General features: G+C 41.2%; 40 protein-coding genes and 6 pseudogenes across 40 annotated transcripts; 24 read left to right on the top strand and 22 right to left on the bottom strand.

Moving 5' to 3' along the window:
* Window positions 1-30,016: 30,016 nt before the first annotated feature.
* LOC122612644 (histone H4) lies at window positions 30,017-30,369 on the bottom strand. Its single transcript, XM_043786389.1, has one exon. The coding sequence runs from the start codon at window positions 30,326-30,328 to the stop codon at window positions 30,017-30,019; it is 312 nt and encodes a 103-aa protein (XP_043642324.1). The 5' UTR covers window positions 30,329-30,369.
* Window positions 30,370-30,581: 212 nt separating this feature from the next.
* LOC122614399 lies at window positions 30,582-36,204 on the top strand. The gene is made up of 4 exons (XM_043788967.1): window positions 30,582-31,021; window positions 32,489-33,060; window positions 34,352-34,556; window positions 35,710-36,204. Exons 1-4 carry the CDS (start codon window positions 30,619-30,621, stop codon window positions 36,144-36,146), a joined length of 1,617 nt encoding a protein of 538 aa, XP_043644902.1. The 5' UTR covers window positions 30,582-30,618; the 3' UTR covers window positions 36,147-36,204.
* LOC122612639 (histone H1) lies at window positions 32,454-33,331 on the top strand. Its single transcript, XM_043786386.1, has one exon. It carries the CDS (start codon window positions 32,473-32,475, stop codon window positions 33,241-33,243), a length of 771 nt encoding a protein of 256 aa, XP_043642321.1. The 5' UTR covers window positions 32,454-32,472; the 3' UTR covers window positions 33,244-33,331.
* On the bottom strand, window positions 33,600-34,095 carry LOC122612641 (histone H2B). Its single transcript, XM_043786387.1, has one exon. It carries the CDS (start codon window positions 34,014-34,016, stop codon window positions 33,645-33,647), a length of 372 nt encoding a protein of 123 aa, XP_043642322.1. The 5' UTR covers window positions 34,017-34,095; the 3' UTR covers window positions 33,600-33,644.
* On the top strand, window positions 34,124-34,678 carry LOC122612640 (annotated as a pseudogene).
* Window positions 35,089-35,514, bottom strand: LOC122612643 (histone H4-like). Its single transcript, XM_043786388.1, has one exon. It carries the CDS (start codon window positions 35,443-35,445, stop codon window positions 35,134-35,136), a length of 312 nt encoding a protein of 103 aa, XP_043642323.1. The 5' UTR covers window positions 35,446-35,514; the 3' UTR covers window positions 35,089-35,133.
* Window positions 36,205-37,554: 1,350 nt separating the features above from the next.
* On the top strand, window positions 37,555-38,447 carry LOC122615037 (histone H1). The gene has a single exon (XM_043789871.1). It carries the CDS (start codon window positions 37,589-37,591, stop codon window positions 38,357-38,359), a length of 771 nt encoding a protein of 256 aa, XP_043645806.1. The 5' UTR covers window positions 37,555-37,588; the 3' UTR covers window positions 38,360-38,447.
* A 268-nt stretch (window positions 38,448-38,715) lies between these two features.
* LOC122615039 (histone H2B) lies at window positions 38,716-39,132 on the bottom strand. The gene has a single exon (XM_043789872.1). It carries the CDS (start codon window positions 39,130-39,132, stop codon window positions 38,761-38,763), a length of 372 nt encoding a protein of 123 aa, XP_043645807.1. The 3' UTR covers window positions 38,716-38,760.
* Window positions 39,133-39,359: 227 nt separating this feature from the next.
* On the top strand, window positions 39,360-39,793 carry LOC122615038 (annotated as a pseudogene).
* Window positions 39,794-40,199: 406 nt separating this feature from the next.
* On the bottom strand, window positions 40,200-40,622 carry LOC122612141 (histone H4). Its single transcript, XM_043785560.1, has one exon. The coding sequence runs from the start codon at window positions 40,554-40,556 to the stop codon at window positions 40,245-40,247; it is 312 nt and encodes a 103-aa protein (XP_043641495.1). The 5' UTR covers window positions 40,557-40,622; the 3' UTR covers window positions 40,200-40,244.
* A 2,050-nt stretch (window positions 40,623-42,672) lies between these two features.
* LOC122612137 (histone H1) lies at window positions 42,673-43,558 on the top strand. Its single transcript, XM_043785553.1, has one exon. The coding sequence runs from the start codon at window positions 42,700-42,702 to the stop codon at window positions 43,468-43,470; it is 771 nt and encodes a 256-aa protein (XP_043641488.1). The 5' UTR covers window positions 42,673-42,699; the 3' UTR covers window positions 43,471-43,558.
* A 268-nt stretch (window positions 43,559-43,826) lies between these two features.
* Window positions 43,827-44,243, bottom strand: LOC122612139 (histone H2B). Its single transcript, XM_043785555.1, has one exon. It carries the CDS (start codon window positions 44,241-44,243, stop codon window positions 43,872-43,874), a length of 372 nt encoding a protein of 123 aa, XP_043641490.1. The 3' UTR covers window positions 43,827-43,871.
* Window positions 44,244-44,470: 227 nt separating this feature from the next.
* LOC122612138 (histone H2A) lies at window positions 44,471-44,905 on the top strand. The gene has a single exon (XM_043785554.1). It carries the CDS (start codon window positions 44,471-44,473, stop codon window positions 44,843-44,845), a length of 375 nt encoding a protein of 124 aa, XP_043641489.1. The 3' UTR covers window positions 44,846-44,905.
* Window positions 44,906-45,312: 407 nt separating this feature from the next.
* LOC122612140 (histone H4) lies at window positions 45,313-45,731 on the bottom strand. The gene has a single exon (XM_043785556.1). The coding sequence runs from the start codon at window positions 45,667-45,669 to the stop codon at window positions 45,358-45,360; it is 312 nt and encodes a 103-aa protein (XP_043641491.1). The 5' UTR covers window positions 45,670-45,731; the 3' UTR covers window positions 45,313-45,357.
* Window positions 45,732-47,773: 2,042 nt separating this feature from the next.
* LOC122615034 lies at window positions 47,774-48,665 on the top strand (annotated as a pseudogene).
* Window positions 48,666-48,924: 259 nt separating this feature from the next.
* On the bottom strand, window positions 48,925-49,342 carry LOC122615036 (annotated as a pseudogene).
* A 72-nt stretch (window positions 49,343-49,414) lies between these two features.
* LOC122615035 (histone H2A) lies at window positions 49,415-50,002 on the top strand. Its single transcript, XM_043789870.1, has one exon. It carries the CDS (start codon window positions 49,568-49,570, stop codon window positions 49,940-49,942), a length of 375 nt encoding a protein of 124 aa, XP_043645805.1. The 5' UTR covers window positions 49,415-49,567; the 3' UTR covers window positions 49,943-50,002.
* Window positions 50,003-50,408: 406 nt separating this feature from the next.
* LOC122612311 (histone H4) lies at window positions 50,409-50,806 on the bottom strand. The gene has a single exon (XM_043785830.1). The coding sequence runs from the start codon at window positions 50,763-50,765 to the stop codon at window positions 50,454-50,456; it is 312 nt and encodes a 103-aa protein (XP_043641765.1). The 5' UTR covers window positions 50,766-50,806; the 3' UTR covers window positions 50,409-50,453.
* Window positions 50,807-52,872: 2,066 nt separating this feature from the next.
* On the top strand, window positions 52,873-53,765 carry LOC122612309 (histone H1). The gene has a single exon (XM_043785827.1). It carries the CDS (start codon window positions 52,907-52,909, stop codon window positions 53,675-53,677), a length of 771 nt encoding a protein of 256 aa, XP_043641762.1. The 5' UTR covers window positions 52,873-52,906; the 3' UTR covers window positions 53,678-53,765.
* Window positions 53,766-54,024: 259 nt separating this feature from the next.
* LOC122612313 (histone H2B-like) lies at window positions 54,025-54,441 on the bottom strand. Its single transcript, XM_043785832.1, has one exon. It carries the CDS (start codon window positions 54,439-54,441, stop codon window positions 54,199-54,201), a length of 243 nt encoding a protein of 80 aa, XP_043641767.1. The 3' UTR covers window positions 54,025-54,198.
* Window positions 54,442-54,605: 164 nt separating this feature from the next.
* LOC122612310 (histone H2A) lies at window positions 54,606-55,103 on the top strand. Its single transcript, XM_043785828.1, has one exon. It carries the CDS (start codon window positions 54,669-54,671, stop codon window positions 55,041-55,043), a length of 375 nt encoding a protein of 124 aa, XP_043641763.1. The 5' UTR covers window positions 54,606-54,668; the 3' UTR covers window positions 55,044-55,103.
* Window positions 55,104-55,555: 452 nt separating this feature from the next.
* On the bottom strand, window positions 55,556-55,933 carry LOC122612312 (histone H4). Its single transcript, XM_043785831.1, has one exon. The coding sequence runs from the start codon at window positions 55,865-55,867 to the stop codon at window positions 55,556-55,558; it is 312 nt and encodes a 103-aa protein (XP_043641766.1). The 5' UTR covers window positions 55,868-55,933.
* Window positions 55,934-65,291: 9,358 nt separating this feature from the next.
* LOC122615040 (histone H1-like) lies at window positions 65,292-66,185 on the top strand. Its single transcript, XM_043789874.1, is given in 2 exon segments — window positions 65,292-65,820; window positions 65,822-66,185. Coding segments are annotated over 2 exon segments (771 nt in total). The 5' UTR covers window positions 65,292-65,325; the 3' UTR covers window positions 66,098-66,185.
* A 268-nt stretch (window positions 66,186-66,453) lies between these two features.
* LOC122615042 (histone H2B-like) lies at window positions 66,454-66,870 on the bottom strand. The gene has a single exon (XM_043789876.1). The coding sequence runs from the start codon at window positions 66,868-66,870 to the stop codon at window positions 66,628-66,630; it is 243 nt and encodes an 80-aa protein (XP_043645811.1). The 3' UTR covers window positions 66,454-66,627.
* An 81-nt stretch (window positions 66,871-66,951) lies between these two features.
* On the top strand, window positions 66,952-67,532 carry LOC122615041 (histone H2A). Its single transcript, XM_043789875.1, has one exon. It carries the CDS (start codon window positions 67,098-67,100, stop codon window positions 67,470-67,472), a length of 375 nt encoding a protein of 124 aa, XP_043645810.1. The 5' UTR covers window positions 66,952-67,097; the 3' UTR covers window positions 67,473-67,532.
* A 452-nt stretch (window positions 67,533-67,984) lies between these two features.
* Window positions 67,985-68,337, bottom strand: LOC122612461 (histone H4). Its single transcript, XM_043786105.1, has one exon. The coding sequence runs from the start codon at window positions 68,294-68,296 to the stop codon at window positions 67,985-67,987; it is 312 nt and encodes a 103-aa protein (XP_043642040.1). The 5' UTR covers window positions 68,297-68,337.
* A 2,086-nt stretch (window positions 68,338-70,423) lies between these two features.
* Window positions 70,424-71,316, top strand: LOC122612457 (histone H1). Its single transcript, XM_043786100.1, has one exon. The coding sequence runs from the start codon at window positions 70,458-70,460 to the stop codon at window positions 71,226-71,228; it is 771 nt and encodes a 256-aa protein (XP_043642035.1). The 5' UTR covers window positions 70,424-70,457; the 3' UTR covers window positions 71,229-71,316.
* A 259-nt stretch (window positions 71,317-71,575) lies between these two features.
* Window positions 71,576-72,006, bottom strand: LOC122612459 (histone H2B). The gene has a single exon (XM_043786102.1). It carries the CDS (start codon window positions 71,990-71,992, stop codon window positions 71,621-71,623), a length of 372 nt encoding a protein of 123 aa, XP_043642037.1. The 5' UTR covers window positions 71,993-72,006; the 3' UTR covers window positions 71,576-71,620.
* A 43-nt stretch (window positions 72,007-72,049) lies between these two features.
* Window positions 72,050-72,653, top strand: LOC122612458 (histone H2A). The gene has a single exon (XM_043786101.1). It carries the CDS (start codon window positions 72,219-72,221, stop codon window positions 72,591-72,593), a length of 375 nt encoding a protein of 124 aa, XP_043642036.1. The 5' UTR covers window positions 72,050-72,218; the 3' UTR covers window positions 72,594-72,653.
* Window positions 72,654-73,059: 406 nt separating this feature from the next.
* LOC122612460 (histone H4) lies at window positions 73,060-73,482 on the bottom strand. Its single transcript, XM_043786104.1, has one exon. It carries the CDS (start codon window positions 73,414-73,416, stop codon window positions 73,105-73,107), a length of 312 nt encoding a protein of 103 aa, XP_043642039.1. The 5' UTR covers window positions 73,417-73,482; the 3' UTR covers window positions 73,060-73,104.
* Window positions 73,483-75,542: 2,060 nt separating this feature from the next.
* On the top strand, window positions 75,543-76,435 carry LOC122614798 (histone H1). The gene has a single exon (XM_043789456.1). It carries the CDS (start codon window positions 75,577-75,579, stop codon window positions 76,345-76,347), a length of 771 nt encoding a protein of 256 aa, XP_043645391.1. The 5' UTR covers window positions 75,543-75,576; the 3' UTR covers window positions 76,348-76,435.
* Window positions 76,436-76,694: 259 nt separating this feature from the next.
* LOC122614799 (histone H2B) lies at window positions 76,695-77,125 on the bottom strand. The gene has a single exon (XM_043789457.1). It carries the CDS (start codon window positions 77,109-77,111, stop codon window positions 76,740-76,742), a length of 372 nt encoding a protein of 123 aa, XP_043645392.1. The 5' UTR covers window positions 77,112-77,125; the 3' UTR covers window positions 76,695-76,739.
* A 43-nt stretch (window positions 77,126-77,168) lies between these two features.
* Window positions 77,169-77,772, top strand: LOC122614794 (histone H2A). The gene has a single exon (XM_043789452.1). It carries the CDS (start codon window positions 77,338-77,340, stop codon window positions 77,710-77,712), a length of 375 nt encoding a protein of 124 aa, XP_043645387.1. The 5' UTR covers window positions 77,169-77,337; the 3' UTR covers window positions 77,713-77,772.
* A 425-nt stretch (window positions 77,773-78,197) lies between these two features.
* LOC122614797 (histone H4) lies at window positions 78,198-78,576 on the bottom strand. The gene has a single exon (XM_043789455.1). It carries the CDS (start codon window positions 78,533-78,535, stop codon window positions 78,224-78,226), a length of 312 nt encoding a protein of 103 aa, XP_043645390.1. The 5' UTR covers window positions 78,536-78,576; the 3' UTR covers window positions 78,198-78,223.
* Window positions 78,577-80,624: 2,048 nt separating this feature from the next.
* LOC122614791 (histone H1) lies at window positions 80,625-81,517 on the top strand. The gene has a single exon (XM_043789450.1). The coding sequence runs from the start codon at window positions 80,659-80,661 to the stop codon at window positions 81,427-81,429; it is 771 nt and encodes a 256-aa protein (XP_043645385.1). The 5' UTR covers window positions 80,625-80,658; the 3' UTR covers window positions 81,430-81,517.
* A 259-nt stretch (window positions 81,518-81,776) lies between these two features.
* LOC122614795 (histone H2B) lies at window positions 81,777-82,195 on the bottom strand. Its single transcript, XM_043789453.1, has one exon. It carries the CDS (start codon window positions 82,191-82,193, stop codon window positions 81,822-81,824), a length of 372 nt encoding a protein of 123 aa, XP_043645388.1. The 5' UTR covers window positions 82,194-82,195; the 3' UTR covers window positions 81,777-81,821.
* Window positions 82,196-82,358: 163 nt separating this feature from the next.
* Window positions 82,359-82,855, top strand: LOC122614793 (histone H2A). Its single transcript, XM_043789451.1, has one exon. It carries the CDS (start codon window positions 82,421-82,423, stop codon window positions 82,793-82,795), a length of 375 nt encoding a protein of 124 aa, XP_043645386.1. The 5' UTR covers window positions 82,359-82,420; the 3' UTR covers window positions 82,796-82,855.
* Window positions 82,856-83,262: 407 nt separating this feature from the next.
* Window positions 83,263-83,618, bottom strand: LOC122614796 (annotated as a pseudogene).
* Window positions 83,619-85,729: 2,111 nt separating this feature from the next.
* LOC122614885 (histone H1) lies at window positions 85,730-86,622 on the top strand. The gene has a single exon (XM_043789596.1). It carries the CDS (start codon window positions 85,764-85,766, stop codon window positions 86,532-86,534), a length of 771 nt encoding a protein of 256 aa, XP_043645531.1. The 5' UTR covers window positions 85,730-85,763; the 3' UTR covers window positions 86,535-86,622.
* Window positions 86,623-86,881: 259 nt separating this feature from the next.
* LOC122614887 (histone H2B) lies at window positions 86,882-87,312 on the bottom strand. The gene has a single exon (XM_043789597.1). It carries the CDS (start codon window positions 87,296-87,298, stop codon window positions 86,927-86,929), a length of 372 nt encoding a protein of 123 aa, XP_043645532.1. The 5' UTR covers window positions 87,299-87,312; the 3' UTR covers window positions 86,882-86,926.
* Window positions 87,313-87,355: 43 nt separating this feature from the next.
* On the top strand, window positions 87,356-87,959 carry LOC122614883 (histone H2A). Its single transcript, XM_043789593.1, has one exon. It carries the CDS (start codon window positions 87,525-87,527, stop codon window positions 87,897-87,899), a length of 375 nt encoding a protein of 124 aa, XP_043645528.1. The 5' UTR covers window positions 87,356-87,524; the 3' UTR covers window positions 87,900-87,959.
* Window positions 87,960-88,366: 407 nt separating this feature from the next.
* Window positions 88,367-88,713, bottom strand: LOC122614398 (annotated as a pseudogene).
* A 2,061-nt stretch (window positions 88,714-90,774) lies between these two features.
* LOC122614880 (histone H1) lies at window positions 90,775-91,667 on the top strand. Its single transcript, XM_043789591.1, has one exon. The coding sequence runs from the start codon at window positions 90,809-90,811 to the stop codon at window positions 91,577-91,579; it is 771 nt and encodes a 256-aa protein (XP_043645526.1). The 5' UTR covers window positions 90,775-90,808; the 3' UTR covers window positions 91,580-91,667.
* A 268-nt stretch (window positions 91,668-91,935) lies between these two features.
* LOC122614884 (histone H2B) lies at window positions 91,936-92,352 on the bottom strand. Its single transcript, XM_043789594.1, has one exon. It carries the CDS (start codon window positions 92,350-92,352, stop codon window positions 91,981-91,983), a length of 372 nt encoding a protein of 123 aa, XP_043645529.1. The 3' UTR covers window positions 91,936-91,980.
* Window positions 92,353-92,579: 227 nt separating this feature from the next.
* Window positions 92,580-93,014, top strand: LOC122614882 (histone H2A). Its single transcript, XM_043789592.1, has one exon. The coding sequence runs from the start codon at window positions 92,580-92,582 to the stop codon at window positions 92,952-92,954; it is 375 nt and encodes a 124-aa protein (XP_043645527.1). The 3' UTR covers window positions 92,955-93,014.
* Window positions 93,015-95,593: 2,579 nt separating this feature from the next.
* On the top strand, window positions 95,594-101,710 carry LOC122614397. Its single transcript, XM_043788966.1, has 3 exons — window positions 95,594-96,150; window positions 96,213-98,439; window positions 99,860-101,710. The coding sequence occupies exons 1-3, from the start codon at window positions 95,594-95,596 to the stop codon at window positions 101,708-101,710; spliced, it is 4,635 nt and encodes a 1,544-aa protein (XP_043644901.1).
* Window positions 101,711-130,268: the final 28,558 nt, after the last annotated feature.

The following is a 130,268-nucleotide window of genomic DNA, read 5'->3' as shown; positions in this document are numbered from 1 at the left end:
CAAGGAAAAACGTCACCTGCCTGATGCTGAGCGGCGTACACATAGAAGTAGCCCACAAACTCGATGTAAGCTCATCCATTATGTGTCTGCGGAATTTTATGACACGTCGCGGGACTCCAAAAGAAATATTTCTGACAATGGCACAAACTTTAAAGCCACGGAGAAAATAGTGAAAAAGAACTACAAAAGATCGACTTGGATGAAGTCACCATAAAATACGAAGCAATTAAGTGACACTTCAACCCGCCTGCAGTACCTCATATGGAGGCGCATGGGAACGACTAGTCAGATCGGTCAAAACAGTTTTAAAAACAATCTGCCAACAAACAAACTTCAACGAGAAACTCTTTAAACCGCCCTTATGGAAGCGGAAAGTATCATCAATTCCAGACCACTAACCTTTGTCTCTTTAGATTCAGCGACGACGAAGCACTCACTCCGAAACATTTACTTCTGGGATCGACGAACGGCTATAAGCGTATGGCAGATGGCAAATACGATCTAAGCCTGCGTTGCCAACAAACTCAGTTATTCGCAGACAAATTCTGGAACCGCTGGGTTAAGGAATTTACCCCAGATTTAACCAGACGCAGCAAGTGGTTCATCAAAACGTTCCCCAATAGCTATCGGCGATGTCGTTATCGTTATCGACGATCAACTGCCGTGGAAAATCATCATATTTCTAGCTTCAAAGCGAACGCGTGTGTTTTTTTCTGCGCTCCGAATTTATTTTTGTTTTGCTAAATCCAGCGGTGGAATTAACAAATTCTTTAATAATTCAATTTCGTAATCCGTACTAGTTAAAGTTGCAGTTCTGTTTCGCAGTGAATCTTTTGTGATATGTGCATTATTTTAATAAATTAATTCAATCTGTTCTCTTTCTGTCTTTGCTTTGTTTACTCTCTTTTTCGTGCGTTGTCCGTAGTGCTGTTTGGTGTTGTTTTTGTACTTAACTGCACGGTGCACCCGCTCTCTCGCTCTCCCACACAAAATCTTAAAGTGCACACTGCGCTCTTGCGGTACATTTTCTGATTTTGTCTTTTGGTACAGTGGTCAAACCCAATTAAACATGGAAACCAATGTTGTCTGCTTCCATAACAAATGCCGTCAGGTAATAAAGCCTGATCAGTCAAAAATGACCTGTTGGCTATGTGATAGAATGTGCACACTAAGTGCGCTGGTTTTAACGGCCGAACAAGTGATGACCTAGCTAAAGGCCCTAATCTAAAATACTGTTGTGATACTTGCCTAGGAGTTGCGAATGAAATGCAACTCTTTATGCGCCAAACTAAAGGTGGCTTGAAAGGACTGATCAGCAGTTTTGGCGTGGCTAGAGATAGTTTTCGTCAAGCTGATGATCTTCTTTCTGCGCTTGATTCACAATTTAATAGCCTCAAACTATTAGAAGAATCTCCAAAGCGCAAGAAAGCCGCTGGTGGTAGGCTGCCTAAGGGGAATGCCCCGCAACCTTAGGCAAGTGATCAACAGGACTCTACAGCTGATCAGTTGACGATCGCAGCAAACCCTCAAATGTTGCTTAGATCGGCAGCTAAAAAAGATTCGGCGCAATCCGATCAATCGATTGTGTGCGGGAGTCCAGCCTGGGACGGCTACAGATTTCGTTTTGTCCACACTGGTTTCTCAACCGGTGATTCCACCCGTACCGAATTGTTTACCACCACAAAGGAATATTGAGTCCGGACTACCGGCACAAGTTGGCACTTCAGAAATACAACCTGCAGTGCCAAAACCCCTCTCGGTGGTTCCACTAAAGAAATTTTTGTTTCTCGGCTTTCCCCTGATCAAACATCATCTGATGTACTGTCTTATATACAAGAAAAAACAAAAGCCGACAACATAAAAGTGGAAAAATTTAACTTTTCTTATGCTAGGACATCTCATCTTTCAAGATAACTGTCCCAAATGAGCTATTCTCAACCATATGTTCTGGTGATTTTTGGCCGGAAAGTATGATTGTGAAAGAGTTTGAAGCTAAGATTAAAAATAGAAAAAAAGGGCCCGTGGGAATTAAACTTCCCACAAGTGTCCAGATCACTGCCCCATCCTCCTCTACTACTTCTACTTCTTTATCTTCAAAAAACTAAAATCTAGTCTCACTATCTGTTATCAAAATGTAAGAGGCTTGTGTAGTAAGCTAACTAATTTGTATTCAAATAGTCTTTCCTTTGCATCCCATATTATTGTGTTTACAGAGACTTGGTTAAAACCGGAGATACTTAACTCCGAAGTTTTCACAGGTATGTACACAGTATACAGGCATGATCGTCCCTCCAGGCGGGGAGGTGGAGTCCTAATTGCTGTTAGGTCTACCCTCACGTCAGTGGAGGTACTTTTTGACGAGTTCCGTAACTTAGAATTCTTATGCGTTAACCTGTCATTTTCTGATAGCTATGTTTATATTACGTGCTCGTACATTCCGCCGTCTTCTGAATTTCCTGAATATATTAACCATTTGTCCGCTATCCAATCCGTTACAAACAGACTGTCCGATAGGGACCAACTAGTTGTCCTAGGTGACTTTAATATACCAGGCACTAAGTGGTCCACAGAGGAACAGTCGAATATTCTCCTGCCTATAGCACAGCATGACTTTATTGACGGCTTGCTTGACATATCGTTGTCGCAAGTTAATTATATTCGAAATTCTCTTGGTCGTTTATTGGATCTATGCTTTGTTTCAAGTCCTGAAAGTGTGTTTCTGACTAGAGTAGCACCTCTTAGTCAACCTGAAGATCCATACCATCCAACTTTCGAGGTGACAATCGACACAGGTACCGTAATAAAAGAGAGGCCAGAAAAGTCAACCAAACGAATTCATTGTTTTCGTGAGCCAAACTTTCAGAGGCTAAATCTTTTTATATCTGGCTTTAATTGGTCCGATCTATATTCTTGCAACATAATGGCCGATGCCATAGATATTTTTTATAATGCAATTAAATCATTCTTCAACTCTTGTGTTCCGATGTACTATCCGTCTACCTCTAACAAACCTCCTTGGTTTAATAAAGAGTTGACACATCTAAGAATTGTTAGGTCCAGACTTTATATAAAATTTAAAAATACCGGTTCTCAATCTATATTTTCTAAATATGTAAGTGCTCGGTTAAATTTTACCGTGTTTAATGCTCAGTGTTATAAGAATTATTTAAACCGTTGTAAGTTCCAGTTCGCACAGGATCCCAGACAGCTTTATAATTTCGTTAACACTAAGCGCAAAACAACTAGTTACCCTTCCTCGCTATTTTTTGAAAATACTTCGGTAACATCGGATCAGGCAATAGCCTATCTATTTGCTAAGTTTTTTCAAACCACATATTCTACCATACCTCATTCTGAACGACCTTACTCTTACGCGGTATCAAAGTCAAATTTAATATTCTGTCCCACTTTAAACGAAAGCTCACTGCTTTATGATCTTCAGCGAGTTAAGCCTGTCTATTCGCCAGGTCCCAGGAATTCCTGGCTGTGTGCTTAGATTCTGTGCGGAAGCCTTGTGCAAACCTCTACTAAAACTGTTTAACTTATCTTTGGAATCTACTCAGTTCCCCCAAATATGGAAGGAGTCCTTTGTGATCCCTCTCCATAAAAAAGGTAGCAAATCGGATGCAAGCAATTACAGAGGAATCTCCAAATTGTCTGCTATTTAAGCTTTTTGAAAACGTTATCACTCCTCATTTGCAGCACCTTTGTAGGTCAATTATTTCACCATGTCAGCATGGTTTCATGAAACGCAGATCAACAACTACTAACCTTCTGGAGCTAACCTCCTTCGTAGTACAGGGTTTCAAAAATAATCTTCAAACAGATGTCATTTATACGGATTTTCGTAAAGCTCTGTTAATCATTCACTTTTAATAAAAAAACTTGATTTATTAGGTTTCCCTGTTGATCTCCTAAATTGGATTCTAAGTTATCTGAATGGCAGGACGCAACGGGTCCTCTTTAAAAATTCTCTTTCTTGTATTCTCCAAGTCACATCCGGCGTCCCACAAGGGAGCCACTTAGGTCCACTCCTTTTTACCTCATTTATTAACGACCTTCCCTTAATAATAAATCATTCGCGTGTACTAATGTACGCTGATGATGTAAAATTATGCTTGCAATATAAGGACATTTCACGCCATTTGGACTTACAATCCGATCTAGATTGCTTTCAAACCTGGTGCCGTGATAACGTATTAAACTTAAATGGCTCTAAGTGTAAAGTTATGACCTTTTGTCGTGCCAACTCAATGCACGCAACTTACACTTTAAGTGGGTGCTCTTTGGACAGAATAACACATGTTGATGATCTTGGTGTTCTTCTGGACCCTAAACTTAAATTTTCAGACCATATTTCGTCTATTGTCAATAAGGCCAGGGGTGTGCTTGGTTTTATAAAACGGTGGTCAAAGGAATTTGATGATCCTTACATGACCAAAACATTATTTATTTCTCTAGTCCGTCCGATCCTCAAGTATGGATCACCTGTTTGGAGTCCACAATATGAAGTTTACTCGGACCGCATTGAATCGGTTCAAAAGAACTTCTTACTTTTTGCCTTACGGCGCCTTAATTGGGCAATTACGGCAAGCCTTAGATTACCTCCTTATTCGAGTAGATTAATGTTAATTAACTTACCCTCCTTAGCTAACCGTAGAACGATGCTTGGAACAGTCTTTATTTTTAACCTTATTCGTGGTGAAGTGGATAGTCCCGACTTGGTTAGTCGGCTAAACTTCACTGTTCCAAGCAGATTTACTAGAAATTACGTACCTCTAATTTTAAATCATTGTAGATCTAACTATGAGTTGCATGATCCCTACAGAGTATTATGTTCTGACTATAATAAATTCTATCCTATTATCTCTAATTCTGACTCTCTGCCGTTTTTAAAGCGATCAATACTAACGTACTTAACGAATTCTTAGATATTACTACTAGTATACATATATTTCCTCGTCCTTAACTGTCTTCTATATCACGTCTATCTTCCCGCGATTCGAGCCGTACGATACACGGCAGCGCCCCTCGGTCGGTTGGGCGGGAGGTGTGGCCGTGGGACTCGCGCGTTAAAAAAAAAAAAAAAAAAAAATGGGGGGACGTATTACTAACGTAGTGATGGCCAAAGATGGGCAAGTACGCAGAGCTACAATATGGACACCAAAAGGCATCATGGTCCGCTCAGTGGCCAAGATTGCTGTCCTAGACGTCGCACAGTGGCGCCTTATATTATAGGTTTACAAAAATCATAACTCTTGAACCAGTTGAGATATTTTCATAATTTTTTTTTAATGAAAGGTAATTTTAGTACCTTTTGATTAAGTGGCCATACTATATGGTGTGATACATAGTAGATTTTATACTGGAAAATAATGTTTTTTGAGTCAGTTTTTTTATTTTCATCAATTTTTATCCAATTTCAACAAATACTTTTAATTTGTTTTCTCTGAAAATGCTAATATGGTACATATTTAATGTTTAATAACAACAAATAAATAAATTTTAATGAACAACATTTTTTGTTTATTTTTTATTGTGTCAATTTTTCATCCAAATTTATCTATGTATGCCCTTTTTGTTCAAAATAATCATTCAAGTTTACTAAATTTAATATTTTTGAAGAATAATTAATCATTATACATTCATTTAAAATCAGTACAAAGACAGGGAATAAAAAACAACCCGCCAATACAGGAAACAATTTATGACCGCCATACAATTTCGTACTGCGCAGCGATTTGCACTAAGCCTCGCGTTTTATACGTTGAGTTGTTTTTTATACTTTTTTTTTTGTTTTTTTAATGTTTTGTAAATTTTGATTTGCCAAAAAACCTTTTTCCACTTTCACTCAAACGCCCACAAACAGCCCAAAACTAACATGCCCAAATTTTTATTTTTTTATTTGTTGTTTTTTTAGTTATTTGGCCATGTCCGTCTGTCCGTCCGTCTGTCCGTATGAACGTCGAGATCTCAGGAACTACAAAAGGTAGAAAGTTGAGACTAAGCATACAGACTCCAGAGACATAGACGCAGCGCAAGTTTGTCGATTCATGTTGCCACGCCCACCTTAACGCCCACAAACCGCCAAAACTGCCACGCCCACACTTTTGAAAAATGTTTTGATATTTTTTCATTTTTATATTAGTCTTGTAAATTTCTATCGATTTGCCAAACAACTTTTTGCCCCGCCCACTCTAACGCCCACAAACCTCCCAAAACTGCCCCGCCCACACTTTTGAAAAATGTTTTTATATTGTTTCATTATACCCGTTACTCGTAGAGTAAAAGGGTATACTAGATTCGTTGAAAAGTATATAACAGGCAGAAGGAAGCGTTTCCGACCATATAAAGTATATATATTCTTGATCAGGATCAATAGCCGAGTCGATCTGACCATGTCCGTCTGTCCGTCCGTCTGTCTGTCTGTCCGTCTGTCTGTCCGTCCGTATGAACGTCGAGATCTCAGGAACTATAAAAGCTAGAAAGTTAAGACTCAGCATGCAGACTCCAGAGACATAGAAGCAGCGCAAGTTTGTCGATTCATGTTGCCACGCCCACTTTTCACCCACACTTTTGAAAAATGTTTGGTTTTTTTTTTATTTTTGTGTTAATCTTCTTAATTTCTATCGGTTTGCCAAAAAACTTCTTGCCACGCTCACTCTAACGCCCACAAACCGCCCAAAGCTGCCACGCCCACACTTTTGAAAAATGTTTTGATATTTTTTCATTTTTGCATTAGTCTTGTAAAATTCTATCGATTTGCCAAAAAACTTTTTGCCACGCCCACAAACCGCAAAAACTGTCAGTGTTGAAGACTCTCCTGCGCACTTTCACCATCTGAGTAACGGGTATCAGATAGTCGGGGAACTCGACTATAGCGTTCTCTCTTGTTTTTGTTATAGACTTGTAAATTTCTATCGATATGCAAAAAAACTTTTTGCCACGCCCACTCTAACGCCCACAAGACGCCATAAACTGTCAGTGTTAAATACTCTCCTTCGCACTTCCACTAGCTGAGTAACTGGTATCAGATAGTCGGCGAACTCGACTATAGCGTTCTCTCTTGTTTTTTTCCTAATTTCTACCTATATTCCAGAAATTGTTAAAATTTCTCGTTCGCCCTTCCACAACCAGAGTAACGGGTATCAGATAGTCGGCGAACTCGACTATAGCGTTCTCTCTTGTTTTTTTCCTAATTTCTACCTATATTCCAGAAATTGTTAAAATTTCTCGTTCGCCCTTCCACTACCAGAGTAACGGGTATCTGATAGTCGGGGAACTCGACTATAGCACTCTCTCTTGTTTTGATTTGGATTTCTGTTTCTCTATGTTTAAACGATATTGACCGATGTATGTGCGGCTTGTGAGCAATTTTTGCCGAGCAATTGAGGTAGCTTATTGTGGTTACACTGATTCTCGCCAACACCGGGATGCCTCCAATATTCTGCGTGGAACTCTCTTTTGGGCTAGTGCTTAAAATAACGTAAAACAAGCACGTAGTCGTGCTTAGTAGGCCCTTTCCACCTTCTGCACGCAGAAGCAAGCACTAGTCCCAGCCTATCAGGGAAATCTGCGTCAGCCTAACCGTGCCGAAAAACCTAAACAGCGAAGTTTCTCTTTGTTAACCACTGCTATTGCAAGTGGCGCAGAAAAGTGGTCAGCTGGCTTCTGTATGAACCAGCTGGACGGAACACAGCCTCGCCCGATGTTTACTTTCATTCACTTGCTATTAAACTGTACTGAACTTCGAATTTCTTAATTATTATGCGTGCTGCCAGTGTTCCGCCTCCAAGCCGGATCCCATTACTTTGCCATTCTGGTCAGGAGTGCCGCAAATAATTTCCACTCCCTTCTCTCTCCCACACAGCCTCCGATTTTCGGGAGCACAACGGTCGCAGGCCAACTATCATGGTGCTGAAACATTTTAATGCCTAAAGATCAGTGCTACTGGGAACTTATTATTAGATACAATTGCTGGTACGAGCGCCCTTTCAAATCTCCCCAAAACAAAATTATCGTGTGGAACGCGATAGAACCAGGACTGATACCGCATGTAACCATCTATTGTCGTAAGTGCTTGGCATGGTATTTGCCCAGGAACTTACCCTGCTTGTCTTCTATCATATTTTCGCAGCCATTTTTTTGGCATGACATTGAACTGCTACAGCCGTCATCTAGTACAGCAAAAACTGTATTGTCTATCGACTCTACATCCAAGAATGTAGGTCTAGGCTGATTATAAATTCCGCTTCAGGCAAACGACTGAAAATGCCGCTGATTTGGGAAAGCGAATAAGCATCCTTTTCTGTGAGTACGTTTTTTTTCTGCTATCCAAACATAAACGAAATTTTTCTAGCATATGCACTATGACTTAGGTTGATGGCCACAAACTAATAGTTTCCTTAACTTTCATTTATTTATTATAATAGATAGAGTATTTTACTAAACTAACCTAACTTAATTATTATAGTGCTAACTGCAGGGCCTATGGCCATGTAGGTTAACAATAGCATTGTATCTTAAAATCATATTGGATAATTGGCTAAATTATTGTTGTGTTCAATATGTACATTTGTATTTTTATACCCGTTACTCGTAGAGTAAAAGGGTATACTAGATTCGTTAAAAAGTATTTAATAGGCAGAAGGAAGCGTTTCCAACCATATAAAGTATATTTATTTTTGTATTAGTCTTGTAAATTTCTATCGATTTGCCAAAAAACTTTCTGCCACGTCCACTCTAACGCCTACAAACCTCCAAAAACTGTCAGTGTTTCAGACTCTCCTTCTCCCTTCCACTAGCTGAGTAACGGGTATCAGATATGGCAATATGGCTATTGCTTCGATATCGCTTTTGATGTTGAGGATAGTGTACTTGAATTGACTTATGAACTAGTAGTGCTACGCCCCCATATCTGTTGGTTTCTATATTTGTTAACAAAAGCTAAACGGTTTGAGGGTTTTATAATTTATTATTCGGATTTGTACGGTTTTTAATCAAAGTCTTTTCGGTTTTATCTTTGGCCTTAAGGGTCTTAGAAAACTGTGATCTCTTTTGGTTTGAGGAATGCTGGACATGATTTGTCTACCGGACTGTCATTTCTGCAGTTAATGCAGAATTTGTTACTTGTGCATTCGCTGTTGCCAGTGAAGGGCAGTTGAAGCAAAGTTTTGGGCTTTTACGGGCTTTTGTGATGTGTCCAAGTCGGTGGCAATTTCGGCATTTAAGAGGTAAAGGAATGGGAAGGATCGAGCCTTAACATTCTGTATTCTGGGTTGCTGGAAGGTTTGTGGTATCAAAGGTAAACTTTTCGATGGCTTGTTGTCAGAAAACTTGAGTATCTTCTCCACCTTGGAGTTCAACCTGTTGTGCTCGGATACATTTACTGTAAAAATGCTTTAAATGCTTGTCGGGCTTCCCAGTCGTCAGCATGTATTGGGCATATTAATTTTGGAATCACAATACTGCTCAGCAGTGCTAATATATCGTTCTCTATCTACGCAAATATGCAGAGAAGCTGCGGGAGCATAGTTGCTTAAGAGCTCTCCTAATCTCGCAAACTTACACTTTTGGCTCAGCGTTCTTCAATTGTCTCTTTGTTATCGCCTTCGTAACCTATGCCACTGCTCGCTGCAACCAACCAAACGTACGGGTTCAGTCTCCATTACTATTGTAAAATTAAAATGTTCATTGAAGAGTAAAGACAGCCATAGGCAAAAGGAGGTATTCTACGGGCGGTTGTTCACTTTTACAATCGATTATCTATCAACTACATAGCTTGTTCTACATCGACAGAAAGAAATTAAGAACATTGGTTAATTTTTCTCAAATCCGAAAAACTTATTCATTTATGTATTTAAATCATTTCCCAAATTCGGTCACAAATCAAATTGACGCGACAGTCGATCCCTAAGTACAGATCCTGCTGCAATAGGAGCACAATGTATATGTTTAGATTTAGTCGTAGACTTCAGGGAGACAAACTTTTCCAACAATTTCTCGGTGTTGCCATCAGCAGTGCTCCCTTCCTTGACTCATTCCACCGGAAGTATCTCCTATAAGATATGCCGTAAAATCCACTTCTAATTCTGTCATATTTTTCATTAACGAGACAAGTTTCACATCTCCCAAAAGGAACTCCCTTCATCGACATAGTTGCGAAACACAGGTTATGTCGATCCGCAACGACATGATGTTTGATGGTGTTAAAGAAGTCGTCAAAGGTTTGCTTCTTTGTTACCTTTGTCTTATTATCTCCCTTACTTTTTGCTTGCGCAAAGCTGAGCACAGATTTTCCCAATTTATGCTCTTATCCGATTTGTGGTGTCTCCAAAAAAAATCTTTTAACCAAACGATAGCAGGACCTAATAGAAGGTTTTTTATAGACACCGGCGCTTCTAAGAACTACATTCACACCCTAACCGGTGCTAAAATATATTATACCGGTGTGAAAAGATGTAAAGTAAATTCCATCCACAATGAAACACTCGTGAAACAAAAGTTTTCAGTCATCTTTTTCACAACAAAATGTATTTCTTCATTTTAAATTGCCTAAAGGAGTTTTATGGAATAGTGGGGTGGGACTTCCTAAAGGAAGTAGGTTCAAAAATCAACTTTTTAACATGAATGCGGCACTGAGTCCCTAAACTTTGTAAAAAACACAGATGTAAATTCCATCACTTTAAAAATCGAGGACGTGCAGAAATTAATTTAATTTAGTGATCAGCAAGAAGGACGGGTAATTCGCAGACCCTAATCAACCCCTGCCGTACAATATAAATTCGATCGTAATAGGCAGAAGGAAGCGTTTCCGACCATATAAAGTATATATATTCTAGATCAGGATCAATAGCCGAGTCAATCTGGCCATGTCCGTCTGTCCGTCCGTATGAACCATTATTTCTGGAACCATTAAATATGAGGATTCGTATAGTGCTCTAATATAATGCATTTATATGTACTTGTTTGGATATGCTAAGCAAAATAAGAAAGCCTAAGCTGGCTTATCTTCGGGTAAAAGCCGTAACCACCAGAAATATTAGCATCTTTATAAATTGTATTTTTCAATGTCCTTGTTTAGCTATTGAGCTTTTTCAATAGCTGTTGCGAATAATAAATAGCCGAAGAAAGTTTGTTTATTTTCCGATACTGTTTATTTTGGGAATTGTTTACGGCAGCTAGGGCCGACAAAGAGCTATATCGAAACACAAGTTGAGTCTTTGCCGAAAAACGAAGAAGTGACAATTGGCGGGACAGACAGCCGAAATGCAGCGCCCAAGCTTAACGTAGGTAGATAACAAAGAGAACAAGGAAGATAAATGCGTGCGAGAACAGCGGTTTGCACTATGGGCATCGCAACTGCTACCACTGACTATTTCGGCTTACAATATTAAAAGTATGAGCTAGTCTACTGCACAGTTTTGGCGGCTGCATGACCCAACATCCTCCCCCCGTTGGAAGCTTTGCTTCCAACAGAGTCCTCAAGGGGAAGCAGACACAGCTTGTTCACTGCCCGCCTTATTACTCCAGACGCGGTCCTCAATTCTGCAACTCGAGCGACGCTGTCTCTGCCAGGAATCAACTGCATGACTCTCGCCAAAGGCCATCTCATTGGGGGTAGATTCTCGTCCTTAACAAGAACGACGTTGTCCACGGCTACGCCAGGCTTTGGGGTGCGCCACTTGGAGCGCTGCTGGAGCAACGTCAAGTACTCTTCCTTCCATCGCGACAAAAAGATTTGCTGAAGAAAGGAGATGCGCTGCCAAGAGTCAAGCCGATTATAGTTAGGCCCGTTATATCTGTCTCGTCAAACGACGAAGGCGGACCACCATTGAGAAAATGCGCCGGAGTGAGGACGTCCAGATCGGCAGGGTTCTCTGAAATGGGAACTAAAGGTCTGGAGTTAATAACTGCCGAGATGTGGCACACCAGCGTCCTCAGCTCGTCGAAGGTCAGAACCGCCGTACCCACAGCGCGGTAGAAATGATGTTTGGCCGTTTTCACCGCCGCTTTCCAAAGTCCACCGAAATGGGGCGACCGTGGAGGGATGAACCGCCAGTCAATCGTCTCCGAAAGGCAAAAATTCTGAACGGAGCCTTGATGCTCGCTGCTGAGAAATAACCTTCGAAGTTCCAGAAGTTCATTCTTGGCGCCGACAAAGTTGGTGGCGTTGTCTGACCAAATTTGCTTCGGCTTCCGCCGGGTGCATATGAACCTCTTGAGTCCGCACAGAAACGCAACTGTCGCAAGATCCTTGATCAGCTTCAGGTGCACTGCCTTGGTTGCAAAGCATATAAATACGCAGACGTAGCATTTAACCGCGGGCTTGTTGCGAGTATCCGACTTGTGAAAGAAGGGTCCACAGAAGTCTATGCCAGCCACCTCAAAAGCGTGAGATCCTTCCAAGCGCTCCTTGGGAAGGTCCGCCATTATGTGCTCTATCAGCCGCGGTACATTTTACATATGTCTCCTGTAACAGCAACTGGGTGTGAGCGAAATCGAATTAGGATGTGAAATAGCTTGGGCTGGATGACCGGGCCAGCCATTAACACATCGTTAAGCGAGTAACCAGTGGAAGTGGCAGCTGATCCGTCAAAGACAACGCGAAGCTTGGTGGTAGTGCTATCCTCCTTCATGACGCAGTGATGTGGTAAAAAATATCAGCACGAGCTGACCTTAGATGCAGGCACAGGCGACATATGTCCCAGATCACGATATTCCTTCATGAACGCCGCATATTTAACCCTCAAGCCAGGATGCTTTGTAAGCTTCCTCTCCAGCAACGAGAATCTCCGCAAAGCCTGAGGATAGGAATCTCCTAAAGAATCCAAATGGAGTTTTAGCGGCAACCGTACCGAGTAATCGCCAGCTGGCAATCGTGTGTAATTTTTAACAAAGTGGGTCTCGCAATCTAGTTCCTCCTTAGTAGCTTGACCGGGACAATTTTCTACCTCCCAAAAGCGCTGCAGAAGTGAATCAAGTTCAACATCAATGCTGTTTTCCTTGCTGGCTGAAGAGGGAACGCGTGAAGCAATTAAGGCGCTACCACAAGGGCGCGCGCAGCCTGCAGACACAACCCAGCCCAGACGATTTTTTTGAAGCAATGGCAGTCCTGGCAACAACATTATCTGACCTACGCACAGCAGCTCATAAAACAGGCTAGCTCCTATTAACAGGTCAACACGCTGAGCTTTATGAAATTCCGGGTCGGCAAGCTGCAGGTTTTCTGGAATCTTCCAGTCCCCAATGTCCACATTAAAACTTGGCTGGCGATCCGTGATATTGGGAGCGATAACTGCTGTTATGCTCGTTGAGAAATCCGAAGTGACAGACCGCATCGCAATTCCTACCGAGAATCCATCAGTCGCGAAATTGGAATCCCCGATTCCAGTGTCGGAGACGGACGACCTCGACCTCTTAAGTTGCAGTTGATTTGCAAACCGAGAGGTGACCAAGTGCAGTTGAGAGCCAGAATCTAAAAAGGCCCTGCAGGGAACGAACAGTCCCGACCGATTCTGCACTAGAACGATTGCAGTGGCTAGCAGCACAAGGTCACTACCGAGATCCTGGGCAATTAGAGTAGAAGAAGTCGAAAGCGGGGCAGAAGGCTCAGTGTGGGAGCTTGAAGACACCGGAACATGTGGCTGCGAGGAAGGCGAACCATCTAGATGGAGCAGCGTATGATGCCTGATTCCACAGGTGCGGCAGCGGCTCGAGCTGCACTGGCGTAGCTGATGACCTGCCTTTAGGCAATTTTGGCAAAGTGCTAGTCTCTTTGCCTCGCGCAGACGATCTACTGGCGCTAAGTCTCTAAATTGCGGGCAATAATATATGGCATGCTCTGCACTATGGCAAAGCATGCAACCAACAGAATTTTGGGTGGTAGCAACTAGCGTCGAACGATTTCTGCCCACCTGAACGCCTGGCACATAGGTGGCCATGGCGCAATCCACGGCCTCCAAAGTCCTACATCGCTGCTCCAGGAATGCAGCCATCGATTCCCACGACGGAATAAGGTTGACAAAGACCGGATCCTCCAAGCGCTCCTCCCACTTAGCTTGGCTCGCCGCATCCAGCTTCTGCAGCAGCACTTGCACTATGATGCAGCCAGCGATTTGCTCAGTGGTGCCCAAACCCTTCAACGCACGAATGTGAGCGTTAAACTTGTCCGACAATTCCCGAAGCGATGCCACTGAACCATTCCGTACTACCTTTAAACCCAGAATCTCGGTGATGTGCGCCTAAAAAACGAGACGCCGATTATCAAACCTTTTTTGAAGCAACTCTAAAGCCGCTTCGTAATTGCCGTTTGAGATCTCCAATGATCGGATAGTTTCCAGCGCTGAATCCCTCAAACATGACCACAGATGTTGAAATTTCTCAATGTTGGAGAGGTCCGGATGGCTGTCGATTATACTCGCGAACACGGAGTAAAAATCCGCCCAGTTTGCGTAGCCTCCGCCAAACGTTGGCAGCTGCACAGGTGGCAACGGCATCGGCCTCGGCCGCGGCTGCATCTGATGACCACTACACTGGTGGGGCACAACACCTTTCGCAAGCGTTGAGTGCGGCGCGAAATGCACATTGCGTTTGGCTATTTCCGCGCGCACACTAGCCTTGAATTCAACGATGAATTCATCGAAACTCTCGCTCATTTCACTGCCAATTTCGTCGAAATCCTATTCCTCCAGTTCAGTATGCAGAACATTGAAGGCACTTTGCAGCTCATCAATTTGCTCCAGCCTCACCGTAAGAGTGGGTTCGTCGTATCCGCTCAGCGTCTCATTAGACAGCGACGTTTGTAGCCTCTGCAACCTGCTGAACAGCGCATTGGCTTTTCGCTTTAAAAAAGTCACCCAGTTTTTGTCACTTTCAGCGGGCATAGCAACAAATCGCTTTTAATTCGGTTCAGCGGGAAGATGAGCACAAAACAAATGCCGAAAATGCAAGCGGAGTCAATGCACGTAACTATATATGTAGCAATGTATGTATGTATATATGTAATGCTAGCTCGCTTAAACACAGCCACTATCACCGAAATCACCACTCACTTGTCCAACCGATTGCGATTTAATGTATTTATATTTATTTATAAGCGGGATAAGTGCATTAATTAATGCATGCAAATTAACAAAAATCACGTCGGGGTCACCAATGTTTAGCTATTGAGCTTTTTTAATAGCTGTTGCGAATAATAAATAGCCGAAGAAAGTTTGTTTATTTTCCGATACTGTTTATTTTGCGAATTGTTTACGGCAGCTAGGGCCGACAAAAAGCTATATCGAAACACAAGTTGAGTCTTTGCCGAAAAACGAAGAAGTGACAATTGGCGGAACAGACAGCCGAAATGCAGCGCCCAAGCTTAACGTAGGTAATTAACAAAGAGAACAAGGAATGAGCGCCGTACAGATAAATGCGTGCGAGAACAGCGGTTTGCACTATGGGCATCGCAACTGCTACCACTGACTATTTCGGCTTACAATATTAAGAGTATGAGATAGTCTACTGCACAGTTTTGGCGGCTGCATGACCCAACAGTCCTCTTTTTAAAATTGTGCATGTATTTTAAGTTTTCTAGAATATATGGATACACACATGTATCGTACATATATGTAAAAGAATTAAAGCCATATTCTTTAATAGGCTTGTAACGAATTGCCTCCCACTTTTTAGATAGGTGTGTAGGCCACGCACCTTACACCTCGCTTAAACTGGAATTAAACACATTCGCGTCTCTTGGTTATATATATTTCACATGGCTCCTAAAAGACGACACAGCGTGTGTCGTTTCTGGTAGAGAGTCGGGAGGAAACAGGCTCATAGGGTTGCCAGTGGGATAGTATCGATCCAATCCAATCAGACTGCAGCTTAGGACATCGTCCCACACTACGAACCCGAGAGTGAAGCCAAAACCCTTCTCCCTTACAAATTCTACCGAGTGGGAACGCAGATCATGGCGGAACTTGTCAACGCTGGCGGCTGCGATGAGATTTTGGCGTCCGATCTGCTGCCTCAGTCCGAGGCGGTTTTGCAATCACTCCACGAAAGGCTGGAAGCTTCCTGGTCCTGGGGATGGTCATGCATGAACTGGTGGCAGCAGTTTGTCCAAGTCTCGTTGATCGATGAAAACAAACTGTGCCAAGTAGGCTTCGGTTAAACTTTTCAACCATTCCGTTCGATTGAGGGTGTAGCGGCGTCGTGCATGTCATTTTCACGTTGAGCAAGCGGAGGCAAGCTTGAAATACCTCTGACTCCAAAATACGACCTTGATCTGAGTGAAGGTGGAAGGCACCTCCGTAGTGATAGAAAACTTTTTGGACTAGGGCTCGGGCTACCGTTACCGCTGTTTGGTTGGGCAGTGCTATGCACTCCAACCCATTTGTGAAGTAGCACGTGACAACCCCAATAAAGCGGTTCCCGAGTGCGAACGGAGGGCTGTAGTTGGTCCACAGAAAGTCGGCTAAGTCCATTTCTGGCATTGTATTCATGGCAGCGTGTGCAGCGAGGGATCACGCCTGCGCGATTATGGGGCTGCGTAAAGCTTCTTTTTGAACAGAGCACCACTAAGGCGGCTTCCGCCGTTTCGGTCTTAGTCATTAGAAGACCCTGGTCTAAGTAAAGTCTGGTCTCAACAAATATCAATACGCTTTATTTTTTTTTTTTTTTTTTTTTTTTTTTTTGAAGACCGTAAGTAATCTGTCTCAACAATACAATACGCTTCAGTTTTGGGGCTTTCATTTCTTTTCTGATTTTGTCGTTCGCTCCTCTGATTTTATTTACGGCAGGATCAGCGCTTAAGTGGTAACCTAAACGGTGGAAATATCGCCTGGATGGACTTGTAAGACCATGACCTTATGACAGTCAATTTGTTCCGTGAATTTTCGATCATATATGATAACACTAAGCACTTTAGTGGATAGGACAACGGCTAGCAGTTCTCGCCGAGTTACGCAGTATTTGCTTTCTGCCGCTAAATTATTTGCTGTATTATTCCAGTAGACGCTCATGGTCGAGTTGGTGAGCACCGCGCCTGCAACAAGATGAATAACCCCTCTGGGGCGGGAGGTGGCGTCGTAAATTTGGCTTTTAGCGTGTCGAAGGCATCGCAAACCCTTCCGTTAGCTCATGCAGGGGGAGAGCGATGGTGGCGAAGGCCGTAGTGAGCTTTTGGTAATACAGAGTCCCACGAAGGATCTTTTGTTTTGAGGTTGTGGCCAGTTGTCGAATTTCCGAATCTTTTCACGTTTTCTCCATTAAAAATTGCAATGTATCTCTGAGCATTTCTCTTCCCTTCCGCTTATCAGTTTCTAGAGAGATTGGTAGTGATGAAGTAATAATAGTAATAAATATATTTCTTTCATGAAAATAGGTAAATGTAACAAAATATGAAATATATACATAACTCATACATGTGTTCTGCTGAGGTTAACAGTAAATTTGTTCTTTTAACTCTTGAATGCTGTTTCTGTTTATCTATAGTTACCGAATTTCTGTCAAACTCCACGTATTCTATTTGCATATTCCGATTTAATATTTATTTATAAACGTATTCACCATACTTCGCTGTAGCTTAGGTATATCCTTAAGTTTTTTAAAACATTACGATAAACTTGTTTCTTTTTTTTCCTGGGAGTTCATATTTTCCTATAATTTCCTTTAAATGTAGGATTTCAAATCTCCTCTCTATGGCCATGGTTGACGAACACCTGCAATTATCTTTATTCGTTGGCTTTTGTTAATTTTCTATTTTTTTCTTTATGAATTTTCTTGTGTTTATTGGTTGTAATTATTAATACGTTGTCTTTCATCACCTTGTGTTTTTAGAACCTTAATCTTAATCTTGCGTATCTCCCCTTTTCTCCTTTCTGAATATAGTGTTCCCTACTGGCACCGAATTTGCATCCGACTGCACCACTGTTCAAAGGAAGTTGTATGCAGCTCCAATTCATTGACTACAAAGGTCTGAAAGAGACTCAAAATAATAAGACTTTCTTTATTGAGTTTTTGTAAGAAACTGATTTTAATTAGAAATATCTTCGGCTTAAGTAGGTGACATAAGAATCCCATCTAAAAGTAAATGGCCTACGCAGAGGCCTTATTAAATAGTCCCCGCCTTATCGAGGTCTCCCACTAAGGGACTAATTTGGGGAACGATCTCAAGTGGTGTGCACTTTGATTACATGTTTTTGAGCACTGCACTCATATCGCCATAAATAATAAAATCCTAAATATAAATTTAGCACTCTCGATTCATTTACACAAGATATGAACGGAGCCCAAAATTGTATGTCTTTAAATATATTCGTGTTCGTCCGAACAAGGACCTAAAATAAAATTTGGAAGAGAATTCTATTCCTTAGTTCCAGATTATTTTCTTAGATATTTCAAACAAAGCCATGAAGTTCATTATTTTCTTGACTATGTTAATACTTTCCCTGACTGGAATAGTGAATCCCAATGCTTATCTTGAAACTTTTTCAATGATGGTCAATACATTTTTCTTGTTGACGAAATATACATCAACTGCTTTCTTGTCAAATCTCTTTTCTGTCCAAGCTATCTTCATTTTATTATTATTATTATTATTATTTGTTTCTATTTCTGGTTGGATTCTGCTCAATGCGTCAACCACTAAATTTGACGAACCGTTTTAGTACACTATCTAATAACAATACTCTAACGTGTGGAGTCTCCATCTTACGAGATTAGAGTCAGGCTCGTTAACACTTATTAGCCAAGTTAACGGTCTATAAGTCCGATGTTCAGGCACCAGGTTTCTATACCTATATGGTCAGGCGTAGACGGGCATATACTCCTTAGTTCTTATTTGATATTTGCCTACGTTTGTAAAAGTTTTTTAAATTGTCTGCTTCTCTATAATACCTTTGAGAACTTTCTACAAATTCTTTTTGTGAGCTATTCTCTATTCAAGTGCTCTATCCTGATCTCGTGAAATGGTACGCTGCTACTGTCGTTATATGTTGTTTAGTTCAAAATGATGTGTGGTTTTGAATTCAACAACATTTATTGATTCTTCTAAAAACAACTCTCGATCTGCCTCCGCATAATTTATTACCTCTATCAAACGTTGTCCTTCTGAACCTTGACCTTCTGAACGTTGACCTTCTAAAATCGCCATGTCTTTTTTAATAGTTCTGTGAAGATATGATTTTTGTATGATTGTATACAGTTCTAATGTATAAAGACCATTAGAAGTAGGGTAAATTTTTGTTTCGTATTTGCTACGCGGAACCATTCGTTCTATATGTGTCATTAAACTGCCTTTAGCTGTTGTAGTATATCTATTCCGAGCAGCCATTCAAAGAACTGACGGAATTTGCGTTTTCGTGATACTACTTTCTCAATGACTGTGGGTGTGCTAACTCAAGTCGAATAAACGAAAATGTGGAACTACATTTTATTGATTTATTAGGTGTTATCTTTAAAAAGGCAGTTTAGTTTACCCTTTTTTGGTCCCTGTTTGGAATATATAGAATCATCCTGGAAAATATGTATCATCCTGGGTGTTGTAGAGTTGTACACTTCCTGACGCTTTATTCTCGCTCCTATAGAAGGTGTTGTCCGAATTATGGGACTGCCTTGAGTTATTTGAATTATTAGTCCTCCTGTCCCTGCATTTGTGTGGTTCCACTGTTCCACTGCCTTTCTCGATTTGGCTGACCATGGATCCAATTTGTGTTCCTAAGAACGTCCGTTCGCTTTTTATTAATTCCTCGTTCTTTATAATGTCTTTTTGCCACCGTTTTGCTTACGCTAATATGCTGATTCAACCGAAATGGAAATTTTAGCGGATGCGGTTACATGGCTTTCGCGAGGCCTCCGAGTGTAAATGCTGAGGTGTACTTGCTGGGTGTCATCTAAATGTCTGGCTGCCATAAGGAGCTTTTGTGTGGGACCACCGAGGGTAAATGCTTCTTGTCTGCTTATTTTTGTTTCTATTATTTGATTTCGTAAGTACCGTTTGTTCAAAATTCTCTTGCTTCCGAATGTGAACTGAATGCATTCTTCTTATAATTATGGCTTTTATCGCTGACAGCGAGACTGCGAAAATAGACTTGGATTACAAGATTTCGATTGGTAAAAACTGTGGCTGAATGTTTTGTTTGTTTAATTAATTGGTCAAAGCTTTTTTGCTGGACCTTTTATTTAAAAGTTGAAAATTATTTATGTCCGTTGTCGATGGTAAAGGCGTGTGAAATATTTACGACTACGGTGCCGTTTTCTAATACGTGAGAAAGATTTATGTCGCCTAAGAGGTCCAGAAACTTTCCGATTCCCCGCGATTCGCTGAATCCTTGTCACAAGTGTTCGAGGCGTAATGCTTTGCCTTCTCATACTCATCATCCAGGCTTGCCAAAATATCATCCTCCTCCTTCGTGAGACATCCGATCGCCATATCTCGTCTCCAAGATAGAAAAATTAATTTCCCAAAGGAATATGCGCTGGTAGCTTTCCTGGATATAGAAGGAGCTTTTAACAACGTCATCCCCAACGGCGGATTACCGGAGCTCTGACAGACCTTGGGGTGGACCACCACTTGGTGGGACTCATAAACCAACTGCTCACCTGCCAGGAAGGTTATGTCTTCACTAGGCGCGTCAACCCTCACTAGGCACGTCAGCAGAGGCACTCCGCAAGGAGGAGTCCTCTCCCCACTTGTATGGAAACATAGCAGTCCAACTCGACATGTGCGACATGAAGGGGGGGCTGCAGGATAATAGCTATGCGGACGACGTTGCTATCATCTTCACAGGCAAATACCCTCGATCTCATGAGCGAAAAGCTAAAGTGTTTTGTCCAACTGGACCAAAAATAACGGATTAGGAATTAACCCCTCAAAGACCGAGCTGGTTTTCTTCACTAGGAAGTATAATATACCAGACTTAGTCCCACCTATCCTATGCGGATACGACGTTGCTATCATCTTCACAGGCAAATACCCTCGATCTCATGAGCGAAAAGCTAAGTGTTTTGTCCAACTGGACCAAAAAATAACGGATTAGGAATTAACCCCTCAAAAACCGAGCTGGTTTTCTTCACTAGGAAGTATAATACCAGACTTAGTCCACCTATCCTCAACAATCAAAGGCTTTCCTTCAGTAGCAGCGCAAGGTACCTGAGCGTAATACTTGACAGAAAACTAAACTGGACCCTGAACCTCGCAGACAGATACAGAAACGCTTCAATAACACTCTTCACGTGCAAGAAAGCAATAGGGCTCAAATGGGGCATGACACCCTATATAGTAAACTGGATATATACGGCCATCGTCAAACCATACTACTGTATGGGGTCGTAGTATGGTGGCCGCCCTGAAAAATAAATCCACCATAAAAATGCTAGCATAGGCCGCGGCTCTTTGCATCAGCAGTGTTTTTACGCACCACCCCAAACGAAGCCCTAAATGCCATACTCAACCTCCCAAGCCCAGAACTAGCTGGCATGGAACAGGCCACAGTAGCGGCAATCAGGGTTAGAGATACCAAACAGTGGAACCCACAAGAAGCGGGTCACTCATGTATCCTAAAACACACCCAAATAGTCCCTCCAGACAGACTACTGTACTCCAACGGAATACATACAAACACCGTTCAACACTATTATCCCAGAAAGGGACGAGTGGAACTCATAGACACCTGGCCCCCAGAATGCAATATGCTTTTATACGGACGGGTCAAAACTACAAACAGAGTAGGAGGAGGAGTTTACTCCGAACAACTAGGCCTACGCATCTCGTAAATGCCCGTATAATGATTTCTGCCGTAGCTGTAGGGACGAGGAAATGGAAGAAACGGTAAAGCATCTATTATGCCACTGCCAGCACTGCAAGCGAAAAGACTTGCTCAACTTGCTGAATTCCTGATAGACACGTCCGACCTATCCGACACCGATCCACATCGGATACAAAAATTCACCAGCGCCTCTGGCTGGGGAAACTGTTAACTTCGCTCGAGCCTCGACGGGTAAAAAGGGAAATCACACACGGTATCACAATGGACCTCTAATGGTCTAAGTGCGTCGGATAAAACCGACAGCCGGCAAAACCTAACCTAACCCAATCATCGAGATTCGGTAGAGCGTTCATGAACTCTCTCATCTCAGCATCGTAATCGTCCCTCCCTACATTTGATTTGTGTATGCCTTTACCTAGTGCTAATAAAGCTACAATTCTTTGCCAATTTAAAAAATCTCACATATTGTCAGACAGCCAAAACGAAAATAGATGTGTCCGCATTATTAGTTAAGTTCTTTAATCAGGTGCAGCTATAGAAACTTTTATGCAAATGGTTGCACTCTGTCGATCTGTTCGATCAGTCGAAGTGGCTATATTTGCTTCCGTCAGAAGCATATAAGTTAACACAAGCCAACGAACTAGAACAGTTGGCTCAGTGTGCGAATATAATATCAAAATGTAAAAGTGCTGACCAGCATTGGGCCGGAAACCCGTGCGCAGCCGACAAACACAGCATATTTGCGTGGCCGCTGCGAGTCTTTGTTAGCTTTAAGAATCAGTTCGTTTTTGACATTCAAAGAATAAAGAGCAATCGCTCATAAAACTTACTCCGGCAACTGTCGTTATCATTATAAATTACCATAGCTATCTGAGTCCCTAGGCCAGAAGCCAAAAGGAAGACAGTCATCTTCCCAACATAATCAGCGTAACTCTTCAAGTTACTACTCCTACTCCGTAGGAGCACCTGAAGATAATCACACTTACCTTGACTACCAGTGACCCAGTGACTGCGGCGAGGGATCCCCTCTGCAGCACCCCACACTTACATTAATTGGCGCTCAACTAGTGGTAAAAACCACCACCCACCACCACCACCATCACCAACACCGCCCACACAGCTTCTAAATTTGCGGCAAAGCAAAAGACAGCGGCGCGGGAAAAGTGAAGGGAATTAGTGACAAAATAACACCACACCGAAAAAAATCATGTGAGTGGGAACCGATGCTAAACGCATTTTAAGTCTGTTAATATTTTATGTACCACAAACCGCTGCACAGAAGCGTTTTTTTTTTTTATAAAGCAATTGTTAATCAACGCCAATGTTACAGTGAAAAAAAATTATTTTCAGCAGAAATTATTTAAACAAAAAAATTATTTCCAACAAAAGTTAATAAAAAGAAATTATTTTCAACAGAAATTATTTTGAACAAAAAATTATTTCAACAGAAAATAATTTAAACAAAAAAATATATTTTCAGCAAAAATTATTATGAACAAAAACAAATTATTAATCCAGCAGATACACTAAAACGTGGTCTCATATCAGTGTGAATAAAAACAAAAATCATGTAATTATTTTTTACAACAGCGCATACGTTAGCTTTTCATTTTTTATTGTTGTTTATTTTCCATTCGATTCAAGCGTGACACTTGACGCTGCAGCCTTTGTCTTTATTTATTGTTTGTTTGTCCGTGGTCAACTGCTACCCACACAGGCAGTCTCTGCATGCCTAGGCGAATTAAACCGCTCATGCAGCCCGGGTTCTCACAATATAGGAATAAAAAACCATACTCCAGCGACTCAGAGTCCGACAGCGAAAATCTAGCTTCTTCTCTAAGACGTGTAACCGCGAATCCCCCCGAAATGTCGATAGATCCGAACAACTCAAAGCTATAATACAGGCAATTGTGACCAACGCTTTAGCGGACGAGGCGCCAAAAACCAACTCGTACAAAATGAACTGCGTCAGACAATTCAGGGACTGGCCAGCCAGTTGGCAGCAACACATGTCGCGCCCACCTCAGCTGTGGCCCCGTAATTAAAGCCTACGAGCCCATAGACATAACTAATAATGCTCAATGTGGCGTGACTTTAGACGCCGTTAAATATTTGCCTGAATTCTCGGGGTCACAGGAATCATATGTTTCGTGGCGACAAGCGGCGATTGCTGCGTATCGCATATTTAAAATTTCAACGGCACCTCTCGCCATTATGAGGCAGTGACAATTATTAGAAACAAAGTTAGGGGCGCGGCCGATAACGTTTTATCCTCGTTTGGCACTGTACTGAATTTCGATGCTATTATAAATCGGCTCGATTTCACTTACAGTGACAAGCGTCCAATGCATGTCATTGAACAGGACATGAGCACTTTAAGACAGGGATACAACATGACCCTGCTACAGTATTATGATGAGGTCGAGAAAAAACTCACCTTACTCACAAATAAAGCTCATATGTCTCACGAGCCATCGACGGCAAAAATATTGTGCGAAAAATTCCGAGAGGACGCCTTGCGTATTTTCATCTCGGGACTTAAACGCAGCCTCACTGATGTGCTTTTCGCGGCAAAGCCGAAAGACATGCCGTCAGCTCTGGCCTTAGCGCAAGAAGTGGAATCTAACCACGAGAGATATGTTTTTGCAGCCAGTTTTGCAAGAAGTCAAGAAGATAAAGATCGCAAACCTACTGCAAAAGCGCAGGGTCGTCAACTTGACAAGCACGACCGCCATGACCCACAACCTAATAATACCAAAAACCCATATTTCAATAGGCAGCATAAGGCACAGGTTCACGCCGAACCGCAAAGTACCAAAAATTACAAGAACAACGGCACACCAGAACCTATGGAGGTCGATCCCTCATTTTCTAGAGTGCTGCAGCCGACCCAGGCAAACACCTACCAGAACAGAAGACCAGCCACCTCTGAGCGCACAGGCGCCGTGAGGAAACAACAACAAATTAACTTCATTACGCAGAATACGGAAGAAAAGACAGGAGCGTATGCCGCCGCCGCCTCCAAAGCGGAATCAAAAATAGACGACGATGCCATCGCCGAGTATGATTCTGACTACGTCAATTTTTTAGGGGAAAATCCCTGTTACCCGTCATCAGACGAAGAGTAGCAGGGGTACCAATGAATTTCCTTTTAGACACCGGCGCGTCAAAAAATTTCATCCGACCTCGCAAAGAGCTAAAGGGTATCCGCCCGGTGGACTCTCCTTTCGAAATTCACTCAATTCACGGCACCACCACTGTTACAAAAAAATGCTTCGTCTCGATTTTTAATCTGAAAGCGACTTTTTTCATTCTACCAGATTTTACAATATTCGACGGGATAATCGGGGCCGATCTGTTAACACAGGCCGGCACATCACTTTGCCTCGCTTCCGCCCAGCTCAAATGGGGTAACGAAGTTGAGAAGATTTCATTCCATAAATGCACTGACGTCAACTTCACTAACGTGGAGTGCGCAGATGCACCACCTTTGGTGAAGAAGGCATTTCTGGGAATGATAAAGAGCCGAAAAAACGCCTTCGCAGATCCCAACGAGGCCCTGCCATATAACACATCGGTAGTGGCCACGATTAGGACGACTAGCGAAGAGCCCATTTACGCCAAATTATATCCATACCCCATGGGGGCAGCAGATTTCGTCAACAACGAAATCCAAGACCTGCTTAAAAATGGTATAATTCAAAGGTCGGTGTCTCCTTATAACAACCCAATATGGGTGGTTGATAAAAAAGGAACCGACGAGGCCGGCAATCAAAATAGACGATTAGTCATAGACTTTCGTAAGCTAAACGAAAGAACTATCCCAGACAAATACCCGATGCCAGATATCTCCATGATACTGGGCAACTTGGGCAAGGCCAAATTCTTTACGACACTGGACCTCAAGTCCGGGTATCACCAGATCGTCTTAGCGGAAAATGACCGCGAAAAAACTTCCTTCTCCGTAAGCGGAGGGAAGTACGAATTCAAGAGGCTTCCCTTTGGCTTGAGAAATGCTGCCAGCATCTTCCAGAGAGCCATTGATGACATTCTCAGAGAGCAAATCGGCAAGACTTGCTATGTCTATGTCGATGATGTAATAATCTTCTCAGAAAATGAGAATGCTCATGTCAAGCACGTGGATTGGGTTTTAAAAACCATAAGCGATGCAAATATGAGGGTCTCAGTAAAAAAGTCAAGTTTTTTTAAAAAAAGCGTAAACTTTCTTGGCTTTATAGTCACCAGTGATGGCACTACCACCGATCCAGAAAAGGTCAGGGCCATAAAAGAGTTCCCCGAACCAAAAACAATATTTGAGGTTAGATCATTCCTAGGTCTCGCGAGCTATTACAGATGCTTTATTAGGGACTTTGCAGCCATAGCAAGGCCTATTTCGGACATCTTAAAGGGCGAAAATGGAAGTGTAAGCAGACATAGATCGCGACACATCCAAGTACAATTCAATGAGGCGCAAAAAAATTCTTTCGAAAAACTGCGCAACATTTTGGCATCCGAAGATGTTATGCTCAGATACCCGGATTACAAGAAGCCATTCCATCTAACGACGGATGCTTCAGCCTACGGTATTGGAGCAGTGCTTTCACAAGAGAACCGTCCTATTACAATGATCTCGAGGACATTAAAGGATAGGGAAATAAACTACGCCACAAATGAAAGGGAATTATTAGCCATCGTTTGGGCGTTGGCCAAGCTGCGACACTATTTATATGCGGTGAAAGATATAACTATCTTCACTGACCATCAGCCATTGTCATTCTCGGTATCAGATTCTAACCCTAACGCGAAAATTAAAATTAACGCCATAGAAGAACAGGATGCAGAATCATGCGTTGCGACCATTCACAGTGAGATTTCCCTCACTCACACCATAGAAACAACGGATAAGCCCCTAAATTGCTTCCAGAACCAACTAATTCTAGAAGAGGCCCGCTTTCCGCTAAAACGCTCTTTCGTTCTCTTTAAAAATAAGAAACGACATTCGATCAACTTCACCGACAAGAAGTCATTACTCGATGACCTTGCGGATGCAATAGTCCCCAAGGGCGTAAACGCCCTCCATTGCGATTTGCACACGCTAGCAACGGTGCAGGACGACTTAGTCCGGAGATTCCCGACTACAAAATTCTGGCACTGCAAAAACCGTGTTACAGACATTTTTGGGGTCGAAGAAAGAAGGGAAGTCATATTAGCAGAACACAATAGGGCCCACCGGTCGGCCCAAGAAAATGTGAAGCAGGTTCTCACAGAGTACTACTTCCCAAAAATGGCCAAACTGGCCAATGAAATTGTCCAAAACTGCAAAACGTGCGCGAAAGCTAAATATGATAGGCATCCGAAGAAACAAGAGATTGGCGAGTCACCGATTCCCTCTCATGTAGGAGAAATGCTGCACATAGACATTTTCTCAACGGATAAAAAGTATTTCCTCACTTGCATCGACAAGTTTTCGAAATTCGCCGTCGTACAGCATGTGCCGTCAAGAACAATTGAGGATTTGAAACCAGCCTTATTGCAGGTCATGAATTTCTTCCCAAAGGCCAAAGTGATTTACTGCGACAACGAGCCATCGCTAAATTCGCACACGATCACGGCCATGCTAGACAACCATTTTGGCGTCAGCATCACGAATGCGCCACCCCTTCACAGTGTCTCAAACGGGCAAGTGGAACGTTTTCACAGCACTCTACTAGAGCTCGCCAGGTGCCTAAAAATCGACAAGGGCATAAGTGATACTGTGGAAATAATCTTGTTAGCCACTACCAAATATAACAAGTCAATCCATTCGGTCATCGATAAGAGGCCAGTCGACGCAATACAAGAATGCACGGACGACACACAAGAACGGATTGCTGACAAAATTAAGAATGCCCAAGACGCGCTAAGGTCTCGAGAGAATGCTTCTCGACAAAACAGAGTCTTCGAAGTGGGCGAAAAGGTTTTGGTCAAAACTAATAGAAGGCTCGGCAATAAACTCACTCCCTTGTGTGAGGAAAAAGCCATACAGGCAGACCTGGGGACCACGGTCCTCATTGAAGGGAGGGTGGTCCACAAGGACAACTTAAAATGACTCTCTCGCTTAATTTTAAATTTTTTATTATTACTACCTATCATCAGCCGTTTGGCAAACTTCCATTTAGTAGACATTAAGTCCGTTGCCAAAGGCACGATGTTTTAGTTTATTATAAAATTAATTGGTGATGGGATAAACCTCAGCGAACAAGAAAAAGCGACTAAAAGAATACATTTCCACAGGTGCAGAATTTTCATCCTCCTTTCACTGTCATTGGTGTCAGCGCACATCACTAACTATTCACAAGCAAGGTATATCCCCATCATAGATGGAGAGATCCTGGTGTGGGAGGAGCTCGCGTATGTGACCCACTCGGCAAATCTTTCGGAATACATGCGCGTAATAGAAGAAACAAGCAGCATGAACGAGATGTTTCCACAGTCTCATATGAGGAAATTGCTAGAAGTGGATACCTCGCACCTTCGGGACACGCTGGATTCGTTAAAAGTCCACCACAGAATCGCAAGGAGTTTAGATTTTCTGGGCTCAATGCTAAAGGTAGTAGCGGGGACGCCGGATGCCGGCGATCTAGAAAGAATTAGATTCACAGAGTGGCAGTTGACACAGTCAAACAATAGGCAAATCAAAATTAATACCAGAATACAAAGTCGAATCAACCAATTAACAACAACTGTAAATCAAATCTTGCAAACACATAAAAATACACAAATTGACACCGGCCATTTATATGAGACACTGCTGGCTAGGAATAGAATACTAATGATGGAGTTACAGAATTTAATGTTGGCTGTAACACTGGCGAAAAACAATATTGTCAGTCCAAATATCCTAGATCATGCAGACTTAAAATCAGTTTGGTTGAAAGAACCCACAGATACCCCCATAGGGGATCTTATGTCCGCATCGTCTGTAAAAATACTACAATCCTCTAACATGATACACTTTATTATCAAATTCCCCAAAATAAAATTATCTTGTAAGAAGGTCACTATTTTCCCAGTAGCTTGCAAAGGAGTTATGCTGCGGATAACCGACAACATGGTAGCAAAGTGTGGAGAAGAAGTCCATAAAATCAAAAACTGCACCCCAACACCGGGGGCTACCTTTTGCCAATTATCAACGGAAAGCTCATGCGCCAGGGAACTACACACAGGCGTCATAGCGCATTGCGAGTCGCAACCAAGCGACCTACACCCGCTTACCCGCGTGGACGAGGGAATCATCATCATCAATGACCGGCCAGCCAGGGTCACGGTGGACAACGGAACAGAAGTTTACCTACGTGGCACTCATCTCATCACCTTCAATGATCGCGTCGTGATAAATGACACCACCTTTATAAATCACGACAAGGCCCAAATACGAGCTCCAGGGGTAGCGAGTTCCCCATCATTGAATATCACCGCCAACAGAGATATTCTGAGTCTCCCCTATCTTCACCAGCTGAGTGAACGTAACTTGGAGTTCATCAAAGAGTTCGGGAGAGAAATTGATACTAATCATTCACATCGCATAATATTTATCGCAGCAGCCATTTGTTGTGCATTGATTTGTATTGGTATCACCTGTCTACGGTTCCTCGGAGCGCGGAGATCTGCAATCCAATTAAACGGGATGATCGCCGAATTAGGACCAGCCGAGGACGGCCGTAATCTTGAAGGGGGAGTAGTTAACACAAGCCAACGAACTAGAACAGTTGGCTCAGTGTGCGAAATATAATATCAAAATGTAAAAGTGCTGACCCAGCATTGGGCCGGAAACCCGTGCGCAGCCGGCAAACACAGCATATTTGCGTGGCCGCTGCGAGTCTTTGTTAGCTTTAAGAATCAGTTTGTTTTTGACATTAATAAAGAGCGGCTGCTCGTCAATCCTATTACTCCGACTGAACGTCGTAAAATATATTTGTTTTAATTACTCTGCCAGACCACAAGGCTGGCAGTTAAAAGAGGAAAGTTCCTCTCAACATAAAATCTGTGACTGCAGCGAGGATCCCCCCTGCCACCCCCAACTTGAATAATTTATACACACTACACTGTCACATTGGTCTACCTGAAAGAGCAATCAACGATCGACATTTAGTTTGATGTAATTGCGTACTACGTCATTCTTGGGATTCCCAACCAAAAAAAGGAAAATTGTACCTCCTTTAAAAAGTGAATGGTGGTCCTGAAAAGGACCGATTGCTTAATAAAAGTACAGGACTTTTCTTTTAACCGCCGAATCCGTAGAGGGTGCGGCCTTGCCTCTTCAGAGCGTACACAACATCCATGGCTGTAACAGTCTTTCTCTTAGCGTGTTCGGTGTAGGTGACGGCATCACGAATTACGTTCTCCAAGAAAACCTTCAGAACACCACGCGTTTCCTCGTATATGAGTCCAGATATGCGCTTCACACCGCCACGACGAGCCAAACGGCGGATAGCAGGCTTCGTGATACCTTGGATGTTATCACGCAGCACTTTGCGATGACGCTTAGCACCACCTTTTCCCAATCCCTTGCCTCCTTTACCACGACCAGTCATTTTTCACTGTTTTATACTATTCTGCACACACACAGTCCGAATGTCACTGAAGAACTAATTCCAACATTTTCTGTGTGCCTCTATTTATACGTAAAACGCCAAAAACCCGAGAGAGTACGAACGATATGTTCGTTTCGTTCCTCGCTCGTCAAATGAGATGGCCTCTGTTTCCCTTTCTCTTTCTCACCATCCACGCTTGCTATATAAGTAGGTAGCAAATGCTCTGATCGTTTATTGTGTTTTGAAACGTGAAGTAGTGAACGTGAACTGTGGTGAAACTCAAATCGGAAATGGCTCGTACCAAGCAAACTGCACGCAAATCGACTGGTGGAAAGGCTCCACGCAAACAACTGGCTACTAAGGCCGCTCGCAAGAGCGCCCCTGCGACCGGAGGTGTGAAGAAGCCTCACCGCTATCGCCCTGGAACAGTGGCCTTGCGTGAGATCCGTCGCTACCAAAAGAGCACCGAGCTTCTGATCCGCAAACTGCCTTTCCAGCGTCTGGTGCGTGAAATCGCTCAGGACTTTAAGACTGACTTGCGATTCCAGAGCTCGGCGGTTATGGCCCTGCAGGAAGCTAGCGAAGCCTATCTGGTTGGTCTCTTTGAAGATACCAACTTGTGTGCCATTCATGCTAAACGTGTCACCATTATGCCCAAGGACATTCAATTAGCGCGACGCATCCGCGGCGAGCGTGCTTAAATAGGCAAGGCTTCAACTGGCAGCCAAAGCCCTAGTATACTCTACAATCGGTCCTTTTCAGGACCACAAACCACATTCAATGAGATATAACATTTTCTTTTGCAGCCTATTTATATAGAAAATAATAAAAGAATTGATATTCCATATTTTGTCTTTGTGTTAACTTCAGCTGAATATATTATGGAAATGTTTATACGGGGCAACGGCACTGAAGCTTTAAACATTTGTAAAAAAAAAAATAGAAATTCTGCTAATGACAGAATCGAAATATTTGGTATTTTAATTGTTAGACCAACATTAACAAAAAAAAAGAAAAGGTTAATATAAAAACAGTTGTTTTATATTTTTTATTAGGGCTAACTTCCTTTAGAAATACCAGTGAAATAGTCATAGGGAGCAAGAACCACGGTACCTTCAAACATCTATAAAAAATCGAAATTCTGCGAGACAGTTTGGAAATAAAGTAATTATATCGGTCAGTCCAATATTTAAAAAGTAACAAAAGACTATAACATCAAGATTGTTATTTAAAATTTGTTCTTGGTTTTAACGTAATTTGGGAATATTGAAGAGGTCGTACTGGGCAAGTGAAACTGCGCCTTCAACCGTCTGTAAAAAATAAAAGTTCTGTAAAAACCTGTTTTGAAATTGGTTAATTACGTTGGGAAATTCAATATCTAGTATATAAAAATAGAGATAATACAAAAAAGATTGCTTTATATTTTTTATTTAATGAAAACGTTGTAAGACATATTATGACTATATCAAGGCTGATATATGGCAGGGAAATTGATTTATTTTAGACAAATTATTTATAAAAATGCATGAAAACTCTAATCTACTAAAGCAAACACATTATTATTTTAAGAAATTTTAAAAAAACATTATTTTTTAAAATAGATGTATTTTTTAGCATCGAAAACCATTGCTGAATGATGCCGTAAAGCAAACTTGTTATGTAGTTCATTGTCAACTTAAATCAATTAATAAAGTATCTCAATCAATAATATACGCTTCTTTTTTAGGTTTTTCTAAAGGTCGAAAGTTGAAGTTGTAAAAAAAATCGGGAATTACTAAATTATTTTCATGATTTATAATTTAAAAACATGTTTTTTTATAAATTGCTTTAGTTAAAAATGTGAATATTCAAGTTCAATCAACATTAATAGGTCACTAAAACCATATATCAACGATTGAAAAATTCATAGTGAAGAAAAAATTATTTAAGAATGTAGAGCAATTAAAACTTATTTTCATTAAAGATTTTAAACACTTAATATTTACAAAAAATGTTTGCACTTCAAGCAAACATCAACATAGTAAATGACTGCTGGCAGTCGTATTGTCAAAGTGCTCTCCTCCTCGATTCTCATCCGAGCAAGGGAGGTTGGCAACAGCGCGCGGACCATTTTCTGAAGAAAAAAGTGTTCTTAGTGAAGAAAAATGTCTGATTCTGCAGTTGCAACGTCCGCTTCTCCAGTGGCTGCCCCATCCGCGACAGTTGAGAAAAAGGTGGCCCAAAAAAAGGCATCTGGATCTACCGGCACAAAGGCAAAGAAAGCCACTGCGACGCCGTCACATCCGCCAACTCAGCAAATGGTGGACGCTTCGATTAAAAATTTAAAGGAACGTGGCGGCTCATCACTTCTGGCAATAAAAAAATATATCACTGCCACTTATAAATGCGACGCCCAAAAGTTAGCTCCATTCATCAAGAAGTACCTAAAATCGGCCGTGGTCAATGGAAAGCTTATCCAAACAAAGGGAAAGGGTGCATCTGGATCATTTAAACTTTCGGCCTCCGCCAAGAAGGATAAGGATCCGAAGGCGAAGTCGAGGGTTTTGTCTGCTGAGAAGAAAGTGGAAAGCAAGAAGGTAGCATCCAAGAAGACTGGTGCCTCCTCCAAAAAAACGGCCGCTGGGGCTGCTGACAAAAAGCCCAAGGTTAAGAAGGCTGTGGCCACCAAAAAGACTGCCGAGAAGAAGAAAACCGAGAAGGCAAAAGCCAAGGATGCCAAGAAAACTGGAATCGTAAAGTCGAAGCCCGCCGCAACAAAGGCGAAAGCGACCGCAGCGAAGTCGAAGGCTGCAGCAGCCAAAGCCCCAAAGGCAAAGCCAGCGGCGTCTGCCAAACCCAAAAAGACTGCGAAGAAAGCAGCGGTTTCTGCTACTGCCAAGAAGCCGAAAGCAAAGACAACGGCTGCCAAGAAGTAAATTGTGAAAAAGTACAGTAGTGGGTACATGTTCGCAATCAAAATTTTGGATTTCAAGATCTGAAATTTGTCTAAATAAGCCCTTTTCAGGGCTACAACGTTTCGTTGCAAGAGAAAAAACTTTCATTTAAATACTTTTTGAAAATTGGATTATTATTGGCAACAACAATAAAACGCGTAGTGTCTCTCGTTATTGAATTACGTTGCTTGTTGAGCGTATTCAGTTTTAGTTTCCGATTTTTTTAATATACATATCTAAACAAATTTTAACAATTTTAACCCCATAGTATGGGTGGATATGTTGAAATCGACGATATATTGAAAAATACATTTCTTTGGTGAAACACATTGTGGCCCTGAAAAGGGCCGTTTTGGATTATTGTCCGCACTCGCAGGAACAAATTATTTGGAGCTGGTGTACTTGGTGACAGCCTTGGTTCCCTCACTGACAGCATGCTTGGCCAACTCTCCCGGCAGAAGCAGGCGAACAGCCGTTTGAATTTCTCGACTGGTGATGGTCGAGCGCTTGTTGTAGTGAGCCAGACGAGACGCCTCGGCAGCAATGCGCTCGAAAATATCATTTACAAAGCTGTTCATTATGCTCATCGCCTTAGATGAAATTCCGGTGTCAGGATGGACCTGCTTGAGAACCTTGTAAATGTAGATGGCATAGCTCTCCTTCCTCTTGCGCTTCTTTTTCTTGTCGGTCTTGGTGATGTTCTTCTGAGCCTTGCCAGCCTTCTTGGCTGCCTTTCCACTAGTTTTCGGCGGCATTATTCACTTTACTTATATTTTCACAAACACAATTCACTTATCATAATGTGGGCTCCGAACGCGTTCATTTTTATACTTTTTTACGGGCAATCATTTCAGTTCTAAGTCACCCACCCCTAACTGAAAGCGCTGGCAGACGAAAAAGTATAAATATTTCCCTGCCGGGGCTCGGCCAGCATTCGTGTACCGTGTGTAAAGTGAACTAAGTGAAATAAACGCAAAGCAAAATGTCTGGACGTGGAAAAGGTGGCAAAGTGAAGGGAAAGGCAAAGTCCCGCTCCAACCGTGCCGGTCTTTAATTCCCTGTGGGCCGTATTCACCGTCTGCTCCGGAAGGGCAACTACGCCGAGCGTGTTGGTGCAGGCGCTCCAGTTTACCTAGCAGCCGTAATGGAATATCTGGCAGCTGAAGTTCTCGAGTTGGCAGGCAATGCAGCTCGTGACAACAAGAAGACTAGAATTATTCCGCGTCATTTACAGCTGGCCATCCGCAACGACGAGGAGTTAAACAAGCTGCTCTCCGGCGTCACTATTGCCCAAGGTGGAGTGTTGCCTAATATTCAGGCTGTTCTGTTGCCCAAGAAGACCGAGAAGAAGGCTTAAACGTTTCAAAAGCTGAAAACCTACTTGTACATAAAATCGTCAATCAAACCGTCCTTTTCAGGACGACCAAATTGTTACCAAAGATTTGAAAAAATTTCCAACTACGTTACTATTATGTTGTATTAAATAAATTATACAAAAAATTATTTTAAGAATGGTCATATTTTATTTATATATGCAGTACGGTTTTTCATATTTTCTATTATATAAAATAGTTTTTTTATTTTTCGCACTTCACGATGCGTTGATATACACGCGGTGTCTGAAATCAGTACAGTCTGTACAAAGAAAGCCATGTTATGAATCTATCAATATATACACACTACACTGTCACATTGGTCTACCTGAAAGAGCAATCAACGATCGACATTTAGTTTGATGTAATTGCGTACTACGTCATTCTTGGGATTCCCAACCAATAAAAGGAAATTTTTTTTGAAAATGTACCTCCTTTAAAAAGTGAATGGTGGTCCTGAAAAGGACCGATTGCTTAATAAAAGTACAGGACTTTTTTTTTAACCGCCGAATCCGTAGAGGGTGCGGCCTTGCCTCTTCAGAGCGTACACAACATCCATGGCTGTAACAGTCTTTCTCTTAGCGTGTTCGGTGTAGGTGACGGCATCACGAATTACGTTCTCCAAGAAACCCTTCAGAACACCACGCGTTTCCTCGTATATGAGTCCAGATATGCGCTTCACACCGCCACGACGAGCCAAACGGCGGATAGCAGGCTTCGTGATACCTTGGATGTTATCACGCAGCACTTTGCGATGACGCTTAGCACCACCTTTTCCCAATCCCTTGCCTCCTTTACCACGACCAGTCATTTTTCACTGTTTTATACTATTCTGCACACACACAGTCCGAATGTCACTGAAGAACTAATTTCAACATTTTCTGTGTGCCTCTATTTATACGTAAAACGCCAAAAACCCGAGAGAGTACGAACGATATGTTCGTTTCGTTCCTCGCTCGTCAAATGAGATGGCCTCTGTTTCCCTTTCTCTTTCTCACCATCCACGCTTGCTATATAAGTAGGTAGCAAATGCTCTGATCGTTCATTGTGTTTTGAAACGTGAAGTAGTGAACGTGAACTGTGGTGAAACTCAAATCGGAAATGGCTCGTACCAAGCAAACTGCACGCAAATCGACTGGTGGAAAGGCTCCACGCAAACAACTGGCTACTAAGGCCGCTCGCAAGAGCGCCCCTGCGACCGGAGGTGTGAAGAAGCCTCACCGCTATCGCCCTGGAACAGTGGCCTTGCGTGAGATCCGTCGCTACCAAAAGAGCACCGAGCTTCTGATCCGCAAACTGCCTTTCCAGCGTCTGGTGCGTGAAATCGCTCAGGACTTTAAGACTGACTTGCGATTCCAGAGCTCGGCGGTTATGGCCCTGCAGGAAGCTAGCGAAGCCTATCTGGTTGGTCTCTTTGAAGATACCAACTTGTGTGCCATTCATGCTAAACGTGTCACCATTATGCCCAAGGACATTCAATTAGCGCGACGCATCCGCGGCGAGCGTGCTTAAATAGGCAAGGCTTCAACTGGCAGCCAAAGCCCTAGTATACTCTACAATCGGTCCTTTTCAGGACCACAAACCACATTCAATGAGATATAACATTTTCTTTTGCAGCCTATTTATATAGAAAATAATAAAAGAATTGATATTCCATATTTTGTCTTTGTGTTAACTTCAGCTGAATATATTATGGAAATGTTTATACGGGGCAACGGCACTGAAGCTTTAAACATTTGTAAAAAAAAAAATAGAAATTCTGCTAATGACAGAATCGAAATATTTGGTATTTTAATTGTTAGACCAACATTAACAAAAAAAAAGAAAAGGTTAATATAAAAACAGTTGTTTTATATTTTTTATTAGGGCTAACTTCCTTTAGAAATACCAGTGAAATAGTCATAGGGAGCAAGAACCACGGTACCTTCAAACATCTATAAAAAATCGAAATTCTGCGAGACAGTTTGGAAATAAAGTAATTATATCGGTCAGTCCAATATTTAAAAAGTAACAAAAGACTATAACATCAAGATTGTTATTTAAAATTTGTTCTTGGTTTTAACGTAATTTGGGAATATTGAAGAGGTCGTACTGGGCAAGTGAAACTGCGCCTTCAACCGTCTGTAAAAAATAAAAGTTCTGTAAAAACCTGTTTTGAAATTGGTTAATTACGTTGGGAAATTCAATATCTAGTATATAAAAATAGAGATAATACAAAAAAGATTGCTTTATATTTTTTATTTAATGAAAACGTTGTAAGACATATTATGACTATATCAAGGCTGATATATGGCAGGGAAATTGATTTATTTTAGACAAATTATTTATAAAAATGCATGAAAACTCTAATCTACTAAAGCAAACACATTATTATTTTAAGAAATTTAAAAAAACATTATTTTTTAAAATAGATGTATTTTTTAGCATCGAAAACCATTGCTGAATGATGCCGTAAAGCAAACTTGTTATGTAGTTCATTGTCAACTTAAATCAATTAATAAAGTATCTCAATCAATAATATACGCTTCTTTTTTAGGTTTTTCTAAAGGTCGAAAGTTGAAGTTGTAAAAAAAATCGGGAATTACTAAATTATTTTCATGATTTATAATTTAAAAACATGTTTTTTTATAAATTGCTTTAGTTAAAAATGTGAATATTCAAGTTCAATCAACATTAATAGGTCACTAAAACCATATATCAACGATTGAAAAATTCATAGTGAAGAAAAAATTATTTAAGAATGTAGAGCAATTAAAACTTATTTTCATTAAAGATTTTAAACACTTAATATTTACAAAAAATGTTTGCACTTCAAGCAAACATCAACATAGTAAATGACTGCTGGCAGTCGTATTGTCAAAGTGCTCTCCTCCTCGATTCTCATCCGAGCAAGGGAGGTTGGCAACAGCGCGCGGACCATTTTCTGAAGAAAAAAGTGTTCTTAGTGAAGAAAAATGTCTGATTCTGCAGTTGCAACGTCCGCTTCTCCAGTGGCTGCCCCATCCGCGACAGTTGAGAAAAAGGTGGCCCAAAAAAAGGCATCTGGATCTACCGGCACAAAGGCAAAGAAAGCCACTGCGACGCCGTCACATCCGCCAACTCAGCAAATGGTGGACGCTTCGATTAAAAATTTAAAGGAACGTGGCGGCTCATCACTTCTGGCAATAAAAAAATATATCACTGCCACTTATAAATGCGACGCCCAAAAGTTAGCTCCATTCATCAAGAAGTACCTAAAATCGGCCGTGGTCAATGGAAAGCTTATCCAAACAAAGGGAAAGGGTGCATCTGGATCATTTAAACTTTCGGCCTCCGCCAAGAAGGATAAGGATCCGAAGGCGAAGTCGAGGGTTTTGTCTGCTGAGAAGAAAGTGGAAAGCAAGAAGGTAGCATCCAAGAAGACTGGTGCCTCCTCCAAAAAAACGGCCGCTGGGGCTGCTGACAAAAAGCCCAAGGTTAAGAAGGCTGTGGCCACCAAAAAGACTGCCGAGAAGAAGAAAACCGAGAAGGCAAAAGCCAAGGATGCCAAGAAAACTGGAATCGTAAAGTCGAAGCCCGCCGCAACAAAGGCGAAAGCGACCGCAGCGAAGTCGAAGGCTGCAGCAGCCAAAGCCCCAAAGGCAAAGCCAGCGGCGTCTGCCAAACCCAAAAAGACTGCGAAGAAAGCAGCGGTTTCTGCTACTGCCAAGAAGCCGAAAGCAAAGACAACGGCTGCCAAGAAGTAAATTGTGAAAAAGTACAGTAGTGGGTACATGTTCGCAATCAAAATTTTGGATTTCAAGATCTGAAATTTGTCTAAATAAGCCCTTTTCAGGGCTACAACGTTTCGTTGCAAGAGAAAAAACTTTCATTTAAATACTTTTTGAAAATTGGATTATTATTGGCAACAACAATAAAACGCGTAGTGTCTCTCGTTATTGAATTACGTTGCTTGTTGAGCGTATTCAGTTTTAGTTTCCGATTTTTTTAATATACATATCTAAACAAATTTTAACAATTTTAACCCCATAGTATGGGTGGATATGTTGAAATCGACGATATATTGAAAAATACATTTCTTTGGTGAAACACATTGTGGCCCTGAAAAGGGCCGTTTTGGATTATTGTCCGCACTCGCAGGAACAAATTATTTGGAGCTGGTGTACTTGGTGACAGCCTTGGTTCCCTCACTGACAGCATGCTTGGCCAACTCTCCCGGCAGAAGCAGGCGAACAGCCGTTTGAATTTCTCGACTGGTGATGGTCGAGCGCTTGTTGTAGTGAGCCAGACGAGACGCCTCGGCAGCAATGCGCTCGAAAATATCATTTACAAAGCTGTTCATTATGCTCATCGCCTTAGATGAAATTCCGGTGTCAGGATGGACCTGCTTGAGAACCTTGTAAATGTAGATGGCATAGCTCTCCTTCCTCTTGCGCTTCTTTTTCTTGTCGGTCTTGGTGATGTTCTTCTGAGCCTTGCCAGCCTTCTTGGCTGCCTTTCCACTAGTTTTCGGCGGCATTATTCACTTTACTTATATTTTCACAAACACAATTCACTTATCATAATGTGGGCTCCGAACGCGTTCATTTTTATACTTTTTTACGGGCAATCATTTCAGGTCTAAGTCACCCACCCCTAACTGAAAGCGCTGGCAGACGAAAAAGTATAAATATTTCCCTGCCGGGGCTCGGCCAGCATTCGTGTACCGTGTGTAAAGTGAACTAAGTGAAATAAACGCAAAGCAAAATGTCTGGACGTGGAAAAGGTGGCAAAGTGAAGGGAAAGGCAAAGTCCCGCTCCAACCGTGCCGGTCTTAATTCCCTGTGGGCCGTATTCACCGTCTGCTCCGGAAGGGCAACTACGCCGAGCGTGTTGGTGCAGGCGCTCCAGTTTACCTAGCAGCCGTAATGGAATATCTGGCAGCTGAAGTTCTCGAGTTGGCAGGCAATGCAGCTCGTGACAACAAGAAGACTAGAATTATTCCGCGTCATTTACAGCTGGCCATCCGCAACGACGAGGAGTTAAACAAGCTGCTCTCCGGCGTCACTATTGCCCAAGGTGGAGTGTTGCCTAATATTCAGGCTGTTCTGTTGCCCAAGAAGACCGAGAAGAAGGCTTAAACGTTTCAAAAGCTGAAAACCTACTTGTACATAAAATCGTCAATCAAACCGTCCTTTTCAGGACGACCAAATTGTTACCAAAGATTTGAAAAAATTTCCAACTACGTTACTATTATGTTGTATTAAATAAATTATACAAAAAATTATTTTAAGAATGGTCATATTTTATTTATATATGCAGTACGGTTTTTCATATTTTCTATTATATAAATAGTTTTTTTATTTTTCGCACTTCACGATGCGTTGATATACACGCGGTGTCTGAAATCAGTACAGTCTGTACAAAGCCATGTTATGAATCTATCAATATATACACACTACACTGTCACATTGGTCTACCTGAAAGAGCAATCAACGATCGACATTTAGTTTGATGTAATTGCGTACTACGTCATTCTTGGGATTCCCAACCAATAAAAGGAAAATTTTTTTTGAAAATGTACCTCCTTTAAAAAGTGAATGGTGGTCCTGAAAAGGACCGATTGCTTAATAAAAGTACAGGACTTTTTTTTTAACCGCCGAATCCGTAGAGGGTGCGGCCTTGCCTCTTCAGAGCGTACACAACATCCATGGCTGTAACAGTCTTTCTCTTAGCGTGTTCGGTGTAGGTGACGGCATCACGAATTACGTTCTCCAAGAAAACCTTCAGAACACCACGCGTTTCCTCGTATATGAGTCCAGATATGCGCTTCACACCGCCACGACGAGCCAAACGGCGGATAGCAGGCTTCGTGATACCTTGGATGTTATCACGCAGCACTTTGCGATGACGCTTAGCACCACCTTTTCCCAATCCCTTGCCTCCTTTACCACGACCAGTCATTTTTCACTGTTTTATACTATTCTGCACACACACAGTCCGAATGTCACTGAAGAACTAATTTCAACATTTTCTGTGTGCCTCTATTTATACGTAAAACGCCAAAAACCCGAGAGAGTACGAACGATATGTTCGTTTCGTTCCTCGCTCGTCAAATGAGATGGCCTCTGTTTCCCTTTCTCTTTCTCACCATCCACGCTTGCTATATAAGTAGGTAGCAAATGCTCTGATCGTTATTGTGTTTTGAAACGTGAAGTAGTGAACGTGAACTGTGGTGAAACTCAAATCGGAAATGGCTCGTACCAAGCAAACTGCACGCAAATCGACTGGTGGAAAGGCTCCACGCAAACAACTGGCTACTAAGGCCGCTCGCAAGAGCGCCCCTGCGACCGGAGGTGTGAAGAAGCCTCACCGCTATCGCCCTGGAACAGTGGCCTTGCGTGAGATCCGTCGCTACCAAAAGAGCACCGAGCTTCTGATCCGCAAACTGCCTTTCCAGCGTCTGGTGCGTGAAATCGCTCAGGACTTTAAGACTGACTTGCGATTCCAGAGCTCGGCGGTTATGGCCCTGCAGGAAGCTAGCGAAGCCTATCTGGTTGGTCTCTTTGAAGATACCAACTTGTGTGCCATTCATGCTAAACGTGTCACCATTATGCCCAAGGACATTCAATTAGCGCGACGCATCCGCGGCGAGCGTGCTTAAATAGGCAAGGCTTCAACTGGCAGCCAAAGCCCTAGTATACTCTACAATCGGTCCTTTTCAGGACCACAAACCACATTCAATGAGATATAACATTTTCTTTTGCAGCCTATTTATATAGAAAATAATAAAAGAATTGATATTCCATATTTTGTCTTTGTGTTAACTTCAGCTGAATATATTATGGAAATGTTTATACGGGGCAACGGCACTGAAGCTTCAAACATTTGTAAAAAAAAAATAGAAATTCTGCTAATGACAGAATCGAAATATTTGGTATTTTAATTGTTAGACCAACATTAACAAAAAAAAAGAAAAGGTTAATATAAAAACAGTTGTTTTATATTTTTTATTAGGGCTAACTTCCTTTAGAAATACCAGTGAAATAGTCATAGGGAGCAAGAACCACGGTACCTTCAAACATCTATAAAAAATCGAAATTCTGCGAGACAGTTTGGAAATAAAGTAATTATATCGGTCAGTCCAATATTTAGAAAGTAACAAAAGACTATAACATCAAGATTGTTATTTAAAATTTGTTCTTGGTTTTAACGTAATTTGGGAATATTGAAGAGGTCGTACTGGGCAAGTGAAACTGCGCCTTCAACCGTCTGTAAAAAATAAAAGTTCTGTAAAAACCTGTTTTGAAATTGGTTAATTACGTTGGGAAATTCAATATCTAGTAAATAAAAAAAAGAGATAATACAAAAAAGATTGCTTTATATTTTTTATTTAATGAAAACGTTGTAAGACATATTATGACTAATACAAGGCTGATATATGGCAGGGAAATTGATTTATTTTAGACAAATTATTTATAAAAATGCATGAAAACTCTAATCTACTAAAGCAAACACATTATTATTTTAAGAAAATATTAAAAAAACATTATTTTTTAAAATAGATGTATTTTTTAGCATCGAAAACCATTGCTGAATGATGCCGTAAAGCAAACTTGTTATGTAGTTCATTGTCAACTTAAATCAATTAATAAAGTATCTCAATCAATAATATACGCTTCTTTTTTAGGTTTTTCTAAAGGTCGAAAGTTGAAGTTGTAAAAAAAATCGGGAATTACTAAATTATTTTCATGATTTATAATTTAAAAACATGTTTTTTTATAAATTGCTTTAGTTAAAAATGTGAATATTCAAGTTCAATCAACATTAATAGGTCACTAAAACCATATATCAACGATTGAAAAATTCATAGTGAAGAAAAAATTATTTAAGAATGTAGAGCAATTAAAACTTATTTTCATTAAAGATTTTAAACACTTAATATTTACAAAAAATGTTTGCACTTCAAGCAAACATCAACATAGTAAATGACTGCTGGCAGTCGTATTGTCAAAGTGCCTCCTCCTCGATTCTCATCCGAGCAAGGGAGGTTGGCAACAGCGCGCGGACCATTTTCTGAAGAAAAAAGTGTTCTTAGTGAAGAAAAATGTCTGATTCTGCAGTTGCAACGTCCGCTTCTCCAGTGGCTGCCCCATCCGCGACAGTTGAGAAAAAGGTGGCCCAAAAAAAGGCATCTGGATCTACCGGCACAAAGGCAAAGAAAGCCACTGCGACGCCGTCACATCCGCCAACTCAGCAAATGGTGGACGCTTCGATTAAAAATTTAAAGGAACGTGGCGGCTCATCACTTCTGGCAATAAAAAAATATATCACTGCCACTTATAAATGCGACGCCCAAAAGTTAGCTCCATTCATCAAGAAGTACCTAAAATCGGCCGTGGTCAATGGAAAGCTTATCCAAACAAAGGGAAAGGGTGCATCTGGATCATTTAAACTTTCGGCCTCCGCCAAGAAGGATAAGGATCCGAAGGCGAAGTCGAGGGTTTTGTCTGCTGAGAAGAAAGTGGAAAGCAAGAAGGTAGCATCCAAGAAGACTGGTGCCTCCTCCAAAAAAACGGCCGCTGGGGCTGCTGACAAAAAGCCCAAGGTTAAGAAGGCTGTGGCCACCAAAAAGACTGCCGAGAAGAAGAAAACCGAGAAGGCAAAAGCCAAGGATGCCAAGAAAACTGGAATCGTAAAGTCGAAGCCCGCCGCAACAAAGGCGAAAGCGACCGCAGCGAAGTCGAAGGCTGCAGCAGCCAAAGCCCCAAAGGCAAAGCCAGCGGCGTCTGCCAAACCCAAAAAGACTGCGAAGAAAGCAGCGGTTTCTGCTACTGCCAAGAAGCCGAAAGCAAAGACAACGGCTGCCAAGAAGTAAATTGTGAAAAAGTACAGTAGTGGGTACATGTTCGCAATCAAAATTTTGGATTTCAAGATCTGAAATTTGTCTAAATAAGCCCTTTTCAGGGCTACAACGTTTCGTTGCAAGAGAAAAAACTTTCATTTAAATACTTTTTGAAAATTGGATTATTATTGGCAACAACAATAAAACGCGTAGTGTCTCTCGTTATTGAATTACGTTGCTTGTTGAGCGTATTCAGTTTTAGTTTCCGATTTTTTTAATATACATATCTAAACAAATTTTAACAATTTTAACCCCATAGTATGGGTGGATATGTTGAAATCGACGATATATTGAAAAATACATTTCTTTGGTGAAACACATTGTGGCCCTGAAAAGGGCCGTTTTGGATTATTGTCCGCACTCGCAGGAACAAATTATTTGGAGCTGGTGTACTTGGTGACAGCCTTGGTTCCCTCACTGACAGCATGCTTGGCCAACTCTCCCGGCAGAAGCAGGCGAACAGCCGTTTGAATTTCTCGACTGGTGATGGTCGAGCGCTTGTTGTAGTGAGCCAGACGAGACGCCTCGGCAGCAATGCGCTCGAAAATATCATTTACAAAGCTGTTCATTATGCTCATCGCCTTAGATGAAATTCCGGTGTCAGGATGGACCTGCTTGAGAACCTTGTAAATGTAGATGGCATAGCTCTCCTTCCTCTTGCGCTTCTTTTTCTTGTCGGTCTTGGTGATGTTCTTCTGAGCCTTGCCAGCCTTCTTGGCTGCCTTTCCACTAGTTTTCGGCGGCATTATTCACTTTACTTATATTTTCACAAACACAATTCACTTATCATAATGTGGGCTCCGAACGCGTTCATTTTTATACTTTTTTACGGGCAATCATTTCAGGTCTAAGTCACCCACCCCTAACTGAAAGCGCTGGCAGACGAAAAAGTATAAATATTTCCCTGCCGGGGCTCGGCCAGCATTCGTGTACCGTGTGTAAAGTGAACTAAGTGAAATAAACGCAAAGCAAAATGTCTGGACGTGGAAAAGGTGGCAAAGTGAAGGGAAAGGCAAAGTCCCGCTCCAACCGTGCCGGTCTTCAATTCCCTGTGGGCCGTATTCACCGTCTGCTCCGGAAGGGCAACTACGCCGAGCGTGTTGGTGCAGGCGCTCCAGTTTACCTAGCAGCCGTAATGGAATATCTGGCAGCTGAAGTTCTCGAGTTGGCAGGCAATGCAGCTCGTGACAACAAGAAGACTAGAATTATTCCGCGTCATTTACAGCTGGCCATCCGCAACGACGAGGAGTTAAACAAGCTGCTCTCCGGCGTCACTATTGCCCAAGGTGGAGTGTTGCCTAATATTCAGGCTGTTCTGTTGCCCAAGAAGACCGAGAAGAAGGCTTAAACGTTTCAAAAGCTGAAAACCTACTTGTACATAAAATCGTCAATCAAACCGTCCTTTTCAGGACGACCAAATTGTTACCAAAGATTTGAAAAAATTTCCAACTACGTTACTATTATGTTGTATTAAATAAATTATACAAAAAATTATTTTAAGAATGGTCATATTTTATTTATATATGCAGTACGGTTTTTCATATTTTCTATTATATAAAGTAGTTTTTTTATTTTTCGCACTTCACGATGCGTTGATATACACGCGGTGTCTGAAATCAGTACAGTCTGTACAAAGCCATGTTATGAATCTATCAATATATACACACTACACTGTCACATTGGTCTACCTGAAAGAGCAATCAACGATCGACATTTAGTTTGATGTAATTGCGTACTACGTCATTCTTGGGATTCCCAACCAATAAAAGGAAATTTTTTTTTGAAAATGTACCTCCTTTAAAAAGTGAATGGTGGTCCTGAAAAGGACCGATTGCTTAATAAAAGTACAGGACTTTTTTTTTAACCGCCGAATCCGTAGAGGGTGCGGCCTTGCCTCTTCAGAGCGTACACAACATCCATGGCTGTAACAGTCTTTCTCTTAGCGTGTTCGGTGTAGGTGACGGCATCACGAATTACGTTCTCCAAGAAAACCTTCAGAACACCACGCGTTTCCTCGTATATGAGTCCAGATATGCGCTTCACACCGCCACGACGAGCCAAACGGCGGATAGCAGGCTTCGTGATACCTTGGATGTTATCACGCAGCACTTTGCGATGACGCTTGGCACCACCTTTTCCCAATCCCTTGCCTCCTTTACCACGACCAGTCATTTTTCACTGTTTTATACTATTCTGCACACACACAGTCCGAATGTCACTGAAGAACTAATTTCAACATTTTCTGTGTGCCTCTATTTATACGTAAAACGCCAAAAACCCGAGAGAGTACGAACGATATGTTCGTTTCGTTCCTCGCTCGTCAAATGAGATGGCCTCTGTTTCCCTTTCTCTTTCTCACCATCCACGCTTGCTATATAAGTAGGTAGCAAATGCTCTGATCGTTCATTGTGTTTTGAAACGTGAAGTAGTGAACGTGAACTGTGGTGAAACTCAAATCGGAAATGGCTCGTACCAAGCAAACTGCACGCAAATCGACTGGTGGAAAGGCTCCACGCAAACAACTGGCTACTAAGGCCGCTCGCAAGAGCGCCCCTGCGACCGGAGGTGTGAAGAAGCCTCACCGCTATCGCCCTGGAACAGTGGCCTTGCGTGAGATCCGTCGCTACCAAAAGAGCACCGAGCTTCTGATCCGCAAACTGCCTTTCCAGCGTCTGGTGCGTGAAATCGCTCAGGACTTTAAGACTGACTTGCGATTCCAGAGCTCGGCGGTTATGGCCCTGCAGGAAGCTAGCGAAGCCTATCTGGTTGGTCTCTTTGAAGATACCAACTTGTGTGCCATTCATGCTAAACGTGTCACCATTATGCCCAAGGACATTCAATTAGCGCGACGCATCCGCGGCGAGCGTGCTTAAATAGGCAAGGCTTCAACTGGCAGCCAAAGCCCTAGTATACTCTACAATCGGTCCTTTTCAGGACCACAAACCACATTCAATGAGATATAACATTTTCTTTTGCAGCCTATTTATATAGAAAATAATAAAAGAATTGATATTCCATATTTTGTCTTTGTGTTAACTTCAGCTGAATATATTATGGAAATGTTTATACGGGGCAACGGCACTGAAGCTTCAAACATTTGTAAAAAAAAAATAGAAATTCTGCTAATGACAGAATCGAAATATTTGGTATTTTAATTGTTAGACCAACATTAACAAAAAAAAGAAAAGGTTAATATAAAAACAGTTGTTTTATATTTTTTATTAGGGCTAACTTCCTTTAGAAATACCAGTGAAATAGTCATAGGGAGCAAGAACCACGGTACCTTCAAACATCTATAAAAAATCGAAATTCTGCGAGACAGTTTGGAAATAAAGTAATTATATCGGTCAGTCCAATATTTAGAAAGTAACAAAAGACTATAACATCAAGATTGTTATTTAAAATTTGTTCTTGGTTTTAACGTAATTTGGGAATATTGAAGAGGTCGTACTGGGCAATGAAACTGCGCCTTCAACCGTCTGTAAAAAATAAAAGTTCTGTAAAAACCTGTTTTGAAATTGGTTAATTACGTTGGGAAATTCAATATCTAGTATATAAAAAAAGAGATAATACAAAAAAGATTGCTTTATATTTTTATTTAATGAAAACGTTGTAAGACATATTATGACTATATCAAGGCTGATATATGGCAGGGAAATTGATTTATTTAGACAAATTATTTATAAAAATGCATGAAAACTCTAATCTACTAAAGCAAACACATTATTATTTTAAGAAAATATTAAAATAACATTATTTTTAAAATAGATGTATTTTTTAGCATCGAAAACCATTGCTGAATGATGCCGTAAAGCAAACTTGTTTGTAGTTCATTGTCAACTTAAATCAATTAATAAAGTATCTCAATCAATAATATACGCTTCTTTTTTAGGTTTTTCTAAAGGTCGAAAGTTGAAGTTGTAAAAAAAATCGGGAATTACTAAATTATTTTCATGATTTATAATTTAAAAACATGTTTTTTTATAAATTGCTTTAGTTAAAAATGTGAATATTCAAGTTCAATCAACATTAAAAGGTCACTAAAACCATATATCAACGATTGAAAAATTCATAGTGAAGAAAAAATTATTTAAGAATGTAGAGCAATTAAAACTTATTTTCATTAAAGATTTTAAACACTTAATATTTACAAAAAATGTTTGCACTTCAAGCAAACATCAACATAGTAAATGACTGCTGGCAGTCGTATTGTCAAAGTGCTCTCCTCCTCGATTCTCATCCGAGCAAGGGAGGTTGGCAACAGCGCGCGGACCATTTTCTGAAGAAAAAAGTGTTCTTAGTGAAGAAAAATGTCTGATTCTGCAGTTGCAACGTCCGCTTCTCCAGTGGCTGCCCCATCCGCGACAGTTGAGAAAAAGGTGGCCCAAAAAAAGGCATCTGGATCTACCGGCACAAAGGCAAAGAAAGCCACTGCGACGCCGTCACATCCGCCAACTCAGCAAATGGTGGACGCTTCGATTAAAAATTTAAAGGAACGTGGCGGCTCATCACTTCTGGCAATAAAAAAATATATACTGCCACTTATAAATGCGACGCCCAAAAGTTAGCTCCATTCATCAAGAAGTACCTAAAATCGGCCGTGGTCAATGGAAAGCTTATCCAAACAAAGGGAAAGGGTGCATCTGGATCATTTAAACTTTCGGCCTCCGCCAAGAAGGATAAGGATCCGAAGGCGAAGTCGAGGGTTTTGTCTGCTGAGAAGAAAGTGGAAAGCAAGAAGGTAGCATCCAAGAAGACTGGTGCCTCCTCCAAAAAAACGGCCGCTGGGGCTGCTGACAAAAAGCCCAAGGTTAAGAAGGCTGTGGCCACCAAAAAGACTGCCGAGAAGAAGAAAACCGAGAAGGCAAAAGCCAAGGATGCCAAGAAAACTGGAATCGTAAAGTCGAAGCCCGCCGCAACAAAGGCGAAAGCGACCGCAGCGAAGTCGAAGGCTGCAGCAGCCAAAGCCCCAAAGGCAAAGCCAGCGGCGTCTGCCAAACCCAAAAAGACTGCGAAGAAAGCAGCGGTTTCTGCTACTGCCAAGAAGCCGAAAGCAAAGACAACGGCTGCCAAGAAGTAAATTGTGAAAAAGTACAGTAGTGGGTACATGTTCGCAATCAAAATTTTGGATTTCAAGATCTGAAATTTGTCTAAATAAGCCCTTTTCAGGGCTACAACGTTTCGTTGCAAGAGAAAAAACTTTCATTTAAATACTTTTTGAAAATTGGATTATTATTGGCAACAACAATAAAACGCGTAGTGTCTCTCGTTATTGAATTACGTTGCTTGTTGAGCGTATTCAGTTTTAGTTTCCGATTTTTTTAATATACATATCTAAACAAATTTTAACCCCATAGTATGGGTGGATATGTTGAAATCGACGATATATTGAAAAATACATTTCTTTGGTGAAACACATTGTGGCCCTGAAAAGGGCCGTTTTGGATTATTGTCCGCACTCGCAGGAACAAATTATTTGGAGCTGGTGTACTTGGTGACAGCCTTGGTTCCCTCACTGACAGCATGCTTGGCCAACTCTCCCGGCAGAAGCAGGCGAACAGCCGTTTGAATTTCTCGACTGGTGATGGTCGAGCGCTTGTTGTAGTGAGCCAGACGAGACGCCTCGGCAGCAATGCGCTCGAAAATATCATTTACAAAGCTGTTCATTATGCTCATCGCCTTAGATGAAATTCCGGTGTCAGGATGGACCTGCTTGAGAACCTTGTAAATGTAGATGGCATAGCTCTCCTTCCTCTTGCGCTTCTTTTCTTGTCGGTCTTGGTGATGTTCTTCTGAGCCTTGCCAGCCTTCTTGGCTGCCTTTCCACTAGTTTTCGGCGGCATTATTCACTTTACTTATATTTTCACAAACACAATTCACTTATCATAATGTGGGCTCCGAACGCGTTCATTTTTATACTTTTTTACGGGCAATCATTTCAGGTCTAAGTCACCCACCCCTAACTGAAAGCGCTGGCAGACGAAAAAGTATAAATATTTCCCTGCCGGGGCTCGGCCAGCATTCGTGTACCGTGTGTAAAGTGAACTAAGTGAAATAAACGCAAAGCAAAATGTCTGGACGTGGAAAAGGTGGCAAAGTGAAGGGAAAGGCAAAGTCCCGCTCCAACCGTGCCGGTCTTCAATTCCCTGTGGGCCGTATTCACCGTCTGCTCCGGAAGGGCAACTACGCCGAGCGTGTTGGTGCAGGCGCTCCAGTTTACCTAGCAGCCGTAATGGAATATCTGGCCGCTGAAGTTCTCGAGTTGGCAGGCAATGCTGCTCGTGACAACAAGAAGACTAGAATTATTCCGCGTCATTTACAGCTGGCCATCCGCAACGACGAGGAGTTAAACAAGCTGCTCTCCGGCGTCACTATTGCCCAAGGTGGAGTGTTGCCTAATATTCAGGCTGTTCTGTTGCCCAAGAAGACCGAGAAGAAGGCTTAAACGTTTCAAAAGCTGAAAACCTACTTGTACATAAAATCGTCAATCAAACCGTCCTTTTCAGGACGACCAAATTGTTACCAAAGATTTGAAAAAATTTCCAACTACGTTACTATTATGTTGTATTAAATAAATTATACAAAAAATTATTTTAAGAATGGTCATATTTTATTTATATATGCAGTACGGTTTTTCATATTTTCTATTATATAAATAGTTTTTTTATTTTTCGCACTTCACGATGCGTTGATATACACGCGGTGTCTGAAATCAGTACAGTCTGTACAAAGCCATGTTATGAATCTATCAATATATACACACTACACTGTCACATTGGTCTACCTGAAAGAGCAATCAACGATCGACATTTAGTTTGATGTAATTGCGTACTACGTCATTCTTGGGATTCCCAACCAATAAAAGGAAAATTTTTTTTGAAAATGTACCTCCTTTAAAAAGTGAATGGTGGTCCTGAAAAGGACCGATTGCTTAATAAAAGTACAGGACTTTTTTTTTAACCGCCGAATCCGTAGAGGGTGCGGCCTTGCCTCTTCAGAGCGTACACAACATCCATGGCTGTAACAGTCTTTCTCTTAGCGTGTTCGGTGTAGGTGACGGCATCACGAATTACGTTCTCCAAGAAAACCTTCAGAACACCACGCGTTTCCTCGTATATGAGTCCAGATATGCGCTTCACACCGCCACGACGAGCCAAACGGCGGATAGCAGGCTTCGTGATACCTTGGATGTTATCACGCAGCACTTTGCGATGACGCTTAGCACCACCTTTTCCCAATCCCTTGCCTCCTTTACCACGACCAGTCATTTTTCACTGTTTTATACTATTCTGCACACACACAGTCCGAATGTCACTGAAGAACTTTCAACATTTTCTGTGTGCCTCTATTTATACGTAAAACGCCAAAAACCCGAGAGAGTACGAACGATATGTTCGTTTCGTTCCTCGCTCGTCAAATGAGATGGCCTCTGTTTCCCTTTCTCTTTCTCACCATCCACGCTTGCTATATAAGTAGGTAGCAAATGCTCTGATCGTTCATTGTGTTTTGAAACGTGAAGTAGTGAACGTGAACTGTGGTGAAACTCAAATCGGAAATGGCTCGTACCAAGCAAACTGCACGCAAATCGACTGGTGGAAAGGCTCCACGCAAACAACTGGCTACTAAGGCCGCTCGCAAGAGCGCCCCTGCGACCGGAGGTGTGAAGAAGCCTCACCGCTATCGCCCTGGAACAGTGGCCTTGCGTGAGATCCGTCGCTACCAAAAGAGCACCGAGCTTCTGATCCGCAAACTGCCTTTCCAGCGTCTGGTGCGTGAAATCGCTCAGGACTTTAAGACTGACTTGCGATTCCAGAGCTCGGCGGTTATGGCCCTGCAGGAAGCTAGCGAAGCCTATCTGGTTGGTCTCTTTGAAGATACCAACTTGTGTGCCATTCATGCTAAACGTGTCACCATTATGCCCAAGGACATTCAATTAGCGCGACGCATCCGCGGCGAGCGTGCTTAAATAGGCAAGGCTTCAACTGGCAGCCAAAGCCCTAGTATACTCTACAATCGGTCCTTTTCAGGACCACAAACCACATTCAATGAGATATAACATTTTCTTTTGCAGCCTATTTATATAGAAAATAATAAAAGAATTGATATTCCATATTTTGTCTTTGTGTTAACTTCAGCTGAATATATTATGGAAATGTTTATACGGGGCAACGGCACTGAAGCTTCAAACATTTGTAAAAAAAAAATAGAAATTCTGCTAATGACAGAATCGAAATATTTGGTATTTTAATTGTTAGACCAACATTAACAAAAAAAAAGAAAAGGTTAATATAAAAACAGTTGTTTTATATTTTTTATTAGGGCTAACTTCCTTTAGAAATACCAGTGAAATAGTCATAGGGAGCAAGAACCACGGTACCTTCAAACATCTATAAAAAATCGAAATTCTGCGAGACAGTTTGGAAATAAAGTAATTATATCGGTCAGTCCAATATTTAGAAAGTAACAAAAGACTATAACATCAAGATTGTTATTTAAAATTTGTTCTTGGTTTTAACGTAATTTGGGAATATTGAAGAGGTCGTACTGGGCAAGTGAAACTGCGCCTTCAACCGTCTGTAAAAAATAAAAGTTCTGTAAAAACCTGTTTTGAAATTGGTTAATTACGTTGGGAAATTCAATATCTAGTATATAAAAATAGAGATAATACAAAAAAGATTGCTTTATATTTTTTATTTAATGAAAACGTTGTAAGACATATTATGACTATATCAAGGCTGATATATGGCAGGGAAATTGATTTATTTTAGACAAATTATTTATAAAAATGCATGAAAACTCTAATCTACTAAAGCAAACACATTATTATTTTAAGAAAATATTAAAATAACATTATTTTTTAAAATAGATGTATTTTTTAGCATCGAAAACCATTGCTGAATGATGCCGTAAAGCAAACTTGTTATGTAGTTCATTGTCAACTTAAATCAATTAATAAAGTATCTCAATCAATAATATACGCTTCTTTTTTAGGTTTTTCTAAAGGTCGAAAGTTGAAGTTGTAAAAAAAATCGGGAATTACTAAATTATTTTCATGATTTATAATTTAAAAACATGTTTTTTTATAAATTGCTTTAGTTAAAAATGTGAATATTCAAGTTCAATCAACATTAATAGGTCACTAAAACCATATATCAACGATTGAAAAATTCATAGTGAAGAAAAAATTATTTAAGAATGTAGAGCAATTAAAACTTATTTTCATTAAAGATTTTAAACACTTAATATTTACAAAAAATGTTTGCACTTCAAGCAAACATCAACATAGTAAATGACTGCTGGCAGTCGTATTGTCAAAGTGCTCTCCTCCTCGATTCTCATCCGAGCAAGGGAGGTTGGCAACAGCGCGCGGACCATTTTCTGAAGAAAAAAGTGTTCTTAGTGAAGAAAAATGTCTGATTCTGCAGTTGCAACGTCCGCTTCTCCAGTGGCTGCCCCATCCGCGACAGTTGAGAAAAAGGTGGCCCAAAAAAAGGCATCTGGATCTACCGGCACAAAGGCAAAGAAAGCCACTGCGACGCCGTCACATCCGCCAACTCAGCAAATGGTGGACGCTTCGATTAAAAATTTAAAGGAACGTGGCGGCTCATCACTTCTGGCAATAAAAAAATATATCACTGCCACTTATAAATGCGACGCCCAAAAGTTAGCTCCATTCATCAAGAAGTACCTAAAATCGGCCGTGGTCAATGGAAAGCTTATCCAAACAAAGGGAAAGGGTGCATCTGGATCATTTAAACTTTCGGCCTCCGCCAAGAAGGATAAGGATCCGAAGGCGAAGTCGAGGGTTTTGTCTGCTGAGAAGAAAGTGGAAAGCAAGAAGGTAGCATCCAAGAAGACTGGTGCCTCCTCCAAAAAAACGGCCGCTGGGGCTGCTGACAAAAAGCCCAAGGTTAAGAAGGCTGTGGCCACCAAAAAGACTGCCGAGAAGAAGAAAACCGAGAAGGCAAAAGCCAAGGATGCCAAGAAAACTGGAATCGTAAAGTCGAAGCCGGCCGCAACAAAGGCGAAAGCGACCGCAGCGAAGTCGAAGGCTGCAGCAGCCAAAGCCCCAAAGGCAAAGCCAGCGGCGTCTGCCAAACCCAAAAAGACTGCGAAGAAAGCAGCGGTTTCTGCTACTGCCAAGAAGCCGAAAGCAAAGACAACGGCTGCCAAGAAGTAAATTGTGAAAAAGTACAGTAGTGGGTACATGTTCGCAATCAAAATTTTGGATTTCAAGATCTGAAATTTGTCTAAATAAGCCCTTTTCAGGGCTACAACGTTTCGTTGCAAGAGAAAAAACTTTCATTTAAATACTTTTTGAAAATTGGATTATTATTGGCAACAACAATAAAACGCGTAGTGTCTCTCGTTATTGAATTACGTTGCTTGTTGAGCGTATTCAGTTTTAGTTTCCGATTTTTTTAATATACATATCTAAACAAATTTTAACCCCATAGTATGGGTGGATATGTTGAAATCGACGATATATTGAAAAATACATTTCTTTGGTGAAACACATTGTGGCCCTGAAAAGGGCCGTTTTGGATTATTGTCCGCACTCGCAGGAACAAATTATTTGGAGCTGGTGTACTTGGTGACAGCCTTGGTTCCCTCACTGACAGCATGCTTGGCCAACTCTCCCGGCAGAAGCAGGCGAACAGCCGTTTGAATTTCTCGACTGGTGATGGTCGAGCGCTTGTTTTAGTGAGCCAGACGAGACGCCTCGGCAGCAATGCGCTCGAAAATATCATTTACAAAGCTGTTCATTATGCTCATCGCCTTAGATGAAATTCCGGTGTCAGGATGGACCTGCTTGAGAACCTTGTAAATGTAGATGGCATAGCTCTCCTTCCTCTTGCGCTTCTTTTTCTTGTCGGTCTTGGTGATGTTCTTCTGAGCCTTGCCAGCCTTCTTGGCTGCCTTTCCACTAGTTTTCGGCGGCATTATTCACTTTACTTATATTTTCACAAACACAATTCACTTATCATAATGTGGGCTCCGAACGCGTTCATTTTTATACTTTTTTACGGGCAATCATTTCAGGTCTAAGTCACCCACCCCTAACTGAAAGCGCTGGCAGACGAAAAAGTATAAATATTTCCCTGCCGGGGCTCGGCCAGCATTCGTGTACCGTGTGTAAAGTGAACTAAGTGAAATAAACGCAAAGCAAAATGTCTGGACGTGGAAAAGGTGGCAAAGTGAAGGGAAAGGCAAAGTCCCGCTCCAACCGTGCCGGTCTTCAATTCCCTGTGGGCCGTATTCACCGTCTGCTCCGGAAGGGCAACTACGCCGAGCGTGTTGGTGCAGGCGCTCCAGTTTACCTAGCAGCCGTAATGGAATATCTGGCCGCTGAAGTTCTCGAGTTGGCAGGCAATGCTGCTCGTGACAACAAGAAGACTAGAATTATTCCGCGTCATTTACAGCTGGCCATCCGCAACGACGAGGAGTTAAACAAGCTGCTCTCCGGCGTCACTATTGCCCAAGGTGGAGTGTTGCCTAATATTCAGGCTGTTCTGTTGCCCAAGAAGACCGAGAAGAAGGCTTAAACGTTTCAAAAGCTGAAAACCTACTTGTACATAAAATCGTCAATCAAACCGTCCTTTTCAGGACGACCAAATTGTTACCAAAGATTTGAAAAAATTTCCAACTACGTTACTATTATGTTGTATTAAATAAATTATACAAAAAATTATTTTAAGAATGGTCATATTTTATTTATATATGCAGTACGGTTTTTCATATTTTCTATTATATAAAATAGTTTTTTTATTTTTCGCACTTCACGATGCGTTGATATACACGCGGTGTCTGAAATCAGTACAGTCTGTACAAAGCCATGTTATGAATCTATCAATATATACACACTACACTGTCACATTGGTCTACCTGAAAGAGCAATCAACGATCGACATTTAGTTTGATGTAATTGCGTACTACGTCATTCTTGGGATTCCCAACCAAAAAAAGGAAAATTTTTTTTGAAAATGTACCTCCTTTAAAAAGTGAATGGTGGTCCTAAAAAGGACCGATTGCTTAATAAAAGTACAGGACTTTTCTTTTAACCGCCGAATCCGTAGAGGGTGCGGCCTTGCCTCTTCAGAGCGTACACAACATCCATGGCTGTAACAGTCTTTCTCTTAGCGTGTTCGGTGTAGGTGACGGCATCACGAATTACGTTCTCCAAGAAAACCTTCAGAACACCACGCGTTTCCTCGTATATGAGTCCAGATATGCGCTTCACACCGCCACGACGAGCCAAACGGCGGATAGCAGGCTTCGTGATACCTTGGATGTTATCACGCAGCACTTTGCGATGACGCTTAGCACCACCTTTTCCCAATCCCTTGCCTCCTTTACCACGACCAGTCATTTTTCACTGTTTTATACTATTCTGCACACACACAGTCCGAATGTCACTGAAGAACTAATTTCAACATTTTCTGTGTGCCTCTATTTATACGTAAAACGCCAAAAACCCGAGAGAGTACGAACGATATGTTCGTTTCGTTCCTCGCTCGTCAAATGAGATGGCCTCTGTTTCCCTTTCTCTTTCTCACCATCCACGCTTGCTATATAAGTAGGTAGCAAATGCTCTGATCGTTCATTGTGTTTTGAAACGTGAAGTAGTGAACGTGAACTGTGGTGAAACTCAAATCGGAAATGGCTCGTACCAAGCAAACTGCACGCAAATCGACTGGTGGAAAGGCTCCACGCAAACAACTGGCTACTAAGGCCGCTCGCAAGAGCGCCCCTGCGACCGGAGGTGTGAAGAAGCCTCACCGCTATCGCCCTGGAACAGTGGCCTTGCGTGAGATCCGTCGCTACCAAAAGAGCACCGAGCTTCTGATCCGCAAACTGCCTTTCCAGCGTCTGGTGCGTGAAATCGCTCAGGACTTTAAGACTGACTTGCGATTCCAGAGCTCGGCGGTTATGGCCCTGCAGGAAGCTAGCGAAGCCTATCTGGTTGGTCTCTTTGAAGATACCAACTTGTGTGCCATTCATGCTAAACGTGTCACCATTATGCCCAAGGACATTCAATTAGCGCGACGCATCCGCGGCGAGCGTGCTTAAATAGGCAAGGCTTCAACTGGCAGCCAAAGCCCTAGTATACTCTACAATCGGTCCTTTTCAGGACCACAAACCACATTCAATGAGATATAACATTTTCTTTTGCAGCCTATTTATATAGAAAATAATAAAAGAATTGATATTCCATATTTTGTCTTTGTGTTAACTTCAGCTGAATATATTATGGAAATGTTTATACGGGGCAACGGCACTGAAGCTTCAAACATTTGTAAAAAAAAAATAGAAATTCTGCTAATGACAGAATCGAAATATTTGGTATTTTAATTGTTAGACCAACATTAACAAAAAAAAAGAAAAGGTTAATATAAAAACAGTTGTTTTATATTTTTTATTAGGGCTAACTTCCTTTAGAAATACCAGTGAAATAGTCATAGGGAGCAAGAACCACGGTACCTTCAAACATCTATAAAAAATCGAAATTCTGCGAGACAGTTTGGAAATAAAGTAATTATATCGGTCAGTCCAATATTTAGAAAGTAACAAAAGACTATAACATCAAGATTGTTATTTAAAATTTGTTCTTGGTTTTAACGTAATTTGGGAATATTGAAGAGGTCGTACTGGGCAAATGAAACTGCGCCTTCAACCGTCTGTAAAAAATAAAAGTTCTGTAAAAACCTGTTTTGAAATTGGTTAATTTTTTTTTTTTTTTTTTAATTCCTTCTATTCCACTCGGGAACTTAGGGCTTCTACGAAGTTCCATCTAACTCTTTTTTGAGCTGTCTGTTTTGCTTTCATGTAGTGTTTATTTGCTAGTTTTGTAGCGTTTTCTCCAGGTTGCTCTTGCCTTCCAACTCGCCTGCTTCCTTGGGGTTCCAATCTATGCCATCTCACAATGCTACTCGGTTTCTTCTGAGAGCGTGCCCAATCCACATCCATTTTTCTTCCTTATTTGTATATGAATCGGACTCGTCTGTAACGCGCACAGTTCTGTGGTTATTCTGTTGGCCAGAATACCCCACATATGACTCTCAGGCATTTGTTGCTGAAAGCCTGTAGCTTCTGCGTCATTTTCTTCGTGGCGAGCCATGTCTCACTTCCGTATAGCAGTATGGATTTCACACACGCATTGTAGATCCTGAGCTTTGTTCGTCGGCTGATTTTTCGGTCTCTCCATATGCGGTATAGTCTCCCAAATGCTGAGCGGGCTTTGCCAAGACGACTGGAGACATCATCATCCACTCCACCACTGTTGGATATGATGGTGCCAAGGTATGGGAAACTCGTAATGAACTCGATTGGGTTCCCATTTATGTTGATGTTTCCTTGGTTGGAGTGGTTGAAGCGCATAGCTTTTGTTTTCGCTATGTTTATCTCGAGCCCTACGCTGCTGGCTATCCTGACGAGGTCGTCACTTTTCCTCTGTATGTCGCCGAGTCTGTGCGATATGAGACATATGTCGTCTGCGTAGTCCAAGTCCTCAAGGTGTCTGGTGAGGTTCCACGGGATTCCGCGCTTGGAAGAGCATACTTCGCTCATTAACTCGTCGACTACGATGTTGAAGAGGAGTGGTGACAGCGGGCATCCTTGCCGAATTCCGGTGTTCGTCTGGAAAGGTGCACTAGTTTTTCCATTGTGCAGTACCGCCAGGTTGGCATCGTCATACATCGATTTGATGATGGCGATGAGGTTTGCAGGTACTCCTTTTCTTGCAAGTGCTCGCCATATTGCTGCTCTTTCAACTGAGTCGAATGCCTTCTTGAAGTCGATAAACAGGAGGTAAAGCGGGGCTCTCCATTCCACAGCTTGCTCGGTTATTATGCGTAGTGTATTTGCCTGGTCTACGCAACTCCTGTGTGGTCTGAAGCCTGCCTGTTCGTCTCGAATTGTTGGCTCAATTTTTTCCTGGAGGCGTTCGTTCAGAAGTGTAGCTAAGATCTTGTAGCTGGTGTTGAGCAGTGTTATCCCTCTCCAGTTGTTGCAGTCACTAAGGTCGCCTTTTTTGGGAAGCTTCACAATGATTCCGTTTTTCCAGGAGTCTGGCACCGTCTCGCCTTCCCATATGCGTGAGAAGTGTGGATGCAATGTTTCAGCCATTAGTTGGGTGTCAACTTGAAGCAATTCGGCTGGAATGTTGTCTTCGCCAGCTGCCCTGTTGTGCTTCAGCTTCTTTATTGCATTCACGATTTCTCTTACATTCGGGGGTGCAGAGGGTATCCTGCTACTCCCACTTGGCGGCACAACACTCCTGTAGTCTATGGCCACGTTTGGTGATGTGGTGTGGCTAATTCCCATGAAGTGTTGGCGCCACTTCGGATTTGTGCGTCATCATTGGATAAGAGGTTACCTTCTAGATCTCTGACTGGTTTGTTCTGTCTGTGCTGGGTTCCTGTGATCCGTGAGATCTGCTGGTATAGCGAGCGCATGTTGTTCTCGCCGGCTGCTCGTTCTGCGTCTGCCGCAAGTCTATCCAGCTGTGCTCTTTTGTCCTTTCTGGCCGACTTTTTCACGTTGCATATCCGATATCTCAGTAGCGTAGTGAAGAAAAAGAGATAAGTACCCAGAAAAAGGTTATTGGCTTTATATATGTTTTCTAGTATTTAAGTAGACGTAAGGAGCAGGTTAGGTAATACGTGATTCAATATCTATATATAAAAAAAAGATAATACAAAAAAGACTATATTTAATGAAAACGTTGTAAACAATTATATATTATTTATATATTCTTTATTAACGATGTTTCTCCTTCAACTTCTCGATCCAAAGTCCCTTCTTCTTGCTCCTCGATCACTTATCTACATTCGATATATCGATGATACTATCGTTCATTCTTAAATCTATTCAATTAATTCTATCGATATTTAGTTATTTAGTATTTACAATTATATACAGTTTACATTCGGCCTACCTGACTTATGATCGACCTCGATCTACAATAGTAATGCTATAGTATGGTTTACAACGGTTTTCCAATGTTTCAATCTCGCTGGTTCTAATATACTCTTAAATGGTAATTGGGTTAATTGACAATCATCTACATCAACAATTTCATAACGGTCATTTTCAAATACTCTATTTACTTTATAAGGGCCGCGATACTTGGGTGCGAATTTCTTATTAACTCCAGGTGTTGTATCAATATTTCGTATAGCTACAAAATCTCCGACTTTATATTCCAGAGGGGCTTTATGTTTCTTTGCATAATATTGCTCATTCTTATATTGTGAGTGCTGTATATTCCTATTAGCCTTTAAACGGATACTATCTAAGTCTTTTTGCTCTAAATTAAACTTGTCCTCAATGTATTCTGATAATTCATCAACTATAGGGCCTTTTTGACTAACACCAAATAATAGAATACTAGGTGATTCTGAGTACTACTATGAATGGAATTATTAATGGCAAACTCAACTTTATTTAATAACTTATACCAATCCGCCTGCTCTATTGGCTCTGATAATTTACCTAACATAGGTGTTAAGATTCTGTTCACTCTCTCTACTTGCCCATTGGCTTGAGGTGCGCCTGTAGCCACCTTGATATGCTCTATTTCACGTTCTTGAAGAAAGGTCGAAAACTCTAGGGAGGTAAAACAAGATCCCCTATCAGAAATAATTCGTTTTGGACGGCTATAGAAGTCAAAATACCTACTAAGTGAATCTTTTGCTTCACGAGTACTAGTGCTATTTACTGGAAATAGCTTAACAAATTTCGTAAATGAATCTATGACAACAAGGAGGTGTTTTCTTTTTGAATGTATGCTTGGTAACGGTCCTAAATGATCTATGTGAATAGTATGGAAAGGTATACACGGCTTTGGAATGCTATGGAGTGTACGATTATGAATGGTTTTCGGTACTGAATGCAATATACACGGTAAACAATTTCTTATAAAATTTCCTACTTTACTACTCATAGCTGGGAACCAATAGTTTCTCTTTAAATCCTTTACACATTTTTCAGCAGCTAGGTGGCCTAATTTTTCATGTGATAACCTAATTATTTGTTCTTCCATGCAACTCGGAGCATACAGACATAAGGATTCGTCACTATTCTTTTATAAATAACGCCATCTACTAATTCAAATGAAGTGCAACTACCTTCCTCCACGGCTGTTCTTATCTTAATTATTTCAGGGTCACGCATTTGTTCAGTTTGCAATATAAGGTCAATATCCCTAGGTGTTGCTCCTACTACCCCCACTACTTTAATCGACTCTACTATGGATTTTTCTCTAAACTCCAATTCATTTGGGACACCACCCCAGCTGTCTTTACTATCCTCTATGCTAAAATTATGGTCTTCTGATATATTTGACTGAGTCTCATCTCTACTTTCACAATGCGGCATGTATCTCCTATTTCCTACTCTACTCTCTAAGTTCCTATTATTCCCTATGGATTTAGCTATGGACTCTACGGTATTATCACTATGTTCACTACTCATCAGGGGTTTCGCTAGGGACTCTATGGCGTTATCACTATTTTCTCTAAGTGCATCTAATACTTGAACTTGTCTACTCAACGCATCAACATGAGGCATATTAACACCAGGTCTATGAACTATAGAATAATCATAATTCTCCAATTCCAATGACCATCTCGCTATCTTAGGGTTTATGGCTTTCCTACTCAGTGTCTGCACTAAAGAATTACAATCTGTCACTATTTTAAAATGCCTATGCTCTAAATAAACTCTAAATCGACGTAATGCATTAATAATCGCTAGGGTTTCCAATTCAAAACTATGATACCTAGACTCAGCTGCATTAGTTTTACCTGAATAAAACGATACTGGATGCATCTTGCCATCATCTTGTCTCTGCATAAGGACGGCTCCAAAGCCATGCGAGCTAGCATCTGTATGAAGTTCAGTCTCACGATTAGGGTTAAAGATAGCCAATACTGGAGGATTCGATAATACGGTTTTCAACGATTTAAAAGCTCCTAGTTGTTCTTCATTAAGTGGAAATGGGCCTCCTTGTTTTAATAAATCCGTTAAAGGTTTTGCAATTTTTGCAAAGGATAATACAAAACGCCTAAAATATGAGAAGAATCCTAAGCACGAATGAAGGGTGTTTAAATTTTGCGGTATAGGGAAATTTTTTAAAGCATCTAGGTGTGCTTCACTAGGTGTAATTCCACTACGGTTGATTTTATAGCCAAGGAACTCACATTCAGGTTTTAAAAATTCACATTTTTTTAGGTTAATCTCTAGGTTGTTCTCACTAATACGATCTAATAATTTCTTTAGGATTTCTAAATGTTCCTTTACAGTTTTGGTAGCTATCACTATATCATCCATATACACTACTATTTGCTTGTTTTGAATAAAGTCCACTAATACTTCTGTAATAAATCTTTGAAAAATAGCTGATCCATTTTTTAAGCCAAATGGCATTCTTAAATATTCATATTGCCCATGGGGTGTTACAAATGAGGTAAACGGTACACTCTGTGAATCTACGCCTATTTGGTGGAAGCCACTCTTAAAATCCATTATTGAAAAACATATCTTGCCTTCTAAGTACTCTAAGCAATCTTCAATTAACGGTAATGGGAAATTATCTTTAACTATTCGCTTATTAAGTCCTCTATAATCTACGCACATTCTAAGTTCACCAGATTTCTTTTTAATCAAAACTATGGGAGATGCATAAGGAGATTTACTTTTTCTAATAACATTTTTCTTAAGAAGATCATCAATTATTTCACCTACTTTCTCTTTTTCATAGTATGACAAACGCCTAGGTGAACAATGAAAGGGTGTAGTATCTGTAACTCTAATAGTCATCTGATATATAGGAGCTTTTTTATAATCTAAATTTTTACTTAAATAATGAGTTTTTACTATTTCACTACATTTTTCTTCATAATCTTTTCCGAATCCGTTTCCTACACTAATTAGTTCCTTTAACTCTTCTTCAATATATCCTGCATAGTTACTAAAAAATTGTTCTATTTCTAATTGATTACTTTGTTGGTAACTATTTATATCCTTTTGATTATTTAGTTTTTGGTTATTCAACTTATTTTTACTTAAACAACTAGAATTATTTATATTAGTTTTCTTATTGTAATGGGTTATATATTTACTGGTGAAAAGAGATGCAGAAAACTTGTTATTACTGTCGTTATTAATATTTTTATTTGAAAAATTATATTCCGCATTTATCTGTTTCTTATGTACTAATTGGACTTCCATTATTTTAAGTGAATCTCGCCCTAGTAAGGTAGGTAATGGTAATAATGTGTCTTCTACAACTAATAAACTAACTTTATAAGCTTTTTTATGAAAATATACACTGCATTCAATTTTTGCAAAAATTAATATTTGTTGTCCACCTATTCCATGGTATTTACTTCTTTGAGATTTTAATTTAACATTATTTGGAACTAAAGATTTTTGAATAAAGCTTACTGGACTTCCTGTGTCAAATAAACTTAAAACAGTAATACACCTCTCCTCACCATAAAGAAATCATAACTTAACCGATTGAACCGCTGCCAGGTCATCAGTGTCCGACAGTTCCCCATCTTGCATGGCTGCTACGGTAGTGACGCCCCTCTTCCTCGGGCAGTCCTGGTATTTGTGGTCCTGGCTGTAGCAGTTGAAGCAGGCACCTTCAGGTCTCTTTGGGCGTCTGCACTCGCTCATTATATGCCCCAATTTTCGGCAATTGTAACAACGCACAGCTGTAGGTCGTTGCTGAAGGTTTGTTGATTTAATCATTTTTACATTACTCGAACTATCCACGTTTGCAGCAGCCACCCGTTGATCAGATATCTTTACTTTATCATATATAGTTATCTTCTTGCGCAATTCATCCAACGATTCACAAAAGGCTAAAGAAGTGGCAGCTCCTGTTTTGTCTTGGAGCCCACTCACAATTGCACGAATTACATCAGAATCCGCTAGCGTTGCTTGCTTCGAAATGCCACACATAGCGATGTAATAGTGCAATGTACTTTCATCAGGAAATTTTTGTCTCGCTTCAAGCTGTTTAATCACGTCCCACGCTGTCACTTTTTGTTCAAAAATCGCCAGCAGCTCCTTGCATACGGTATTCCATGTTAAAGGGTTCACATTGATCATTTGAGCTTTTGCTGATCCGCTTAACATACGCCTAGCAAATATCCAACGGCGTTGATCTGGTACGTCATACGTGTTCATTATATGCTCAAAGTCATTTATCCAACGCCGTATCGGGTAGCCATCATCTCCCGAAAAACAATTAATCAAGGCTTCTATGTCTTTCATCCCAATGACGTCATTTCTCACGGTTCTTGCTCCTCCTTCCATTAACTTAAAATCTGCTTCCAGTTCAGCAACACGCATACGAGCTAGGTACAAGTTTTCCAAGTTGTTTAAATGCTGCATCTCTAACTGTACATATTCAGCCTCTCTTGATAAATCATGCTTTTTCTCGTTTAGCATTTCATTCTTTCTTATTGCCTCATTTCTCGTAGTTATTTCATCATCTTTTCCAGGTATTTCATCATCCACGCTGCCGCTTGGCGCTACACTATGGTTGTCTCTTTCTTCCCTGTGCATGCTGCCACTGTCACCGGTTACAGTTATTGACTTCTCGTAAATTTTAATTTCATCAGAATCCTCGTGCACATTCTCGTTGCCACCGCCAATCGTCTTAATTTCACTTTTAGGAATCGTCACATTAGTTGGTTCTTCATCTGCCTCTATGGTTTTCACTAGGTTTGACGCTATGGTTTTATTTTTATTCTCAGCCATTACACTCTTAACGGCGTTGCGCAGTTGAACTAAAGTCGCGTCTTCGCCAAAATAAACTTCGTTTGCTTTTAAAATGTCAATTAACTCAGTTTTTGATTTTTTTAGAATAACACTATATTCCATCGTAGTCTTGCTTTATTATAACTGTTTTGGGATATACCCCACACCTGGTTTTTGTAACAATTTTATATATTCTTTATTAACGATGTTTCTCCTTCAACTTCTCGATCCAAAGTCCCTTCTTCTTGCTCCTCGATCACTTATCTACATTCGATATATCGATGATACTATCGTTCATTCTTAAATCTATTCAATTAATTCTATCGATATTTAGTTATTTAGTATTTACAATTATATACAGTTTACAATATCAAGGCTGATATATGGCAGGGAAATTGATTTATTTTAGACAAATTATTTATAAAAATGCATGAAAACTCTAATCTACTAAAGCAAACACATTATTATTTTAAGAAAATATTAAAATAACATTATTTTTTAAAATAGATGTATTTTTTAGCATCGAAAACCATTGCTGAATGATGCCGTAAAGCAAACTTGTTGTGTAGTTCATTGTCAACTTAAATCAATTAATAAAGTATCTCAATCAATAATATACGCTTCTTTTTTAGGTTTTTCTAAAGGTCGAAAGTTGAAGTTGTAAAAAAAATCGGGAATTACTAAATTATTTTCATGATTTATAATTTAAAAACATGTTTTTTTATAAATTGCTTTAGTTAAAAATGTGAATATTCAAGTTCAATCAACATTAAAAGGTCACTAGAACCATATATCAACGATTGAAAAATTCATAGTGAAGAAAAAATTATTTAAGAATGTAGAGCAATTAAAACTTATTTTCATTAAAGATTTTAAACACTTAATATTTACAAAAAATGTTTGCACTTCAAGCAAACATCAACATAGTAAATGACTGCTGGCAGTCGTATTGTCAAAGTGCTCTCCTCCTCGATTCTCATCCGAGCAAGGGAGGTTGGCAACAGCGCGCGGACCATTTTCTGAAGAAAAAAGTGTTCTTAGTGAAGAAAAATGTCTGATTCTGCAGTTGCAACGTCCGCTTCTCCAGTGGCTGCCCCATCCGCGACAGTTGAGAAAAAGGTGGCCCAAAAAAAGGCATCTGGATCTACCGGCACAAAGGCAAAGAAAGCCACTGCGACGCCGTCACATCCGCCAACTCAGCAAATGGTGGACGCTTCGATTAAAAATTTAAAGGAACGTGGCGGCTCATCACTTCTGGCAATAAAAAAATATATTACTGCCACTTATAAATGCGACGCCCAAAAGTTAGCTCCATTCATCAAGAAGTACCTAAAATCGGCCGTGGTCAATGGAAAGCTTATCCAAACAAAGGGAAAGGGTGCATCTGGATCATTTAAACTTTCGGCCTCCGCCAAGAAGGATAAGGATCCGAAGGCGAAGTCGAGGGTTTTGTCTGCTGAGAAGAAAGTGGAAAGCAAGAAGGTAGCATCCAAGAAGACTGGTGCCTCCTCCAAAAAAACGGCCGCTGGGGCTGCTGACAAAAAGCCCAAAGGTTAAGAAGGCTGTGGCCACCAAAAAGACTGCCGAGAAGAAGAAAACCGAGAAGGCAAAAGCCAAGGATGCCAAGAAAACTGGAATCGTAAAGTCGAAGCCGGCCGCAACAAAGGCGAAAGCGACCGCAGCGAAGTCGAAGGCTGCAGCAGCCAAAGCCCCAAAGGCAAAGCCAGCGGCGTCTGCCAAACCCAAAAAGACTGCGAAGAAAGCAGCGGTTTCTGCTACTGCCAAGAAGCCGAAAGCAAAGACAACGGCTGCCAAGAAGTAAATTGTGAAAAAGTACAGTAGTGGGTACATGTTCGCAATCAAAATTTTGGATTTCAAGATCTGAAATTTGTCTAAATAAGCCCTTTTCAGGGCTACAACGTTTCGTTGCAAGAGAAAAAACTTTCATTTAAATACTTTTTGAAAATTGGATTATTATTGGCAACAACAATAAAACGCGTAGTGTCTCTCGTTATTGAATTACGTTGCTTGTTGAGCGTATTCAGTTTTAGTTTCCGATTTTTTTAATATACATATCTAAACAAATTTTAACAATTTTAACCCCATAGTATGGGTGGATATGTTGAAATCGACGATATATTGAAAAATACATTTCTTTGGTGAAACACATTGTGGCCCTGAAAAGGGCCGTTTTGGATTATTGTCCGCACTCGCAGGAACAAATTATTTGGAGCTGGTGTACTTGGTGACAGCCTTGGTTCCCTCACTGACAGCATGCTTGGCCAACTCTCCCGGCAGAAGCAGGCGAACAGCCGTTTGAATTTCTCGACTGGTGATGGTCGAGCGCTTGTTTTAGTGAGCCAGACGAGACGCCTCGGCAGCAATGCGCTCGAAAATATCATTTACAAAGCTGTTCATTATGCTCATCGCCTTAGATGAAATTCCGGTGTCAGGATGGACCTGCTTGAGAACCTTGTAAATGTAGATGGCATAGCTCTCCTTCCTCTTGCGCTTCTTTTTCTTGTCGGTCTTGGTGATGTTCTTCTGAGCCTTGCCAGCCTTCTTGGCTGCCTTTCCACTAGTTTTCGGCGGCATTATTCACTTTACTTATATTTTCACAAACACAATTCACTTATCATAATGTGGGCTCCGAACGCGTTCATTTTTATACTTTTTTACGGGCAATCATTTCAGGTCTAAGTCACCCACCCCTAACTGAAAGCGCTGGCAGACGAAAAAGTATAAATATTTCCCTGCCGGGGCTCGGCCAGCATTCGTGTACCGTGTGTAAAGTGAACTAAGTGAAATAAACGCAAAGCAAAATGTCTGGACGTGGAAAAGGTGGCAAAGTGAAGGGAAAGGCAAAGTCCCGCTCCAACCGTGCCGGTCTTCAATTCCCTGTGGGCCGTATTCACCGTCTGCTCCGGAAGGGCAACTACGCCGAGCGTGTTGGTGCAGGCGCTCCAGTTTACCTAGCAGCCGTAATGGAATATCTGGCCGCTGAAGTTCTCGAGTTGGCAGGCAATGCTGCTCGTGACAACAAGAAGACTAGAATTATTCCGCGTCATTTACAGCTGGCCATCCGCAACGACGAGGAGTTAAACAAGCTGCTCTCCGGCGTCACTATTGCCCAAGGTGGAGTGTTGCCTAATATTCAGGCTGTTCTGTTGCCCAAGAAGACCGAGAAGAAGGCTTAAACGTTTCAAAAGCTGAAAACCTACTTGTACATAAAATCGTCAATCAAACCGTCCTTTTCAGGACGACCAAATTGTTACCAAAGATTTGAAAAAATTTCCAACTACGTTACTATTATGTTGTATTAAATAAATTATACAAAAAATTATTTTAAGAATGGTCATATTTTATTTATATATGCAGTACGGTTTTTCATATTTTCTATTATATAAAATAGTTTTTTTATTTTTCGCACTTCACGATGCGTTGATATACACGCGGTGTCTGAAATCAGTACAGTCTGTACAAAGCCATGTTATGAATCTATCAATATATACACACTACACTGTCACATTGGTCTACCTGAAAGAGCAATCAACGATCGACATTTAGTTTGATGTAATTGCGTACTACGTCATTCTTGGGATTCCCAACCAAAAAAAGGAAAATTTTTTTTGAAAATGTACCTCCTTTAAAAAGTGAATGGTGGTCCTGAAAAGGACCGATTGCTTAATAAAAGTACAGGACTTTTCTTTTAACCGCCGAATCCGTAGAGGGTGCGGCCTTGCCTCTTCAGAGCGTACACAACATCCATGGCTGTAACAGTCTTTCTCTTAGCGTGTTCGGTGTAGGTGACGGCATCACGAATTACGTTCTCCAAGAAAACCTTCAGAACACCACGCGTTTCCTCGTATATGAGTCCAGATATGCGCTTCACACCGCCACGACGAGCCAAACGGCGGATAGCAGGCTTCGTGATACCTTGGATGTTATCACGCAGCACTTTGCGATGACGCTTAGCACCACCTTTTCCCAATCCCTTGCCTCCTTTACCACGACCAGTCATTTTTCACTGTTTTATACTATTCTGCACACACACAGTCCGAATGTCACTGAAGAACTAATTCCAACATTTTCTGTGTGCCTCTATTTATACGTAAAACGCCAAAAACCCGAGAGAGTACGAACGATATGTTCGTTTCGTTCCTCGCTCGTCAAATGAGATGGCCTCTGTTTCCCTTTCTCTTTCTCACCATCCACGCTTGCTATATAAGTAGGTAGCAAATGCTCTGATCGTTTATTGTGTTTTGAAACGTGAAGTAGTGAACGTGAACTGTGGTGAAACTCAAATCGGAAATGGCTCGTACCAAGCAAACTGCACGCAAATCGACTGGTGGAAAGGCTCCACGCAAACAACTGGCTACTAAGGCCGCTCGCAAGAGCGCCCCTGCGACCGGAGGTGTGAAGAAGCCTCACCGCTATCGCCCTGGAACAGTGGCCTTGCGTGAGATCCGTCGCTACCAGAAGAGCACCGAGCTTCTGATCCGCAAACTGCCTTTCCAGCGTCTGGTGCGTGAAATCGCTCAGGACTTTAAGACTGACTTGCGATTCCAGAGCTCGGCGGTTATGGCCCTGCAGGAAGCTAGCGAAGCCTATCTGGTTGGTCTCTTTGAAGATACCAACTTGTGTGCCATTCATGCTAAACGTGTCACCATTATGCCCAAGGACATTCAATTAGCGCGACGCATCCGCGGCGAGCGTGCTTAAATAGGCAAGGCTTCAACTGGCAGCCAAAGCCCTAGTATACTCTACAATCGGTCCTTTTCAGGACCACAAACCACATTCAATGAGATATAACATTTTCTTTTGCAGCCTATTTATAAAAGAATATTTATATAGAAAATAATAAAAGAATTGATATTCCATATTTTGTCTTTGTGTTAACTTCAGCTGAATATATTATGGAAATGTTTATACGGGGCAACGGCACTGAAGCTTCAAACATTTGTAAAAAAAAAAAATAGAAATTCTGCTAATGACAGAATCGAAATATTTGGTATTTTAATTGTTAGACCAACATTAACAAAAAAAAAAGAAAAGGTTAATATAAAAACAGTTGTTTTATATTTTTTATTAGGGCTAACTTCCTTTAGAAATAACAGTGAAATAGTCATAGGGAGCAAGAACCACGGTACCTTCAAACATCTATAAAAAATCGAAATTCTGCGAGACAGTTTGGAAATAAAGTAATTATATCGGTCAGTCCAATATTTAGAAAGTAACAAAAGACTATAACATCAAGATTGTTATTTAAAATTTGTTCTTGGTTTTAACGTAATTTGGGAATATTGAAGAGGTCGTACTGGGCAAATGAAACTGCGCCTTCAACCGTCTGTAAAAAATAAAAGTTCTGTAAAAACCTGTTTTGAAATTGGTTAATTACGTTGGGAAATTCAATATCTAGATATAAAAATAGAGATAATACAAAAAAGATTGCTTTATATTTTTTTATTTAATGAAAACGTTGTAAGACATATTATGACTATATCATGGCTGATATATGGCAGGGAAATTGATTTATTTTAGACAAATTATTTATAAAAATGCATGAAAACTCTAATCTACTAAAGCAAACACATTATTATTTTAAGAAAATATTAAAATAACATTATTTTTTAAAATAGATGTATTTTTTAGCATCGAAAACCATTGCTGAATGATGCCGTAAAGCAAACTTGTTGTGTAGTTCATTATCAACTTAAATCAATTAATAAAGTATCTCAATCAATAATATACGCTTCTTTTTTAGGTTTTTCTAAAGGTCGAAAGTTGAAGTTGTAAAAAAAATCGGGAATTACTAAATTATTTTCATGATTTATAATTTAAAAACATGTTTTTTTATAAATTGCTTTAGTTAAAAATGTGAATATTCAAGTTCAATCAACATTAAAAGGTCACTAGAACCATATATCAACGATTGAAAAATTCATAGTGAAGAAAAAATTATTTAAGAATGTAGAGCAATTAAAACTTATTTTCATTAAAGATTTTAAACACTTAATATTTACAAAAAATGTTTGCACTTCAAGCAAACATCAACATAGTAAATGACTGCTGGCAGTCGTATTGTCAAAGTGCTCTCCTCCTCGATTCTCATCCGAGCAAGGGAGGTTGGCAACAGCGCGCGGACCATTTTCTGAAGAAAAAAGTGTTCTTAGTGAAGAAAAATGTCTGATTCTGCAGTTGCAACGTCCGCTTCTCCAGTGGCTGCCCCATCCGCGACAGTTGAGAAAAAGGTGGCCCAAAAAAAGGCATCTGGATCTACCGGCACAAAGGCAAAGAAAGCCACTGCGACGCCGTCACATCCGCCAACTCAGCAAATGGTGGACGCTTCGATTAAAAATTTAAAGGAACGTGGCGGCTCATCACTTCTGGCAATAAAAAAATATATTACTGCCACTTATAAATGCGACGCCCAAAAGTTAGCTCCATTCATCAAGAAGTACCTAAAATCGGCCGTGGTCAATGGAAAGCTTATCCAAACAAAGGGAAAGGGTGCATCTGGATCATTTAAACTTTCGGCCTCCGCCAAGAAGGATAAGGATCCGAAGGCGAAGTCGAGGGTTTTGTCTGCTGAGAAGAAAGTGGAAAGCAAGAAGGTAGCATCCAAGAAGACTGGTGCCTCCTCCAAAAAAACGGCCGCTGGGGCTGCTGACAAAAAGCCCAAGGTTAAGAAGGCTGTGGCCACCAAAAAGACTGCCGAGAAGAAGAAAACCGAGAAGGCAAAAGCCAAGGATGCCAAGAAAACTGGAATCGTAAAGTCGAAGCCCGCCGCAACAAAGGCGAAAGCGACCGCAGCGAAGTCGAAGGCTGCAGCAGCCAAAGCCCCAAAGGCAAAGCCAGCGGCGTCTGCCAAACCCAAAAAGACTGCGAAGAAAGCAGCGGTTTCTGCTACTGCCAAGAAGCCGAAAGCAAAGACAACGGCTGCCAAGAAGTAAATTGTGAAAAAGTACAGTAGTGGGTACATGTTCGCAATCAAAATTTTGGATTTCAAGATCTGAAATTTGTCTAAATAAGCCCTTTTCAGGGCTACAACGTTTCGTTGCAAGAGAAAAAACTTTCATTTAAATACTTTTTGAAAATTGGATTATTATTGGCAACAACAATAAAACGCGTAGTGTCTCTCGTTATTGAATTACGTTGCTTGTTGAGCGTATTCAGTTTTAGTTTCCGATTTTTTTAATATACATATCTAAACAAATTTTAACCCCATAGTATGGGTGGATATGTTGAAATCGACGATATATTGAAAAATACATTTCTTTGGTGAAACACATTGTGGCCCTGAAAAGGGCCGTTTTGGATTATTGTCCGCACTCGCAGGAACAAATTATTTGGAGCTGGTGTACTTGGTGACAGCCTTGGTTCCCTCACTGACAGCATGCTTGGCCAACTCTCCCGGCAGAAGCAGGCGAACAGCCGTTTGAATTTCTCGACTGGTGATGGTCGAGCGCTTGTTGTAGTGAGCCAGACGAGACGCCTCGGCAGCAATGCGCTCGAAAATATCATTTACAAAGCTGTTCATTATGCTCATCGCCTTAGATGAAATTCCGGTGTCAGGATGGACCTGCTTGAGAACCTTGTAAATGTAGATGGCATAGCTCTCCTTCCTCTTGCGCTTCTTTTTCTTGTCGGTCTTGGTGATGTTCTTCTGAGCCTTGCCAGCCTTCTTGGCTGCCTTTCCACTAGTTTTCGGCGGCATTATTCACTTTACTTATATTTCACAAACACAATTCACTTATCATAATGTGGGCTCCGAACGCGTTCATTTTTATACTTTTTTACGGGCAATCATTTCAGGTCTAAGTCACCCACCCCTAACTGAAAGCGCTGGCAGACGAAAAAGTATAAATATTTCCCTGCCGGGGCTCGGCCAGCATTCGTGTACCGTGTGTAAAGTGAACTAAGTGAAATAAACGCAAAGCAAAATGTCTGGACGTGGAAAAGGTGGCAAAGTGAAGGGAAAGGCAAAGTCCCGCTCCAACCGTGCCGGTCTTCAATTCCCTGTGGGCCGTATTCACCGTCTGCTCCGGAAGGGCAACTACGCCGAGCGTGTTGGTGCAGGCGCTCCAGTTTACCTAGCAGCCGTAATGGAATATCTGGCCGCTGAAGTTCTCGAGTTGGCAGGCAATGCTGCTCGTGACAACAAGAAGACTAGAATTATTCCGCGTCATTTACAGCTGGCCATCCGCAACGACGAGGAGTTAAACAAGCTGCTCTCCGGCGTCACTATTGCCCAAGGTGGAGTGTTGCCTAATATTCAGGCTGTTCTGTTGCCCAAGAAGACCGAGAAGAAGGCTTAAACGTTTCAAAAGCTGAAAACCTACTTGTACATAAAATCGTCAATCAAACCGTCCTTTTCAGGACGACCAAATTGTTACCAAAGATTTGAAAAAATTTCCAACTACGTTACTATTATGTTGTATTAAATAAATTATACAAAAAATTATTTTAAGAATGGTCATATTTTATTTATATATGCAGTACGGTTTTTCATATTTTCTATTATATAAATAGTTTTTTTATTTTTCGCACTTCACGATGCGTTGATATACACGCGGTGTCTGAAATCAGTACAGTCTGTACAAAGCCATGTTATGAATCTATCAATATATACACACTACACTGTCACATTGGTCTACCTGAAAGAGCAATCAACGATCGACATTTAGTTTGATGTAATTGCGTACTACGTCATTCTTGGGATTCCCAACCAATAAAAGGAAAATTTTTTTTGAAAATGTACCTCCTTTAAAAAGTGAATGGTGGTCCTGAAAAGGACCGATTGCTTAATAAAAGTACAGGACTTTTTTTTTAACCGCCGAATCCGTAGAGGGTGCGGCCTTGCCTCTTCAGAGCGTACACAACATCCATGGCTGTAACAGTCTTTCTCTTAGCGTGTTCGGTGTAGGTGACGGCATCACGAATTACGTTCTCCAAGAAAACCTTCAGAACACCACGCGTTTCCTCGTATATGAGTCCAGATATGCGCTTCACACCGCCACGACGAGCCAAACGGCGGATAGCAGGCTTCGTGATACCTTGGATGTTATCACGCAGCACTTTGCGATGACGCTTAGCACCACCTTTTCCCAATCCCTTGCCTCCTTTACCACGACCAGTCATTTTTCACTGTTTTATACTATTCTGCACACACACAGTCCGAATGTCACTGAAGAACTAATTTCAACATTTTCTGTGTGCCTCTATTTATACGTAAAACGCCAAAAACCCGAGAGAGTACGAACGATATGTTCGTTTCGTTCCTCGCTCGTCAAATGAGATGGCCTCTGTTTCCCTTTCTCTTTCTCACCATCCACGCTTGCTATATAAGTAGGTAGCAAATGCTCTGATCGTTTATTGTGTTTTGAAACGTGAAGTAGTGAACGTGAACTGTGGTGAAACTCAAATCGGAAATGGCTCGTACCAAGCAAACTGCACGCAAATCGACTGGTGGAAAGGCTCCACGCAAACAACTGGCTACTAAGGCCGCTCGCAAGAGCGCCCCTGCGACCGGAGGTGTGAAGAAGCCTCACCGCTATCGCCCTGGAACAGTGGCCTTGCGTGAGATCCGTCGCTACCAAAAGAGCACCGAGCTTCTGATCCGCAAACTGCCTTTCCAGCGTCTGGTGCGTGAAATCGCTCAGGACTTTAAGACTGACTTGCGATTCCAGAGCTCGGCGGTTATGGCCCTGCAGGAAGCTAGCGAAGCCTATCTGGTTGGTCTCTTTGAAGATACCAACTTGTGTGCCATTCATGCTAAACGTGTCACCATTATGCCCAAGGACATTCAATTAGCGCGACGCATCCGCGGCGAGCGTGCTTAAATAGGCAAGGCTTCAACTGGCAGCCAAAGCCCTAGTATACTCTACAATCGGTCCTTTTCAGGACCACAAACCACATTCAATGAGATATAAAATTTTCTTTTGCAGCCTATTTATAAAAGAATATTTATATAGAAAATAATAAAAGAATTGATATTCCATATTTTGTCTTTGTGTTAACTTCAGCTGAATATATTATGGAAATGTTTATACGGGGCAACGGCACTGAAGCTTCAAACATTTGTAAAAAAAAATAGAAATTCTGCTAATGACAGAATCGAAATATTTGGTATTTTAATTGTTAGACCAACATTAACAAAAAAAAAAGAAAAGGTTAATATAAAAACAGTTGTTTTATATTTTTTATTAGGGCTAACTTCCTTTAGAAATAACAGTGAAATAGTCATAGGGAGCAAGAACCACGGTACCTTCAAACATCTATAAAAAATCGAAATTCTGCGAGACAGTTTGGAAATAAAGTAATTATATCGGTCAGTCCAATATTTAGAAAGTAACAAAAGACTATAACATCAAGATTGTTATTTAAAATTTGTTCTTGGTTTTAACGTAATTTGGGAATATTGAAGAGGTCGTACTGGGCAAGTGAAACTGCGCCTTCAACCGTCTGTAAAAAATAAAAGTTCTGTAAAAACCTGTTTTGAAATTGGTTAATTACGTTGGGAAATTCAATATCTAGATATAAAAATTAGAGATAATACAAAAAAGATTGCTTTATATTTTTTTATTTAATGAAAACGTTGTAAGACATATTATGACTATATCAAGGCTGATATATGGCAGGGAAATTGATTTATTTTAGACAAATTATTTATAAAAATGCATGAAAACTCTAATCTACTAAAGCAAACACATTATTATTTTAAGAAAATATTAAAAAAAACATTATTTTTTAAAATAGATGTATTTTTTAGCATCGAAAACCATTGCTGAATGATGCCGTAAAGCAAACTTGTTGTGTAGTTCATTGTCAACTTAAATCAATTAATAAAGTATCTCAATCAATAATATACGCTTCTTTTTTAGGTTTTTCTAAAGGTCGAAAGTTGAAGTTGTAAAAAAAATCGGGAATTACTAAATTATTTTCATGATTTATAATTTAAAAACATGTTTTTTTATAAATTGCTTTAGTTAAAAATGTGAATATTCAAGTTCAATCAACATTAAAAGGTCACTAAAACCATATATCAACGATTGAAAAATTCATAGTGAAGAAAAAATTATTTAAGAATGTAGAGCAATTAAAACTTATTTTCATTAAAGATTTTAAACACTTAATATTTACAAAAAATGTTTGCACTTCAAGCAAACATCAACATAGTAAATGACTGCTGGCAGTCGTATTGTCAAAGTGCTCTCCTCCTCGATTCTCATCCGAGCAAGGGAGGTTGGCAACAGCGCGCGGACCATTTTCTGAAGAAAAAAGTGTTCTTAGTGAAGAAAAATGTCTGATTCTGCAGTTGCAACGTCCGCTTCTCCAGTGGCTGCCCCATCCGCGACAGTTGAGAAAAAGGTGGCCCAAAAAAAGGCATCTGGATCTACCGGCACAAAGGCAAAGAAAGCCACTGCGACGCCGTCACATCCGCCAACTCAGCAAATGGTGGACGCTTCGATTAAAAATTTAAAGGAACGTGGCGGCTCATCACTTCTGGCAATAAAAAAATATATTACTGCCACTTATAAATGCGACGCCCAAAAGTTAGCTCCATTCATCAAGAAGTACCTAAAATCGGCCGTGGTCAATGGAAAGCTTATCCAAACAAAGGGAAAGGGTGCATCTGGATCATTTAAACTTTCGGCCTCCGCCAAGAAGGATAAGGATCCGAAGGCGAAGTCGAGGGTTTTGTCTGCTGAGAAGAAAGTGGAAAGCAAGAAGGTAGCATCCAAGAAGACTGGTGCCTCCTCCAAAAAAACGGCCGCTGGGGCTGCTGACAAAAAGCCCAAGGTTAAGAAGGCTGTGGCCACCAAAAAGACTGCCGAGAAGAAGAAAACCGAGAAGGCAAAAGCCAAGGATGCCAAGAAAACTGGAATCGTAAAGTCGAAGCCCGCCGCAACAAAGGCGAAAGCGACCGCAGCGAAGTCGAAGGCTGCAGCAGCCAAAGCCCCAAAGGCAAAGCCAGCGGCGTCTGCCAAACCCAAAAAGACTGCGAAGAAAGCAGCGGTTTCTGCTACTGCCAAGAAGCCGAAAGCAAAGACAACGGCTGCCAAGAAGTAAATTGTGAAAAAGTACAGTAGTGGGTACATGTTCGCAATCAAAATTTTGGATTTCAAGATCTGAAATTTGTCTAAATAAGCCCTTTTCAGGGCTACAACGTTTCGTTGCAAGAGAAAAAACTTTCATTTAAATACTTTTTGAAAATTGGATTATTATTGGCAACAACAATAAAACGCGTAGTGTCTCTCGTTATTGAATTACGTTGCTTGTTGAGCGTATTCAGTTTTAGTTTCCGATTTTTTTAATATACATATCTAAACAAATTTTAACCCCATAGTATGGGTGGATATGTTGAAATCGACGATATATTGAAAAATACATTTCTTTGGTGAAACACATTGTGGCCCTGAAAAGGGCCGTTTTGGATTATTGTCCGCACTCGCAGGAACAAATTATTTGGAGCTGGTGTACTTGGTGACAGCCTTGGTTCCCTCACTGACAGCATGCTTGGCCAACTCTCCCGGCAGAAGCAGGCGAACAGCCGTTTGAATTTCTCGACTGGTGATGGTCGAGCGCTTGTTGTAGTGAGCCAGACGAGACGCCTCGGCAGCAATGCGCTCGAAAATATCATTTACAAAGCTGTTCATTATGCTCATCGCCTTAGATGAAATTCCGGTGTCAGGATGGACCTGCTTGAGAACCTTGTAAATGTAGATGGCATAGCTCTCCTTCCTCTTGCGCTTCTTTTTCTTGTCGGTCTTGGTGATGTTCTTCTGAGCCTTGCCAGCCTTCTTGGCTGCCTTTCCACTAGTTTTCGGCGGCATTATTCACTTTACTTATATTTCACAAACACAATTCACTTATCATAATGTGGGCTCCGAACGCGTTCATTTTTATACTTTTTTACGGGCAATCATTTCAGGTCTAAGTCACCCACCCCTAACTGAAAGCGCTGGCAGACGAAAAAGTATAAATATTTCCCTGCCGGGGCTCGGCCAGCATTCGTGTACCGTGTGTAAAGTGAACTAAGTGAAATAAACGCAAAGCAAAATGTCTGGACGTGGAAAAGGTGGCAAAGTGAAGGGAAAGGCAAAGTCCCGCTCCAACCGTGCCGGTCTTCAATTCCCTGTGGGCCGTATTCACCGTCTGCTCCGGAAGGGCAACTACGCCGAGCGTGTTGGTGCAGGCGCTCCAGTTTACCTAGCAGCCGTAATGGAATATCTGGCCGCTGAAGTTCTCGAGTTGGCAGGCAATGCTGCTCGTGACAACAAGAAGACTAGAATTATTCCGCGTCATTTACAGCTGGCCATCCGCAACGACGAGGAGTTAAACAAGCTGCTCTCCGGCGTCACTATTGCCCAAGGTGGAGTGTTGCCTAATATTCAGGCTGTTCTGTTGCCCAAGAAGACCGAGAAGAAGGCTTAAACGTTTCAAAAGCTGAAAACCTACTTGTACATAAAATCGTCAATCAAACCGTCCTTTTCAGGACGACCAAATTGTTACCAAAGATTTGAAAAAATTTCCAACTACGTTACTATTATGTTGTATTAAATAAATTATACAAAAAATTATTTTAAGAATGGTCATATTTTATTTATATATGCAGTACGGTTTTTCATATTTTCTATTATATAAAGTAGTTTTTTTATTTTTCGCACTTCACGATGCGTTGATATACACGCGGTGTCTGAAATCAGTACAGTCTGTACAAAGCCATGTTATGAATCTATCAATATATACACACTACACTGTCACATTGGTCTACCTGAAAGAGCAATCAACGATCGACATTTAGTTTGATGTAATTGCGTACTACGTCATTCTTGGGATTCCCAACCAATAAAAGGAAAATTTTTTTTGAAAATGTACCTCCTTTAAAAAGTGAATGGTGGTCCTGAAAAGGACCGATTGCTTAATAAAAGTACAGGACTTTTTTTTAACCGCCGAATCCGTAGAGGGTGCGGCCTTGCCTCTTCAGAGCGTACACAACATCCATGGCTGTAACAGTCTTTCTCTTAGCGTGTTCGGTGTAGGTGACGGCATCACGAATTACGTTCTCCAAGAAAACCTTCAGAACACCACGCGTTTCCTCGTATATGAGTCCAGATATGCGCTTCACACCGCCACGACGAGCCAAACGGCGGATAGCAGGCTTCGTGATACCTTGGATGTTATCACGCAGCACTTTGCGATGACGCTTAGCACCACCTTTTCCCAATCCCTTGCCTCCTTTACCACGACCAGTCATTTTTCACTGTTTTATACTATTCTGCACACACACAGTCCGAATGTCACTGAAGAACTAATTCCAACATTTTCTGTGTGCCTCTATTTATACGTAAAACGCCAAAAACCCGAGAGAGTACGAACGATATGTTCGTTTCGTTCCTCGCTCGTCAAATGAGATGGCCTCTGTTTCCCTTTCTCTTTCTCACCATCCACGCTTGCTATATAAGTAGGTAGCAAATGCTCTGATCGTTTATTGTGTTTTGAAACGTGAAGTAGTGAACGTGAACTGTGGTGAAACTCAAATCGGAAATGGCTCGTACCAAGCAAACTGCACGCAAATCGACTGGTGGAAAGGCTCCACGCAAACAACTGGCTACTAAGGCCGCTCGCAAGAGCGCCCCTGCGACCGGAGGTGTGAAGAAGCCTCACCGCTATCGCCCTGGAACAGTGGCCTTGCGTGAGATCCGTCGCTACCAAAAGAGCACCGAGCTTCTGATCCGCAAACTGCCTTTCCAGCGTCTGGTGCGTGAAATCGCTCAGGACTTTAAGACTGACTTGCGATTCCAGAGCTCGGCGGTTATGGCCCTGCAGGAAGCTAGCGAAGCCTATCTGGTTGGTCTCTTTGAAGATACCAACTTGTGTGCCATTCATGCTAAACGTGTCACCATTATGCCCAAGGACATTCAATTAGCGCGACGCATCCGCGGCGAGCGTGCTTAAATAGGCAAGGCTTCAACTGGCAGCCAAAGCCCTAGTATACTCTACAATCGGTCCTTTTCAGGACCACAAACCACATTCAATGAGATATAACATTTTCTTTTGCAGCCTATTTATATAGAAAATAATAAAAGAATTGATATTCCATATTTTGTCTTTGTGTTAACTTCAGCTGAATATATTATGGAAATGTTTATACGGGGCAACGGCACTGAAGCTTCAAACATTTGTAAAAAAAAAATAGAAATTCTGCTAATGACAGAATCGAAATATTTGGTATTTTAATTGTTAGACCAACATTAACAAAAAAAAAGAAAAGGTTAATATAAAAACAGTTGTTTTATATTTTTTATTAGGGCTAACTTCCTTTAGAAATACCAGTGAAATAGTCATAGGGAGCAAGAACCACGGTACCTTCAAACATCTATAAAAAATCGAAATTCTGCGAAAGACAGTTTGGAAATAAAGTAATTATATCGGTCAGTCCAATATTTAGAAAGTAACAAAAGACTATAACATCAAGATTGTAATTTAAAATTTGTTCTTGGTTTTAACGTAATTTGGGAATATTGAAGAGGTCTTCAACCGTCTGTAAAAAATAAAAGTTCTGTAAAAACCTGTTTTGAAATTGGTTAATTACGTTAAGAAATTCAATATCTAGTATATAAAAAAAAGAGATAATACAAAAAAGATTGCTTTATATTTTTTATTTAATGAAAACGTTGTAAGACATATTATGACTATATCAAGGCTGATATATGGCAGGGAAATTGATTTATTTTAGACAAATTATTTATAAAAATGCATGAAAACTCTAATCTACTAAAGCAAACACATTATTATTTTAAGAAAATATTAAAATAACATTATTTTTTAAAATAGATGTATTTTTTAGCATCGAAAACCATTGCTGAATGATGCCGTAAAGCAAACTTGTTGTGTAGTTCATTGTCAACTTAAATCAATTAATAAAGTATCTCAATCAATAATATACGCTTCTTTTTTAGGTTTTTCTAAAGGTCGAAAGTTGAAGTTGTAAAAAAAATCGGGAATTACTAAATTATTTTCATGATTTATAATTTAAAAACATGTTTTTTTATAAATTGCTTTAGTTAAAAATGTGAATATTCAAGTTCAATCAACATTAAAAGGTCACTAAAACCATATATCAACGATTGAAAAATTCATAGTGAAGAAAAAATTATTTAAGAATGTAGAGCAATTAAAACTTATTTTCATTAAAGATTTTAAACACTTAATATTTACAAAAAATGTTTGCACTTCAAGCAAACATCAACATAGTAAATGACTGCTGGCAGTCGTATTGTCAAAGTGCTCTCCTCCTCGATTCTCATCCGAGCAAGGGAGGTTGGCAACAGCGCGCGGACCATTTTCTGAAGAAAAAAGTGTTCTTAGTGAAGAAAAATGTCTGATTCTGCAGTTGCAACGTCCGCTTCTCCAGTGGCTGCCCCATCCGCGACAGTTGAGAAAAAGGTGGCCCAAAAAAAGGCATCTGGATCTACCGGCACAAAGGCAAAGAAAGCCACTGCGACGCCGTCACATCCGCCAACTCAGCAAATGGTGGACGCTTCGATTAAAAATTTAAAGGAACGTGGCGGCTCATCACTTCTGGCAATAAAAAAATATATTACTGCCACTTATAAATGCGACGCCCAAAAGTTAGCTCCATTCATCAAGAAGTACCTAAAATCGGCCGTGGTCAATGGAAAGCTTATCCAAACAAAGGGAAAGGGTGCATCTGGATCATTTAAACTTTCGGCCTCCGCCAAGAAGGATAAGGATCCGAAGGCGAAGTCGAGGGTTTTGTCTGCTGAGAAGAAAGTGGAAAGCAAGAAGGTAGCATCCAAGAAGACTGGTGCCTCCTCCAAAAAAACGGCCGCTGGGGCTGCTGACAAAAAGCCCAAGGTTAAGAAGGCTGTGGCCACCAAAAAGACTGCCGAGAAGAAGAAAACCGAGAAGGCAAAAGCCAAGGATGCCAAGAAAACTGGAATCGTAAAGTCGAAGCCCGCCGCAACAAAGGCGAAAGCGACCGCAGCGAAGTCGAAGGCTGCAGCAGCCAAAGCCCCAAAGGCAAAGCCAGCGGCGTCTGCCAAACCCAAAAAGACTGCGAAGAAAGCAGCGGTTTCTGCTACTGCCAAGAAGCCGAAAGCAAAGACAACGGCTGCCAAGAAGTAAATTGTGAAAAAGTACAGTAGTGGGTACATGTTCGCAATCAAAATTTTGGATTTCAAGATCTGAAATTTGTCTAAATAAGCCCTTTTCAGGGCTACAACGTTTCGTTGCAAGAGAAAAAACTTTCATTTAAATACTTTTTGAAAATTGGATTATTATTGGCAACAACAATAAAACGCGTAGTGTCTCTCGTTATTGAATTACGTTGCTTGTTGAGCGTATTCAGTTTTAGTTTCCGATTTTTTTAATATACATATCTAAACAAATTTTAACCCCATAGTATGGGTGGATATGTTGAAATCGACGATATATTGAAAAATACATTTCTTTGGTGAAACACATTGTGGCCCTGAAAAGGGCCGTTTTGGATTATTGTCCGCACTCGCAGGAACAAATTATTTGGAGCTGGTGTACTTGGTGACAGCCTTGGTTCCCTCACTGACAGCATGCTTGGCCAACTCTCCCGGCAGAAGCAGGCGAACAGCCGTTTGAATTTCTCGACTGGTGATGGTCGAGCGCTTGTTGTAGTGAGCCAGACGAGACGCCTCGGCAGCAATGCGCTCGAAAATATCATTTACAAAGCTGTTCATTATGCTCATCGCCTTAGATGAAATTCCGGTGTCAGGATGGACCTGCTTGAGAACCTTGTAAATGTAGATGGCATAGCTCTCCTTCCTCTTGCGCTTCTTTTTCTTGTCGGTCTTGGTGATGTTCTTCTGAGCCTTGCCAGCCTTCTTGGCTGCCTTTCCACTAGTTTTCGGCGGCATTATTCACTTTACTTATATTTCCACAAACACAATTCACTTATCATAATGTGGGCTCCGAACGCGTTCATTTTTATACTTTTTTACGGGCAATCATTTCAGGTCTAAGTCACCCACCCCTAACTGAAAGCGCTGGCAGACGAAAAAGTATAAATATTTCCCTGCCGGGGCTCGGCCAGCATTCGTGTACCGTGTGTAAAGTGAACTAAGTGAAATAAACGCAAAGCAAAATGTCTGGACGTGGAAAAGGTGGCAAAGTGAAGGGAAAGGCAAAGTCCCGCTCCAACCGTGCCGGTCTTCAATTCCCTGTGGGCCGTATTCACCGTCTGCTCCGGAAGGGCAACTACGCCGAGCGTGTTGGTGCAGGCGCTCCAGTTTACCTAGCAGCCGTAATGGAATATCTGGCCGCTGAAGTTCTCGAGTTGGCAGGCAATGCTGCTCGTGACAACAAGAAGACTAGAATTATTCCGCGTCATTTACAGCTGGCCATCCGCAACGACGAGGAGTTAAACAAGCTGCTCTCCGGCGTCACTATTGCCCAAGGTGGAGTGTTGCCTAATATTCAGGCTGTTCTGTTGCCCAAGAAGACCGAGAAGAAGGCTTAAACGTTTCAAAAGCTGAAAACCTACTTGTACATAAAATCGTCAATCAAACCGTCCTTTTCAGGACGACCAAATTGTTACCAAAGATTTGAAAAAATTTCCAACTACGTTACTATTATGTTGTATTAAATAAATTATACAAAAAATTATTTTAAGAATGGTCATATTTTATTTATATATGCAGTACGGTTTTTCATATTTTCTATTATATAAAGTAGTTTTTTTATTTTTCGCACTTCACGATGCGTTGATATACACGCGGTGTCTGAAATCAGTACAGTCTGTACAAAGCCATGTTATGAATCTATCAATATATACACACTACACTGTCACATTGGTCTACCTGAAAGAGCAATCAACGATCGACATTTAGTTTGATGTAATTGCGTACTACGTCATTCTTGGGATTCCCAACCAATAAAAGGAAAATTTTTTTTGAAAATGTACCTCCTTTAAAAAGTGAATGGTGGTCCTGAAAAGGACCGATTGCTTAATAAAAGTACAGGACTTTTTTTTTAACCGCCGAATCCGTAGAGGGTGCGGCCTTGCCTCTTCAGAGCGTACACAACATCCATGGCTGTAACAGTCTTTCTCTTAGCGTGTTCGGTGTAGGTGACGGCATCACGAATTACGTTCTCCAAGAAAACCTTCAGAACACCACGCGTTTCCTCGTATATGAGTCCAGATATGCGCTTCACACCGCCACGACGAGCCAAACGGCGGATAGCAGGCTTCGTGATACCTTGGATGTTATCACGCAGCACTTTGCGATGACGCTTGCACCACCTTTTCCCAATCCCTTGCCTCCTTTACCACGACCAGTCATTTTTCACTGTTTTATACTATTCTGCACACACACAGTCCGAATGTCACTGAAGAACTAATTTCAACATTTTCTGTGTGCCTCTATTTATACGTAAAACGCCAAAAACCCGAGAGAGTACGAACGATATGTTCGTTTCGTTCCTCGCTCGTCAAATGAGATGGCCTCTGTTTCCCTTTCTCTTTCTCACCATCCACGCTTGCTATATAAGTAGGTAGCAAATGCTCTGATCGTTTATTGTGTTTTGAAACGTGAAGTAGTGAACGTGAACTGTGGTGAAACTCAAATCGGAAATGGCTCGTACCAAGCAAACTGCACGCAAATCGACTGGTGGAAAGGCTCCACGCAAACAACTGGCTACTAAGGCCGCTCGCAAGAGCGCCCCTGCGACCGGAGGTGTGAAGAAGCCTCACCGCTATCGCCCTGGAACAGTGGCCTTGCGTGAGATCCGTCGCTACCAAAAGAGCACCGAGCTTCTGATCCGCAAACTGCCTTTCCAGCGTCTGGTGCGTGAAATCGCTCAGGACTTTAAGACTGACTTGCGATTCCAGAGCTCGGCGGTTATGGCCCTGCAGGAAGCTAGCGAAGCCTATCTGGTTGGTCTCTTTGAAGATACCAACTTGTGTGCCATTCATGCTAAACGTGTCACCATTATGCCCAAGGACATTCAATTAGCGCGACGCATCCGCGGCGAGCGTGCTTAAATAGGCAAGGCTTCAACTGGCAGCCAAAGCCCTAGTATACTCTACAATCGGTCCTTTTCAGGACCACAAACCACATTCAATGAGATATAACATTTTCTTTTGCAGCCTATTTATATAGAAAATAATAAAAGAATTGATATTCCATATTTTGTCTTTGTGTTAACTTCAGCTGAATATATTATGGAAATGTTTATACGGGGCAACGGCACTGAAGCTTCAAACATTTGTAAAAAAAAAATAGAAATTCTGCTAATGACAGAATCGAAATATTTGGTATTTTAATTGTTAGACCAACATTAACAAAAAAAAAGAAAAGGTTAATATAAAAACAGTTGTTTTATATTTTTTATTAGGGCTAACTTCCTTTAGAAATACCAGTGAAATAGTCATAGGGAGCAAGAACCACGGTACCTTCAAACATCTATAAAAAATCGAAATTCTGCGAGACAGTTTGGAAATAAAGTAATTATATCGGTCAGTCCAATATTTAGAAAGTAACAAAAGACTATAACATCAAGATTGTTATTTAAAATTTGTTCTTGGTTTTAACGTAATTTGGGAATATTGAAGAGGTCGTACTGGGCAAGTGAAACTGCGCCTTCAACCGTCTGTAAAAAATAAAAGTTCTGTAAAAACCTGTTTTGAAATTGGTTAATTACGTTGGGAAATTCAATATCTAGTATATAAAAAAAAGAGATAATACAAAAAAGATTGCTTTATATTTTTTATTTAATGAAAACGTTGTAAGACATATTATGACTATATCAAGGCTGATATATGGCAGGGAAATTGATTTATTTTAGACAAATTATTTATAAAAATGCATGAAAACTCTAATCTACTAAAGCAAACACATTATTATTTTAAGAAAATATTAAAATAACATTATTTTTTAAAATAGATGTATTTTTTAGCATCGAAAACCATTGCTGAATGATGCCGTAAAGCAAACTTGTTGTGTAGTTCATTGTCAACTTAAATCAATTAATAAAGTATCTCAATCAATAATATACGCTTCTTTTTTAGGTTTTTCTAAAGGTCGAAAGTTGAAGTTGTAAAAAAAATCGGGAATTACTAAATTATTTTCATGATTTATAATTTAAAAACATGTTTTTTTATAAATTGCTTTAGTTAAAAATGTGAATATTCAAGTTCAATCAACATTAAAAGGTCACTAAAACCATATATCAACGATTGAAAAATTCATAGTGAAGAAAAAATTATTTAAGAATGTAGAGCAATTAAAACTTATTTTCATTAAAGATTTTAAACACTTAATATTTACAAAAAATGTTTGCACTTCAAGCAAACATCAACATAGTAAATGACTGCTGGCAGTCGTATTGTCAAAGTGCTCTCCTCCTCGATTCTCATCCGAGCAAGGGAGGTTGGCAACAGCGCGCGGACCATTTTCTGAAGAAAAAAGTGTTCTTAGTGAAGAAAAATGTCTGATTCTGCAGTTGCAACGTCCGCTTCTCCAGTGGCTGCCCCATCCGCGACAGTTGAGAAAAAGGTGGCCCAAAAAAAGGCATCTGGATCTACCGGCACAAAGGCAAAGAAAGCCACTGCGACGCCGTCACATCCGCCAACTCAGCAAATGGTGGACGCTTCGATTAAAAATTTAAAGGAACGTGGCGGCTCATCACTTCTGGCAATAAAAAAATATATTACTGCCACTTATAAATGCGACGCCCAAAAGTTAGCTCCATTCATCAAGAAGTACCTAAAATCGGCCGTGGTCAATGGAAAGCTTATCCAAACAAAGGGAAAGGGTGCATCTGGATCATTTAAACTTTCGGCCTCCGCCAAGAAGGATAAGGATCCGAAGGCGAAGTCGAGGGTTTTGTCTGCTGAGAAGAAAGTGGAAAGCAAGAAGGTAGCATCCAAGAAGACTGGTGCCTCCTCCAAAAAAACGGCCGCTGGGGCTGCTGACAAAAAGCCCAAGGTTAAGAAGGCTGTGGCCACCAAAAAGACTGCCGAGAAGAAGAAAACCGAGAAGGCAAAAGCCAAGGATGCCAAGAAAACTGGAATCGTAAAGTCGAAGCCCGCCGCAACAAAGGCGAAAGCGACCGCAGCGAAGTCGAAGGCTGCAGCAGCCAAAGCCCCAAAGGCAAAGCCAGCGGCGTCTGCCAAACCCAAAAAGACTGCGAAGAAAGCAGCGGTTTCTGCTACTGCCAAGAAGCCGAAAGCAAAGACAACGGCTGCCAAGAAGTAAATTGTGAAAAAGTACAGTAGTGGGTACATGTTCGCAATCAAAATTTTGGATTTCAAGATCTGAAATTTGTCTAAATAAGCCCTTTTCAGGGCTACAACGTTTCGTTGCAAGAGAAAAAACTTTCATTTAAATACTTTTTGAAAATTGGATTATTATTGGCAACAACAATAAAACGCGTAGTGTCTCTCGTTATTGAATTACGTTGCTTGTTGAGCGTATTCAGTTTTAGTTTCCGATTTTTTTAATATACATATCTAAACAAATTTTAACCCCATAGTATGGGTGGATATGTTGAAATCGACGATATATTGAAAAATACATTTCTTTGGTGAAACACATTGTGGCCCTGAAAAGGGCCGTTTTGGATTATTGTCCGCACTCGCAGGAACAAATTATTTGGAGCTGGTGTACTTGGTGACAGCCTTGGTTCCCTCACTGACAGCATGCTTGGCCAACTCTCCCGGCAGAAGCAGGCGAACAGCCGTTTGAATTTCTCGACTGGTGATGGTCGAGCGCTTGTTGTAGTGAGCCAGACGAGACGCCTCGGCAGCAATGCGCTCGAAAATATCATTTACAAAGCTGTTCATTATGCTCATCGCCTTAGATGAAATTCCGGTGTCAGGATGGACCTGCTTGAGAACCTTGTAAATGTAGATGGCATAGCTCTCCTTCCTCTTGCGCTTCTTTTTCTTGTCGGTCTTGGTGATGTTCTTCTGAGCCTTGCCAGCCTTCTTGGCTGCCTTTCCACTAGTTTTCGGCGGCATTATTCACTTTACTTATATTTCACAAACACAATTCACTTATCATAATGTGGGCTCCGAACGCGTTCATTTTTATACTTTTTTACGGGCAATCATTTCAGGTCTAAGTCACCCACCCCTAACTGAAAGCGCTGGCAGACGAAAAAGTATAAATATTTCCCTGCCGGGGCTCGGCCAGCATTCGTGTACCGTGTGTAAAGTGAACTAAGTGAAATAAACGCAAAGCAAAATGTCTGGACGTGGAAAAGGTGGCAAAGTGAAGGGAAAGGCAAAGTCCCGCTCCAACCGTGCCGGTCTTCAATTCCCTGTGGGCCGTATTCACCGTCTGCTCCGGAAGGGCAACTACGCCGAGCGTGTTGGTGCAGGCGCTCCAGTTTACCTAGCAGCCGTAATGGAATATCTGGCCGCTGAAGTTCTCGAGTTGGCAGGCAATGCTGCTCGTGACAACAAGAAGACTAGAATTATTCCGCGTCATTTACAGCTGGCCATCCGCAACGACGAGGAGTTAAACAAGCTGCTCTCCGGCGTCACTATTGCCCAAGGTGGAGTGTTGCCTAATATTCAGGCTGTTCTGTTGCCCAAGAAGACCGAGAAGAAGGCTTAAACGTTTCAAAAGCTGAAAACCTACTTGTACATAAAATCGTCAATCAAACCGTCCTTTTCAGGACGACCAAATTGTTACCAAAGATTTGAAAAAATTTCCAACTACGTTACTATTATGTTGTATTAAATAAATTATACAAAAAATTATTTTAAGAATGGTCATATTTTATTTATATATGCAGTACGGTTTTTCATATTTTCTATTATATAAAGTAGTTTTTTTATTTTTCGCACTTCACGATGCGTTGATATACACGCGGTGTCTGAAATCAGTACAGTCTGTACAAAGCCATGTTATGAATCTATCAATATATACACACTACACTGTCACATTGGTCTACCTGAAAGAGCAATCAACGATCGACATTTAGTTTGATGTAATTGCGTACTACGTCATTCTTGGGATTCCCAACCAATAAAAGGAAAATTTTTTTTGAAAATGTACCTCCTTTAAAAAGTGAATGGTGGTCCTGAAAAGGACCGATTGCTTAATAAAAGTACAGGACTTTTTTTTTAACCGCCGAATCCGTAGAGGGTGCGGCCTTGCCTCTTCAGAGCGTACACAACATCCATGGCTGTAACAGTCTTTCTCTTAGCGTGTTCGGTGTAGGTGACGGCATCACGAATTACGTTCTCCAAGAAAACCTTCAGAACACCACGCGTTTCCTCGTATATGAGTCCAGATATGCGCTTCACACCGCCACGACGAGCCAAACGGCGGATAGCAGGCTTCGTGATACCTTGGATGTTATCACGCAGCACTTTGCGATGACGCTTGGCACCACCTTTTCCCAATCCCTTGCCTCCTTTACCATGACCAGTCATTTTTCACTGTTTTATACTATTCTGCACACACAGAATGTCACTGAAGAACTTCAACATTTTCTGTGTGCCTCTATTTATACGTAAAACGCCAAAAACCCGAGAGAGTACGAACGATATGTTCGTTTCACCATCCACGCTTGCTATATAAGTAGGTAGCAAATGCTCTGATCGTTTATTGTGTTTTGAAACGTGAAGTAGTGAACGTGAACTGTGGTGAAACTCAAATCGGAAATGGCTCGTACCAAGCAAACTGCACGCAAATCGACTGGTGGAAAGGCTCCACGCAAACAACTGGCTACTAAGGCCGCTCGCAAGAGCGCCCCTGCGACCGGAGGTGTGAAGAAGCCTCACCGCTATCGCCCTGGAACAGTGGCCTTGCGTGAGATCCGTCGCTACCAAAAGAGCACCGAGCTTCTGATCCGCAAACTGCCTTTCCAGCGTCTGGTGCGTGAAATCGCTCAGGACTTTAAGACTGACTTGCGATTCCAGAGCTCGGCGGTTATGGCCCTGCAGGAAGCTAGCGAAGCCTATCTGGTTGGTCTCTTTGAAGATACCAACTTGTGTGCCATTCATGCTAAACGTGTCACCATTATGCCCAAGGACATTCAATTAGCGCGACGCATCCGCGGCGAGCGTGCTTAAATAGGCAAGGCTTCAACTGGCAGCCAAAGCCCTAGTATACTCTACAATCGGTCCTTTTCAGGACCACAAACCACATTCAATGAGATATAACATTTTCTTTTGCAGCCTATTTATATAGAAAATAATAAAAGAATTGATATTCCATATTTTGTCTTTGTGTTAACTTCAGCTGAATATATTATGGAAATGTTTATACGGGGCAACGGCACTGAAGCTTCAAACATTTGTAAAAAAAAAATAGAAATTCTGCTAATGACAGAATCGAAATATTTGGTATTTTAATTGTTAGACCAACATTAACAAAAAAAAAGAAAAGGTTAATATAAAAACAGTTGTTTTATATTTTTTATTAGGGCTAACTTCCTTTAGAAATACCAGTGAAATAGTCATAGGGAGCAAGAACCACGGTACCTTCAAACATCTATAAAAAATCGAAATTCTGCGAGACAGTTTGGAAATAAAGTAATTATATCGGTCAGTCCAATATTTAGAAAGTAACAAAAGACTATAACATCAAGATTGTTATTTAAAATTTGTTCTTGGTTTTAACGTAATTTGGGAATATTGAAGAGGTCGTACTGGGCAAGTGAAACTGCGCCTTCAACCGTCTGTAAAAAATAAAAGTTCTGTAAAAACCTGTTTTGAAATTGGTTAATTACGTTGGGAAATTCAATATCTAGTATATAAAAATAGAGATAATACAAAAAAGATTGCTTTATATTTTTTATTTAATGAAAACGTTATAAGACATATTATGACTATATCAAGGCTGATATATGGCAGGGAAATTGATTTATTTTAGACAAATTATTTATAAAAATGCATGAAAACTCTAATCTACTAAAGCAAACACATTATTATTTTAAGAAAATATTAAAAAAACATTATTTTTTAAAATAGATGTATTTTTTAGCATCGAAAACCATTGCTGAATGATGCCGTAAAGCAAACTTGTTGTGTAGTTCATTGTCAACTTAAATCAATTAATAAAGTATCTCAATCAATAATATACGCTTCTTTTTTAGGTTTTTCTAAAGGTCGAAAGTTGAAGTTGTAAAAAAAATCGGGAATTACTAAATTATTTTCATGATTTATAATTTAAAAACATGTTTTTTTATAAATTGCTTTAGTTAAAAATGTGAATATTCAAGTTCAATCAACATTAAAAGGTCACTAAAACCATATATCAACGATTGAAAAATTCATAGTGAAGAAAAAATTATTTAAGAATGTAGAGCAATTAAAACTTATTTTCATTAAAGATTTTAAACACTTAATATTTACAAAAAATGTTTGCACTTCAAGCAAACATCAACATAGTAAATGACTGCTGGCAGTCGTATTGTCAAAGTGCTCTCCTCCTCGATTCTCATCCGAGCAAGGGAGGTTGGCAACAGCGCGCGGACCATTTTCTGAAGAAAAAAGTGTTCTTAGTGAAGAAAAATGTCTGATTCTGCAGTTGCAACGTCCGCTTCTCCAGTGGCTGCCCCATCCGCGACAGTTGAGAAAAAGGTGGCCCAAAAAAAGGCATCTGGATCTACCGGCACAAAGGCAAAGAAAGCCACTGCGACGCCGTCACATCCGCCAACTCAGCAAATGGTGGACGCTTCGATTAAAAATTTAAAGGAACGTGGCGGCTCATCACTTCTGGCAATAAAAAAATATATTACTGCCACTTATAAATGCGACGCCCAAAAGTTAGCTCCATTCATCAAGAAGTACCTAAAATCGGCCGTGGTCAATGGAAAGCTTATCCAAACAAAGGGAAAGGGTGCATCTGGATCATTTAAACTTTCGGCCTCCGCCAAGAAGGATAAGGATCCGAAGGCGAAGTCGAGGGTTTTGTCTGCTGAGAAGAAAGTGGAAAGCAAGAAGGTAGCATCCAAGAAGACTGGTGCCTCCTCCAAAAAAACGGCCGCTGGGGCTGCTGACAAAAAGCCCAAGGTTAAGAAGGCTGTGGCCACCAAAAAGACTGCCGAGAAGAAGAAAACCGAGAAGGCAAAAGCCAAGGATGCCAAGAAAACTGGAATCGTAAAGTCGAAGCCCGCCGCAACAAAGGCGAAAGCGACCGCAGCGAAGTCGAAGGCTGCAGCAGCCAAAGCCCCAAAGGCAAAGCCAGCGGCGTCTGCCAAACCCAAAAAGACTGCGAAGAAAGCAGCGGTTTCTGCTACTGCCAAGAAGCCGAAAGCAAAGACAACGGCTGCCAAGAAGTAAATTGTGAAAAAGTACAGTAGTGGGTACATGTTCGCAATCAAAATTTTGGATTTCAAGATCTGAAATTTGTCTAAATAAGCCCTTTTCAGGGCTACAACGTTTCGTTGCAAGAGAAAAAACTTTCATTTAAATACTTTTTGAAAATTGGATTATTATTGGCAACAACAATAAAACGCGTAGTGTCTCTCGTTATTGAATTACGTTGCTTGTTGAGCGTATTCAGTTTTAGTTTCCGATTTTTTTAATATACATATCTAAACAAATTTTAACAATTTTAACCCCATAGTATGGGTGGATATGTTGAAATCGACGATATATTGAAAAATACATTTCTTTGGTGAAACACATTGTGGCCCTGAAAAGGGCCGTTTTGGATTATTGTCCGCACTCGCAGGAACAAATTATTTGGAGCTGGTGTACTTGGTGACAGCCTTGGTTCCCTCACTGACAGCATGCTTGGCCAACTCTCCCGGCAGAAGCAGGCGAACAGCCGTTTGAATTTCTCGACTGGTGATGGTCGAGCGCTTGTTGTAGTGAGCCAGACGAGACGCCTCGGCAGCAATGCGCTCGAAAATATCATTTACAAAGCTGTTCATTATGCTCATCGCCTTAGATGAAATTCCGGTGTCAGGATGGACCTGCTTGAGAACCTTGTAAATGTAGATGGCATAGCTCTCCTTCCTCTTGCGCTTCTTTTTCTTGTCGGTCTTGGTGATGTTCTTCTGAGCCTTGCCAGCCTTCTTGGCTGCCTTTCCACTAGTTTTCGGCGGCATTATTCACTTTACTTATATTTTCACAAACACAATTCACTTATCATAATGTGGGCTCCGAACGCGTTCATTTTTATACTTTTTTACGGGCAATCATTTCAGGTCTAAGTCACCCACCCCTAACTGAAAGCGCTGGCAGACGAAAAAGTATAAATATTTCCCTGCCGGGGCTCGGCCAGCATTCGTGTACCGTGTGTAAAGTGAACTAAGTGAAATAAACGCAAAGCAAAATGTCTGGACGTGGAAAAGGTGGCAAAGTGAAGGGAAAGGCAAAGTCCCGCTCCAACCGTGCCGGTCTTCAATTCCCTGTGGGCCGTATTCACCGTCTGCTCCGGAAGGGCAACTACGCCGAGCGTGTTGGTGCAGGCGCTCCAGTTTACCTAGCAGCCGTAATGGAATATCTGGCCGCTGAAGTTCTCGAGTTGGCAGGCAATGCTGCTCGTGACAACAAGAAGACTAGAATTATTCCGCGTCATTTACAGCTGGCCATCCGCAACGACGAGGAGTTAAACAAGCTGCTCTCCGGCGTCACTATTGCCCAAGGTGGAGTGTTGCCTAATATTCAGGCTGTTCTGTTGCCCAAGAAGACCGAGAAGAAGGCTTAAACGTTTCAAAAGCTGAAAACCTACTTGTACATAAAATCGTCAATCAAACCGTCCTTTTCAGGACGACCAAATTGTTACCAAAGATTTGAAAAAATTTCCAACTACGTTACTATTATGTTGTATTAAATAAATTATACAAAAAATTATTTTAAGAATGGTCATATTTTATTTATATATGCAGTACGGTTTTTCAGATTTTCTATTATATAAAGTAGTTTTTTATTTTTCGCACTTCACGATGCGTTGATATACACGCGGTGTCTGAAATCAGTACAGTCTGTACAAAGCCATGTTATGAATCTATCAATATATACACACTACACTGTCACATTGGTCTACCTGAAAGAGCAATCAACGATCGACATTTAGTTTGATGTAATTGCGTACTACGTCATTCTTGGGATTCCCAACCAATAAAAGGAAAATTTTTTTTGAAAATGTACCTCCTTTAAAAAGTGAATGGTGGTCCTGAAAAGGACCGATTGCTTAATAAAAGTACAGGACTTTTGGCGTGTTCGGTGTAGGTGACGGCATCACGAATTACGTTCTCCAAGAAAACCTTCAGAACACCACGCGTTTCCTCGTATATGAGTCCAGATATGCGCTTCACACCGCCACGACGAGCCAAACGGCGGATAGCAGGCTTCGTGATACCTTGGATGTTATCACGCAGCACTTTGCGATGACGCTTAGCACCACCTTTTCCCAATCCCTTGCCTCCTTTACCACGACCAGTCATTTTTCACTGTTTTATACTATTCTGCACACACACAGTCCGAATGTCACTGAAGAACTAATTTCAACATTTTCTGTGTGCCTCTATTTATACGTAAAACGCCAAAAACCCGAGAGAGTACGAACGATATGTTCGTTTCGTTCCTCGCTCGTCAAATGAGATGGCCTCTGTTTCCCTTTCTCTTTCTCACCATCCACGCTTGCTATATAAGTAGGTAGCAAATGCTCTGATCGTTTATTGTGTTTTGAAACGTGAAGTAGTGAACGTGAACTGTGGTGAAACTCAAATCGGAAATGGCTCCTACCAAGCAAACTGCACGCAAATCGACTGGTGGAAAGGCTCCACGCAAACAACTGGCTACTAAGGCCGCTCGCAAGAGCGCCCCTGCGACCGGAGGTGTGAAGAAGCCTCACCGCTATCGCCCTGGAACAGTGGCCTTGCGTGAGATCCGTCGCTACCAAAAGAGCACCGAGCTTCTGATCCGCAAACTGCCTTTCCAGCGTCTGGTGCGTGAAATCGCTCAGGACTTTAAGACTGACTTGCGATTCCAGAGCTCGGCGGTTATGGGCCCGCAGGAAGCTAGCGAAGCCTATCTGGTTGGTCTCTTTGAAGATACCAACTTGTGTGCCATTCATGCTAAACGTGTCACCATTATGCCCAAGGACATTCAATTAGCGAGACGCATCCGCGGCGAGCGTGCTTAAATAGGCAAGGCTTCAACTGGCAGCCAAAGCCCTAGTATACTCTACAATCGGTCCTTTTCAGGACCACAAACCACATTCAATGAGATATAACATTTTATTTTGCAGCCTATTTATATAGAAAATAATAAAAGAATTGATATTCCATATTTTGTCTTTGTGTTAACTTCAGCTGAATATATTATGGAAATGTTTATACGGGGCAAACGGCACTGAAGCTTCAAACATTTGTAAAAAAAATAATAGAAATTCTGCTAATGACAGAATCGAAATATTTGGTATTTTAATTGTTAGACCAACATTAACAAAAAAAAAGAAAAGGTTAATATAAAAACAGTTGTTTTATATTTTTTATTAGGGCTAACTTCCTTTAGAAATAACAGTGAAATAGTCATAGGGAGCAAGAACCACGGTACCTTCAAACATCTATAAAAAATCGAAATTCTGCGAAAGACAGTTTGGAAATAAAGTAATTATATCGGTCAGTCCAATATTTAGAAAGTAACAAAAGACTATAACATCAAGATTGCTATTTAAAATTTGTTCTTGGTTTTAACGTAATTTGGGAATATTGAAGAGGTCGTACTGGGCAAGTGAAACTGCGCCTTCAACCGTCTGTAAAAAATAAAAGTTCTGTAAAAACCTGTTTTGAAATTGTTTAATTACGTTGGGAAATTCAATATCTAGTATATAAAAAAAAGAGATAATACAAAAAAGATTGCTTTATATTTTTTATTTAATGACAACGTTGTAAGACATATTATGACTATATCAAGGCTAATATAAGTTAATTACTTTGCGGTTAGCAAGGTAAAAAAATAAAATAAATTGGAGTTCAGTTAAGAACGACTTTATTTGTATAAATCCAATTTGCAACTAAATTACCCTAAGCTGTCCCTAGCAAGCTGTGAGTCTTTGGCTGTGAGCTGCGCTGCCCTTGGTGGCAGAGGATCGGCGTCGGCTCCGTAGCTTTCCAATAGGCCACGACATCGGCTGATGTTTTGCTGGTCAAATCGGTGCAGTCTTCTTGGAATCACTTGCATTGGTGGGATCGGAAGTTGTTACCAATCAGATTCTTCAAAATCTACTTGGCAGCTCGGCGTGTGCAGGAAATTATCGAATTCTACTTGGCAGCTCGGCGTGTGCAGGAAATTATGCAGACGCTGAGCTTGCAGATTGATTTCATTTTTCTGGATTTAAACATGGAGAGGATCGCAGCGTTGGAGAGGGAGCTGGAGAAGGCTAGATCCCTGGAAAGTGTGAGCACCGCCAATTGCGCGCCAACCGCAGTTGGCCCAAGCGCAGTCGGCGCCAACAGTGGAGCGTCGGGGCGGCCGCCATTTTGGAGCGGCCAGCCAATACCCACATCTAACGGAGAGGCCTTACATAACGGGGTCGGGTCGGTGCCATACAACGGTGACGGTGCGAGCGGTGCGGCCTGCACGCTGCCACCATCTTCGAGTGGACCGCCATTGCTTACTACTAGCAACTATTTTGTGGAGCCACTGTGTGCAACAGGCACTGCGCAGCCAGCGCATGGACTCGTGCTACCGGGCGTGAGCATCCACAATGCGGCAACAGCACTTGTCGGATCCTACGCCGCGACGACGCCGAGTGGAATCCAGGGAGCATATGGGCCAAGGAAGCTTCCGGACTTGCCTATATTTGGAGGGCAGCCCGAGGAGTGGCCGATCTTCAGCTGTGCGTTCGTGGAGACGACCCGAGCGTACAACTGCACGGACCTGGAGAACAACCAGAGGTTGTTGAAGGCGCTGAAGAATGAAGCGCGCGAGGCGGTGAAGGCGCTATTGATTCATCCAGGAAATGTCAGCGCCGTGATGAGGCAGCCAGACGCAGCCCGGCCAGGGACCAGGAGAGGAACCGGCAGCCAGCCGTTCCCAGCAACAGCCTGGAGAGAGGAGCTCCGCGTGAAGCGGGAACGCCCATGCAGAGGAATTTGAGCTGCGTTGACGCCGAAGGAGGCCGTCTACTGTTCCGTATACTGCCGGTTACGCTGTACGGAGCGGGGCGAAAGGTTGATACGTATGCGCTCCTAGATGAGGGTTCCTCCGTCACGATGATCGATGACGAGCTACGAAAGGATCTTGGAGTGCAAGGAGAGCGTCGGCAGCTAAATATCCAATGGTTTGGAGGTAAGGCAACCAGAGAGCCTACCAACGTGGTGAGTCGGAAGATAAGTGGAGTTGGAAAGCCCACTCGCCATGTATTGAAAAACGTTTATGCCGTTTCGAGTTTGAGTTTGCCGATGCAGACATTGAGCCGACGAGATGTCCAGGGCGTGCACGGGGATGCGCGTCTGCCGATGAAGCCTTACAGCAACGTGGTGCCGAAGCTGCTCATCGGCCTGGATCACGGACATCTGGGGTTGCCACTTAGGACGAGGCGGTTCGCTCGAGAGGGACCGTATGCGGCCGCAACCGAGCTGGGCTGGGTTGTGTTTGGGCCTGTAAGTGGGCAACCGACCACGCCGTCACCGAGGTCCTGCCTACTTGCCGTGTCAGTGGATGACGCGATGGAAAAGATGGTGGAGGACTACTTCGACATGGAGAACTTTGGAGTGAAGCCCGCGCCGCCGGTCGCAGCCAGCGACGATGTTCGGGCCCAAAGGATACTCGAAGACACCACGGTGAAAGTGGGGCGTCGCTACCAGACGGGATTACTCTGGAAGGACGACCACGTTGTGCTGCCACCGAGCTATGAGATGGCGTACAGGAGGCTGGTCAACGTCGAGAAGAAGATGAAGCGCAACAAGCCGTTGGCGCAGGAATACGATCGGATTATAAAGGATTACGTATCTAAAGGATACGCGAGGAGGCTGCAGCCGGAGGAGGTCGCGGTAAGGAGCGATCGCCTATGGTATTTGCCACATTTTGGTGTCGAAAACCCAAATAAGCCCGGCAAGGTACGGCTTGTGTTTGATGCTGCAGCCAAAGTTGGAGGAACCTCGCTAAGCTCGGAGCTGGACAAAGGGCCTCAGCACTATAAGCCTTTGCTAGCTGTGCTCTTTCATTTCAGAGAGGGAGCCGTCGGAGTCTGCGGTGACATCAAGGAGATGTTCCACCAAGTGCTGATCCGACCCGAGGATAGATGTTCCCAACGATTCCTCTGGAGAGATGGCGACGACGAGAGAGACCCGGATGTCTATGAGATGAACGTAATGACGTTTGGAGCAGCTTGTTCGCCGAGCGCTGCGCATTACGTGAAGACTATGAATGCCCTGAAGTATCGGGATTCGGATCCGAGAGCGGTCAAGGCCATCACCGACTACCATTATGTCGATGACTATGTGGACAGTTTCGCTACAGAGAGCGAGGCTATCAGCGTATCTACCCGAGTGAAGGAGTTACACAAGGATGCTGGATTCGAATTATGCAAGTTTTCATCCAGCTCATCCACCGTGGAGACGGCTTTAGGACCTGGTCGAGTCAAGAGCGTCGGATGGGGTGAGGCTGAAGAGAAGATCCTCGGAATGCGTTGGCAAGTAGCAACAGATGACTTCAGATTCAACGTGGAGTATCATCGAGTGCCAAGCAGCGTCCTGAGTGGAGATCGAGTCCCTACGAAGAGGGAATATTTGAGCCTGGTGATGTCAACGTTCGATCCCCTGGGATTCCTGTGCTGCCTCATGGTTACAGCGAAGCTGCAGCTGCGAGAGATTTGGAGGCAGAAGATCCAGTGGGACGAACCACTACCGGAGGAGTTAAGCAAAGCCTTTGCGATTTGGCGCAAAGAGATGGACGCCGTGGGACAGTTCCGATGTCCGCGCCATTATTTTGGGCGTGGAGCAGTCCTGGCCGTAGAGTTGCACGTCTTCGTGGATGCTAGTCAGGCAGCATTCGCGGCGGTGGCCTATTGGAGGGTCACATATGAGGACGACGACGTGCAGGTGAGCTTGGTGAGTGCGAAGACGAAGTGTGCCCCAATGAGAACGATGACGATCCCACGGCTGGAGCTGCAGGCAGCAGTTCTTGGAACCAGGCTGATGAACACTGTCCAGGAGGAGCACAGTGTGGTCATCACGGACCTGGTGTTATGGACGGACTCTAAGACCAAAGACATTATAATAACAAGATGCGTAACGGCCATACATTAGTTTTGCACTATGCAGCCACTTTTTTGGTGACGACCAAAATTGCTCTCTTTTCGCTCGCCTAAAATTGAGAGCGTAAAAATCTAAAAATAGAATTGTCTTACTTGTGTGAGTTAAAACATTAAAGGAGATAGTGTGTATGTGTGCGTGCTTCTGCTAGAAGACGATTTTCGGGCCGAAATCAATTTTGATCTAAGAAACGAATTTGATTAATGTTTTGGTCAATTTCGATTCAAAACTATTATGGTTTGAAAGAAGTTTTTTTAATATTCGTTTGATAAAATCGCCGCTCGAATTAGCTACCGGTTACATATTTATATTTATATTTATATTGATAATTATTAATATGTAATATATGTAATATATTTCCGTACTTTACCAATGCAACAAAACGACTTTAATTGATTATAAATACAATTATATAGCGAAATTTAAAAAAATCGAGGAGCTATACGTATAGTCAGCTTTAAGCAAACGTTTTAAGAGAAAAAAAAAACGTATTAAAAGAAAAAACAAAAAAAATTGGCGCGCTTTTCTGCCTACCCATAATTGCGGGCTGTTTTAAAAACAACAAAATGAAATATAAGAAAATAATTTAAATGAATCTTAGTTGCATTTTAAATACTGAAAATTCTTAAATTTCATACTAGTAATTTGACTAAATAACTACAGTAAATAATTAAAACGTATACAAAGTAAATTATTATTACTACTGTAATTTAAAACAAAGAATTACCAAAAAAAGAAATTACATTTCAAAAGTAAATATTTCATACAAATAATTCATATTAAAAAATTAATATTTATAAAATAAATAAAAATATGGAATCTGTTTATTGCAAAATTGATTTCTTGAAGCACGAAGTGCGGACATAAGCACCGAAGAATCATTGTCTTCTTATATTTTTCACACGTCGCACGGTGAATACTCTAATGACAATTATTCTAATATAAAGTCATCTTTTAAAATTATTATGCATTTTTTTGTACATAGATTGTGCTATTATTATTTCTGTGTTAAATTTGAATAATTGTTATGTTAAGGCAATGCAAGACTAGAGTTTTTAAGTGGTGTCAATTTATAAAAAATAATATAGATTTAAAGTCTAATAACTTCTAAGATGAAGGGCATATTTTGTCATTTTTACAATGCATGTGCATACGTGTGCACCAATACAGTGGTCAGCTGTCGCTGTATGCGTACAAGAGAGCTGGTGGCTCTAGAGCTCTCCGCTCTCTGGCTTTTGAATAAAATTTCGAGAGAGCGAAAAGCCACTTGAAAAGCCACCACGAAAAAATCGTGTGCAAAAAAATCGTATGGCGTTACGCATCTTGTTATTCTAATGTCTTTGCTAAGACGGTGCTGAGATGGATCGGCAGCACCCACCGCCGGTATAAGCAGTTTGTTGGCAACCGAGTGGCGGAGATTTTGGAGTCGTCGAAGGTTTCCCAATGGAGATGGGTGCCTACAGCCGACAATGCGGCTGATGATGCGACGCGGTCGCAGAAAGGAGTCGACCATAGCCAGGAATCAAGGTGGCTAAGAGGACCTGCATTTTTGAGGCAGCCAGCAGCCAGCTGGCCGGGGCCTGAGGAAGGAACTGAGCGTGTTCCAGATGCCCCTGATGAAGAAGAGATGCCCAGTGAGTTTGCATTAGTTGCGGCAGACGATTTTGTTATTCCGTTTCAGAGATTCTCGAGCTTCAGTCGCCTGGTGAGGACCACAGCCTGGGTCCTACGGTTTGCGCGCTGGTGCCGCAAACAGCGAAACGAGCTCCAGGAATACGGCCTTACTGCAGCAGAATGTAAGGCCGCGGAGAACCTGTTGGTCAGACAGGCACAATTGGAGTCGTTCCCCGACGAGATGAGGTCGGCGGAAACTGGACAGGACGTCGCTAGATCGAGCGACATTCGAGGGTTGGTGCCCTACCTAGACGAGGACGGGATTCTGCGAGCTTACGGCAGAATTGATGCCGCACTGTGCATGCCGTACAGTGCGAGGAGGCCCGTATTACTGTCACACAGGCACAGTCTGACAGAGCTGATTGTGAGAGACTTCCACGCCAGGATGAAGCATCAAAATGTGGATGCTACGATTGCGGAGATCCGGACAAAGTTCTGGCTCACAAAAATGAGGCGTGTGATGCGGGGAGTCATCTCATCGTACAACGAGTGCAAGTTGCAGCGAGCGCGGCCGATGCCGCCGATAATGGGACCCCATCCGGAAGACAGACTGGATGCGGGTGGATGGCCATTCAAATACACAGGACTGGACTACTTTGGGCCACTGCTGGTGACTGTGTCCCGTCACAAGGAGAAGCGTTGGGTCGCCTTGTTTACGTGTTTGACGACAAGGGCGATTCACCTGGAGCTGGCGCATGACCTGTCGACGGATTCCTGCATAATTGCGATCAGAAACTTCGTCTGCCGTAGAGGGCCAGTATATAGACTGCGCAGCGATAACGGCAAGAACTTCGTGGGAGCTGACAGGGAAGCCAGGCGCTTTGGTGACGTATTCGAGATGGAGAAGCTTCAGAGTGAGTTGTCAAGCAGAAGCATTGAATGGGTTTTTAATTGTCCAGCGAACCCGTCTGAGGGCGGAGTTTGGGAGCGCATGGTGCAGTGCGTCAAGAGAGTACTGCGTCATACCCTGAAGGAAGTTGCGCCGAAGGACCATGTATTGGAGAGTTTCCTGATTGAGGCGGAGAATATTGTAAACTCGCGTCCGCTCACCCACTTGCCTGTGGATGCGGACCAGGAGGCGCCGTTGACGCCAAACGATCTACTCAAGGGAGTAGCCAATCTGCCGGATACGCCTGGATTGGATGCGGAGCTGCCCAAGGAGGGTTTTACGAGGAAGCAGTGGAGGATTGCTCGCCTGCTACGAGACCGTTTCTGGAGGAGGTGGGTCATGGAGTACCTGCCTACGCTTGTGCGCCGCGAGAAGTGGTGCCGCCGAACGGAGCCCATCCACCAGGGTGATATGGTCTTCGTCTGCGATCCTGCCTTGGCCCGACGAGAGTGGCGCAAGGGCATCGTGGAGGAGATCTACAGCGGAGCTGATGGAGTCGTCAGACGCGCTAAGGTGCGCGTGAACGACAACGGCCTATCTAGGACAATGATGCGACTTGCAGTTTTGGATTTGAGTGAAGCGGTTTTTCACGGGGTCCGGGATGTCCCGGATCGAATATTGTTATCGATAGGCTAGTTAGTATTTTTAAGAAGTCCGAATGTGGAAGGATTTGTAAGCCCATATGTGTCTGGGCACATTGTTTTTCGCCATTGTAAATTGCCGGAAAAATTAAGCTTTCATTGTCGTGTAAGAGTTGGAGGACACACTGCGGTGAGCTAATAAGTTAAGTTAGTTGCAATTGTGAAACATTGAATTCTTCCAGAATAAAACGTGTTCTACTACTACGGATTAGTCTGCCCTTTCTTTCGGGAACCAATGCGTAGGGTAGCCGTTTAAGGCAACTCCACGTGACGCACGACGACAATAATATATCGAGTGCCCTTCTTATCGATAGTTACAGTGTTACCTTATTTTTAACTTATAATATTTACATTTTTACATATCGCATATTTTTATATATTCTACGGTTTTACAAGTTTGGGGAATGCCATAGGTAAGGTTTTTGAAAACAAAGATTTCTTGATAGTTTAAGTGAATGATTGAATTGTTTTTTACTATGGGTTTTATAATAAGGTCTTGGTATTGTATTTCTTCTAAGTTTGGAACTTTTACAATATACAGAAGTGTTGTTTTATTATGTAGAATTGACACATCGGAAAACTCCATTATTTCTTCCATTGATAGGGGTGGCATATTATTTTTTTTTTTAAATTTTCTCGATTTCAATTAGCTCATCTTCATTTAATACAAGTGTGTTAACTACGTTTAATCGTGCCCATTGAATGGCATATTTAATGTTAATAATTTCTTCTTTTAAAAGGCGAATCTGGTTGTGCAAACTAATAGCCGTCTCAATACTTACTGAACTGCTTTTTTGAATAGAATTGCTGAGAGCGTTAGATACTGAAGTGAGTTTATTTATTCTTTCTTCTAACTGATTGTTAACAATGACCTGTTGGTTATTATTGTCAATAAGTTTATCTAAGTTCTGCTCTATCATAACCAGGTCATCATGATCTGGACTACCCGCTATGTACTTCCATCCTGACCCTAGCCAATTTAAGGACCTAGTACATGTAAAATATCTAAAGCGGTTTGGATTTGGTCGGGGTTAATGAGGTGTATTAGTTTAGTTGTTGAGGTTTGTAGTTTTCCGATCCCCTTGTTCATTGTCAGTATCTGTGCGTTCGTATAGTTTGTAAGGTTCATCGTTCCACTGACATTCTTCGTAAGCCATAGTAATATTCTGAAAAATTGAGATTTTGATATGGCTTTTATGAACCGTTTTTCCTGATTCTGTTGTTACTGTAGTGTGCTTGTTTTCCTTAACTATTTCTTTCCTATATCTTGGGGAAAGCTTTGAACCTAATCTAGTGTTTATTTTTACGAATATTTTTTCTCCTGGCTGATAGTTTAGTATTTCGTTTTTTTTCTTATTGTGGTTTGTTCGGTCCATTTCCTGTTTATTTTTAAGTCTTTCAATATTGTCATGTCTGGCTGTCTCGTATTGGTCCGGGTATGTTGTTACTCTCCTACCGAAGAATACTTCTAATGGTCGTTTCTTTGTAACCGAATAAAAACTGTAATTGTACTCGTAAACTGCATTTTCTAAAAGTTCTTTAAAATTTCTCTCAGTGCCCTCTTTCTTGAGGCATCTCATTATCTCTGAGAGTGTTGAATGGAATCGTTCTACCTGACCGTCTATCTGTAGCTGCTCCAACAAGAACTTAATTGATTGGGAATTGAAAGCTTTTTCGTAGTCCATAACGATATGTTTTGGGACTCCGAAATAAAATATAATGTCACGCAAAGGGGTTCTGATATCTTCTATTGCTTTTGAATTTATAATTCGTGCTTGCGCTAATTTAGAAAACTTATCTATTGCAGTGAGTACTAAGTGTCGTTCTGTAGAATAAATGTCAATGTGCAATATGTGACCGGGGTATTCTGGAATAGGAGTTTCTTGAATTTCCGGATTTGGGGGGTGTCTGTCATATTTAGCTTCTTTGCAAAGTTTACATTGCTTAACTAAATGTATAATTTTTTGCTTCATTCTTGGAAAATAATAGGTTTCTGCTAGTTGCTTTTGATTTTCTAGAGCGTTTCGATGTGCTCTCCTATGTATTTGAAGAATTCTTTCTTCCTGTTCAGTTTCGTCTGTCAAGTCTTCTACCCTGGATTGTGTGAATCGAGTTTTGATTCCATTGAAGTGACTTCTGTAGGTTGTCTGTATTTTTCCCATAATGTCTTCAGTCGTGTGAATGCCGTTAATTACGGTTGAGGGGTTTTTTTAGGTCTGTTATTATATAGTCCGTGGTGTATTCGAGTCGGTATATTTCATGTCTATGGAAAGTAGGAAATGGGATGGTGAACTTGTAGTCGTATTTATCTGATTTATAAAAGAATATTTGATTTTTGAAAACATTTATTGGGGCATCGACGCTAGGGATTAGGTCATGGCTAGAACTTTCAGCGCTATGTTGTGTAGAGGCAACAGAGTTAATCTGCTCTAAAGGTATTCTTGAGAGCGCGTCTGCAACAACATTTTCTTTTCCTGGTTTATAAAATATTTCATAATCATTTTCCTCCAAATAAGCTTTCCATCTCTTGATTCTGGCGTTTCCATTCCAGCTACTCAGAGAATGTGTTAGAGGTTGATGATCTGTAAAGATCTTAACCTTTGCTTTACCGTATAGGTAATTTTTGAGGGCCTTGAGTGCCCTAATTATGGTTAACATTTCTTTTTCGTTCGCCGCGTAGTTCTCTTCGGCTTTGGAAGTGTTCTAGAAAGAAATTATATAGGGTGGTTGTCTTGCGATAGAACTGCGCCGATCGCAAATCATCAGTAGTTAAATGGAACTCCTTATTGAAATATGGGTAACGGAGAATTATTTCTTTTGACACTAAGTTACTTTTAAGCTTCTTGAAAGATTCTAGAGCTTCTTTGTCTAGTGAAATTATTTTTTTGGATGACATTCTTTTGGACACGTGACATTCTTTTTTGGACAAGTGAAGTTAGGGGTTTTGCCAACTTGGCATAATTTTGTATAAATCTTTTATAATAGTCGGAAAGCCCTAGGAAGGATCTTAGATCCCTCAAAGTTTTAGGGCAGGGATAATTTGCTATCGCTGCCACTTTACTCGGGTTTGTTTCTATTCCCCTATCGGAGACAACAAATCCAAGGAATTCGACTTTGTTTTTCATGAACTCACATTTGTCTAGCTGACATTTCATGTTGGCGTTCTGTAAAGTTTGAAAAATTTTAGCCATGTTCTCAATATGCGTATCATCATCTTTGCTAAATATGATGATATCGTCTATGTAAATAAAACATATTTTTCCAATATGTTCACGAAGTATGTCATCTAATGCACGTTGGAAAATTGAGGGCGCATTCTTAAGACCAAATGGGAGTCGTGTAAACTCATATTTTTCGTTGTTTACGGAGAAGGCGGTCTTTTCTATGTCACTGTTTTTTAACGAGATTTGATGGAAACCACATTTCAGATCTAAAACGGAGAATACTTTATTGTCCCCTAATTGGGTAAGTACTTCATTTATCTCAGGAATAGGGTAGTTATCTGCAATGGTTATTTTATTGAGTTTGCGATAATCAATAACCATGCGATAATTTTTTTCGCCTGAAGCGTCTGCCTTTTTGGGTACAATCCACACTGGTGAATTGTATGGAGACCTAGAAGGTCGAATTATACCATCTTCTAAAAGTTCTTTTATCTGTTTGTTTACTTCATCTTTCAGTGTCATTGAATTCTGATAGAATTTCGAGTAAATAGGATTATCGGACGAGGTTCGGATCGTTTCCTTTACGTTAGTTGTGTAGGTCAGTTTTTGGTTTGGGTCTGCGAACAAGTCTGGAAACGACTTGAGTAGTTCGCTTAGCTTGGTTTTTTGTTTGTCGGACAAGTGGGATGTTCTCGGAATAATTGTGTTGACTGCTTCGAATGTTTTTTCTTTTATGGGAATCGAGACACCGTTCTTTAATATCATAATATTTTTGCTGATTTTTATTACTGCCCCTAATTCCTTTAAACTATCATTGCCCAAAATGGCATCGAAAGATTTAAATGTGGGCAACAGAAAAATTTAAACTTCAACATCCTGAATATTAACAAGATAGAACGCTATAGTCGGGTTCCCCGACTATCTGATACCCGTTACTCAGCTGGTAAAAGTGCGAAGAGAAATTACAACACTGACCGTTTTTGGTATAGAGAGTTAAATTTACAAGACGAACAAAAATGTGAAAAAATATCAAAACATTTTTCAAAAGTGTGGGCGTGGCAGTTTTGGGCGGTTTGTGGGCGTTGGAGTGGGCGTGGCAACATGAATCGACAAACTTGCGCTGCGTCTATGTCTCGAGTCTGTATGCTTCTTCTCAACTTTCTTCTTTTATAGTTCCTGAGATCTCGACGTTCATACGGACGGACGGACAGACGGACGGACAGACGGACATGGCCAGATCGACTCGGCTACTGATCCTGATCAAGAATATATATACTTTATATGGTCGGAATCGCTTCCTTCTGCCTGTTACATACTTTTCAACGAATCTAGTATACCCTTTTACTCTACGAGTAACGGGTATAAAAAGGTTCGCTACCTTATGATGCGTAATTACTGTGCTGCCGCCTACTGAGACAGCATTGAAAGGTGATTTATTCTGTATAGGGTTATTGACGAATTTAGGTTGGATATAATTTCGGTTTGAACCGGTGTCTATAAGTATTCTAATAAATTTGCCATTCCTTATCTTGCATAGAAAGTATGGAAGAGAGGAATTTTTTATTCTAAAAAATTCAACCCAGCGTTGTCGTAGTAGTCGTAAGTGTTATTGTCAGCGTCCGCTTCATCTATCTGATCTATATAGTCGTCCAAGTTGTCGTCTAGGTAATTGTGGTCCTCGTACTCTGCCATAGCTTCTTCGTAGTCCGTCGTGGTTAATGGAGTCTCCGCGGAACGCGTTTCGTTTTCTTCTGTTGTAGTCTGTATGTTAAAGTTCCTTTGTCGCTTCATCCCATCTGATATTGGGCCAGGTGGTCTTTTACCTGGTTCAAAGCGAGGTCTGTTCATATAGTTCACCATTCTTGTCTGAACACTGGGATCCACATCCATAGGTTCTGGAGGCCTGGGGCCTGTGGCCTAGGTGGCGCTGACTGCTGTGGCGGGAATTGCCTATTCTGAAAAGGTCTAGGTGCAGCTACTGGCTGTGCAAGCTGGTAACCGAAGTTGTTCCAATGTTGTCATGGTAAAGCGGTCGGTAGTTGCTGTCCGAATTGGTAATATCGAGTTTTGGGGGGTTGAATTGGTGGTTGTCTATTGATAAATAAATTACTGCGAGGAGCAGGTGAAGGCTTTGAAGACTGATTCCTAAACTGTCTTGTCTGTCCTTTGTTTGCTGCATGTTTTGCCCTGAAGTTCTGATTTTCTAACTTGAGGCAAAGGTGTAATGCCGAGGGTAACTGGTTCTTTAATTCCCAGTAGACGAGGCAAATCGCCTTGTAATCCTCGTACGAGGGTGTCTAGAGCCTTATCTCTGTTCATTTTCGTCATTAACAGTTCTGCTTCTCTTCCTAACCCCATACAACCGATCTTGTTAAGGATTAGGGATAGGTGCTTATAAACCATTTGATGGAACTCTTCCACAGATTGGTTGGCATCCTGTATAAGCATCGTCATTTGGTATTGTAATGTGTTAATGTCGCGCTTGTCAGCATAATGCAGAGTCAGACATTTCGAAATCGCTAACCAGTTCAGAGGAGTATTGCAAGATTCTAATGCCATGTCGGCGGGTCCTACAATTTTATTACGTATGGTATGTAAAATACCATAGTATTTCGGGGTACCCTGGAAAGCACTGTATGCTTTAAGATCCTTTCTTCCAAGAACTAAATTTGGACGGATCACCTAAAAAGTCCCGGATAGATTTAACTATATCTGGTACTCGGTCTAAATCACCTAAGTTCCCTGCATGCTCTGGGGCAGTTACCTGGTCTGTTACGTTTCCGAATTCTTCCGAAGAATTGAGGCGTCTCAAGAAACTTGGTAATTGTTGTGCTAAGATTTCGCTAATTGTGGCTGCTAATGCAGCTCTGTCTACATTTTCAACCATGATTCTATTGTGTTCTAATTCTTCCTGTTGTCTGACGCGTTGTCTAGTCGCTTCGGCACTAAGTATCGAGGGTCTTATCAGGTTGTTCGCGTTAGCCATAAAACACTAAGTAAAACCGAACTAAGAATGGGTAGAGTTTTAAAAAAGATCAAGGGAGCAAATGATGGAGCTTATCTCTAATTATGTTTGAATTGGCTTAGTAAGACCTTTTATAACCAGTGGCTGGTTTTTCCTTGTACTTTAGAGGGTCCCTTGGGAATCGTAAAGTTGGAATTAGTTATATCATTTTTGTGATCTTTTTGTTTGTTTTATCGTTTTACGGTATTTCATTGATCACTTAAATTTATATGTTTCTTTGTTCAATTTGTTTGTTAGTTTTGTGTTTTTAAAATTTGGTTGGTTAAGCTTACAGTACTATGGGTATTCTTATTGATGTGGCTCCTCCCTCCGACGAACCGGATTTCATCCTTTTTATCTAACGAAGACTACTTGGGATCCAGCGATGCGTACAGGGTTGAGGGGTGGTCTGTGGCCCTGCCTTCAGTCCTTGGAGTTCACCGATGGGCAAATGAACAAGTTAAGTTCGATATGCCAGAGTGAATTTGAACGAACGAAAGATGTTAATTTTCGTGAGTTGCGCGTTCTTGTCACTTGCGATTAGGCCGCAAATGTTATTGCGAGCCGCGAACTTACAAAACGTTTTGTTGTATCGTACGCGCACCGGTCCCTGTTCGGGCGCCAGTTAATTACTTTGCGGTTAGCAAGGTAAAAAAATAAAATAAATTGGAGTTCAGTTAAGAACGACTTTATTTGTATAAATCCAATTTGCAACTAAATTACCCTAAGCTGTCCCTAGCAAGCTGTGAGTCTTTGGCTGTGAACTGCGCTGCCCTTAGTGGCAGAGGATCGGCGTCGGCTCCGTAGCTTTCCAATAGGCCACGACATCGGCTGATGTTTTGCTGGTCAAATCGGTGCAGTCTTCTTGGAATCACTTGCATTGGTGGGATCGGAAGTTGTTACCTATCAGATTCTTCGAAATCTACTTGGCAGCTCGGCGTGTGCAGGAAATTATTGAATTCTACTTGGCAGCTCGGCGTGTGCAGGAAATTATGCAGACGCTGAGCTTGCAGATTGAAGCTTGCTTATTGGGGTTCATTGTTCTGGATTTAAACATTTTTGTTGTTAACTTATATGGTAGGCATTTTAGACAAATTATTTATAAAAATGCATGAAAACTCTAATCTACTAAAGCAAATTCATTATTATTTTAAGAAAATATTAAAAAAAACATAATTTTTAAAAAAATATATGTATTTTTCAGCATCGAAAACTATTGCTGAATGATGCCGTAAAGCAAACTTTTTATGTAGTTCATTGTCAACTTAAATCAATTAATAAAGTATCTCAATCAATAATATACGCTTCTTTTTTAGGTTTTTCTAAAGGTCGAAAGTTGAAGTTGTAATAAGCATCGGGAATTACTTTATTATTTTCATGATTTATAATTTAAAAACATTTTTTTTTATAAATTGCTCTAGTTAAAAATGTGAATATTCAAGTTCAATCAACATTAAAAGGTCACTAAAACCATATATCAACATTTGAAAAATTCAATTGCTCATCCGAGCAAGGGAGGTTGGTAACAGCGCGCGGACCATTTTCTGAAGAAAAAAAGTGTTCTTAGTGAAGAAAAATGTCTGATTCTGCAGTTGCAACGTCCGCTTCTCCAGTGGCTGCCCCATCCGCGACAGTTGAGAAAAAGGTAGCCCAAAAAAAGGCATCTGGATCTGCCGGCACAAAGGCAAAGAAGGCCACTGCGACGCCGTCACATCCGCCAACTCAGCAAATGGTGAACGCTTCGATAAAATATAAGGATAAGGATCCGAAGGCAAAGTCGAGGGTTTTGTCTGCTGAGCAAAAGTGGAAAGCAAGAAGGTAGCATACAAGAAGGCTGGTGTCTCCTCCAAAAACAAATTTAAAAAAAACAAGAAAGAACGCTATAGTCGAGTTCCCCGACTATCTGATACCCGTTACTCAGCTAGTAAAAGCTGAAAGAGTCTTTAGCACTGACAGTTTTTGGCGGTTTATGGGCGCTAGAATGGGCGTGGCAAAAAGTTTTTAGGCAAATCGATAGAAATTTACAAGACTAATACAATAATGAAAAAATATCAAAACATTTTTCAAAAGTGTGGGCGTGGCAGTTTTGGGCGGTTTGTGGGCGTTAGAGTGGGCGTGGCAACATGAATCGACAAACTTGCGCTGCGTCTATGTCTCTGGAGTCTGTATGCTTAGTCTCAACTTTCTACCTTTTGTAGTTCCTGAGATCTCGACGTTCATACGGACAGACAGACGGACAGACGGACGGACGGACGGACGGACAGACGGACGGACAGACGGACATGGCCAGATCGACTCGGCTATTGATCCTGATCAAGAATATACTTTATATGGTCGGAAGTGCTTCCTTCTGCCTGTTACATACTTTTCAACGAATCTAGTATACCCTTTTATTCTACGAGTAACGGGTATAACTATTAAGCTATGGTGATTCCTTAGCTAATATTTGTTTACATCGTTGCAAATCCACAGAGTTTAACAACAAGTTCTGTGCGCCGTATGCCGTATAAAAGCCAACCTGCATTTCGTAACTTTTTCATTTGCAAAGCAATAGAAAAAAAGGATGTAGACCCATATGTCAAAGAACACTAGCAAAAACAGCGGCACTGTCCATGTGTGCGCTATAAAGTAATTCCGCTTCCCAAAGTTTGCATCCACTATTCTGACGCATCCTAATAGTATATTAATGACACTGTTGACTCTGTTGTGAATCTGAATTTGGTAATTTTCCGCCTTTAACTTTGTTTACACGACTTCCTTCTTATACACATTTGATATGCTTAAGACACATTTCCATTGTTAGGTGACGAATTGGCTTTTCTTTTACACTACTTGCTCATCCGCTAAAGCGAACTTGAAAAAGCTTCTTTGCTGTGGAGGCTCCCCTTCTTGGTGACCCGCGGCGCCTGGTCGGCGTGGACCCCTTGTTGATCAAGCCCATCCAGCAGACCCTCCGGGTCATGGCTTGGCCTCCCGCCAGCGCCGCTCCCGGTGCGCATCTTGGGGCCATTTTCCTGATCTCCCACAATGATGGAAACGTTATTTAAAAACGTATTTATTTTATTCTTCTTAATTTTTTACAAATACATACATATAAACATAAAAATTTGTTGCGACAATTCCGTAATTTTTTTTTTTTGGTAAATAGCCGCGAATTGGATGGGTTGGCAAAGAAATGTTGCATATCGCACTCTAATCAAAATATCGATATAATGGTATTTTAAAAATGGAAAATGCCTGCGGAAAAAAGTGGTTAGTAGTTGATTACTTACCTATTAAGCTTTGCGATATTAATACACGGCATCTTTGCCGTCCTCTTTTTTATGATGCTTTAGCCTTATCTCAGAATAGTTTCTGAAGTTGGAGAGAAATGTTATAGAAAAAAAATGTTTATTAATTAGATCTCCAAAAGTTCTCGCATAAATGAAATTTGTTTGGTATTGTTATTTTATGCTTCCATTCTTTGTGAAATTAAACATCATAGAGTTTTAAAGCTGTACACTTTTCCGCACCACCATTGAGGTAGAGTGATTGGCACGTTTTTTTGAATAGTCCACGAGCCCATAAAGCTTTTTTAAGTACTCTGGAGCGGATGAGCAAGTAGTGTCAAAACCAAGGAAGCGTGTCTTAACCATATCAAATGTGGATTTTGACATCAACACATAGGCAGGAAGACGTGTCTCAACGAAATTAAAGGCGGAAAATTACCAAATTCAGATTCACAACAGAGTCATACTACGCACAACAGTGTCATTGTAATAAACTAATTAATCTATGTGAAATAAATATTTGCAAGAGGTTCCCGCGAAGTCTATAAAATATATGAAAAAAATATATTTTCCTTTTTATGATCTTTATTTGAATAAGTTTCACCAGAGGTCAGTTAAGAACTAATTTACAAATGTATTCTTTCGGCTCAGCAAACCTTTTACAGAGGATTAACATAACCCTTTTAAGTTCAACTTAGCTTTATATGTCAAGCTTACCAGATCATTAAGCTCGTTACCGTTAAGCGGTTCGTATCTTGGGGGAATGTTATTTATGAGGCTTTTGAAGAGTGAAGCTTTCCAAAAGATCGGCTTTAGCTTTTTTATAAGAAGAGTGAATATGTCGTATGAAGGAAAGAAAATGTCACTCCCCCACCTTTTAGATATTAGCTTGTCCTCAAGCGATTATTTCTGGATATAAGTGTGGTAGGATTGTTTACGATATTTTTGAAAAGTACAAGTTGGTGTTTCGTGTTAGCTATGCAATGGTCTGTGAGTAGAATTTGCCTTCAATATTTTCCTTAATAATTTGGCCATTATTGTCGGGGTAAGGTGCAATTACGAAAGTTGGTCGTTCAATTGAATTTATAGGAATGTGGGACATTAGGAATATTTCATTAGTAGCTACGTTATACCAAGCGGAAGTTTTTATGTTTATCAGATTTTTGTAATTAATGTTGCCAATATTGTCATGTTTTAGTAGTTTAGGATTAAATATTCCTAGTCGTGTTAGTTGTGAAACCATTTCAATGTCTTCGATGTATTCGGTAAAATATTCGATGTTAAATATTAATAGATTAATTTTTTGTTCTTTTTTCAAAGAATTGGACTGGTTGTTAATTATTTCTATGCCATTATTGAGACTGTCAATAACGTGGTTTAACGTGTACTGTTTCTTGTGATAGAGTAGAAATTTGTTGTTCAATATGTTGTCTGTCGTCTTCGTCAAGTGTGCCTAAAAGATATCTTAATGTGGAACCTACAAAGTTAACCAGTCCTCGCTTGTTTCGTTTTGAAATGCGTATGCCATTTATTTCTCTTTCCATTTTCTCGGTTAAATATTTAATTTGTGTGACATTTTTAAATTCTTGACATTGTTTAATTTTACTATTAAATGTTTCTTCAACTTCTGTAATATTTATGGTGAGACAGTGATGCATAAGGGTGATGGGGATTTGTATTGTTCCAGATTCAAACAAGACAAATCCTTGATTGTTTTCTATTGGGTTGATTCCGATTGTTCCGGCTGTAGTTTGTGTCGCAATACAAGTTATTATGGTGATTATGAGTCCGATGATTGGGAGGTGTCGGTTTGCTGCAAATATTTGCTGTCATTAACTTTCTTTTTCTTTTTAAATTTGCTTTTATAGTGAATAACGTGTTGACCTCTATTATTTTCGTTATAATGTTTTTCGTCTAATTGTTCTATTCTGCCTGTTTTTATAAAGGGATTCTTTGATTTTGCGCGCGTTAAGGGTGCTTGTCTACATTTTATGTCGATTTCGAAATCCTGTCGTTTTTTGTTAAGATTTTTGATTTTAATTTCTTTAATCATCTGGGTATCATAAGCAGGTGTGTCTGCGTAAAAAAGGATGTTAGCCGGTATCTGTCCGGTTGTGTTATGTTTAGTCTTGTGGTTGTATATGTATAAAATTGTTTCCATTCGTGTTTCTTTATTTTCTCTATTGTTTTCAGTATTGATAATTCTGATTTTTTCATTTATGGTTTTAGGAAGGCGTTCTATGTCTGCTATTCCTGTTTTACTTGTCGTAATATCTATTTGTATGTCTTCGTTGTTTAGCCGAGTTTTTAAAGAAGTGCTTATAAACGCGGAGTCCTTGTCTGCTTTAATTTTCTGTGGTTTTCCCATGTCGTTAAAAATTCTAGTAAGGGCTCGTTTTGCCTCTAACCAATCTCTACTGTTTGTTTTAATAAGTGAAGCAAATTTTGAATAAACGTCTATACAAGATAAATACTGTTCGTTGTCAATAGCATAAAAGTCAATAACATAAATTTCGCGTGGGCTATTTGTCTCTGGAGTTATTTTGAAAACTAGTTTTGTTGGTCTATGTTCTGTCTTTGCAAGGTTACAGACTTCACAATCATTTATAATGTTTTGAATTAGTTTATTATAATCGGGTTAGTTTCTTTAAATAATCGTATCATTTTTTCAATACCAGGGTTTAACAATTTAGAATGTTAAGTAATAATGAATTCTTTAAATTCAGGATAAGATTTTATGTCTTTTAACATTATGATTAGCTATTGAGCTTTTTCAATAGCTGTTGCGAATAATAAATAGCCGAAGAAAGTTTGTTTATTTTCCGATACTGTTTATTTTGCGAATTGTTTACGGCAGCTAGGGCCGACAAAGAGCTATATCGAATACACAATTTGAGTCTTTGCCGAAAAACGAAGAAGTTACAATTGGCGGGACAGACAGCCGAAATGCAGCGCCCAAGCTTAACGTAGGTAGATAACAAAGAGAACAAGGAATGTGCGCCGTACAGATAAATGCGTGCGAGAACAGCGGTTTGCACTATGGGCATCGCAACTGCTACCACTGACTATTTCGGCTTACAATATTAAGAGAATGAGATTAGTCTACTGCACAGTTTTGGCGGCTGCATGACCCAACATCCTCCCCCTGTTGGAAGCCAAGCTCAAGGGGAAGCAGACACAGCTTGTTCACTGCCCGCCTTATTACTCCAGACGCGGTCCCCAATTCTGCAACTCGAGCGACGCCGTCTCTGCCAGGAATCAACTGCATGACTCTCGCCAAGGGCCATCTCATTGGGGGTAGATTCTCGTCCTTAACAAGAACGACGTTGTCCACGGATACGCCAGGCTTTGGGGTGCGCCACTTGGAGCGCTGCTGGGGCAACGTCAAGTACTCTTCCTTCCATCGCGACCAAAAGATTTGCTGAAGAAAGGAGATGCGCTGCCAAGAGTCAAGCCGATTATAGTTTAGGCCCGTTATATCTGGCTCGTCAAACGACGAAGGCGGACCACCATTGAGAAAATGCGCCGGAGTGAGGACGTCCAGATTGGCAGGGTTCTCTGAAATGGGAACTAAAGGTCTGGAGTTAATAACTGCCGAGATGTGGCACACCAGCGTCCTCAGCTCGTCGAAGGTCAGAACCGCCGTACCCACAGCGCGGTTGAAATGATGTTTGGCCGTTTTCACCGCCTTTTCCCAAAGTCCGCCGAAATGGGGCGACCGTGGAGGGATGAACCGCCAGTCAATCGTCTCCGAAAGGCAAAAATTCTGAACGGAGCCTTGATGCTCGCTGCTGAGAAATAACCTTCGAAGTTCCAGAAGTTCATTCTTGGCGCCGACAAAGTTGGTGGCGATGTCTGACCAAATTTGCTTCGGCTTCCGCCGGGTGCATATGAACCTCTTGAGTCCGCACAGAAACGCAACTGTCGAGAGATCCTTGATTAGCTCCAGGTGCACTGCCTTGGTTGCAAAGCATATAAATACGCAGACGTAGCATTTAACCGCGGGCTTGTTGCGAGTATCCGACTTGTGAAAGAAGGGTCCACAGAAGTCTATGCCAGCAACCTCAAAAGCGTGAGATCCTTCCAAGCGCTCCTTGGGAAGGTCCGCCATTATGTGCTCTATCAGCCGCGGCTTCATCCGAAAACATTTAACGCATCTGTTCACGGCCTTGGTAACCGTCTTCCTCCCCCCAATAGGCCAATATTGGGATCGAATTGCACTCAGAAGAGCTCGAGGTCCGGCATGAAGATTGCTTTCATGGTAATGCGAAATAATTGCCAGAGTCACCGGATGGGACCTTGGAAGGATTTTCGGGTGGCGGCCATCAAAGTCCAATGACGAATTCCGGAGGCGACCGCCTACTCTAAGAAGTCCAAACTGATCCAGGAACGGCGACAGCGAGGATATGGGACTAGACGAGGAAACTCTTCCTAGCGTTTTTAGGGACTGCATGTCCTCCCATAACTGCGCGCACTGCACCAACCGCAGCATCATCTGAGTACCCTCTTAAATGTGTGAGACGGTGAGCCCAGGATGACGAATTCCATTACAAAATTTGTAAATGTATGCAAACACTCGTTGCAGTGAGGGGTAAGAATTTGCAAATTTGGAGCTAGCAATTACATCCACGTACGGCGACTTTACGATGAACACACTTCGACGAAGCTCAAGCACCGGTTTGTCAGGACAAGCAGCTGTTGGCCAATCTCTTTCAGACTCCGTAGGATAGGCGGGGCCATGCGCCCCGAGGGACGATTCGCTAAGCTCAGACGGCAGGGGTCCTCTGGATAAGATGTCAGCCGGGTTTAAAGCTGTTGGAACATAACGCCAAGCCGTGACATCTGTCAGCTCCTGAATGGCAGCAACCATATTTGCCACAAATATGTTGAACCTGGCGGGCTCATCTCGGATCCAGGAAAGTGCCATTAGAATTAGGTTGTGAAATAGCTTGGGCTGGATGACCGGGCCAGCCATTAACACATCGTTAAGCGAGTAACCAGTGGAAGTGGCAGCTGATCCGTCAAAGACAACGCGAAGCTTGGTGGTAGTGCTATCCTCCTTCATGACGCAGTGATGTGGTAAAAAATATCGGCACGAGCTGACCTCAGCCGATTATAGTTTAGGCCCGTTATATCTGGCTCGTCAAACGACGAAGGCGGACCACCATTGAGAAAATGCGCCGGAGTGAGGACGTCCAGATCGGCAGGGTTCTCTGAAATGGGAACTAAAGGTCTGGAGTTAATAACTGCCGAGATGTGGCACACCAGCGTCCTCAGCTCGTCGAAGGTCAGAACCGCCGTACCCACAGCGCGGTTGAAATGATGTTTGGCCGTTTTCACCGCCTTTTCCCAAAGTCCACCGAAATGGGGCGACCGTGGAGGGATGAACCGCCAGTCAATCGTCTCCGAAAGGCAAAAATTCTGAACGGAGCCTTGATGCTCGCTGCTGAGAAATAACCTTCGAAGTTCCAGAAGTTCATTCTTGGCGCCGACAAAGTTGGTGGCGATGTCTGACCAAATTTGCTTCGGCTTCCGCCGGGTGCATATGAACCTCTTGAGTCCGCACAGAAACGCAACTGTCGAGAGATCCTTGATTAGCTCCAGGTGCACTGCCTTGGTTGCAAAGCATATAAATACGCAGACGTAGCATTTAACCGCGGGCTTGTTGCGAGTATCCGACTTGTGAAAGAAGGGTCCACAGAAGTCTATGCCAGCAACCTCAAAAGCGTGAGATCCTTCCAAGCGCTCCTTGGGAAGGTCCGCCATTATGTGCTCTATCAGCCGCGGCTTCATCCGAAAACATTTAACGCATCTGTTCACGGCCTTGGTAACCGTCTTCCTCCCCCCAATAGGCCAATATTGGGATCGAATTGCACTCAGAAGAGCTCGAGGTCCGGCATGAAGATTGCTTTCATGGTAATGCGAAATAATTGCCAGAGTCACCGGATGGGACCTTGGAAGGATTTTCGGGTGGCGGCCATCAAAGTCCAATGACGAATTCCGGAGGCGACCGCCTACTCTAAGAAGTCCAAACTGATCCAGGAACGGCGACAGCGAGGATATGGGACTAGACGAGGAAACTCTTCCCAGCGTTTTTAGGGACTGCATGTCCTCCCATAACTGCGCGCGCTGCACCAACCGCAGCATCATCTGAGTACCCTCTTAAATGTGTGAGACGGTGAGCCCAGGATGACGAATTCCATTACAAAATTTGTAAATGTATGCAAACACTCGTTGCAGTGAGGGGTAAGAATTTGCAAATTTGGAGCTAGCAATTACATCCACGTACGGCGACTTTACGATGAACATACTTCGACGAAGCTCAAGCACCGGTTTGTCAGGACAAGCAGCTGTTGGCCAATCTCTTTCAGACTCCGTAGGATAGGCGGGTCCATGCGCCCCGAGGGACGATTCGCTAAGCTCAGACGGCAGGGATCCTCTGGATAAGATGTCAGCCGGATTTAACGCTGTTGGAACATAACGCCAAGCCGTGACATCTGTCAGCTCCTGAATGGCAGCAACCATATTTGCCACAAATATGTTGAACCTGGCGGGCTCATCTCGGATCCAGGAAAGTGCCATTAGAATTAGGTTGTGAAATAGCTTGGGCTGGATGACCGGGCCAGCCATTAACACATCGTTAAGCGAGTAACCAGTGGAAGTGGCAGCTGATCCGTCAAAGACAACGCGAAGCTTGGTGGTAGTGCTATCCTCCTTCATGACGCAGTGATGTGGTAAAAAATATCGGCACGAGCTGACCTCAGAGGCAGGCACAGGCGACATATGTCCCAGATCACGATTTTCCTTCATGAACGCCGCATATTTAACCCTCAAGCCAGGGTGCTTTGTAAGCTTCCTCTCCAGCGACAAGAATCTCCGCAAAGCCTGAGGATAGGAATCTCCTAAAGAATCCAAATGGAGTTTTAGCGGCAACCGTACCGAGTAATCGCCAGCTGGCAATCGGGTGTAATTTTTAACAAAGTGGGCCTCGCAATCTAGCTCCTCCTTAGTGGCTTGAACTATTGGGCCGGGACAATTTTCTACCTCTCAAAAACGCTGCAGAAGTGAATCAAGTTCAACATCAATGCTGTTTTCCTTGCTGGCTGAAGAAGGAACGCGTGAAGCAATTAAGGCGCTACCACAAGGGCGCGCGCAGCCTCCAGACACAACCCAGCCCAGACGAGTTTTTTGAAGCAATGGCAGTCCTGGCAACCACTTTATCTGACCTACGCACAGCAGCTCATAAAACAGGCTAGCTCTTAGTAACAGGTCAACACGCTGAGCTTTATGAAATTCCGGGTCGGCAAGCTGCAGGTTTTCTGGAATCTTCCAGTCCCCAATGTCCACATTAAAACTTGGCTGGCGATCCGTGATATTGGGAGCGATAACTGCTGTTATGCTCGTTGAGAAATCCGAAGTGACAGACCGCATCGCAATTCCTACCGAGAATCCATCAGCCGCGAAATTGGAATCCCCGATTCCAGTGACGGAGCCGGACGACCTCGACCTCTTAAGTTGCAGTTGATTTGCAAACCGAGAGGTGACCAAGTGCACTTGAGAGCCAGAATCTAACAAGGCCCTGCAGGGAACGAACAGTCCCGACCGATTCTGCACTAGAACGGTTGCAGTGGCTAGCAGCACAAGGTCACTACCGAGATCCTGGGCAATTAGAATAGAAGAAGTCGAAAGCGGGGCAGAAGGCTCAGTGTGGGAGCTTGAAGACAACGGAACATGTGGCTGCGAGGAAGGCGGACCATCTAGATGGAGCAGCGTATGATGCCTGATTCCACAGGTGCGGCAGCGGCTCGAGCTGCACTGGCGTAGCTGATGACCTGCCTTTAGGCAATTTAGGCAAAGTGCTAGTCTCTTTGCCTCGCGCAGACGATCTACTGGCGCTAAGTCTCTAAATTGCGGGCAATAATATATGGCATGCTCTGCACTATGGCAAAGCATGCAACCAAGAGAATTTTGGGTGGTAGCAACTAGCGTCGAACGATTTCTGCCCACCTGAACGCCTGGCGCATAGGTTGCCATGGCGCAATCCACGGCCTCCAAAGTCCTACATCGCTGCTCCAGGAATGCAGCCGTCGATTCCCACAACAGAATAAGGTTGACAAAGACCGGATCCTCCTCCTCGCCGCATCCAGCTTTTGCAGCAGCACTTGCACTATGATGCAGCCAGCGATTTGCTCAGTGGTGCCCAAACCCTTCAACGCACGAATGTGAGCGTTAAACTTGTCCGACAATTCCCGAAGCGATGCCACTGAACCATTCCGTACTACATTTAATCCCAGAATCTCGGTGATGTGCGCCTAAAAAACGAGACGCCGATTATCAAACCTTTTTTGAAGCAACTCTAAAGCCGCTTCGTAATTGCCGTTTGAGATCTCCAATGATCGGATAGTTTCCAGCGCTGAATCCCTTAAACATGACCGTAGATGTTGAAATTTCTCAATGTTGGAGAGGTCCGGATGGCTGTCGATTATGCTCGTGAACACGGAGTAAAAATCCGCCCAGTTTGCGTAGCCTCCGCCAAACGTTGGCAGCTGCACAGGCGGCAACGGCAACGGCATCGGCCTCGGCCGTGGCTGCGTCTGATGACCACTACACTGGTGGGGCACAACACCTTCCGCAAGCGTTGAGTGCGGCGCGAAATCATGAATTTGCTCCAACCTCACCGTAAGAGTGGGTTCGTCGTATCCGCTCAGCGTCTCATTAGACAGCGACGTTTGTAGCCTCTGCAACCTGCTGAACAGGGCATTGGCTTTGCGATTTAATGTATTTATATTTATTTATAAACGGGATAAGTGCATTAATTAATGCATGCAAATTAACACAATCACGTCGGGGTCACCAATGTTTAGCTATTAAGCTTTTTCAATAGCTGTTGCGAATAATAAATAGCCGAAGAAAGTTTGTTTATTTTCCGATACTGTTTATTTTGCGAATTGTTTACGGCAGCTAGGGCCGACAAAGAGCTATATCGAATACACAAGTTGAGTCTTTGCCGAAAAACGAAGAATCACTTCATCGTGATTCAATTGGCGGGACAGACAGCCGAAATGCAGCGCCCAAGCTTAACGTAGGTAGATAACAAAGAGAACAAGGAATGAGCGCCGTACAGATAAATGCGTGCGAGAACAGCGGTTTGCACTATGGGCATCGCAACTGCTACCACTGACTATTTCGGCTTACAATATTAAGAGAATGAGATTAGTCTACTGCACAGTTTTGGCGGCTGCATGACCCAACAATGATACTTTTCAGAATTTTCACGTTACTATGTGGGTTAATGGTTTCTCGATATGCTTTTTGAAAAACTAAAAAGTCCTTATCGTTTTCCAGGTAAATAACACTGTTATTATTTAAGAAGTATTTAATAAGGATATCTTTTGCCTTTGTCAGGGTCATGTCAGTGTATTTGATGGTCAGTTTTATTTTGTAAAAGTATTTCGTTGTCTCTCCTTGGTCTACGGTATCTTTTATAAATTCAATTTGTCTTGCAAAATAGTTTATGGGTTTTTCTGTAATTTTAATGTAGGTTTCGTTGCTTTCTGATGAACTGTGTATTGTTGCTGCTGTTGAAATATTTTCTTCTTCGCCTACCAATTTTGACGCGAGATAAAGCGTCTGCTACATGATTAAGTTTACCTTCTAAATATTTGATTTTGAAATTATATTCACTAAGTCTAATTCGCCAACGTTGTAGTTTTATGTTAGGTTCTTTAATATTAGTTAGCCAAACAAGTGGTTTCTGATCGCTCAAAATCTCAAAGGGGACTCCATATAGATATGGGCGGAAATATTTGGTTGCCCAAACGATTGCTAGTAGTTCTTTTTCAATAGTGCTATAATTTTGTTCATGGTCATTTAATGTTCTGCTTGCAAAGCTTACTGGCTTATTGTCTTGCGATAACACGGCTCCTATGGCGATATTGCTAGCGTCAGTAGTGACTTGAAATGTTTTTGTGAAATCAGGGCAAATCAAAATTGGGTCGTTCGTGATGAGTGTTTTCAAATGATTTATTGTATTCTTCGTTTCTTGTGTCTAATTTAGCTCCTTTTTTTAGAAATATTGTCAGAGGTTTTGCAATCTTTGCAAAGTCTGGAATGAACTTACGGTAGTATCCGCATAAGCCTAAGAAAGATTTGATTTCTTTTGGTGTCTTTGGGAGAGGAAATTTTTCGATTGCCTTAACTTTCTCTTTATTAGGTCGTATGCCTTCTGGACTTATAATATGACCTAAGAAATTTGTTTGCTTTTTTAAAAATTCGCATTTGTCCAATTGGAGTTTAAGATTGGCCTCTCTAAGTTTCTCAAAAACCTTCCTCAGTGAGTCTAGGTGTTCGTTCAGAGATGTTGAATAGGTGATAACATCATCTAAATAAACAAGGCAATGCTTATTTATGAGGTCTTTTAGGACGTAATTCATGCACCGTTGGAAGGTTGCAGGAGCATTTTTTAAGCCAAATGGCATGCGAGTGTACCATGTTTAATCGAAAACGCCGTTTTTGGTATAGACTTAGGGTCCATTTCGATTTGATGAAAGCCTTTTGCTAAGTCAATTGTAGTAAAATACTGGCATTTGCCTAATTTGCCTAGTATTTCGTCCATGTTAGGAATCGGAAATTTATCATTTATTGTTATTTCATTTAGATTTCGATAGTCCACGACCAACCTGAATTTCGGTTTGCCAGAGGCATCCATCTTTTTGGGGACAATCCATAATGGACTGCAATAAGGGGAGTCGCTTTCGCGTATAAGGCCTTGTTTTAACATTTCCTCAATTTGCTTATTTACTTCTGCTTCGTAGGCACCCGTTTGCGAGTATGGTCTTTTGTAAACTGGGTTTTCGTGAGAGGTTTTTATATCATGACGTATTATACTTGTGAATGTAAGGTCTTCATTTTTGCAATATTGAATGTCATTGAACTCTTTTAATAAATTTGTAAGTCTGTATTTTTCTTCACTATTTAAATGTTCTAGTCTGTATGTGTGTTCTGAGTCTATGTTGTTTTCCATGGCATAGTTTATTTCTGATGTACAGTTGTTTTCTTGTAAAAGTGCATTAAAGTTTTCCGAAGAGTTCTCATCACATGGATCTAGTTCTTTGTGAATGAATGTTCTTTCGTTAATTATTGTTCCTTTCCGAGAGTAGTCTATTAAACCGTTATTCTCCATTAGTATTTTTCTTCCTAACATAATATCATAATAAGGTGAAAATGAATGAATATAGAATTTTTGCGTTTGCTGAAAAAGACCGTTAGCTGAAGAGTCTACATATTTTTTTAATGTAGAATAGCCTGTCATACTTCGGACAGTTATTTGCTTATCTTTAACTTGAAGGTTGAAAAAGTTTGAGCTCATCAAGTTTATCGAAGAGCCAGTATCAACTATGCATCTATATCTGTGGTTATTAAACATGATCTCTATGTATTGGTGGGCTCCCAGGTTAGTATTGGACAATTTTCAGCTTGTTGATATTGCTGATCTGTAAACAATTCTGTCTGAGTATTCTGTAATTGATCTTCGTGGAACTGTTCGTCGTTATTAATGTAGTGTTCAGTTTCGTTATCGTAATCTAATTCGTGCTGGTGAAAATTTTCATTTGTCTGCATTGTTCGCTGCTTTCTCTTATTTGGCACTCTTGGCTGTCGGGGGGGCTGATAGTAGTTTCGGGTGTCGTTTTGACGGTCATGAAGTAAGTCTGTTCTGAATCCGTTGTATAAATTTCTGTACTGATTAAGTTGCTGTTGTCTGGTCGGAGGAATTTGTCTAAAAGGGGTTTGATTGTTTACGTTAGTGTTTTGGGTCTGTGTGGGATTTGATGGAATAAAGGGGCGAATGAATCGTTGGTTGGGGTGAGTGTTTTTGATTTGGTTAATGTTTGTATGTTTATAGGTGTTAGGTGAATTTGAGTTAAGTTTTGGCTGACTATCGAATGTTTTTGAAATTGGGTCTTCGTATAGACCTTCTTGTTGGGCGGTTTGTCTTAATTTTTGAACGGTTGAAATGTCATACCTCGCTAAGGTCATGAACAACCTATCGGGGAATGAGCGTTGAATTGTATTTTTTATAGTGGTTGCCATTGCTTGCTAACTTATTTATAATTACAGTTGACTTATCTTCTAATTGTTCACAGAATAGACGTAAGTTACCCTTAAAAGGTGTGCGATACAATCTTCCTAGTAGTTCCTCTAGGGGCGTCTGAGTCTTGAATTCCGTGATTAGGGCGTCTCTTAAAGTTTTCCATTCGTTGTGCATTCCAAATTGGGGAACCTTTTTCGCATCTCCGACAGTTCGATGGCTCCAAATATAACCGCCTTCTGTCGAGCGTCGTTTGAAGGAAATAAGTTCAACAGGTATTCGATACGTCTGATGAACGAGCTGAGATTTAATGGGTCTCCAGAGAATTGCGGTACTTGGCGTATTTGCCGAAGTAATTGAGATATATTTTCCGCTGGTAACTCCATTTTAGTTATATTTATAAGTTAGTTTCTGTTCTTGTTCACAGACTGCTGCAGTATGTCGAGACTTATGCCTTAAGTGAACTACACTGTTTGTTGAGGCACTAATTGATTTCGGCCTAGGGAGAGCAATAAACAACTTTTTGTAGCATTCACTTTATTTTTATTTAATTTTCTTTAGCAAAGCGAGCAGCTTTAAAAAACTTTGTTTTTTCTCCTTCGCCAGTGTTACCTCAAGTGTCGTACAAGTGATGCCCTATCCAATATCCGCAGACCATGGGTTTTCAGGGTTACGCCTTTTTCGCCTAGTTGGCGGTTGAATTTAAATTACGGCGGTAACACTGTTTTAACTTTTTATTGTTTTATACAATAGTAGCGGTCGCACTTTGGATTTTAGTGGGCTACTGTTTTTGTTCACAGACTGCTACAGTATGTCGAGACTTATGTCTTAGTGAACTGCACTGTGCGCCTTTTAATTGTATTACACCTTAGTGAAGGTCTCACTTCACGAAGCGGTCCACAAAATTAGGTCTTTAAATTAACTCCGATCGCACAGGTTCTTGTGCGGATACCGATTTTTGTCACTTTAAACGAACCGAAATCACTTTGTTGCGGCCAATTCGCGGGTACAATCAGAAAAGGTTACTTGGTCGTACAAGTTTCCTCTTTTCACTAGATTGTCAAAGGATAACGAGTTTACTAGGACTTTTTTCAGTATCCAACCGACTGCGACAATAAACTTTTTTGGTAATAGATTTAATGAAAAAAATATATTTTCCTTTTTATGATCTTTATTTGAATAAGTTTCACCAGAGGACAGTTAAGAACTAATTTACAAATGTATTCTTTCGGCCCAGCAAACCTTTTACAGAGGATTAACATAAGCCTTTTAAGTTCTACTTAGCTTTATATGTCAAGCTTACCAGATCATTAAGCTCGTTACCGTTAAGCGGTTCGTATCTTGGGGGGTGTTATTTATGAGGCTTTTGAAGAGTGAAGCTTTCCAAAAGATCGGCTTTAGCTTTTTTATATGAAGAGTGAATATGTCGTATGAAGAAATGAATATGTCACTACATATATATAGTGACATATTCATATATCTAGTACTTCTCAAAGATATAAGAATATGCTGAGTGTGCACGCAATGTAAACAATCCACATCCGGAGCAAGCGATGCCGCTCTCCCTAAGCGGCACTCTAAATCTTCAATAATGTAAGCAAAAAGGCAGCACAAAATTTAGTCATAAGCTGAGATCAAAGAAATAAAGAAGTGAAAAATATTTCTCCAAGTTTTTTTATTCTTAGAGTTGTCCTTAGTCAACTGACGGGACATTAGTTATACACTGGCGTAGTCGGTAGGACACAAAAAGTATCCAAAAAAAAGAACCTCGACGCAAAGACACGAACACCCTTTAACTTGGATTATAATTTCAATTCGGTTGTCCAACACAAAAAGTGGAAGTGGTATACATTTAATACATAAAATGTTATAAACTAGTTGGAAGTGGAACTAGAAAAGTAAAATAAAAACAAGAGAGAACGCTATAGTCGAGTTCCCCGACTATCTGATACCCGTTACTCAGCTAGTGGAAGTGCGAAGGAGAAATTTCAACACTGACAGTTGCTGGCGGTTTGTGGGCGTTAGAGTGGGCGTGGCAAAAAGTTTTTTGACAAATCAATAGAAATTTTCAAGACTAATTCAGAAATTAAAAAATATCAAAACAATTTTCAAAAGTGTGGGCGTGGCAGCTTTGGGCGGTTTGTGGGCGTTAAAGTGGGCGTGGCAAAAAGTATTTTGGGAAATCGATAGAAATTTACAAGACTAATACAAAAATGAAAAAATATTATATCAACACATTTTTTAAAAGTGTGGAAGTGGCAGCCTTGGGCGGTTTGTGGGCGCGGCAAAAAGTTTTTTGGCAAATCGATAGAAATTTAAGAAACTAATACAAAAATGAAAAAATATCAAAACATTTTTCAAAAATGTGGGTGTGGCAGTTTTGGGCGGTTTGTGGGCGTTAGAGTGGGCGTGGAAACATGCATCGACAAACTTGCGCTGCTTCTATGTCTCTGGAGTCTGTATGCTAGCTTTTGTAGTTCCTGAGATCTCGACGTTCATACGGACGGACAGACGGACATGGCCAGATCGTCTCGGCTATTGATCCTGATCAAGAATATATATACTTTATATGGTCAGAAACGCTTCCTTCTGCCTGTTACATACAGTCAGAAACGCTTCCTTCTGCCTGTTACATACTTTTCAACGAATCTAGTATACCCTTTTACTCTACGAGTAACGGGTATAATAAAACATTAAGTCCAAAGTTAAACAAACTTTTATACTTAATTAAATGAAACCAAAATAAAAATAAAACAAAATTTATAATTATGTTTACCATGTTAAGTTAAACAAACTTTTATACTTTAATAAGTGAAATTAAAATAAAAATGAAACAACATTTTGAAAAGATATTTACTAAAACAATAAAAATTAAAAATCTACAATAAAGACAACCAATTAGTGCCGCACCACAAATCGTGGTGCTGAACAATAACAACCTTGCCGAAGCCCGTCGGCAGCTAAGAGACATTGGAGCCATCGAAAGGAACTTGGACGGACACGTAACACGATCTTTGGAACGTCGAAAGCGAGACTAATCGCAGTATTCAAACCCCAAATACCGACCTACAAACTAGTGGAGAACTTTAGGGAGACACCTTATAAACTACCAACACAATTATTTACTTTTTTGGCTCATCATGATATCACAGACTTAAGATCGTTAATTACTATTGTTGTGCAGTGAGGGATTTTATGAAGAACATATTAATTTTGAATTGAATAAAATTCTGGAAATCAGTAATAACAAGAGAGAACGCTATAGTCAAGTTCCCCGACTATCTGATACCCGTTACTCAGATATTCGAAGTGCGAAGGAAAGTCTTCAGCACATACAGTTTTTGGCGGTTTTGTGGGCGTTAGATTGGGCGTGGCAAAAAGTTTTTTGGCAAATCGATAGAAATTTACAAGACTAATACAAAAATTAAAAAATATCAAAACATTTTTCAAAAGTGTGGGCGTGGCAGCTTTGGGCGGTTTGTGGGCGTTAGAGAGGGCGTGGCAAAAAGTTTTTTTGGCAAATCGTTAGAAATTTACAAGACTAATACAAAAATGAAAAAATATCGAAACATTTTTCAAAAGTGTGGACGTGGCAGTTTTGGGAGGTTTGTGGACGTTAGAGTGGGCGTGGCAACATGAATCGACAAACTTGCGCTGCGTCTATGTCCCTGGAGTCTGTATGCTTAATCTCAACTTTCTAGCTTTTGTAGTTCCTGAGATCTCGACGTTCATACGGACGGACGGACAGACGGACAGGCCCAGATCGACTCGGCTATTGATCCTGATCAAGAATATATATACTTTATATGGTCGGAAACGCTTCCTTCTGCCTGTTACATACTTTTCAACGAATCTAGTATACCCTTTTACTCTACGAGTAACGGGTATAATGACGTTTTAACGAAATCGATGTGGTGCTTGGACAGTGCACTTTGGGAATTTGACCTGTTTTTTGGCATAAATGTATTTTTTACAGTGTTTCAAATTTTGAAATTTTTTTTTTTACATATTAAGAATTGATCAAAGATTTATAATCTGTAACGCAAATGTTAAATTAACAGTCCACTGTTAAAATTAACAGCTGTAAAGTCAGCTGTTGCAAACATAAAGCACGTGCCATCGGAGAGCTTATTTTTTTAGTGCTTACTAAAATTAATATTTCTTGAACCACAAGGCCTAAACCCGTCAAATTTGAAATGAATACTCATTCTTGAGGTGTGTACTATGTGTTTCTCCTAATATGTTGCTTATTTTGTGCGTGTAAACTTAACAATTTGTATATTTAGCAAGTGATGTTCACGTCCAACTTTCAAAATAAAATTTCAACTTTGAATAGAGTTTTAAAAAATTGTTGAAATTTGTTTAGTAAGTGTGTTAGTCCATGTTGTAGAGTGATTAATTCCCTATTTAGAACATATAGGTTTCATTTGCGAATTTTTGCGACTTTTCGCGAAAATGAAATTTTTAGGTAGAAACCTCTCAATTGGCAATGCGGCCCTCCTAGAGGCCGTGGCGCACGCATTGTTGGGCATATCGACGACAGACTTCTTGAAATTAATCAAGGTTACTTAAGGCATGATTTATAACAATTGTTTGCATAAATGAAAAATAAATAAATAAATGAAATAAAAAGCTTTATAATACCCGGCCTGGACGGAAGGCAAGGCCCGTTGAACATCATATGAAAACTACCATTGAAACGGCTCTGGCCTTATGACGAATAAAAATTAAAAATAAAAATGACTTATTTTTCAACGTTGAAATAGATACTGAAGAATATATTGGGTAGAAAAAAAAAATCCTAGAGATAGGGGGGCGGGGGGCTGATGTGGGCGGTTGTTCGAAGGCGGCGACACGCCCACTTTGCCAAATTGATTGTAAAGGTGTGTATAAGAATAGACAAAAAAATTATCATCATATCTTAAATAGTTTACGAGATATTAATTTATGCCAAAAAAACAGGTCGAGTATAAAGTGATTTTTCACAAGCATAGTGCGTATATAAAGAACGGTCAAAAATGAAGAAGTGTTACAGGCAAGAAAAGCTGGAAATCTTTTTGTTGTTGATACTCCGAACAATCGGTGCATGTACTTGTGTGCAAATTATGAGTTGTGGAAGTGGCATTATCGTTATGGTCATTTGAACATGGCGAGCCTAAAAAAGATGGCAAGTAACAATATGGTCAATGGCTTAAAGTCGATCAAAAATGTTGTGGACATAGACCGAATTACATGTGAAACCTGTGCTAAAGGTAAAATCTGTGTGAAACTATTCCCAAAAATGGAAGAAAATCGTGCGGACAAAGTGCTAGGGCTAGTGCATTCGGACATTTGCGGGCCAATGAACAAAGCATCTGCCGGTGGAGCAAGATAATTCGTAACATTTATTGATGACTACTCGCGTTATATGTTCGTATATTTTTTGAAAACCCGTGATGAATTGCATCCCACGTTTAAAGACTTTGTCGCGTTTGCAGAAAAACAGACCGGTGAAAAACTTAAAGCAATTCGCAGCGATAACGGTCGCGAATATATAAGCCACGAGTTTCAGAAGTTCCTATCTGAAAACGTTATTAAGCGGCAATTGACAGTACCGTACACTCAGCAGCAAAACGGGGTTGCTGAGCGCGCTAACCGGACACTTGTGGAAATGGCAAGGAGCATGCTTATACATTCAGGAGTGAATGAGTTCCTGTGGGGAGAAGCAGTTAGGACTGCAGCATATCTACGCAACAGATCGGAGAGAAGGTCGTTGAAGAGTCAAACACCATTCGAACTGTGGACAGGTAAAAAGCCTTCGATATCGCATTTAAAAATCTTTGGATGCAAAGCGATTGCATTAAATAAGAAACACGCAGGTAAGTTCAAGCAAAAAGGCATTGAATGCATGATGATAGGGTATTCAACAACAGCGAAGGCCTACAGATTAATGCGCATTGGATCGAACCAGGTAATCGAAAGTAGAGACGTCGTTTTTCTAGAGGAAACTATAGGGTATCCAAAGAATGGAAACAGCGAGAACGAGACGGCACTTATTGACGAAATTGGAGTTGATTGTTCGCAAATTTTGGCAGTGGACAACAACAAAGAAGGTGCAGGGGTGCTCGAGGAAGAGCAAATTGACAGCGAGGTTAATGAAGCTGATAGTTCTGATGTATACGAGAGTGCAAAGAGCGATGATAGCGAAGAACGGGAAATTCGTGGTCCTGGTCGTCCTAAGAAGATAAAAACTGGAAAGCCCGGGCGTCCACGAAAACAATACAACTTGTTGAACATGATGAAGGTTCAAGATGTCAAGGTACCTGTTAGGTTTGCTGAAGCGACACAGTCTGAAATGAGTCAAGAGTGGGTAGCATCAATTCAGAAGGATATTGGCACCCTCGAAGCTAATCAGACATGGGAGCTACAGGACTTACCAGAAGGTAAAAGAGTAAAAAAAAGGTAAAAGCCATCGGTAGTAAGTGGGTTTTTGGCATCAAAGGAATTAAGGATGGCAATGTGATGCGATTAAATCGAGGTTGGTGGCTAATGGATGTGCACAACAATATGGTATCGACTTTTTTGAAACGTTTTCACCAGTTGTCAGATATTCGTCGGATGGATGTATCGACAGCTTACTTAAATAGCGAATTGAGCGAAGAAGTCTATATGAAGCAACCCGATGGATTTGATGATAAGCATCATGGAAAAGTTTTGAGACTAAAGAAGTCACTTTACGGGCTAAAACAGAGCGGTAGAGAGTGGAACGCCAAACTCAATAAAGTCTTGCAAAAACTGCACTTTGTTCCCTGTGCCAGCGAGCCGTGTGTGTACACACGCAATGAGAAGGACAATATTAATATAATTGCAGTGTATGTCGACGATCTTCTTATTGCAAGCTCATGTAAAAATGATTTGATTGGTATAAAAGAGTCAATTGCCAATGAGTTTAAAGTAGTAGATAGCGGGCAGCTTAATCATTTCTTGGGCATCGAAGTTGAGCGAGAAGGTGAAACTGGATCCATATCCATAGGTCACAAGACATATAT

The sequence above is a fragment of the Drosophila teissieri genome, chromosome 2R (genome assembly GCF_016746235.2).
Source record: "Drosophila teissieri strain GT53w chromosome 2R, Prin_Dtei_1.1, whole genome shotgun sequence".
NCBI lineage: Eukaryota > Metazoa > Arthropoda > Insecta > Diptera > Drosophilidae > Drosophila > Drosophila teissieri.
Note: the sequence above shows the minus strand (reverse complement) of the source record. Positions and strands in the feature narration are given on the sequence as shown.

Excerpts from the sequence above, each read along its gene's own strand:
- LOC122612644 (XM_043786389.1), bottom strand. The coding sequence starts at position 30,328 with ATGACTGGTCGTGGTAAAGGAGGCAAGGGATTGGGAAAAGGTGGTGCT.
- LOC122614399 (XM_043788967.1), top strand. The coding sequence starts at position 30,619 with ATGGCTCGTACCAAGCAAACTGCACGCAAATCGACTGGTGGAAAGGCT. Across the intron at positions 33,061-34,351 it reads ATGCCAAGAAAACTGGAATC|GGCAACTACGCCGAGCGTGT; the intron begins GTAAAGTCGAAG and ends CTGCTCCGGAAG. Across the intron at positions 34,557-35,709 it reads CGGCGTCACTATTGCCCAAG|GAACTGTGGTGAAACTCAAA; the intron begins GTGGAGTGTTGC and ends AGTAGTGAACGT.
- LOC122612639 (XM_043786386.1), top strand. The coding sequence starts at position 32,473 with ATGTCTGATTCTGCAGTTGCAACGTCCGCTTCTCCAGTGGCTGCCCCA.
- LOC122612641 (XM_043786387.1), bottom strand. The coding sequence starts at position 34,016 with ATGCCGCCGAAAACTAGTGGAAAGGCAGCCAAGAAGGCTGGCAAGGCT.
- LOC122612643 (XM_043786388.1), bottom strand. The coding sequence starts at position 35,445 with ATGACTGGTCGTGGTAAAGGAGGCAAGGGATTGGGAAAAGGTGGTGCT.
- LOC122615037 (XM_043789871.1), top strand. The coding sequence starts at position 37,589 with ATGTCTGATTCTGCAGTTGCAACGTCCGCTTCTCCAGTGGCTGCCCCA.
- LOC122615039 (XM_043789872.1), bottom strand. The coding sequence starts at position 39,132 with ATGCCGCCGAAAACTAGTGGAAAGGCAGCCAAGAAGGCTGGCAAGGCT.
- LOC122612141 (XM_043785560.1), bottom strand. The coding sequence starts at position 40,556 with ATGACTGGTCGTGGTAAAGGAGGCAAGGGATTGGGAAAAGGTGGTGCT.
- LOC122612137 (XM_043785553.1), top strand. The coding sequence starts at position 42,700 with ATGTCTGATTCTGCAGTTGCAACGTCCGCTTCTCCAGTGGCTGCCCCA.
- LOC122612139 (XM_043785555.1), bottom strand. The coding sequence starts at position 44,243 with ATGCCGCCGAAAACTAGTGGAAAGGCAGCCAAGAAGGCTGGCAAGGCT.
- LOC122612138 (XM_043785554.1), top strand. The coding sequence starts at position 44,471 with ATGTCTGGACGTGGAAAAGGTGGCAAAGTGAAGGGAAAGGCAAAGTCC.
- LOC122612140 (XM_043785556.1), bottom strand. The coding sequence starts at position 45,669 with ATGACTGGTCGTGGTAAAGGAGGCAAGGGATTGGGAAAAGGTGGTGCC.
- LOC122615035 (XM_043789870.1), top strand. The coding sequence starts at position 49,568 with ATGTCTGGACGTGGAAAAGGTGGCAAAGTGAAGGGAAAGGCAAAGTCC.
- LOC122612311 (XM_043785830.1), bottom strand. The coding sequence starts at position 50,765 with ATGACTGGTCGTGGTAAAGGAGGCAAGGGATTGGGAAAAGGTGGTGCT.
- LOC122612309 (XM_043785827.1), top strand. The coding sequence starts at position 52,907 with ATGTCTGATTCTGCAGTTGCAACGTCCGCTTCTCCAGTGGCTGCCCCA.
- LOC122612313 (XM_043785832.1), bottom strand. The coding sequence starts at position 54,441 with ATGCCGCCGAAAACTAGTGGAAAGGCAGCCAAGAAGGCTGGCAAGGCT.
- LOC122612310 (XM_043785828.1), top strand. The coding sequence starts at position 54,669 with ATGTCTGGACGTGGAAAAGGTGGCAAAGTGAAGGGAAAGGCAAAGTCC.
- LOC122612312 (XM_043785831.1), bottom strand. The coding sequence starts at position 55,867 with ATGACTGGTCGTGGTAAAGGAGGCAAGGGATTGGGAAAAGGTGGTGCT.
- LOC122615042 (XM_043789876.1), bottom strand. The coding sequence starts at position 66,870 with ATGCCGCCGAAAACTAGTGGAAAGGCAGCCAAGAAGGCTGGCAAGGCT.
- LOC122615041 (XM_043789875.1), top strand. The coding sequence starts at position 67,098 with ATGTCTGGACGTGGAAAAGGTGGCAAAGTGAAGGGAAAGGCAAAGTCC.
- LOC122612461 (XM_043786105.1), bottom strand. The coding sequence starts at position 68,296 with ATGACTGGTCGTGGTAAAGGAGGCAAGGGATTGGGAAAAGGTGGTGCT.
- LOC122612457 (XM_043786100.1), top strand. The coding sequence starts at position 70,458 with ATGTCTGATTCTGCAGTTGCAACGTCCGCTTCTCCAGTGGCTGCCCCA.
- LOC122612459 (XM_043786102.1), bottom strand. The coding sequence starts at position 71,992 with ATGCCGCCGAAAACTAGTGGAAAGGCAGCCAAGAAGGCTGGCAAGGCT.
- LOC122612458 (XM_043786101.1), top strand. The coding sequence starts at position 72,219 with ATGTCTGGACGTGGAAAAGGTGGCAAAGTGAAGGGAAAGGCAAAGTCC.
- LOC122612460 (XM_043786104.1), bottom strand. The coding sequence starts at position 73,416 with ATGACTGGTCGTGGTAAAGGAGGCAAGGGATTGGGAAAAGGTGGTGCT.
- LOC122614798 (XM_043789456.1), top strand. The coding sequence starts at position 75,577 with ATGTCTGATTCTGCAGTTGCAACGTCCGCTTCTCCAGTGGCTGCCCCA.
- LOC122614799 (XM_043789457.1), bottom strand. The coding sequence starts at position 77,111 with ATGCCGCCGAAAACTAGTGGAAAGGCAGCCAAGAAGGCTGGCAAGGCT.
- LOC122614794 (XM_043789452.1), top strand. The coding sequence starts at position 77,338 with ATGTCTGGACGTGGAAAAGGTGGCAAAGTGAAGGGAAAGGCAAAGTCC.
- LOC122614797 (XM_043789455.1), bottom strand. The coding sequence starts at position 78,535 with ATGACTGGTCGTGGTAAAGGAGGCAAGGGATTGGGAAAAGGTGGTGCT.
- LOC122614791 (XM_043789450.1), top strand. The coding sequence starts at position 80,659 with ATGTCTGATTCTGCAGTTGCAACGTCCGCTTCTCCAGTGGCTGCCCCA.
- LOC122614795 (XM_043789453.1), bottom strand. The coding sequence starts at position 82,193 with ATGCCGCCGAAAACTAGTGGAAAGGCAGCCAAGAAGGCTGGCAAGGCT.
- LOC122614793 (XM_043789451.1), top strand. The coding sequence starts at position 82,421 with ATGTCTGGACGTGGAAAAGGTGGCAAAGTGAAGGGAAAGGCAAAGTCC.
- LOC122614885 (XM_043789596.1), top strand. The coding sequence starts at position 85,764 with ATGTCTGATTCTGCAGTTGCAACGTCCGCTTCTCCAGTGGCTGCCCCA.
- LOC122614887 (XM_043789597.1), bottom strand. The coding sequence starts at position 87,298 with ATGCCGCCGAAAACTAGTGGAAAGGCAGCCAAGAAGGCTGGCAAGGCT.
- LOC122614883 (XM_043789593.1), top strand. The coding sequence starts at position 87,525 with ATGTCTGGACGTGGAAAAGGTGGCAAAGTGAAGGGAAAGGCAAAGTCC.
- LOC122614880 (XM_043789591.1), top strand. The coding sequence starts at position 90,809 with ATGTCTGATTCTGCAGTTGCAACGTCCGCTTCTCCAGTGGCTGCCCCA.
- LOC122614884 (XM_043789594.1), bottom strand. The coding sequence starts at position 92,352 with ATGCCGCCGAAAACTAGTGGAAAGGCAGCCAAGAAGGCTGGCAAGGCT.
- LOC122614882 (XM_043789592.1), top strand. The coding sequence starts at position 92,580 with ATGTCTGGACGTGGAAAAGGTGGCAAAGTGAAGGGAAAGGCAAAGTCC.
- LOC122614397 (XM_043788966.1), top strand. The coding sequence starts at position 95,594 with ATGGAGAGGATCGCAGCGTTGGAGAGGGAGCTGGAGAAGGCTAGATCC. Across the intron at positions 96,151-96,212 it reads GACCTGGAGAACAACCAGAG|GAAATGTCAGCGCCGTGATG; the intron begins GTTGTTGAAGGC and ends TGATTCATCCAG. Across the intron at positions 98,440-99,859 it reads GTGTGGTCATCACGGACCTG|ACGGTGCTGAGATGGATCGG; the intron begins GTGTTATGGACG and ends GTCTTTGCTAAG.